At 35.1% G+C, this 144,179-nt stretch overlaps 11 protein-coding genes across 12 annotated transcripts; 3 read left to right on the top strand and 8 right to left on the bottom strand.

The window, feature by feature from the left end:
• Positions 1-27,445: 27,445 nt before the first annotated feature.
• Positions 27,446-28,513, bottom strand: LOC141684918 (uncharacterized). The gene has a single exon (XM_074490054.1). It carries the CDS (start codon positions 28,511-28,513, stop codon positions 27,446-27,448), a length of 1,068 nt encoding a protein of 355 aa, XP_074346155.1.
• Positions 28,514-31,983: 3,470 nt separating this feature from the next.
• LOC141686983 (protein DJ-1 homolog C) lies at positions 31,984-36,439 on the bottom strand. The gene is made up of 8 exons (XM_074492103.1): positions 36,211-36,439; positions 35,447-35,647; positions 35,212-35,361; positions 34,946-35,125; positions 34,235-34,312; positions 33,346-33,546; positions 32,780-32,917; positions 31,984-32,690 (listed from the first exon to the last, which is right to left on the bottom strand). Exons 1-8 carry the CDS (start codon positions 36,364-36,366, stop codon positions 32,478-32,480), a joined length of 1,317 nt encoding a protein of 438 aa, XP_074348204.1. The 5' UTR covers positions 36,367-36,439; the 3' UTR covers positions 31,984-32,477.
• A 4,957-nt stretch (positions 36,440-41,396) lies between these two features.
• On the top strand, positions 41,397-43,840 carry LOC141686828 (thioredoxin M3, chloroplastic-like). The gene is made up of 2 exons (XM_074491909.1): positions 41,397-41,784; positions 43,297-43,840. The coding sequence occupies exons 1-2, from the start codon at positions 41,568-41,570 to the stop codon at positions 43,614-43,616; spliced, it is 537 nt and encodes a 178-aa protein (XP_074348010.1). The 5' UTR covers positions 41,397-41,567; the 3' UTR covers positions 43,617-43,840.
• A 265-nt stretch (positions 43,841-44,105) lies between these two features.
• Positions 44,106-50,313, bottom strand: LOC141686627 (putative receptor-like protein kinase At1g49730). Of its 2 annotated transcripts, XM_074491662.1 has the most exons (9): positions 49,997-50,312; positions 47,971-48,522; positions 46,556-46,840; positions 46,172-46,430; positions 46,033-46,085; positions 45,784-45,848; positions 45,579-45,668; positions 45,101-45,185; positions 44,106-45,013 (listed from the first exon to the last, which is right to left on the bottom strand). In XM_074491662.1, the coding sequence occupies exons 1-9, from the start codon at positions 50,085-50,087 to the stop codon at positions 44,490-44,492; spliced, it is 2,004 nt and encodes a 667-aa protein (XP_074347763.1). In that variant the 5' UTR covers positions 50,088-50,312; the 3' UTR covers positions 44,106-44,489. The 2 variants fall into 2 exon arrangements, with proteins under 2 accessions (XP_074347763.1, XP_074347764.1); XM_074491663.1 differs by lacking the exon at positions 46,556-46,840 and having other exon boundaries at positions 49,997-50,313.
• A 9,438-nt stretch (positions 50,314-59,751) lies between these two features.
• Positions 59,752-60,105, bottom strand: LOC141684917 (uncharacterized). The gene has a single exon (XM_074490053.1). The coding sequence runs from the start codon at positions 60,103-60,105 to the stop codon at positions 59,752-59,754; it is 354 nt and encodes a 117-aa protein (XP_074346154.1).
• Positions 60,106-64,184: 4,079 nt separating this feature from the next.
• LOC141684916 (uncharacterized) lies at positions 64,185-64,882 on the bottom strand. Its single transcript, XM_074490052.1, has 2 exons — positions 64,622-64,882; positions 64,185-64,550 (listed from the first exon to the last, which is right to left on the bottom strand). Exons 1-2 carry the CDS (start codon positions 64,880-64,882, stop codon positions 64,185-64,187), a joined length of 627 nt encoding a protein of 208 aa, XP_074346153.1.
• A 7,440-nt stretch (positions 64,883-72,322) lies between these two features.
• On the top strand, positions 72,323-77,038 carry LOC141682887 (PI-PLC X domain-containing protein At5g67130). Its single transcript, XM_074487574.1, has 8 exons — positions 72,323-72,503; positions 72,593-72,715; positions 73,298-73,435; positions 74,946-75,044; positions 75,639-75,942; positions 76,045-76,268; positions 76,365-76,451; positions 76,613-77,038. The coding sequence occupies exons 1-8, from the start codon at positions 72,438-72,440 to the stop codon at positions 76,763-76,765; spliced, it is 1,194 nt and encodes a 397-aa protein (XP_074343675.1). The 5' UTR covers positions 72,323-72,437; the 3' UTR covers positions 76,766-77,038.
• A 911-nt stretch (positions 77,039-77,949) lies between these two features.
• LOC141684915 (uncharacterized) lies at positions 77,950-78,705 on the bottom strand. Its single transcript, XM_074490051.1, has one exon. It carries the CDS (start codon positions 78,703-78,705, stop codon positions 77,950-77,952), a length of 756 nt encoding a protein of 251 aa, XP_074346152.1.
• Positions 78,706-78,980: 275 nt separating this feature from the next.
• Positions 78,981-79,898, bottom strand: LOC141684914 (uncharacterized). The gene has a single exon (XM_074490050.1). It carries the CDS (start codon positions 79,896-79,898, stop codon positions 78,981-78,983), a length of 918 nt encoding a protein of 305 aa, XP_074346151.1.
• Positions 79,899-119,661: 39,763 nt separating this feature from the next.
• LOC141684913 (uncharacterized) lies at positions 119,662-133,280 on the bottom strand. Its single transcript, XM_074490049.1, has 5 exons — positions 133,142-133,280; positions 132,959-133,025; positions 132,803-132,872; positions 119,925-120,076; positions 119,662-119,824 (listed from the first exon to the last, which is right to left on the bottom strand). Exons 1-5 carry the CDS (start codon positions 133,278-133,280, stop codon positions 119,662-119,664), a joined length of 591 nt encoding a protein of 196 aa, XP_074346150.1.
• Positions 133,281-136,765: 3,485 nt separating this feature from the next.
• On the top strand, positions 136,766-138,464 carry LOC141684195 (U-box domain-containing protein 26). Its single transcript, XM_074489039.1, has one exon. It carries the CDS (start codon positions 136,991-136,993, stop codon positions 138,242-138,244), a length of 1,254 nt encoding a protein of 417 aa, XP_074345140.1. The 5' UTR covers positions 136,766-136,990; the 3' UTR covers positions 138,245-138,464.
• The last annotated feature ends 5,715 nt before the right edge of the window (positions 138,465-144,179 follow it).

Below are 144,179 nucleotides of genomic sequence, written 5' to 3'. Positions count from 1 at the left end.
TTGAAAATCCATCGCATTCTGGTACCTCGTGGACTTCCTTCTTCCCTTCTTTTTCTCAACATCTTTGTCATGGATCATGTTTGAAAAGTTAATACCCGTCGGCCAACACGAATCTCCTTTGCTCGGAATGAGTTTGAAAACACCATTCTAAACCATCGATACATTCTCTAATCTATAGATTTCATCAACCAACAGTTCATGGATCAACTTCAAATGCGCGCAACGGGCATTCACATGAGAACAAGGAGTAAGATAAGTTTGCCATTTCCCACAAGAACACAAATACTCGTGAATCCTAACGGTAAGCCTATTACCTCCCTTTTGGTCAACTTTCCTAGTGACTACTTCAAACAACAAAGAATTTTGATCATATACTTTAACACTATGACCCCTAGCACGCACAATTGTCCGACTCAACATCTTGCTTGCATGATTAGTAAACACTTGACCTTTAATAACTCGGCTGTAATTTTCAACCGTCTTTCATCGAAATACTCAATCATCTTCAAAAATAGTGCTCTAACTAAGGAACTAATCGGGAGCTTTCTAGCTTCAAGGACCGCGTTGTTCCAAATTTCCGCATGGTTGGTGGTCATCATGGCAAAACATTTCCTTCCATCATGTGCTACAAACCATTTACGAAAGGTTTATCCTCAAACCATTCCACCGTCATAGGGTCCTCAATCAAAAATTGTTCCCATATGAAATTAAACTTCTTCTCTTGAACTTGAGAAGCCAACTCAACTAACCTATTTTTCAATCCCTTTCTTCTATGTGCACTAGCAAAATTTGTAGCCAAGTGTTTAATGCAAAATCTATGATGGTCAAGGGGCTCGCACCATCCTGTCTGTTGCATAGCTTCCATAAAAATCCCAGCATGTCTATCAGAGATAACACAAATCCCATGTCTCCTACATGCCACAAATCTCCTCAATTTATCCATAAACCATCCCCAACTAGACACGTTCTCGGTTTCGACAATAGCAAATATCAATGGAAGAATATGAATGAAGCCATCCACTACCACATCACTCAATAGTACACCGGGACATGGACCATAAATGTGAGTCCCATCTTTATGTATAACATAAATACAATGCTTAAATCTATTAATGCATGGTTTGAAAGCCTAGAATAGTCTCTTGAATGTCACTTCTTGTTCCAAATATAGACACAAAATACTAATTAACTACAAAACATTATAAAAATATTAATAAGCATTTAAACATGTATACGATACTAGAGTAGAATATATAGGATCGTGTACACAAAAATATATAAAAATCCAACATCATTGAAATAATTATAAATTGAAAAATTTTATATGAAGTTTTACAAATTAAATTTATTTTTTGTGAGATGCATGAGAGACATTATTATCAGTTTGTACATAAAAAAATATTAAAAAAGAAATATACTTAAAATATGAAGAGAAAAGCTTACGTGTGTAGGAATGTATCATGTCTATGCATGTGCTTCTGCCTCTGCCTCGTAAACATGCAATACCTGTTAAATTTAATAAACACACATGAAACGGTAAAAATGAACAGTATGACATAAAACATCAAATCATTGTAGAAACTCTGAAAAACTAATTTACATGAATGAAACATAATAAATGAAACACAATGGGGATCTCAAGTCACTCAATGCATGAATGATCTTCGAGATCATATTGCTTTGAATTTGTGAAAATATTCTTAATAATTTTATAATTCTCTATTGATTGTATTTTGTAATAAAAATTATTAATGACATAAACATTTTTTTCTATTATTATTATAAAAGATATCTTGCTAAACTAAATTTATAATAAAATTATACAAATAAAAAGTTAAAATAGAAAATTATCATCATCCATATAATTTAGAAAAAAAATTAACAAACACCATCATTCGTTCAGATTTTCTTATTACCTCTTCGTCCAGATCATCCAGAAATTTTTATCGTTCAGAAAATGTATTTAGATTTAACAAATGACGATAATAATTAGAGAAATAGTGTTACCAGAAAAATTAAAATTTTTTATTTCTATAAAAGTAATGAATAAACATGATTCATAACTCAGTAGTTCTGATCAAATATTATATCTCTTCCCCTCCTGTATCAAAAAATCAAAATATACAAGTTTGTCTAGTATGAACTCTATATAAAGAGTATTATGATTGAATAAAATAATAAGCTTCCAACAAATATTACATCTCTCTCCGTCGTGTATCAAAAAAAATATTACATCTCTCTCCCTCGTGTATAAAAAAATTCAACAGTTTTAGCACAAATAACGCATGTATCAACTTTTACGGTAACATGTGCCTTTGGGATTGCATGGCAAGGCAAAAGCGATTTTATGACAGGATACTCATGATGGTGATATAAATAAAGTGGAGTAACATTTTGGTTTCGCATGGATCCACCAATATATTCAAATTATGTTGGAAATGTGATTACATTTCGCAAGATATTCTAATAACCTACATGTAGGTGACGAAGGATTTATAAAGGCAGTTGAAGAAATGAAAAAGGTTTTTCTTGAACAGATTAATTATAAAGGAGTGTTGGAAGTGCTTTTTGATCGTATTGAAGCTTTGAACATTAAAGGGCAGAGATTGTTTCCAGATTCTGAATCCCCGAAATTCGACCATTACATTACAGATTTTGGGTGGAGAAAGCCTAAAAAGTATGAACTTCTTCCAGGTGAATTTGCGCTCAACGGATTAGGAATTCGAAGGAAAATTTTAAAATAAGAATATGCTTACTAAAAGATGAGATGGGTGCTTTTACTACTCTCATTATCCAAGGATTGATCAACTAAAGCACAATTGTTAAATAAATCTTTACCACTTTATGTTATTAACTACAAACATCTATAACCAAATATAGAGTGCAACCAAATATATAGTGCAGGAACCAATAAGAAGATAATATATTCAAAGTTTAAACATGAGCAATATATCAACTAAGAAAAGTGCATAAGTCAATTGACAAAAGTTCAAACAAGCTTAAGATAATATGATAATACATGATCATAAAGCAACATCATTCTTCCATGAAGAATCGGTAGAAATCATCCATATCAAATGTCTCTGAATTCTCAGGATGATCAACGAGGATGTAACTTGGGTTATGTAATAACCTAAGTTCCACCCTTTCTCCATCTCTATCCATTTTGTGTTCCACTTTGATCTTCTTCTAAAATAATTTTTCAGCTTCTTGAGAAAAAATGGCAAGATATGTGGCTTTTGAAGGTGACCGGTAGCAGATGAGTTTTCTAACACCATCTTATAGTTGTCAACTAACTGAGGGATTAGAGGCAGATATTTGGAGGCTAAATATCTCGCTAAGGGGAAAAAGTTATTCATAAAAATCTGACCCTCATATATATTGTGCCTCTTTCAATCATGAATTAAGGTGTCCCTTTTTGGAGTAGATTCCCTCATTTGTCTCCAAAATTCACCTTTACTCTCGAACAATTCCTTATTACAGAGTCTTTCCAACTCCTTAAATAATGGGCTGGCACATCCATGTTCATGTTTTTCAGGTTAATCACTCCCCCCCCCCACTTTATTGTAAGGCCAGAGGCTATGTGTACTAGATTCTTCTTTTGGTGAATGGATTGTGAGAATTAAATCATAACCAACATGTAGGTTATGAGTGAAAGGAGAGTCTGTTAAATATAAGAAAAAAATCACAAAAAAATAAATTAGTTGCTGTGACAATTTAAAAATAATAGAAATCTTTTTTAACAGTTAATATTAATTTATTATGAATGCTTACCATGTCCACCTGTAACGGAAGGCAGAGTAGAATAGGATCATGTACAAAAAAAATCCATTATCATTAAAATAATTATAAATTGAAGAAGTTTATATGAAGTTTTACAAATTAAATATATTTTTGGGAGATGCATGAGAGACATAATTATCAGTTTGTACATAAAAAAAGAAAATTAAAAAAGAAATATATTTATAATATGAAGAGAAAAGCTTACGTGTGGAGAGATGTGTAATGCATATGCCTCTGCCTCCTAAACATGCAACACCTATTAAATTTAACAAACACCCATACACCCATGCAACAGTAAATGAACACTATGACACAACATCAGATCATTGTAGAAAATATGAAAAACTAATTTACATATTTATTGCAAAACATACCAGAACTCATAGCCCCTTTACCAGCACTTAGTGCCTTTTTACCGGCATTTAGAATGTTTTTCACTAGGGACGTTGAGCCGGAGGAAGCATTGGAAATGAGTACACGTTGGGAAACTATAAAATTAAAATTCAATAAATTATCACATATCGATTAATCTTTTATATCATATGAAATGACATCTTAACACTGCTGATAACATTCACACATCTAAGTTATTATACAGTAATTATATTTCATATCATTTATATGAAAAAATTAATAAAATACCAGTCGAATAAATTAAATTTTATGTTAAAGATATTTAATCAAAGTAATATATCATTGAAGAATAAAATACTTTTTACCTATTGATTTTCTTTTTTGTTATGATGAAAAAATATTCACTTTTAAATTACCAATTTTTAAAATATATCACCTTTCACTCTATATATTCAATTAGGTATATTTTACTTCTTATTTTAACCCAATAAGAAAAGTCTAAGTATAGCTAAAGGCTAATCAAACGACACAATTATGGTTTTTTTTTAATTATTTTGACCGAATATAGAAATTTTTTTTGAGATCTGTTTTATTTACATTTAAAGATTCTTTTTACTCATATTTAGACGTTTTAAGCTAGGAAGCATGGGTGCGGGTGCGAGTACGGAAATTCACGGTACGGGGATATGGAAATTTGGCAAATTTAAAAATATAGGGATTCGGGTGCGGGAATTAGGCAAATATTAAATATTAAATATTAAAATATATTTTAATAAGAACGGTCAAAAAGACAACAACTTTAAATTGTATAGTACGAAAATTAATAACATGTAATTACCCCATCGATCAGCAAGAAGAAAGATAGGCAAACTTCCAGGCTTAGATTTGAAAGAAGCATCATGATCATCAAAGGTCTTACAAGCTTTTTGATTGGATTTAGGATAAATAACAACACCAACAAGTATCCCGCCATATCGAGGAATACCAAAATTACCAATTGCACATTCATATGTGTCTTTCAACTTACCTAGTGAAGTCACTTTTAAGCTATTCTTCTTCACCACAAATCTACCCATACAACACTCTAACCGCATCATCATATTTACTACTAGTAAAAATCCTAACCTTTTCATCATCTTGCCCGATAGATTATATAAAAACAAGATCACAAGTGATTACGAGGAACCCAGATCAAGAATCTTGATTACTTGAAGCCCACTCACTCGGATCATAAAAAGATCAATTTTTTATAGTTATTGGAACTAGTAAAGAAGAAGTAGAAGAAGATGGACACAAATAGGTGAGGAGTCTTTGAGGTGAAAAATAAAAACATAAACACATTTGCATCTTTCAATCTCATTACTTAATATTTAGGAAAGTACTTAATATTCAAAGAAAGTCAACAAAAAAAATTACGGTCTCTGCCCTTCCCGCACCCTCAACGAATCGAGTCAGTAACTTGAGAATCAGGCAAAATATATAAAAGTGCACCTTGTGAATGCATACAGAACAATATCGTTAACAAGATTCTGTGAACAACACCCTAGTTCATAAACTTCACGAATTCATTTCAATTTTCATGGAGGTATGAAATACATTAGACATAATCATATACATCTCCCTGACTTAAAAATTGAAAGAGTATATCTAGCACCTTCATAAAATCCAAACATATCAATAAACTTGAGCCTATAATAAGAATATAAATTTAAAATATACAAAGTTTTACCTTTAAGTAAATCAAGATGGTTTTTAAGTCACAAAATTGTTAAAAGCACCAAATATATATGATCAATACCACTTAAGATCAGTCTATTATCAATCTTACAATAAACTCAAAATATGTTGTGACTACAAACTTTAACACGTCTACGGTCCAATATTCTATATTACAAGTGGATATAACTTCTTATAAATGATTATACATGCAAGTATGTTTGTCATTTACGAGTGTACCTATATTTAATTTATCCCTAACACTGTAACCATCGAGAATGAAGTCTAACAACATGTATGACTTCTGAAAACGGATTCTCAGTACCACAGATAAGTCAGATTTTAGTAGCACCAAAACTTTCATGTGAAATTAGCTAATACTTTCAAAGAGATTTTACAAAATTTGTTTGTTCTATACCTACTCCAATGAAACTACCACTTTTTTCATCTTTCTTGTTTCTTGAAAGCGTGACAAGGCTACTAACCTCACAATGTGGCATTTCAACATATTTGTTGGGGGCAGTTAATAGCAAGAGAAATTTCTCAATCATTAACTACATTAGAGCCTGGATAGTTCTATAGAACAAGTCACAAGATATTGGATCAACCTCTAGTTGGATGGTGCTTTCAGTTAGTAAAACACAAGTAGCTACTAAAATGACCAATACAGTATTATAAAAGTTATTTTTGTGGTGCTTAAATAGTACAAGAACTAAACTAATTTTTGCATAATCACTCCAACACTAGCTTTATAGCCCAAGTATAATAGTTTAAAGAGAAATGTTTTTTGGTACACCACCATGTTCAATACAGTTGTTGCATGCTAATATACTTATTAAATAGAACTCCTCTCTTGTATGCATATGTTAGTTTATTGTTGTGGCATAAATATCATAATGCATAAGCAACAATTATAGTAGAATATGGTGTTTTCACAAGATGGAACAACCGCGGTTTAGTACAAACTAATCACGGTAGGCTACCTTATTCTCAACTCACCTATATTTAAAATATTTGTTCCAACTACTAAATCCCGTAAACTTGAGTTTTTACATAAAATGATTACAAGGGATAGAGGAAAATGTAATAACCTGAACGGACAAAAGAATCACGATGATGAGGAGCAAGTCTGCGGGCACGATGACGAATTCCGCACCAGATTGATTTTCCCACATGAATTCCCTTTGAAAACTTCATATTTTTTACGGTGGGCTGTGTAAACCTTCAATAAAATAGCAAGTAAGAGGGAGATCAAATTTTGTAAAAAGAAAGGTAAAGAGATGCATAAGAGTAGAGACATCTACCCCTGATAAACTTTTATAACACTAACCAACAGTTTGCCTGCTATGAGACATTCAGAACTCTAGATTAACAATTGTTGGGAACTAGCAAAAATTATCAATGTCTGATGTAACATCATTTACTTTGACAATATTCCCTCAAAGACTCACTACAATTCAGCTTTTTAACATTACATTCAGGCCACCTTTTTATTTATGCCAGGAAGAGAGAGAGAGGGAGGGGGGGGGGTAAAAGTAAAGATGCAGATGGGTAAAACGGTTAAAAACTAAGAGTATCTGTTCCTGGGGCGCTGTATGTATGTACGTAAATGAAGGAAATCAATTATGTGTCTGAATATTTACATATTCTAATAGTAAAAGAACATAAACAAGGACAGAAAAGCATAAACCCAAAGGTGATAAATACACGTATTCATAAATGCATGCCTATATTATCAATGCATGTATATATTATCAATGCATGTCAATTTGAATAATTTAAATTATTCTAACTATTAGTAGTTGACCAGTATATGGGCGAGCTGGGGTGGGTCAAAACCTCAAAATAATTATAATTTAATTTAATCAATTTTTTATTTTGTACAAGTCTTAATTTAATTTTTCTTTTTTCAAGTTATTTCGAATAGTTTAATATTTTAATTGTTTCGGGAGGAAGAAGAAAAAATAATTATATTAACACACTTGAAAATGATAATATGTAGAACATAATTCATGACAAGTTAATTAAATATATAAAACTTGAACGACTTAGAAATTAAGTTGTATGAACACAGGAGCCCTAACCCTAACTATTAAAAATCAAGTTGAGAGAGAGAGGGTCATGCATGCATGTCTTGGAAAGAGGTAATAAAATATTAGGTATTTGATTTGGATTTTTCTCAAATTATTTTTCATTGTTATCCAGGTTTTGTTTTGTTTGTACACAATATTCTTTCTATTTCCATATCAACAACAACCCTTCTGCAATGCTACTTCAATGAGGCAGAAAGGAGTTCTAGAATTCTACTATTTTACAATTTTCTTTACAAATTAAATACATAGATGGAGCTTTGAGTTCTATCAACACTTTTATGCTTATATTCACCAACAAACCACAAATTTTCTTCAAGCATCAGGTGGAGTCATAGAAAATATTCAGCTCACCTGTTGATTTTAACTCCTCCGCCTAAGTCGTTGAATAAAAGGCTCCCATGTATATTTATTTAACAAAAATATGAAATTATTTATTTATTGAGATTATTTATTTGACAAAATTGTTTGTCGTATTAGAAAACTATCGACTAGTGGGGTGATGCATTTCACTTATTTGGCTTTTTCTTCCTTCAAAAGTGTAGTTGGAAGTGAAGTATTTGGTTCAGTCACATTTTGACTCCATCAAAAATATTGTCTGAGTGAGGTAATAAAGTTTCAACATGCACTAATAAGAGTGAATTCTCATTACTTAGATTAGTTTCTATTATATTATAAAGTATGATACCTGAAGCATAGAAGATTTATAGTTCTATCATAAGAAAATTCATAATACTTGCTAATTTGTTATAGCGAGTATATGCACAAGCGTTTCTTGTGTTATAGCGAGTAATTCTCATATTTGGTTATATTAAATTGACATTTTTCGATCAAATTTAGTCATTTTTTCTGATTACTGGGTAGATATACTACTTGTTACCATTGTCTAAGATTTTGTATGGTGCTTGTTGATGAATATGCCACGGGGAAGTAAAAGATTATGCCTGAGAAGAACCCTGACAGGACCTCGGTGAAATTGATGATCATGCAGATTGCATGGAGTAATACTACTAGAGTAGATCACCAATCAATCAATGTGATGACCGATGAGTCAATCGAGTACTAGTTGAGTAGTTGATATAATGTGTGTTAGGTATGAAATACAACACAAAGGGAAACACAAAGAAAATGAATGAGTTTTATTGGTGTTTAATTAACTGTGAAAGTGTTTGGTTATTTGGAACAAAACAAATGTATGAACATGTAGTGATAAAATACTTAAATGTAAACACACAAGTAGATTATCAAAAACTCACTTGATTTGTATTAAATTGAATTTGTTTTACTACAAATATGTGTCCTTAAAGATAAGAACTCAGTTACAATTTTTGAGAGAAAATTCAAAATATTTCCTAGATCTGTTTGTTACTTCTAAACAAATTTAGCACTCGTAACATGCTTTATTGATCAACATGTACGGGTTTACAAAACTTGCACTAAAATGGATTAACACAGTTTCTAAAGCTATTTTATATATTTCCATTTTCAGTGTTAGCAGATCTGTGCAGAATCTAGTAGGTCTGTGACCCTCCTTTGTCCAGTGATCTTGGCCCTTGATCTTGTATTCTTCAAGCTGCATTTGTAGTCTTTCCAATTCAGCGATAGATTTGTTTGTTGACTGATAATCTTGAATCTTCAATTTATCTGCATTCTGAATTATGAAGTCGTTTATCGAGATCTCCTTTGTTCTGTAGAGATGTCACATATCGATAAGTAAAATGACTTAGCGATATCTTGAGTTCTCTACATGTGTTAATGACTTTTCGAGGTCTTCAAGTCTCTACAAATAGAATGACTTGTCGATATTTCCAATTCTCTACATAAACTTTTGACTCGTCGATATCTCCAGTTCTCTTCATGAAAATTTGACTTATCGATATCTCTAGATCTCTACATGAAAAATTGACTTGTCGATATCTCCAATTCTCTACATGAACTTTTTGACTTGTCGATATCCCAGTTCTCCACATGCAGATTGACTTGTCGATATCTCTTGGACCTTCTCTACAAGTCATTTTAGACTTCTCAACATACTTCTATATATTTAATCCAAACAGCTACACTTCTTTTTAAGACATGATCAGGATTTGATCTTCTTCCATAGTTTATTCCTTAACTTGATGGTTGTTCATAAAAAAATCCTCTAGTATAATCTAATTAACATTTTTACAGACTCAAGAAATACACAGAATACATAATTAAATTATCATACAACTTATTCTTAGGGTTGTCAACATGACTTAGTCTTGTTATGTACAGGCATGTCTTGCACAACAATCTCCCCCAATGTGTGAGAAGATTACTTGTCACAAATTCATACTCGATAACAAGACTAACCCCAAGCTAAAATTAAATAAAATGAGACTGCCAAATTTACAAAGATAACTTTTATACATTCATGCAGTTATATTCAGAATTGAATTATATGACTATCTGAACTTCTCATAGCCTGGTTGTTCTCTAATTAGATCTTTGAGTCTGACTAGGACCTCAAGTTCTTCAATGATTAATGTTCCTCTTAGAGCTTATACCCGCTTGAGCTATTCAATGAAGGAGTAACTGTCAAGATAATTGATGATGTACCTTGATAACCTGTGAGTCTTTAATGATGACCATGTTGATATAGGTCATACATGTAGCGTTATTTTAATCATTGACGACTTTTATTCGTAAATGATTTCAACCTTTCTCCATATACTAATTCAATAATATTGTTAATTTATTTTTCAAAAATATTTTTATAAATTCGGCTCAATTGTCATAACTATTTGTTTAAATTTTTAAATTCTTTTAGAATTTTATAAAGTAATTATGACATTTGTCGTGATTAATATGATTATATTTATATATATATATATATATATTATATAATGGATCCAATCAAATAATATAATTTAGTGTATTTATATATATATCAATTAATTTAAATTAAAAATACGTTATTAGTAATAAATTGGAATAAAGTATATCTATTGAACTATTGTATATAGTCCATAGTAAATGTATAATACTTCATTTCAATTTGAATAACCTTGCTTCATATTGTGTGCATTTAACAAAATATTACATATATGTTAATTAAAAAAATATTATATAAAAATATGATACAAAATAGCAAATGTAAAATTAAAATATGATTATAAATTATTAGTAAGTTTCAATAATTAAAATACCAAATATTTATTCGTTTAAAGATATACAAGCATACCTAACATGTGTATGATTAACAAACACATAATAGCAAATGTAAAAAAAAATATGATTATAAGTTATTAGTAAGTCTCAATAATTAAAATACCAAATATTAATTCGTTTAAAGATACATAAGCATACCTAACATGTGTATGATTAACAGAAACATATAATTTAAGTAGCACAATGGTTAGAGCTCTTGCAAAGCAATTGTAAGACCTAGGTTCGATTCCTGAGAAAATATTTTTCCCAATAAATAACACATATAATGGTAAAATAGTCAGTTCAATGAGAATAAAAAATCTCATGAATTTTGTCATCATGTTCTCCTATTATATATAGAAGAGATAAGTATGGATAAGTAAACGAGTTTAGACGAACACTTTATATGCGGCTCGAACTCATCTCGTTTAGCTCAGAATCGATTTGAATTCGGTAACTCGACTCGGTTCGAATAAAGTTTTTATATATTATAAATAAGAAATTATTATTAATTCTTATATATTTTAATTAGTACATTTTTTCTTCATTAATTAATAAATTAAATTATTTTAGAAAATTTATTTATATTTCTAAATTAATTTTTGTAAAGGAAAAAATCTAACACTGTTATCACGATTTATTCACTCCGATTCTAAAAATTTTAAAATGCACAATTAAATAACTCGTAATTTACAAAAAAAACAAATTTAAGTAATACATCCAATGATAATAAAATTTTGACTTAGATAATTTAGAAATAATGTACGATTTCTGAAATTAAGAATCTCAAAATTTTACAATAAAATTGGATATGTTTTTAAAACCTGACTTGAAAAATTAAATAATATAGATATAAAAAACAAGTATATGGTATATCATTATAAAATAAAGGGATTTTTTTAAAAATACCCAAGATCAATAACATTTTTACAAAAATACTATCATTTTAAAAATAAATTGTAAAAAACTTTTAATTTGCAAAAATACTATTTTTTTTTTGCAAAAATACGATTTTCTGCAATTTGATTCAACTAGATGATTTGAATCAACTATATGCAATCTTCGACGAATTCGACAAATTTCTGCAAACTTATGCAAGCTCAAATACAACCAAAAAAACTTGATTCAACTAGTTGTATGCCGGCTTGATTTTGGTTGATTCCGTATTTTTGCAAAAAAATTAGAAGATAGTAAAATCGAAAAAAAAAACTTAGAAAACTAAGTATTTTTTTTTAATTTCTCTAAAATAAATGTTAGTATTTGATATCGGTGTAACTTATAAATCTATACTTTATACTTTAAAGTTGGTCGGGTAAAATTTTTTATGTGAAATACTAGTGGACAACGACTTTGCTCGAACTCGAGTTCGACTCAGCTCCATTATTTGTGAGCAAACTCGTGTTCGATTTGGTTGTTTAAGAACACGGGTTGTTTAAACCGATCAATCCGATCCAAACCCGATCTTTTTTCAGCTTTGGTTGACCATTCTGGAGCTTAGACCTGTTTATTCAAGTGAATTCTCATTACTTAGATTAAGCATTCACTAAAAGGAATTCATAACAATTGAGTATTATCTGAAATTTCTTGCTTCGTCCAAAAGGAAGTTTCACTTACACCAACACACTTTGCAACATTCCTTTAGAAGCAACAACACTCGAGAGTCCTGAACAAAAGCCTCAATCTACGGAATAACATGTTGATTTTGTTACAGGAGTCCCAAACAGAAGCCTTGATCCCCTGTTCCATTACAGAACGGATAACCAATTGATCTGATAGAGCTCCAAATATGCACCACTAGGAAGCATGAGTGCGGATGCGTGTGCGGGGGTGCGTGGTACGGGATACGGAAATTCTGCAAATCTAAAAATATGGGGATTCGGGTGCGGGGGATTCGCCAAACATTAATACATTAAAAATATATATTTTATATATATTTTTCAAGAGTTTCAGTCAAATTAAACTAAATAATGAACTACATAAGTTCATTATGAGTACATTATCATTAAATATATATATTATTATTACTTGATATTTCAACTGATGTATTTTAGCATAGTTAATTGATTAAATGTTCAAGTATTTGTTTTATCTTTTGTCACTCATGGATGAGAGAAGAATCCCCGTGCACCCAAGAATTCGGTGCGCAGTGCGGCAAGTGAGTGAAGAATCCCTGCTTTCTGGTGCACCTGTATTACATTCCCACCAGTAGCACCTTCCCATGATATGCTATCTCTGATAACTCCTGGTGGTGGGGCTGCTCCTTCGACGCCGTGCCTGGATCCTTCACCGCTGTGGAGGTGTAGATGTCGTGGGGCTCCTACAAAAAACACTGGAAGGGGGATTTGGGTCCCGTGATGCCTCCGGTGTGGAGTAAGAACTCGCTTTTGGGGAAGATGAAGATAGATAGGAATGCAAGGTGGCTATGTGTGTATCTGAGTGTGAGAGAGTGATTAACCCCAAAACCTTACCTTCTTGGGCTATTTATAGCCCAAGGATAGGTTTTGGGGTTGGTACCTTTGAATCGTAGTCGTTGGTCCTCGGAGCGGAGGACACCTGGATGGGGTAGATGCTTTACACGTGCCAGGATGGGAGTGGTTGAGGAATGTTCTAAGGATCTCCTGGCACGTGCCCTGTTTGTGCTCATGATTGATAAATGACAGTTGTCCCTATCATGCGTTTCGGCATGTACCTCACGTGCTGGGACCTCCCAAGGTTAGGCTTGCGGGACTAGGCCGGTCAGGACTAGTAGTCTGCGGGACTGGATTGAGTTAGTAGTCCGGGCCTGGTCCTTCTAGGAGTTACATGTACTATCATGTGCTACCCACTTCCTTATGTAGATTTTCTGGATTGGGGAGTAAGGTTGATTTTGTTTGTGGGAATTTGAGCTCTGCTTGCCCCCTGTTCGGATTGTATTGAGTTCAGCCAATCAGGATTGAGGTTAGATGTCTTTAGAAGAATTTGAGCTCTGTTTTCCCCCCAGTCCGGATTGTGTCGAGTTCAGCCAATCAGGACTAAGGTTAGATGTCTTGAGAGGAATTTGAGCTTTTCTTGCCCCCAGTCCGGATTGTGTTGGGTTCATCCAATCAGGACTAAGGTTTGATGTCTTGAGAAGAATTTGAGCTCCGCTTGCCCCCCAGTCCGGATTAGGGCTGAGCAAAACCGAACCGAAACCGAAAAACCGAACCGAACCGTGCTAATTCGGTTCGGTTCGGTCCTAAATTTTTCGATCTATTCGGTTCGGACCGAATAGACCGAATTAAAATTCGGTTCGATTCGGTTCTTTTCACAAATATTTCGGTCCGGACCGAATAGACCGAATAGACCAAATCATAAATACTATAATTTTGTATTATATATATTTTACATATATCTTAAAAATTATAATCAAAATTTTTAATTTGTAATTATATTTATGGAGTATTAGAACTCTACATATCACATTACTTTAATTATATTTTAAAATTTATAATTTGTGATTTAATTTATAATGCAATTTTATTTTTGAAAAAAAATTCGGTATATTCGGTCCAAAACCGGACCGAACCGAATTATTTCGGTTCGGTTCGGTCCGGTCCATAATATAACTTCGGTCCGGTTCGGTCCAAGAAAAAATGACTATTCGATTTTTCGGTCTATTCGGTTCGGTCCGGTTTTGGACCGCACCGACCGAATGCTCAGCCCTAGTCCGGATTGTGTTGAGTTCAGCCAATCAGGACTAAGGTTTGATGTCTTGAGAGGAATTTGAGCTTTTTTTGCCCCCCAGTCCGGATTGTGTTGAGTTCAGCCAATCAGGACTAAGGTTTTATGTCTTGAGTAGAATTTGAGCTTTGTTTGGCCCCCAGTCCGGATTGTATTGAGTTCAGCCAATTAGGACTAAGGTTTGATGCCTTTAGAAGAATTTAAGCTCTGATTGCCCCCAGTCCGATTTGTGTTGAGTTCGGCCAATCAGGACTCAGGTTAGATGTCTTGAGAGGAATTTGAGGTTTTATTGCCCCCCAATCCGGATTGTGTTGAGTTCAGTCAATCAGGACCAAGGTTTGATGTCTTGAGAAGAATTTGAGCTCTACTTGCCCCCCATTCCGGATTGTGTTGAGTTCAGCCAATTAGGACTAAGGTTTGATGTCTTGAGAGGAATTTGAGCTTTTCTTGTCCCCCAGTCCGGATTGTGTTGAGTTCAGCCAATCAGGACTAAGGTTTGATGTTTTTAGAAAAAATTGAGCTCTGTTTACCCCCAGTCCGGATTGTGGTGAGTTCAGCCAATCCGGACTGGAAGGTGAAACGGTTTTGGGGGTTTTCCTCTCAATAATTCGAATTTTGACAGCTGTTATGTGTGGAAAGACGTGCCGTAATAAATAGTTATAATTATTATTGTGTCTATATGTATCACTGTTTGTATATATCTGGGTGATGAGCGGTTGGGATTTGGCCACGTGGCATGGCCATTCAGTTTTCACCACGCCTATAAAAGGCGCCCCTTCCTCCTCTTTTCTTTTTTACGCTTCATCTATTTATGTTCTCGTTTTTTCTCTTCTTCCTTGCTGCTCTTGCCGTTTGTCACAGGAGATCTCGAAAGTTTTGTGTTCGTTGCTCGGTCGTCCTTAACCGCTCCGTAATATCTGTTCTTGTAAGTTTTGTATTTCCTTCTTGTGTTTTTGTTCACATTTTTTCTTCAATCAATTATACCATGATTCGTTTCTGTTTTGGTTGTTTGATTGTGTGCATTGTGTTTATGTTTTTTGTTTTTTCAGTTGAGGTTGTGTGTATGTATATATGTGTATGTTGTTTTTTGGTTATAATTTGGTGTTTAATTTTGGCTGACGGTGTTTCTGGAATTAGGGTTTTTTAGGTAGGTCCGGACCTGGATGCCGAGTCCAGACTTGTAGCTTTGTGTTAGGTTTTCTGTTGTTATTGGCTGTTTGTAATTTGAGTCCGGACTAAGCTTTTGGTGTTTTTAGGGTTATAGTGTCTGTGTAGTCCAGAATTGTTGTTTGCGGTTTTTAGGTTTTGGCTGTATTTTGTATCTCGATGTCTGGGTCTCCGGACTGGGTGCTCATAACTTTTAATAAAATTGAAGATAGGATAGTCCGGACCATTGTAGGATGCAAGATAAATAAACTATAGGGATTTAGACTAACCGCTGTCATTTGTTATAGGTATATGGTCTGGACTAAAGCTCGTGCTAAGGTATATAGGTATATATCTCCTGCTATCCGTGACCGTCAGATTCAGATTCTTCTACTGATTCTGAGCGCATTGAAATAGGGAAGAAGGCATCCACTTCGGATGCCAACACAATTATAAAGCTGGCGATAGGAAAAATTTCTACTAGGAAAGTGTCATGCACTCCGGAGGGTTTGTGGGTTGATGTGCCGAACTACTTCATCACCAAGAGTGAGGAGATAGAGAATAGCTGGTACTATAGGAGTATCAGGTCCGGATACGTTAGGCAGCCAAACGCTGGTTTGGGGCCTTATGATGAAGCTGAATTTGATTAGAGGTTTGATGGTAGCATCGTCGCTAAGGAGTCGTGCGAGTTCAAAGAGGAGTATGCCGCCTTGGACCACGCAGCCCAAGATCCCTCAATCCGGGCTGCCTTCCAGTTGGATCCCCGGATTGAGTGGAGGTGGCCTGAGCCTGGAGAGAGGATTTACCATAGACCGACGGATGGGTTTGTTCCGGTATGGCTGGAGCAGCTACGGTTCGGGTGGAATCCACACTGGCACCTTTTCTTGAAGCACTTGTGCAAGTATGAGTAGCAGCTCTCTCCGATACAGATAACTCCTAACGGGATAAAGTGGATGAGCTGGTTCATTGCCTGCTGCAATCAATTTAAGGTTCAGCCTACATTTAGGTTGTGGCACCACATCTTTAGTTAGTTAAGTCTGGTCAAATGTCGTTGTATGAGCTGCGATTCCGGGTTGCGGAGTGCGGTTACGGCTCTTCTTACAGACCTGTTATTCAGCAATCTTCACTGAAGCACTGGAACGGGGAATTGATTATGCTGAGGGGTCTAGACTTGCAGTAACTCCCTCATATTGCTGCTAATGGAGTCCATACTAGATTTCCTCGGGTTGTTCTTCAGGGAGATGTTATCCGGCTACTTTTTTCATTTTGTGAGTGTCTGGGTATCCAGCTAACCCGGGATACCTTTATGATGCATAACACTATGCATAGGCTAGGATGTAAGTGTTTTCTCTTTGGTCTGGATTGTGTATCTCTATCTGTTACTATTACTTAGTGTTTTCTTTTTGTAAAGTACTTGTGCTAACTTGCTCTTTGTTTTGTTTGTTGACAGGTTTACCTCACTTCAATCTGGATATGTCTTCCTCATCCTATAGTGACGCTTTGAAAGGTTTGGGTACTGCCTTCAAGCTGTAGAAGAAGGCATCTGTTGTTGGGTCCGGATCCAATCCACCCCTGGAAGAAGGCTCACAGAGTAATATTGTATCGAGGCCGAAGTCTGGTGAGCGTGAAAGGGTTCCGGAGAAGGAGGATGAAGTTGAAGTTGGTGATGAGTTTGAAAATTTGGAGGAAATTGATCCGTTGGGAGAGGTTCCCGAAATGAATGTTGTCCGGAGGAGGAAGAGGCTCTGAAGCGTTGGGACTAAGCCTCCCCGGGTGGAGAAGACTCATGTTGTTTGTGGAGCTGAGTCCGGGAAGGATAAGGGGAAAGGTGTGGAGGAAGGACGTCCGGAGAAGAGCAGTCCAGGGCTTGACGAGCGGGTTGCGCGTTTTATGGCCAGAATTCCATCTCAGGAGGAGTGGAAGAATATGAATGACTCCGGCTTCGATGCCACCATGAAAGAGTGTGCTCGTCTCTGGGGCCAGGTATATAACGTTTCTGTGCTTGTTCTGTTTCTTCTATTTTGCCTTAGAAAATTTTCTGAGATTTACAGTTTTCTCTTTGTAGCTTGGTGGTTGTATAGCTGGAGCTGCTGCTATGTCTGATAACGATTTGAAGCATGCCGGGAGATGATTGCTGACAAGAATTTAGAACTTGCGGAGCTGAAGGATCAGAATTCCGTTAAGGATACTTTTTTGTCCGGGCTGAACAAACATCTTAGTGATGTGACAGTCTGGGCTGAGAATGCTGAGAAAGAGGTTGCTGATCTGAAGTCTGAATTAGCTGATCTCCGGAGACAGATATCTGCTGTGAGGCCGGAGTCTGAGGTTATTGAGGAGTTCAAGAAATCCGCCGAGTACGACCAGCCCCTTGCCAATGCCGGTGCTCTGGAGATTGCTCGTTGTTGGATGGTTGTGGAGCGTCACATCAAGACGAATCCAGAAGCTGACTGGGAGAGCTTTGTCCAGGAGTTTATCATGGCTAAGCAGGATATTGAATCCGGTCTTGGGGAACCGGAGCCCTATGATGGCCCTTGCCAAAGTTTCCTCCCTCCGACTGCCCCAGATGCCTAGATTTGAATTTGTGTTCTGAACTTGCTCCTTTTTTAGACTGATATTTGATTTGTAATTGTAATACTTTATTTAGCTCCGGGCTCGTTTGCGCCGGTTAACTTTGGTGTATTTGCTTTTGTTTGCTGTTATTTTTGCTTTGATATTCTGTGTTTGCCCTAGAAATTTTTTCTAAGTTAATGTGTTTGCGTTTAGTCCTATACCATAATTGGTTCGGACTAGTGGATGTTGTTTTACTTAGAAAATTAATTCTAAGTTGATATGTTTGCTCTAGTCGGGACCCATTGTTTGTCCGGACTAGTGGGCATTGTTTTACTTAGAAAATTAATTCTAAGTAAATATGTTTGCTCTAGTCTGGACCCATTGTTTATCCGGACTAGTGGATGTTGGTTTACTTAGAAAATTAATTCTAAGTAAATATGTTTGCTTTAGTCTGGACCTATTATTTGTCCGGACTAGTGGATGTTGTTTTACTTCTAAAATTAATTCCAAGTTAATGTATTTGCTCTAGTCTGGACCCATTGTTTGTCCCGACTAGTGGATGTTGTTTTACTTAGAAAATTGATTCTAAGTAAATATGTTTGCTCTAGTCGGGACCCATTGTTTTTCCGGACTAGTGGATGTTGTTTTACTTAGAAAATTAATCTTAAGTAAATATATTTGCTCTAGTTTGGACCCATTATTTGTCCGGACTAGTGGATGTTGTTTTACTTAGAAAATTAATTTCAAGTTAATATGTTTGCTCTAGTCTGGGCCCATTGTTTGTCCGGACTAGTGGATGTTGTTTTACTTAGAAAATTAATTCTAAGTAAATATGTTTGCTCTAGTCGGGACCCATCGTTTTTCCGGACTAGTGGATGTTGTTTTACTTAGAAAATTGATTCTAAGTAAATATGTTTGCTCTAGTCTGGACCCATTGTGTAACACCCCCAAATCCGGGGTCGGGGATCCGGGTTGTCACGAGTTCCATTTCCCTTAATAACACCCAATCTTAATAATTAATCAACTACTTTGTACTGTGACCCCACAATAAACACACACACCACAAATTATAGTCTCAGAGATGATCATCCAAAAATAATCACAAGTCGTTTTATTCCACAATTACATGCCAATACACCTTAAACAGGTTTCCGAATAAATTTACATTTCTTTGCCATTATTACAACTCATAATATACATAAGTCTGGTACATCATTAGTTGAAAACTTAGCCTATTGGTAATTTCTACCTCAGCTACAGCGGCCTCAACACTTTCAGAAAGCTGCGGAATGTTTCCTATCCGCTTGCGAATTGGGAGCTTGGTCCTGTTCATCTTATCAATCTGATATTGTGTGATGAAAGAAGAAAGCAAGGGTGAGCAGCAAGCCCACCAAAATAATATGTATAATGATTAACAATATATGAGCCTTCTCATAGTACTCATGAAAGTCTTGGTCAAAAAAAATGAACCAAGTTGATATCTTAATGCGATGAAGTCGCAAAATATTCAGTATATATATATACATATATACTTTTCAAAATATTGGAAGTCCTCTTCCATGCATAATACACACAGAGTTCCAGTGTATAACTGTATAAAAATACCGTTGCCAGGTGATCTCATATATCTAACCTTGTCTCAACATTTTTCTGAAAATCTTTGTCATGCATAAGATAATCATTTACTAGATATAAGTTTAAAAGATGAAGTTACAAGATACTCCATTATACTTATATCTTTTCCAAATACTACTTGAACTACCACCGTTCAAGTTATAATTAGTTCAAAAGTTCATCACATAGATGAGACTACAAGATAATACTTGAATAGATTCAACCTTTAAAATATCATCAAAATAAAATGAAGTTATGAGATACTTCATTTGATGCAAACATCATTTTGAAAACTTGACCCTGCCAACACTCAACAATCGCCCAACCGTAGCCTTTCTATCGAAGTGCTCTGGGTAGTATTGCAGAAATATCCAATTGGATGATGAACTCATTACGGGAGTTTGCCGCGCCAGGAAGACCACTTATGATGATCAGTCGTAGTAGTGCAACCCCACCATTTTCTACATATAGAGGAGAACCTGTCGGATTTACTTGTCAACCGAACACTGAACTCCTAAGGAATGGACCGCCTTAGCGGAACTTCCAGGCCATTTGGGCCAATATAATAAGGCTGGGCCGGTGCTACTCGACCACTTACGCCACTCCTAGTTTAGATGAAATCCATGACTCTGAAACGTAAAGCTCGTCCCCACTTTCCCCAAGTAGAAACTTGTTGATACGGCTCCACCAAGAAGTCGTATCTAGTTGGAAAGGAAAACTCACCGATATTTCCCAGGCGATGCCTGTTAATGGATTAACTTGTTCCAAGAATTTTACTTCCCGAGTATTGGGTAAGTAATCAAAAACTCTTTTATCAAGACCGCAACCTTGTTGCGAATATAAAACACACCACAGAGCCGGATCCCTCAGGTTTTGAGCGAGTATTTAAATCCCCTTTTTAAAAGGAAGATCTTAAATATAAAAATGAGTTTTGGGATCCGCTCTAACTTTTGAAAATCATTTTAAAGAATTGAAAACACTTTAAAGAGTGTTTGGAATGATGCTGATTTAATGAAGTAAATCAGTCTCAAAATAAAAGAAATATCTGAATATTATTATTTAAATAATATTCCCATAAAGAATACTTGAGGTAGAAGTTGGAAAACTTACTTGAAATGAATAGTAAATAATCAAAGATATACTTATACAAAAGTAATATCTTTATTTGAATATCAAAAGTAAGTTTGATTATCGAACATTATTCTTTAATAAAGTAAAGAATATTAATAAATAATAAGCGGAGTCATAATACCTCGAATGAATATTATAAATAATATTCATTAAATAAAATAAAGGAGTCATACATCCTCAAATGAATATCCAAGTAATATTCAATAAATAATATAAAGGAGTCATAAGTCCTCGAATGAATATTCAAGATAATATTCATTAATAAAATAAAGTTATCGAATAAACCTTATTCGATTAATAGTTTTGAAAACTATAACCATATATATATAAATATATATATATATAAAATCTACTCGGGATCCTCGACTCCCGGTTTTAGAAAATATTTTCACCTTTGGGTCCCTATACTAAGGGTATATGCAAATTACCGCTATTCTCTAGCATAGGTATTATCAACTGAACCAACAGATATATATGGCAAGAATACAAAACAGGCATGCATATGCACCATATCACATGCTACAATATATCGCAAGAATTTGCTAATATAACCATCATGCATCTATTACAAGATAATGCATATACAAGTGTATACATCACAACAACAGTATAACGGGTAGAAAACTTGCCTGAGCGACTGGGGGTTACGAATGGCTCGAGACGAGTCTGGTAACCTATAAACAACAAGTAAGTTGGAATTAAACCAAAGTCACTTGTAAATCTATACATTAACCAACTTAGACTCTAACGCTCGTTTTGCGCTTACTGATTCTCTTAAGTCACTCGAGTACCCTCGGCTCCACCATTTTTAATAATTTAACCATTACGAGTTTTAAGGCGATTCCTTCGCGGGTGTCTTACCAACTGCCTATTACACCTTACATAAATGTTTCATACTTCAAATAGTCATTTAAGGTCTTTAACCTATGTTTCAAAGTAAGGCGAGGGGTAAGGGTTCGTTCGCGAAATGTCGTTACTTAAAACGGCCGTTTCTCCTAAACCGTTCATCGGAATCAAACGAACCACATATCAAAACGAAGCTTGTAACATGAACTATCTAAAAATGGCAATGGTCAAAACCTAGCAGTGAGTTCAAGGGTTCTGATGTTAAGAACAAAACAGTCTACGGTAAATCGGGCATTACGACGGCTATGTTTACGCGATTTCCCAAATTTAAACCATTCCAAAACAACCACCAACCAATCCCAATTCACAACCCAATCAAAACTCCATCCATCCTACATCATAACAGCCCCAAAAACTCCATATTAACAGTTTATACTTATTCCCCACATGAACTAAAAGCTTTACTTAGGTTCCTTAACTAATTATCAAGATTTACAACCCCAAAAATACCACAAAACCAACTAATCTCTACAAACTCAACCAAACTTTAAACAATCAAGCATCATGCTTCACATATACTATATCAATCATATTCATTCCTAATTATTCAAAGCTAAAGCTAGGGTTTGGAGTTTATACCTTCCTTGGAGAGTGGAGAATCAAGAGAATGGCTTGGAATCACCCTTACAGTCCTTATCCAAGCTTAAACTAAACAAAACTTCAAGAACAAAATTTTTAGTTCTTGAAAAACACTATTCACCATCTTCTTCCATGATTTTTAGGAAGAGATTGTGGATGAATTAGAAGCTCAAACTTATAGGATAGCTATAACTAATCATAAGGGACCTTGGATAATTACCTTGTGATTTAACAATGGTTGGATCTTGATTTTGAATTTTTCTTTCTTGCTTTTTCCTTGAAAGCCGAGAGCAAGATGAAGAAATGAAACATCTTTGTGTTTTGTGAGTTGTTTGCTTGGTTACTAGCTTTTGACTTTGGTAAATTACCTTTTTAACCATGAAATTTGTGTGGTTATTAATCAACCACACCTCCTTCCCTTATGTCATGCTTAGGTCATCCTGTGATGTCATCCTTCCCTTTTTGTCCTCTTCCCATTGGTTGGATGACATCATCCCCTCTAATCTCTTTGATTAACTTCCTAATTGTTTGCCTAATGACCGCTGATCTGTTATACGGTTCGCTTAACTTTCGTTTTCGTTTATCGTTTGAGGGATCATACCCGGGATCTTATTACTTAGGTTCCCTTAACCTTTCTCAATATATTATATTCCTTTTATGATCCTCTCTTATAATCCTTTAATTTAAATCTTTCTTATCTTGTTACCTTATACTCAATTCTTTTCGTATCTAGTGGATTTCCGGGAAAAATCAAAGTGTTCGGAATTGGATTCTGACGATCTTTACATACACTTATATACCATATAGAGTACTAATAAAATCTCAGAATATCCATACCAGAACCCCTACGTAGTGTGGCATGAAAAGTTTTCTCATTCAGCATAATCTGCAAAATCACTATTCATAAGGGTTTCAAAAAAAATTCCAAAAATTGGGGTTATTACACATTGTTTGTCAGGACTAGTGGATTATATTTTGGATAAATCTAAGAAAATGTAATATAGAGAAATTCTTTTCATTAATCTGAGACTTCATTCATACAAGATATAAACTGGTTGTTTACCATATAGGCTACAAGATTTTGGTTGCTTTGTTTGCTTCTTTCTATTGGTAGAATTTCTTAGTCTGAGTCCATGCCAGGTATTGGGGACTTCTGAGCCATCCATGTTCATTCGTTTGTAGGTTCCTGGCCTCAGGACTTCTTTGACCTTATATGGTCCTTCCCATTTGGGCATTAGATTTCCAATGTTTTTAGGATCTGATGCTTCTGTGTCTCGAAGAACCAAGTCACCGACTTGGAAGTTTTTGACTCTGGACTTCTTACTGAAATGTTCTTTTGTCTTCTCCTTATATCTCTCCATCTTTGCTATAGCTTGGTCCCAGACCTCATCAATTAGCTCTATGTTTGTTCTGAGTCCTTCCTCGTTAGCTTCTTCATCGAAGTTTATTTCTCTGTGAGAAGGAGATCCCACCTCAATAGGTAGCATTGCTTTTGTGTCATAAGCTAGTTTAAATGGAGTCTCTCTGGTGCTTGTCCTGGGGCTTGTCCTGTAGGACCATAACATACTTGGCAGTTCTTCTGGCCATTTACTTTTGCTTTCTTTAAGCCTCTTCTCGATACCTCGGAGCAGGATTCTGTTGGTAACTTCCACTTGCCCATCTCCTTGGGTATATGCTACTGATGACTTTTTGTGTTTGATCCCGCGCTCCTGGAGGTAGGACTCGAATTTTGATCCGATGAACTGTGGCCCATTATCTGATACTAGGGCTCTTGAAATCCCGAACCTCATCAAAATATTGTCCATGAACTTTATGCAGTCCTGCTGGTTTATGGTCCTCATTTCCTTTGCTTCAACCCATTTGGTCATGTAATCAATTGAAACTAACAAGTACCTGAGATCTCCTTTGGCTTGGGGAAAGGGTCCCATGATGTCAATACCCCGGACATCAAAGGGTATTGGAGATAGGACTAAGGAAAGTAGGACTGGACTGATCCGGGACACATTATTGAAGAGTTGGCATTCCTTACATTTTTTCACAAACTTTAATGCATCCTGGTGAATAGTTGGCCAATAGTAGCCTTACCTTCTGATCTTATTTTTTTTTGCGGACATGTGATCTCTGCATATCCCTTCATGGACTTTCATTAAACAGTACTTAGCTTCTTCTGGGCCGATACATTTTTGAATAGGAGAGGAAAAGGTCTTGCGATAAAGTTATCCTTCTTCAAGGAAAAACTTGGTTGCTTTGGCTTTCAGTCTTTGTGCCTTGCTTTTGTCTTCTGGGAGCTCTCATTTATCTAATTAATTATTGAAGGGAGTCATCCAGTTTTGGTTGCTCTCTATCTCCAAGATTTCTTCAGATTCGATGGAGGGTTTTTGGAGTTCTTCAAAGTAGACTGAGTAGTCCAGATCTGATGAGTTCCGAACTAACTTGGATAGAATATCTGCTTCCTCATTTTCTTCTCGACATATCTGCAGGACTTGATACTTCAGGATTGAATCTAGGTAGCTTTGAATCAGTGCTTGATATTTTGCCAGAATAGGGTCATTTGCTATGTATTCTTCGTTTGTTTGCTTGACCACTATCTGAGAGTCGCTATAGATTTTCAAGTCCTGGACCTTTAGAGTCCTGGAGAGCTTTAGTCCTGCAATCAATGCTTCATACTCTGCCTGGTTGTTTGTTGTCGGGAAGCCGAAGGATATAGTTGTATGTATTATGAATCCCTCAGGACTTGTTGGGATGAGTCCGACTCCCGACCTTTCGCTCATTGAAGAACCGTCTACTTTCAAGGTCCAGCCTCCTGGGTTCGCCGCTTGATCTGTCTTCGGATCTATGTTCATTAGTTCTGGTTCTTCTTCCGGGAAGTTGCATTCGATTATGAAATCAGCAAGTGCTTGAGCTTTAATGGCAGTCCTGGGGATGAAGCTTAAATTGAACTGGCTTAACTCCACAGCCCAATTGACTAGCCTTCCCGAGACATATGGCTTGTGAATTATCTTCCTTAGAGGCTGATTTGTGACCACTCTGATTTCTCTTTCTTGGAAGTAGTGTCTCTGTTTTCTCAATGTCGTGACCAAGACGAAGGCAAATTTCTCTAAACTTGGGTACCTGGTCTCCGCATCCTTGAGTACTTGGCTTACATAGTAAACTAGTTGTTGTCTTCTATTCTCTTCCCGGATTAAGGCAGCTCCCACTGCTTGTGCTCCCGCTGATAAGTATAGGTAGAGAGGCTCTCCTGGTTGGGCCTTAGTTAGGACTGGTGGCTGGGAGAGGTAGGACTTGATCTCCTCAAATGCCTTCTGGCACTCCGGACTCCGATTTACCTCTCTCTTGTTTTTTGCTCCTTTGAGTAAATCAAAGAATGGTAAGCACCTCTCTACTAGCTTTGAAACAAATCTTCTAAGTGATGCTAGTGATCCTGCTAGCTTCTGCACATCTTTTTGGGTCCTGGGAGCCTTCATCTCTTGGATTGCTCTTATTTTCCCTGGGTTGGCTTCTATTCCCCGGTTGCTGATCATGAATCCCAAGAACTTGCATGCTCCTACTCCGAAGGTACATTTCTCCGGATTCAGTTTGAGTTCATGCTTCCTCAGGTTGTCAAAACATTCCTTTAGATCTTTTTGTGTCCTGGGATGGTTTTTGATTTAGCAATCATGTCATCGACGTAGGACTCCAAGTTTCTCCCAATCTGGTATTTTAATATCTGGTTCATGGCTCTTTGGTAAGTGGATCCTATGTTTGTCAGTCCAAATGACAACATTACATAAGCGTAGACTGCTCTGTGAGTTATGAATGTTATCTTGGGTATATCCTTCGGGTTCATCTTGATTTGGTTTTATCCGGAGAAGGCATCCATGAAGCTTAGAATGATGTGTCCGGAGGTGGCATCTATCAGCTGATCAATATTGGGAAGAGGGTATGGGTCCTTCGGGAATGCATCATTCAAATCAGTATAGTCCACACACATTCTCCATTTTCCGTTTGACTTCTTCACCATGACAATGTTTGCTAACCACTCCGGATACTTGATTTCCTTGATAATCCCTACTTTGAGCAACTTTTCTACTTCTTCATCTATTGCTTTTTGCCTCTTCGGGGCAAAGTTTCTTCTTTTTTGTTTGACCGGCTTTCTGTTTGGGTTGACGTCCAAATTGTGCATTGCTGTGGACTCGTGCAGTCCGGGCATGTCTCTTGGACTCCAGGAAAACGTATCTTTGTACTCCCAGAGCAAGGACACCAGTTCTTCTCTAAAGGACTCTTCTAGTCCTGACCCAACTTTCACCTTTCTGTTAGGACTGCTTTCATCAATCTGAACTTCCTCTCACCTTTCTGTTAGGACTGCTTTCATCAATCTGAACTTCCTCTATTTCGACTGCGGCCTCAATTTTTGCTTGGTCTTTTGTTGAGACCATTTGATGAACTCAGGCTTCGGAGTTCCTCTTCAAATAGGAGCTAACTTGTTCTGATCCTTTGTCTTTGGTTGCTTGCATGGTAGGACAGGCTTGGTCTAGGACCGGATTGGCCTTGTCGACCACCATGACTTGGTTGCTTATCAGTTCTTCCGAACTTAGCTTGGTTGCTTCTGGATCCGGACTTGATTCGATAAGTTGGACTTATTTTGTTATTTCTTCCATTGGACGGGGGTGGTGATTCTTGATGCTTTATTGTTTGCGAAGGACTGTGGCCTTCCTTTTGTTATCTTAGTGGGTTTCTTCCATGACGAACCCCTGGTTGTAGCATGTTTCAACGACTCCATAATCTCCTTTTATTTCTCCGACTCCAGTCGGTGTTGGGAACTTGATTTTGAGATGGGAGATTGAATTTATTACTTGCATCATAGTTAAAGCTGACCTGCCAATAATTTCGTTGTAGGATGAAGGAGTGTTGATGACATAGAACTTGATGACATGAGTTACTTGGTTAAGAGCAGTTCCAAAAATGACAGGTATGTATAAGGTCCCTTGGATCGGAACTAGATTATGTCCGAACCCATAGAGTGGGTCCTCTCGGCAATCATTTGAGAGAATGCTCCTTAACTGCATTCGATCCACTGTATGCTTAAAGAGAATATTTACCGAGAAGCCGTTGTCTATCAACATTCTTCTTACTTCATTATCAAAGATGTCCAAGGTGACAACTAAAGCTGCAGTATGGCGGGGGTTGACTCCTTTATAGTCCTTATTGCTGAAGGATATCACCATATCTGGGAGTGATTGGATCAAGAGTACTTCTTTGCCAAAGTCCGGGCTTCGTGGTGGGGAGTAGGAACCTCCTAGGACCACATTAACTATATTCTTTCCTCTTTTCTTCCCCTCTCCTCTGTTGTTGTTGTCCCGAACCAAGTACTTGTTCAGGTTTCCTTTCTTTACTTGGTTCTCGATGAAGTACTTGAGTGATAAGCAGTTCTCAGTCTTGTGGCCATGTGTCTCATGATAATCGCACTGCCTATTGTCAGGTCTGCTCTCTGGAGGAGTTTGCATTGGTTTCGGAGGATAATAAAACGGTTTGTCTTTTATCTTCTTCAAGATTTCTTCCCAGGACATGTTGAAAGGAGTCTGATCTGGCTCCTGCTTTGGCTCCCAGTACTGTTTTGTGGGTCCTGGGTCGCTCTTGGACTCTGGCTTAGGACCGAGCCTCTGGAAAATTGGAGTAGCTTGTCTTTCTTGGTTCTGCTGGCTTTGCTTGAATTTCTTGTCTTGATGGTAACCCCCTTTCGGTCGGTCATCAGAATTCTTACTCCTAGATCCCCCATTCTGGGTCATCCTCATAGCTTTGAGTACATCAGTTTCCTTTATGAATCTGGAAGCCAAGGAGTAGGCCGCCACCAAACTTTGTGGATCGTTGTTGATCAGTTCTACTATGTATCTTTCATTGTGTTCTGGATCTAAGTTCCTCCTGAAGATGCTCAGAGCCTCGTGCTCGTCCAAGTTTGAGATCTTATTGATTGCTTCCTAGAAACGCCTCATATAGGCTGAGAGAGACTCGTTGTCATGTTGTCTGATGGTTTCTACGTGACAAATATGCATTTCGTGTGTCTTGTTTGCTCGGAACCTCCTAAGAAAAGCTGCGCGAAACTCCATCCAACTATGGATGCTTCGGGAGGGGATCTTGCTGATCCATCTTTGGGCCCCTCCCTTAAGAGTTGATGCGAAGAACCTAGATTTTGTCAAGTCATTGTAGTAGTATATTTGCGCGATCTGCTTAAAGTAATTCGGGTGCTCTTTTGGGTCTCCCAGACCATCAAAAGAATCGAAATTGTAGTGCTTTAGGTCCCGCTGCCGGGGAATAGCCTCCAATGAGTGGCTGAAAGGAGTTAAAGTTTTCCCAATTTCCATTCCCGAGTCTCTGTCCATTTTCCTTTGTAATTCATAGATCATATCCTTTAGATCTTTCTGCTTCTCCGCATCTTCGTCATCAGAAATGAGCTCCGGAGTAAGATCCCTCCAGGTCCTCTTAGTCCTGGACTTGGTCAGTAGTTTCTCCTCTTCTAACTGCATCCTTCTTTTGATCTTTAGTTCGAGCTTTGCTTCTTCTTCTTTTATTATTTGCTCTCGCATCTCTTCTAGCCTTTTTTGCTTGGTCGTTTCTGTTTCTTTCTTATTGCCCGTTTTTTTTTTGTTCTTCTTCCCCTTAGCTCCAATTCGGTCAAAGACAGATCTCTTAGATTGAGGGGAGTCCCCGGACTCCTCCGGTTCTTCCTCAAGTTCGGCTTCTTCCTGGATCTGGGCTTGCTCCTGCCTGTAGAGCCGGATTGCTTCTGTCAGCTCATCACTTGTGAGGTTGGCCATATGCTCCTCAGCCACCGGGACATTAGTGTACTTGTATTGGTTCAGCTCAATATGATTCATGGCATCCCGGGTGTTGACAACCCTCTCCATAACTGGAGTGTGTTGCAATGGTTGCTCCTGGAATGTTTCTTGGTTGGCTCCCGGGTCATGAGCCTGGGAGTGGTCCGGCTCCTGGACATGAGTACTAGCAGAGGGTCTCCCAGAAGTATGCTTTCCTACTCTTGCCATTGTCTCAAAAATACCAACAACAACTAGCAAAAATTTCCAACTAAAAATATTGATCTAAAATTGTTTTTTGAAGATTGCAAAAACTATCCAGAACAATAACAAACAGCTTTCTGGGACTAGCTCAAGCAATCTTCTGGGACTGGTTAACAATATGGTAGAACGAGTGCAGCTGGGTTCTAGGACACAAAGGCAATATGCAAACTAAAGCAAACTCGGGGTTCTAAAACAATAGAAACAAGCGATGGCACACACAAGCGTGGCGTAAATCAACGAAATGGGGCTCACACAAACGTGGCCTAAAACAACGAGCACACACAAACGTGGCTTAAATAAACAACATTCATATTTATGAGAGAGTTTGGTTGCTTGGGTTCTTACAAGCTAAAGAAATGGACTCTTTCAAGAGCTTGCTGATGAAGGTGAATCCAGGGGCACCGAGACCCAAGGATGGAGACTCCTCCTTCTAGCGCCAAATGATAACTCCTGGTGGCGGGGCTGCTCCTTCGATGCCGTGCCTGGATCCTTCGCCGCTGTGGAGGTGTTGCTGTCGTGGGGCTCCTACAAAACAACATCGGAAGGGGGGTTTGGGTCCCGCGGCGCCTCAGGTGTGAGAGTAAGAACTCGTTTTTGGGGAAGATGAAGATAGATAGGAACGCAAGGTGGATGTGTGTGTATGAGTGTGAGAGAGTGATTAACCCCAAAATCTTACCTTCTTGGGCTATTTATAGCCAAGGATAGGGTTTTGGAGTTGGTACCTTTGAATCGTAGTCGTTGGTCCTAGGAGCGGAGGACACCTGGATGGGGTAGATGCTTTACACGTGCCAGGATGGGAGTGGTTGAGAAATGTTCTAAGCATCTCCTGGCACGTGTCTCGTTTGTGCTCATGATTGATAAATGACAGTTGTCCCTATCATGCGTTTCGACATGTGCCTCATGTGCTGGGACCTCCCAAGGTTAGGCTTGCGGGACTAGACCAGTCAGGATTAGTAGTGTGCGGGACTGGATTGAGTTAATAGTTCTGGTCTGGTCCTTCTAGGAGCTACATGTACTATCAATCTTCAGCCTTCCCAGATTGTGCAAAATAACAAATTGTTATTCTTGGTGCTAAATATAAAATTAAGTATAGACGTTAGTCGTTCTTTCCTTTTTTAATGGTCAAATTTGGGGAAAAAATTGTACTCAAATAGTTGTGTCATTTCCTATTTCAATGTACTTTTTACCAAATATTTCCATATCTACCCCTCTATTCATATTTTCAATGTTTGACTTTATAACTAATACACATACATCTATCTAAACATTTATTACAACAATTAGGGGTATACATGTAAGCAAACTACATTTTTTTTAATATATGTGTTTCGTGCAAATGTGACAAATTAATAATAATAAATTTAATTGTGTGCTTTAAGATTATGTATAACTACTAATATAGCTTTATTTAAATATATTTGATACTGTTTTGTATCTACCATTGAATCATGAGTTCTATTTTATCATTAAAAATTATTTTTGTAATTTCAAATTATAGCAATACTTATATTTATTTTAACATAATTATTGGACTTGATATAACTATAAGGCATTTTCTATAATATATTATTTTTACGATTTTATCTATAGTGTGCCTATAAACACATAATTAGCACAAGTTTTACTATAATTTTGCCTTGTTTTAATTAGAAAGTCTTGTATTCTTCTGCATTTAATATCTCCACATAAAACCTGAGTAGGCTCATGCATCTAATAAACATCTAGCAGATTTGTATTATATCAGATTTCAGGAATAGAATATTTCATAGATAATATTGCAACCAACCATTTATCTTTACGGAGTACATAGGACTGTAGGAGTAGTAACACATTTCGCAATCCAGTCAATAGATCTCACAGGAAGAACCCCATATTGGAGAGAGTGCTGAGTAGCCAGAAAAATTTCTGGTGAGAAAAAAACTAAAAACACCATTACGAACATCACAACCAATAATTTTCCCAGTAGCGAGAAAAATTTCTGGTGAGAATTCATCAGGACCAGGACTACATGATTTAAGCCATTTTCTTCGTAATATTAAGAATTTCCAGTGCAGATATTGGCCTGGCTAATTCAGAAGCCTGTGCATCCGATAAAGTTGGCAGAACTTGATTATCCGGAAGAGCACTAACATGACTGGATTATCCGGGATATGATCTGAGAGGACACGTGGCAAGAAATTCACATACAATAGAGAGAATGAGGACAACCAAGTATTATCAACAAGTACTCTATCAAGTTTTCTATGAATTGGGTTATCGAACTAACTGTTTCATCTGGTTAAACATTGACCAAAGTAAGGAAGGTCACAGAGGTGATTAATATTTAAGCAATGTACAAACTCAGTAATACCAATGTTACAAGAAGACCTGGCAATGCGTTTGCTAATCTGTGTAATCTGAGAGTATGTTTTGGTCTCCTTGTGCACAGGACTAACCATCTCCAGTGATCGTAGTCCACAACTCCTTATATGATTCTGGTTTTTTGATTTACCGTTCGGCACAAAAGGGTCAAGGTCTTTAGGCAAGTTAAGGACTTTGCTCCATAACGTGGGCCAAGTGAAACCTTGAACTCGATACAGACACGGCTCAGATTTTCCATAATCTTTTCCATGCAATATAACTTAATGCTGTACACCAATCATTTCAGGAGGTTCCAGTGAACTTATACTGCATGCTAAACCCTTTATCTCTTAGGATATTCAAATACAAGGCCTTCAGCTACACTCCTAGCCCTTTCATGTCCGAAAAGCTTACCCACTATAGCTAAAGCAAAATCTATTGCAGTTGCAAGTCCATTGCTAGTGATCAATTTACCATCAATAATTACCTCGGAAGCATCTATTTCCTTCTCATTAAGGTCGCTTACAAGAGAACGGTGGGCGGTCGCTCTTTTATCCTGTTTCCACAAGGGTGCATAAATTTCTATAACTCTGTCTTTTGCAATTAAGGAGTATAACTTATTTAAACTGACCCTTTGTATATTACCTTGAGTAGTCCTTGTCCGTGCAAAATTTCTGTTGATGAGCACATTGCTCCGTATATTCTTCCAGATGACTCTTGTTCTTTAAGCAACTTCTTCAGCAACTTAGATTTTTGTAGCCGCTCAGCCCCAGCAACACCTCCCTGAGGATTGAGGACTTGTTAAACTTCTAAGATCACAGGGTAGTACCATAGGAGTCAAGTTTCTCAAATTTAAACTCTTAAATAATTGTTTCCAAAAAATAAGTCAAATGCTGAAGTGTCAAACATAAGAGCAAAGATTAAAGTAAGATATAAACACAGGAGTTGCTGCATCAATTCACGCAAGAAGACATGATGAGCGAACCATGACAAAGGTATAAGAGGCAAAAATGTAGAATAAAGTGATATACGATGCAATATTCTCAGAATAGTCGGTAAAACAATAACTAACAAGAGTAGCTGTTGCTGCAACTTCTAAACTGGAACTGATGTCATGGGCTTTCCATTTATTATTAAAAAAACCTGTGAAGGAGTGAAGACAGCAGAGTGTCTGATAATAATATGATTTACAGAAAATTAAATTGTCTCACCGGTAAGATAATCAAGTCATATATAGACTCAGCGGCATCTTTAATCAACTCGTCTGCAACAATCTTTGTGCCTCTAGATGCCAATATTTTTTTTGACCTTCCAACTGAAGCGATAACAACATCCACATTTGCACGCCTTAGAATATCTACAATTGTAACCAATTCGATCTCTTGCGTACCATTGGCAACCGGAATGAGAACCTGTACAATTAGAGCAGAACTTTTCATTTTTACTCGATTTAGACCGATGTGCGAGGCTACGAGCAATAAACAATAAATCTGCTAGTGCAAGATAGTAGAAGCTCCCAGATATATTGTATGAGAAGGATTATTTTAAAATTGACTGTAAGAAAGTGAAATTATAATTTCTTGCCTTCCCAGGTCTCTCCGGTCAACTTTTATTTTAAATATTCTTCTACTGAATATTTTCAAATAGGTAGAAATGGAATGGAGGAAGAAAGGTTCTTCAAAACCAAAGTGAGCATTAGGGTCAAAACTTTCAGATATAATTAATGAAATATACAAGAATCACTGCTTACTGAAGTTTCAGTAAAATTTAGTACATAATTTATAACAGCTAAGCAATGATAAATTTCATCCTTAGAATATGAGAATAAAGGGAGCCTAGCTATGGTCTATGGAGCGTACATATTTAATTCTGGTGACGACGAAAAAGAAGCAAAGTTTTCATAATGACTCAAATTCGTAAAATTGAAAACTAAATTGCAAGGACATAATATAAAATTGAAAACTAAATTGAAAGGACATAATATCAAGTGAAAGGTGCAAACAGAAAAAGCAAACTCAATTGTAAAAGTGGACTAAGATCTACAAAAGAACATTGTTTATATAATATTGTAAACATAAGACAAAATGACGAACAACTTACACGAGGAATATGATCAAGAGACCAGCTGACGTCATTAAATTCTTGTTTTCTTGAACTTTTATCAGCAGTCTTCATCAACTATATTATATATTTATTGAGCAAAAAAAATCAACTGTCAGCTCAAAGCATTTATGAGAAAGGGAGAATTCTAGTGAGTGGAATGAAACAATTTGTTTATGTTGAACGAATGATAATATTTGATATACGCGCCTGAATGAGTTATAAAACTAAGGCATAAAGAAATTTGGCTTAATCCCGTTGTAGATTATAAAAGTATAGGGAAAAATTACTGTATATTAACCTCATTTACAAGAGTCTAAATAGTGGCACAACATATTGACATTGCCAAATGAACTTCATTAAGAACTAGTAAAGATATTTGAGCCTCTCTAGTCGGTACACATGAGAAAAGACCGACTTCATATTTTCATTAGAGAGGCTGTTGCATACTAAATGCACCATGATTTGTGTTGCTTCACATGCAAACCAAATCTATGAAATGACCACGTATGTTGTAACAGAACATCGAGAAACATAAATTGCTTAATTTCTCAGTAGAATGAAACTTGAGATAATTTTCAGCATGACATGACCCTTTAACTAGCAACCAAGTTCTGCACGACTCTGCGTTCATACTTAAAAATCTGATTCGATAAACAAATAGTCAAATACACAGATCAAATGAAATAATATTGATACATAAATTCTTACCAACAACTCTCCAATATCCTTAGCAACAGACTCGCCAAACAATTGGTCAACCAATGCAATAGAAAACTCAAACGAAGTGCCAGGACCGCGGCTGGTAGTCAACTCTTTAGATATATGAATATTTGTCTTAACAGTCCAGAAAGTCGGAAGCTTGTCCATAAATGCAGGGTGACAAGTTGACTTGCAATAAGAACTACATTCCGATCAGCATAAATAACCTAAAAACTGTGGATTTTTGAATAAAAGGTTCCAACTATTAAACATACATGTTTCCTTCGGAGAAGTCCCCACGGCAACAGCGTGACTGCTGGAGCAGCGCAAATTGCCCCATATAACCTTTTCTCCTCAGCTTGTTTGCTTGTAATTTCCTGTAGAATCTTACAGTCTCTCAGACGTGCAGAGCCAGGCATTCCTCCCTTAAAAAGTGCACACAACATCAGTAATAACAATAGGTATAATTTCCATCATATATACAAATCAACATTAACAATGACTACTAACAGGCAATGCAACAAGGTCAAAAATTTGATCTGCACATGTTGAAATAGATGTATCAGCAACAATTCTAGTGCCCCCGGAAGCTTCAATCTCCAGCTCCTTCTCAACCGATGCCACAGTCACCTCTGCACCAGCTCGACGCATAACATCAACCAGTATAACAGCTTCCATTTCCTCTGTCCCAAATCCAATTGGAACAAGAACCTAAATATAGAAACACAAAAAAATACCTAATTAATCCCTCCAAGTTTCTTCCTCGTCAAAACTATCTTTCCACTACCAAGTTATGAAATCTGAAAAAATTGCAAAGTACACACACACAAAAATGGAACTGGAACTTTAAATTTGAGATATTGGCTTTACACAAACAATAAAAAAAGATTACATTTTTACAACTATCAAGTACAAGTTCTTGAAACTCGAAAAAATCGCACAAGTACAGATACATAAAAATGGAGCTGGGACTTCAAAATTGAGACATTGACTTTACATAAACAATAAAAAAAAATTAATTTTTACAACTTTTAACAAGTTCTTGAAACCCAAAATACCACAAAGTGTGTATACATAATGACAATGGCCTAAACCTGCAAAAATGAGAAATTGGGCTAGCAGTAACAATCAAAAAAGATGAAACCTTAATAAATTTTAAGTACAGATACCAATTGGGCTAGCAGAAACAATCAAAAAGATTACATTTTTATAAATTTCAAGTACAAATACCAACTGGGCTATGAATAAAATTAAAAAAAGATGGTAAAAAGGACCTTTTTGGATGGGATTGAAGTTGTAGCAGCAGCAGTTGAATTGGTTATGAGGGTTTTAGTGGAAGTGGAGAGTCTTGAAATGGGGGTTTTGTGAAGTGGAGCAGAGGGGAAGACCACAAATAAAGATGGTGCATAATTTGCTGTTGATATAGCCATTTTGATGGAGAGACTGAGAAGAAAGTGAGGTTTATCTAACTGTAACTTTAATCTATTTTCATGTTGAGTTGTGCAGGAGTAAAATGAACTGTACTAGGTTGGGTTTAGGATGTGACAACTTTTCCTAATGATTGTCGGCTAAATCTTAAAATAAGTAAATTATAATTAAATTGTACATTAAGTAGATGAATATTTATAATTTATATGAATATTTTAATTATAAGTTAGATTTTTTTACTTAAATAAACTAAAATAAATAATTTCAAATATAATTATCTTAATTCGTGAATTTTAAATTATATTAACATTTTAAAACATATTGTTAAAAACTAAATGTAATAAAAAAATAAAAAATCAAAATAATTTGAGAAAAAATACGTCATGACTAACATTTAACTTATTAGCTTATAAGTTATAAATTCGACTTATAAATTGGGTCGACAAACAATGTCCAATAAATTATTACGGACTTATAAATCATAAGCTCACTTTTAAGCCTGTGCCAAACAGGCCCTATGGCCTCGTTGTTGATTCAATGGCCAGGATTTTCCGCGCATAAAATCCGCGAAAAACATTTTTTTTCACCTTCCGCGCATAATAAACGTGGAACGGGTAATAATAAAAATACCTTTAAAAAGCTTCTGCGGTTATTTTACGCAAAAGGTCTGGAGATTGAATTAAACCCGAAAGTGAATCTGTTTTGCAGTTTAATTGTAAACATTTAAACTCAAGATCGATTCTGGCAATTTCTCTGCAATTTCTCTGCGAATTATGGCGATTTTTTCATCGATTACAATCTTCCTTCTTTTTCTATCAACAATTTCTGCAAAAGGTTATATTCTTCACTCTGTTTCTATCATCAATCGAGTTTCTAGGGTTAGGGTTTCGTTTTCAACCCGTTTTGGTTGAATTGAATTGGCTTATGATTTCGTTTGATGACTGCAATCTTCTCTGTTCATGTGCTTTGTATTAAACTGATTTTGCATATCTTTTATCCGAAATTGAATATGGTTGAATTTGATTGATTTTGCGTAAGTTTTGATAGAAATTGAATATTATTTTGATTTGTGTATGAGCTGATTATGCTCGAATTTGTGTACAGATTATGTTCGATTTTGTGTGATTTTGCGTATGTTCGATTTTAGTATTGGTAATCTTGTTTAAGTCATTAGTTGTTATGTTTGTTTGATTTTGCGTATGTTCGAACCCGTTTTGTAGTTTAACTGTAAATAATCAAACTCAAGATCGATTATGGCGATTTCTCTGCGATTTATGGAGATTTTTTATCGATTGCAATCTTTCTTCTTTTTCTATCAGCAATTTCTGCAAAAGGTTATATTCTTCATTATGTTTCTATCATCAATCGGGTTTCTAGGGTTAGGGTTTCGTCTCAACACGATTTGGTTGAATCGAATTGGCCTATGGTTTCGTTTGATGATTGCAATCTTCTCCGTTCATGTGCTTTGTACTGAACTGATTTTGCATATGTTTTATCCGAAATTGAATATGGTTGAATATGATTGATTTTGCGTAAGTTTTGATAGAAATTGAATATTATTTCGATTTGTGTATGAACTGATTATGCTCGAATTTGTATACGGATTATGTTAGATTTTGTGTGATTTTGCGTATGTTCGATTTTATTATTGGTAAACTTGTTTAAGTCATTAGTTGTTATGTTTGTTTGATCTTATATGTGTTTATACACGTTGATTCAATTATTCATAATTTCATTGTATGTACATTTGTTTGATCTTATATGCGTTTATACACGTTGAACCACTTTGTTAATAATTGTTCTCATGTTTATTGTTTCAGGATGGATAACATATTGCTGGGTCCAGATAGTCATACCGTTATATTTGATAACGAGTATCATGTGAGTTCGGATGTTTGGGTTATTGTGAGAACAGGAACATGCGTAGTTGGGTTTTTTCTATGCTTAGAAGGACTTATTGCATACCACTGGTTTTGATGTGTTTGCAAATCCGGGTGTGGTGTTGCAGAATGTTGCGAGGCTTATCCTCACTATTATTAGTTTAAAGCCTATTAATCTTCTTCCCTGTTTAATTATCCACTAACGCCTTCCACTGCTTCAAAATATTAAAGGTTTCACATTTATGCATTATGATTAACATCCAAGTCATTCTTAAGAAATCATCAATTATTGACACAAAATATATGTGACCCCTTAAAGAGTCCACCCGGGAAGGACCCTAACAATCAGAATGTATGTGATCAAGCGTTCCTTTGGTTCTATGTGTTATTTTAGGAAACTTGTTGCGATTTAGCTTTCCAAAAACATAATATTCACAAAACTCAAGACTTGTGACCTTATGACCACAAAGAAGATCATCTTTTGACATAATTTACATCCCTCTTTCACTCATGTGACTGAGCCTCATGTGCCACAACCTAATGTACATTTGACATTATTATGGTGCATCTGATACATCTATTCTTTCTGGTACATCTGATATTATTATGGTGCATCTGATACATCTATTTTTTCAATCTCAGAAGACGCAACAGCAACATAACTTGTTAACGTAGAACCTTGAAGAAGATGCAAGGTACCATGTTTAACACCTTTCAAAATTACATCAGAACCATTGCAGACATGTAGAACTCCACGTTTACCTTTAAAACTGAAACTCTTGTTGTCTAATATACACAGAGATATCAGATTCTTCGTCAGCAGCAAGACATGCCTAACAACATTCAATGTGCAGAAATTACCATCACGTGTCTAAAGTTTAACCGAGCTTATTTCAACCGGCTCATAAATAAAACTATTAGCCATATAAATTTTTCCACTGTCTACTTACTCGTAGGTTGTGAAGCACTCCCTGCGCGGACATATATGGTAAGAAACTCAATTATAAAAAATCCACATGTCAGAGTGATGCGTGTGATTAACAACAATTAGAGCAATATCTTTTTCAGAATTATCACCAGGTACAACATCAATACCTGTAGTAGTATCCGTCAATTTATCTTGTTGCTTCTTTTTCTTAGGACAGTCAGATTTTCAGTGCCCCTTTTCTTTACAGTAATTGCGGACATCATTAGATTTGAAACCCTTAAGAGTTGGTTTCTTGGATATTTTTTTTCCTAAATTTCCATGTCTTGTACTCCTGGTGGCTACCAACCCAATTGCCTGATTATCTGCGTCTGTACCAGCCGTCTTATGGCGCAACTCTCTAGAATGAAGAGAAGATCTAACCTCCTCTAAAGAAATAGTATCTTTACCAATAATAAACGATTGCACAAAATTCTTATACGATGATAATAAACAAACCGATCTAAGTGATCTCGAAGAGACATACCTTACTGCATTCGCAGACTAAACAGACGTTGCTTCAGAAGCAACTTATTTGTTATAGACTTTGTCATGTAGAGGCTTTCAAGCTTCAATCATAAACTAGACGCGGTATCCTCCTCCGCCATTTCAGTAATAATATCATCTGTAATGCACAACCAGAATTGTTGAGTGTGCCTTTTGTTCGAGACTATCTATCTCAGCGCTTCCAGAAGTAGCCGATTTCGTGTCAACGGCGCCCAGAACCCTTGTTGCTTTAACAAGGCACGCATCTTGATTTGCCATAGAGTGAAACTATTTCTCCCAGTAAATTTATCGACTTTCACGTTAATACCACCAGATATCTTTCTCCCCGAACCGAAATTCAAACCCTATAATTACAACCAGGCTCTGATACCACTTTATTTTAACGGAAGCCAGAAAGATTACAATAAATGTAAAGAAAGAATACAAATAGACAGAAAAAAAAAGTTTTATTTATCTCGAGGATACAGATTACAATATACGTTTAGGTTATGCCCAGATTACAACATATGTTTAGAGTATGCCGATACAGATTTCAGATCTTTTGTTTAGTTTATGCCCTAAAGATTTTATATAGTACTCTCTAGGCGGTTACAGAAAAGTCCAGAATAAACAGGTCCAAAATAGATAACCCTCTAAAAACAAATTTAATGCATATTCTAACAATAATTAATTACAATGACATGTTATGCAAAATAACAAATTGTTATCCTTGGTGCTAAATATATAATTAAGTATGGATGTTAGTCCTTTGTTCCCTTTTTAATTGTCTGAAAAAAAATTGTACTTAAATAGTTGTCTCATTTCCTATTTCAATGTAATTTTTACCAAATATTTCCATATCTACCCCCTCTATTCATATTTCCGATGTTTGACCTTATAACTGATACACATAATCGATCTCAACAGTTATTACAATAATTAAGGGTACACATGTAAGCAAGTTACATACTATTTTTTTTCAATATGTATGTTTCGTGCAAATGTGACAACTAAAAAGGAACGAATAGAATATATAATTGCCACCTAATGTCAAAATACATTAATGAAGTAATAGTAACAAATTTAATTGTGTACTTTAAGATTATGTATATCTACTCATATAACTTTATTTAAATATATTTGGTATTATTTTGCATCTACCATTGAATCATGAGTTCTAATTTGTATTCAAAAATTAATTTTTTTTGTTTAAAATTATGGTAATACCTACATTTATTTTAACATCGTTATTGGAGTTGGTATAACTATATGGTCATTTATGTATTATATTATTTTTACGAATTTTCTATAATGTGCACATGGGCATATAATAAGCACATTTTTTTATAATTTTGATTAGTTTTCTTTTCTTAATAGTGGTGGGCCCCTATATTCGGAACAACTATACTCCAAATTTTTAAATTTTAGTGCATGTAGTAAGAAGGCAACCGCTTATTTTTTTACGGTTTTTTTGTTCTGTGCCCACGAACACAAAATAAGCACCAATTTTTATAATTTTGACTTATTTTAATTAACTAATACTTCTTAATAATGGTGAACCCTTGTCTCCACAATAACTACGTCAACAAACCTATAAGTTTTAGCGTCTAGCAGGTATCCGGTAACCCGTAAACAAATCCATTTTTATAAATCAAAAGAGAAAGGAAGAGAGCTACATGAGATCTTATCCAGTTGGATCCAAACTAAACATCGCCAGGTGTAAACAAAACGTGCTCGTTTATATCCCAATCCCATCCCCCTCAGATCCACCTAACCAATCAACATCACCTTCCTCCACATTTCTTCCTCCTCTTTTAATTCTCTCTCAAACTCTCTCTCTCTTACATTCCTCATTTTCTTCACCCTTACAAAAATGTTTTCTTCTACTACTTCATCATCTTGTACATTTCTTCATTATAACTCATCTTTTTCTAAACTAAATCTCCCTTCTATACAACACCAACCCTTTTCTTGTATGCTTAGTCACAATAGCTCAGCAAGTGGGCTTGTTAACTCGCGGCCCAATACACCCTTTTGGGCTTCTTCTGCGCCTTCTCGTTTTCAGCTCTTCGCTGTTCGTGGCCCAAAAGGTCTGTGTTTCTTTATTTTTATTTATGATGATTATTATGTGAATGGATTTTGTTTTTGTTGTTTTTTGATTTGTGAATATTATTATTTTTGGATCTCATTGTATATTTATTAATGTATGTAGCGTAGATATCATATGGATAACTTGTTTAACTAAGGCCCTGTTTGATAAAAGCAATGATGAAAGCACTTCGAATTCACTAATATAAGTCCCGATTAGCTCATCTAGTTTATCTCACGAGTAATGCTAGGTAACCCAAAACTTGTATCACGAGTAATGCTAGGTAATCCAAAACTTGTATCAAAATAGTTATGAAATGACGTGACAGCACAAACGTTCAAGTTTAATTCGTGGGCCTATATGAATACACGCGGGTCCCATATTATTATTAGGAGGAAAGTTAATATTTATAAAGTATTTGGGAAAAATATTTGTAATAATATTTGGGGCCTTTAGCATTTTTCTTATTTTATAAATTGAAGAATGTGTGTATTTTTCGATTTATCAGCTACTTAATAGTTTATCTAGTCAAACTATTAATCAAAAATGGCAAAAGGTAAGTACTTATGAATTAATGACATTTTAAGTAAGCAAGACATTTCGTATTGCTTTTGGTCTATGTACTTCAATTTTATTAATGTTTTGTGCTTCCGGTGTTACAAGAGTCTGTTGAATTGATAAGTATGGTTGATTTTCTATATTTTCAAACATTTTTACTGCCATACCTTTTGTTTTTTGTTGCTTGAACAATCGAGAAAGGGTGGTGGTTCTGAGTTCTGACCATTGGCTTTAGAATGTCACTAGCATCGTAATCGATCCATGTGTTTTAACTTGCAAGGAAGAAAGTAGTAATGCAAGGGGTTTTTATTACTTAAAACGATATTAACTAATAATTAAGACGATATGTTTAGGCCAAAGAAATACACAAGGAAAGAGAATTAGTGCAAAAAAGGCAACAGGGAAACGTAGCACACATAAGACGACACTATAGTCCTCGCAAAAGTTGTGATAAAAGCTTCTCTCAAACCAGTTAGTCTGGAAATCAAATAGGATGTTTGATTGTTAGTAGTCTCTAGTATCTGGCTGAAATAGGGCTAATATCATATGTCAAAGGTTTATAAACCTTAATACTAGACTACCTGAACTCTTAGTTTTGTTGCTCGAAGCTCTCACGATAGACGTACAACTTAATTCTCTTACTATCCAATAAAAGAGTGACTCATCCAGAGGCTCACCACTGTCCAGAGCAGTAAAGGACAATAATGAAGTTGCTCATTTTGAGTATGTAAAAGCTAAATGCCTGCCTTTAACCCAGTATCGAGCTTATTATGTGATTATGAATTGAAATGATCTCAAGGTTAAAGTTGAAAACAGTTTTATTGCAGACTGTAATCTCCTGGCTGGATCTCAGTCACCCTCATCCTAATTCGCCTTGTTAATTTGGCATGTTTACTAGCACATAGAAGCATGCCTTCTCTTACAGCTGCATCACATTTGTGATTTGTTTTTGCAGCAACAGTGGTTACCGGGAAGTCATGGGAGAAATCAGTTCTAAATAGTGAGGTACCCGTACTCGTGGAATTCTACGCTAGTTGGTGCGGTCCGTGCACAATGGTTCATCGGGTGATTGATGAGATTGCAACAGAGTATGCTGGAAGAATTGATTGCTTTGTACTCCACGCAGACAATGAGCTGCAAATCGCTAACGAGTATGATATCAAGGCTGTGCCGGTGGTCATGCTTTTCAAAAATGGAGAGAAATGCGAAACTGTGGTAGGTACCATGCCAAAGGAATTTTATGTAGATGCTATAGAGAGAGTTTTGTTGTCTTAGTCTGAAACCAGAGAACTGTTAAACAACTCTTTGGTACATACCATCAGAATAGTATTCCACAGCCTTTCTAATTTTCAAATCTCTCAAGTTTCACTTCTTTTGTTTGCTTCTTTGATATACTCATGCTCATGTACAAAACTGAAACCACTGCTTAATTAAGTTCAATACAAATTTTGAACTGATGGTATATTTAATTGAAGTTGAGCTGTATTAATTTCACATTATATGCATAGTTAATTATATTTTCGTATGATGATCATATGTTTGTTGTTATAAATTGATGGATTGAAAATTAAAATTTTCTTTAAATAAAAGACGTTCAACTCAATTAGCAAGGGCTTATTTCTTCCTATTTAAGGATCTGGGTTCGACTCTCTTACAAATTACTAATATATTTCTTTTATATACGATACCACAAATTTACAAGGGATTAGTTGGCAAATATTGTTGAGACCTATAACAAAACCAGCACAAAATGAAATCTCACCATAAAAGCAAAATACAATGCTGTATTGTATTACTATTTATATAACCACAAGATTTCACCAAAATTTCCCCTACCATTTGTTCTGATGTACAAAACAATCATAAAGAAGGGTTGCAGTTCACATTTGATAATGACTAAAAAAATATCTTCACCTATTCTTCTTACTTTCGCTATATGAAAAGGCCGGGAAACTGCTTAAAACTCTTTGCAAATACCGGATCATATTGTTCAGTATTAATCATTCCGTAATCAAAAATCCGAGCCAAATGTGCTCTATAGTTTATGCACACCTGCATACTTGCACGCCAATGCATTCCAGCCAAAGGTTAGTCAATGTACTAACATGGACTTTGCTGTATTAACTCATCACACGTGAGTAGTCTATCTTAAATGGAAGGTATATTGGAGGGAGATTGTGGCGAGCCAGTTTCAAGAAGAAAGCTTCTACTACAGTAAGACCTAGATGTACTTGATGAAGAAGCGAGACACCTTCCGTCCCAGCTTTGTAATTTACCTTTACTTGTACTCCCCCTTCCTCTGGTTCCGTCATAATCTTCTTCTTCCACGGCTTCGACAAAGTCACTATGCATTGGGTCAGAGCAGTCATACAAAAGCCTCAAAACCTGCTTTATAGAAGGTCTAGCCCGACCTTCTGACTGAGTACACCATCTCACAATTGAAACAATCGTCTGAAGCTGTTCCACATCAAATGAATCCCCAATATTGGGATCAACAAGCTCGTGTATCGTCGAATCTGATGCCATAAATGCTTGAGACCACTCTACCAAGTTCCTGTCATCCTGGATTGCTCGTCTTGAAGTCAGTAGTTCTAACAGTACAACTCCATAACTATAAACGTCACTTTTCTCAGTAAGCTCTTGAGAGAAAACATACTCCGGATCCATATAACCTGAAATTTATGACGCATAAACATATACATATACATATAACAAGTGCACTCTCATGAATAAGATGCAGATATTTGATATTTTCTAACCCGGAGTTCCCCTTATATCTGTGTTTACTGGTTCAAAAAAAACTGAACCATCTTTTGAAGCATGTGCAAGGCCAAAATCTGCAAGCTGAAGCAAAATTTGGGATTAGTCTAGAATTTTACCAAGCAAATTGCTTGAATTTGCATCTTATATTGAAATTTATAAATCAAAACTAATTATGTACAAAAACTAGAGCAATAATTGTTCTAATTCATTTTTTCTTTATATAATCAAGTGTCTTCAATTACAAAATACAACCAGCTATATACTGAAGAGTAAAGATATAATTTAGCATTTGAGCGTCCACCAAGCCATTAACAGTACTTTATTTCCTTTCAGAATGTAAAAAATTGGAGAAAATTTCATGGCGCAGAATCAGAAGCACATATACATTTTATTGTTCTGCAGTACGTTTGCTACAAATACCACAACGGTTGTGTCCACCACACAAAAGAATCCACATTATATACAACAACTTACCTTTGCGACAAAGTTCTCATCTAGTAAGATATTGCTGGACTTAATGTCTCTATGGCACAGAGGAGGATTACAATAGAAGTGTAGATATTCCTGCACACATGATGTCAATATCATTGAACACAAATTGACCAAAAATTATCTAATATTTTCTCAGAATTTGAAACCGAACCAAACATTTCTAAATAAAGGTATCATAGAAATTTACCAAAGCATTTGCCACATCTATTGCAATTTTAATTCTATTCCGCCAACTTAGTGTTCTACCTGGAGCTGCAGAAAACCAAATGGCACATACACAAGACATCAGTGTAAGTTAATTCACATTTCAGATCAGTTAGCTAAAGAGACTCAAGTAGCTGCAATTTATAGTTTTTAATATAAAATTCCATGTAATTGTAAGAGGACAGGTAGATGGTGAGTGGGAAAAGGCAGATGAGCAAATAAAGTGGCATACTGTGTAAATGATCCTTTAAGCTTCCGTTTGCCATATACTCATACATGAGAAATCTGCCATCACACAAGTAAAGCTTTGTTTTAATTTGCAGCTTGTCAGTCAGCAAAGAGAATCGCACATATCTACCTGCTTAACTAACCTCTCATGTCTTTCGATACAAAAGCCTCTTAAAGCAACCAGGTGACGGTGATGAAGTCTAGCAAGAAGCTCTATTTCTTTGCAAAAGTCATCTTCTGCTTGTTCTGAAACTTTATCCATTCGCTTCACTGCTGCCACTAAACCGTCACTGAACTGCGCCTTATACACAGTGCCAAATCCTCCTTGTCCAATGACGAAGCTAAAATTGTTTGTTGCCTTCTTAGTCTCTTTATAACTGAATTTTTTAAACATAGATGGGCCTGCATGCAACAATATAACAAATATAAAGAAGAGCAAAGACAAAAATAGAAAGCAAAGCATGCCACTTCGACATTCCAATTACTAGACGAAAGGGCTCTCTGATCTTAACTTAAACAGGCCATACCATCTTGATATTTTCTTGTAGGCTGAGGGAAGGTTCTTGAGTCTTTATCAGTAATATCAGTATCCTCAAGCTCTCGACTTTTCCTACGAATGAGAAAAATTAAGACAACTAACATCGTAGCAGCTACTACAGTAACTGCTATGCCCAAAGCAGGAACTAGTGAGAGATGGTTATGATGTTGGTTTCCTTTGAAGGGCGCAGTCAGGGAGAGTTGCCCAGGGCTAGAAGCAACCGGTGGACTTGGAGATGCCTTGGGTGAAAGTGTAGATGGTGAAGGTTCTGAAACTACAGATAGGACACAATAATGTAGGAAGAAGTTAGGAAAGATACACAACATAATAAACATGATGTATTATGTAGTAACATGGCAGTGCCAGTGTGTCATCTAATACAATGACAGATTAAAAGTTCAGTACCTAGAGGATATATTAAAAAACAATTTCGATAAGCCAGGAGAAAATTCTAAAACCCTGAATGACTAGTCTGACATCCAGAATTTAAGATAAAGAGGTTGAAAGCATAATGAGCTCTCTTGACCTCGTTAATCTATTGGGGAAAAGGTTTAGATAGTAAATGTATGTGACACTTTTTTAATCCTACTGTCATCGTCTCATCACCCGAATTCCGCTGGCCATCCAAACATATGTACCCAAAAGCAATTCCCAACCCCCCGGGAAAAAAAAGGAAATATGATGCTGCAGTGGGGAACTATTTAGTCTTTTGAATTTTGATGATAAAACCGAAGGCTTAGTAACGACAAGTCTTAACAATTTTGAAGATTAGTAAGAAGTATGTATGTAATTATAACATATACCCAATAATTTTCAATCTATTTGTGCTTTCATGCTGATGCATAAGGGCGTGGTTTTTTTCCTGCTTCACGGGAAAACAATCAGACAAATTTTTCAAGTCAATTACTCTACAGTAAATTAATGTTTGTGAACATTCATCAGTTTTTTGGTCATTCACAGTTGAAGGTAAAAACAAGAGTTTTAAAATTCCTTCCAATTTAGCCTATAAGTTTGATTGATTGATACTGATAAGTGTCGAAGTTTGATAACAATCGAAAGAACTTATCCTTCCCAGCTATTATTTGTACTAATGAATCAAAACTGCTCAATATAATGATGTTGGCCTCTGAACAAACTGAATGAAATCAGATCCCCGGAAGTAGTCCATGAATAAAAGAACAAAGATAGATTGAAGTGCACAAGGTCCTGGCATTAGGCATTTTACCTTGTCTAAAACAGCAGCTACAGCATTAATTTTGCAATATAACAAGCTAAATATAACTGGCTATACGAGAAAGGAAATTTAATGGCAAATTGGAAAATAATATCTAGCAACAGCAATCCATTTAATTTATGCTCATTTCAAATACATAAGACACCATTAAATTGCAAACCTATCGGTACCTGGAGCAGTAACAAGCGCTTGGACTCCAAAGAAACAGCCCGCAATATCGACAGCAGAAGTGTTATCAACTCCACTCGCAAGAGTAACAAAAGTTGCATCTCTGCAAGTACTTAATGTCAAGTTATTTGCAGCTCCCACTAGATTGCGTACATAGCCAACACCGGCATTCAAACATTTTCTGCAATCAGGTTTCTCAGTTAATGGCAGTTTGCAATTTTTAGTAACATCGGTGAATCTTGGGGATTGTAACATCTGTGTGACTGTTGTTCGACCCTGACACTCATAATTTACAGGAATTTTTGTCCCGAAGCCACAAAAGGCTGTTGCATTCCTTGTTACTCCATACAGTTCTAACGTTTGTGAAATAGTATGAAGACAAATTTCCGATAAATCCGGTGCAACACCTAAGTTGCTTGTTAAATTTGCATATCGGGCAATCGATATAGCAATCAACGCATTGATGTAGCGACAGCACTTTCCTCTATCTTCACGCTGAGAACACATGGTTGCAGTGACACTAAAGTTTGATCCAGTCAGATCTAAAGGACATTCTGCAAAAGACGATGAATCCAAATAGAGCCATCAGGCTTTGTACTAATTACTGATCATCAGTATAATGAATATTGCTAGCAAGAACTAAGTAGTACTCATCAGTTTGTAGTGCACATATATCAACACAATATGATGCAATACAGAGTGAATATCTGATAGAGTGAGAAAGAAATGGAAAGGTCTCTTAACAATAAAAGATTGGCGTCTGTGTCTGTTTTGTTTACTTCCAAAATAAATATATAAAAATTGCCATACTAGATGCCAATATCATGTAGAGTAGACATGAGTAGCTGCCGAAGTATAGCATACACATGTATCAAAAACTATTAGAAAACAGATTCAGGTACTGCAGACTGCAGATATATCAAATATGGTCTCATAATGTGACATATCATAGCTCCCGCAAAAAGAACTTCTAATGACAGCCACCTCCTACTCTAAATTGTAATCCATCTCAAAAACCTTATTCAATAAGATAAAGTTTTCAGAAGTGATTCAAATCTTTTTAGTAATTATAATGGTGACAGCCTAGCTAAAAAACAAAAGCACATCAACATCAAACGGATCTCAGCACAAACACACCCAATTTTACTTAATTTTGGATGCAGCTTTCCTTGTTAGGAGTAACTGACCAAAATTATGTGTCCTAATTATCAATTTTACTACACTAAAATCCATAATACAAGAATACAGCCCCTCGAGTTAAAGAAACAAACAAAGTTCTTCCAAACAATTTTACCTACCATCGTTTCCATTATGTTGAGATTATGACTTGGAAAAACGATCAATCTATACTCTGCTTTCTGCTATACATTCAGTCATACTCACATTCCTCGAGTAAAATTTATATCTAAGCATGACTAGCAAATGCTTAATAATAGAATAACATATGCAAATATACTAACCCTAAATTGACACATCTTCTTCTCTCCGAGTATCCACCCCCCTCCCCCTCTCCTTTTCCGCGAAAAAAAAACTAACGAAATAAATGCTAAAACTAATACGTCACATACAGCTGCACAAGTTGATCCATGACTTATAAACTACAAATAGCCCCACTATTATTTATTTGTTATGCTACATATCAATAATGCATTTGATACTTTGGTCATGGTAGGAGTCTAGGAGAGGAGCCTTTCTGGTTGCGACTAGGCTATTAACGAATCCTCGAAAACAACTTTTTAACTACACACAACCTTAGTTCACAAATAGCTACACCCACCACAATCCTAATTTTCAAGTCATTTAACCTAAGAATTCACAAAATGGCAATACAAAAATAACCCACTACAATTAAAAAAACAGGTAATTATCTACATACAAACACATTTATTAATTATAAACTAAATACAAGACTATAAAAAAGCTTAGATCAAGAAAATGGGGTTGATATATGAGAGAGACTAAATCTGAAAGAACCCAGATAGGAAATAATTAGAAAAAAAAAACTGGGAAAGAAAGAGAGGGGTGTACCGGTAGCTGCCATTGAAGGAGAGAAGTACATTACAAGAAAGAAGAGTAAGGCCGTGAAGAGCAGTGATGTCATTGTGTGTTTTGTAGCCATAGCCTAAGACCAGCTGGAAATATTGAGAGAGAGAATATGTGAGGGAGGGAGGCGGGGGAGAGAGAGAGAGAGAGAGAGAGGAGGGAGAGAATGTGCGAGCGAGAGAGAGAGAGAGAGAGAGAGAGAGAGATGTGTAGTGTCTACTAGGTAAAGGGAAGGAAGGGGTTGTAAGGAGGAAAGGGAGTAGAGTAATGGGTCTGGCAAGTGTGTGTGCTATTTACTGCACTCCTTTGACTCTTTCGGGACTGTGACGCCTACTCTATTTATTTCATTTTTCTGCGCTATTTTTTTTGCTGAAGGATAAATTTAGCCTATTTTTACATAAAATTGACAAAAATAACCAATTTCTAAAAAGTTGGTCAACTTTGGCCGATAGGATACCCAACTGTCAGTGGAGTATCCACTTTATATAAGATACCCAATTGGCAGTGGAGTATCCCATATATGAAATACTCAACTACCAGTGTAGTATCTTATACAAATTGAGATACCCAACTGACAGTGGAGTATTCAATCGGCCAAAATTGACCACTTTTTTCAGAATGACCATTTTTGTTAAATTTTTTCAAAAATAGGCTATTTTTGTCATTTTTTTCTATTTACTTCTACTTCCTTCCGGGGCTGTAAAATTATCCGGTATAATCGGACAGCCCGTGCTCAGGTATCGTATTGTTTTACTTTTAGTATATTTAGATTTGGGTTCCTGAATTATATTATTGGGATACAAACTGATCTCGGATATTTGACAACCGGATCAAATCAAATATGAGTCGGTATCGTATTTTTATTTTCTAACTGGGTAATTTATAATCCACCGAATACGAGTCAAATATGATTCACTAATAATAAGTATCATTTTTATGTCGACTATTAAGATGATTATTGGTATAAAATTAATATAATACTATAATAATAATAACCATAAAAGTCTACTTTATAGGAAATTAAAACGTATATAAGATATACAAAATATAAAATGATTATTTACTTACAAAGATAAAAGGTCGAAACTATATTCTAAATATGGGGTCGAATCGAATATGAGGTATGGATAATATTTGGATAATCCGGTAGATCATTTTATGAAAAATAATATGAGACCTAATCTGAGCGGACATATGAGTGTTCAAATTCGGGAACATATTTTATCCGAGTTTGATTTTCCCGCCTAATTTAAATCGTTTATAAAATATATATAAGATATGTATCATATTTTTGAGTTAGATATAAGTCGATATACCGGATAGTCCCGATCAATTTAAAGCCCTGCTTCCTTTCCATTGTCCACTTCATTTCGATTAGGAAACCAATTTATTTATACTGTTAAATGAAAATACCTAAACTAGTTACTTTTTTATGAACATATATTATAATCCAAAAAAAAAAATAACAGAAAAAAACGTAAACTAACTCATTAATTCCGATTTAATTAATTTTTAACTCTATTAATGTTTGAGTTAAATTTTATTTAGTTGGATTGGTTAGAATTTAAGAAATCATTATATCTTCGTATAATAATATTACGGTAAAAAAAGTAGACTAGATGAAACTATAACATCTATTATATTTACTGAGAGTACATTTGATAAAGTACCAACCCGAATGTTGTCAATTATATAGTTATAGTAAATTTTTATGTCAACTTGATAAAATAGAAGTTTGCTTATATGAAGTTGCATTTAGATGCAACCTTGAAACGGGAACTTACGTCTATTATACAAAATTTTAAATCAAAGCATATGGGACAGACTGGCAAATCTTATAAACCAGCTTACTGACTTATAAGTCCGCAACAATTTATTAACGAGTGTTTATCGGCCCAACTTATAAGATCATAAGTTAAATGTTAGTAATGACGTAGTTTTTCTCAACTTATTTTTATTTTTTTGTTTTTTTATCAATTTTAGTTTTAAAATATTTTTTTTTAAATGTTAATCTAACTTGAAATATAAGAATTAAGATAATTATATTTATTTATTTTTATTTTAATTCATTTAAATAAAAACAATTCTGACTTATAAATTAAATATTCAAACATTTATATAACTTATAAACATTTATCAACTTATCACTTATCATTCACTTATTTAATTTAAATTATAAATTACTTATTTTAAAATTTCTCAAACGGGCACAATTTATTACAAGGGACCTTAGCGCAATGCTGCAATCCATTTAGTTTGATTTTAATAATTTTTAATCTGAACTTGTTATTCCATGTTTTAAACCCTTCATTATCATCAATATTTTAAATATTTTCTTATCCTGATTTAATTGAAATTTTTTATTTTTGATAATAATTTTTAAGAAATTATAATATCCATCTTTCTAAAGTTTTTTATTAACAACAAATTTTCGATTGACGCATTACTTATCATGATAATAGAACGGGGACGGGTTAAAAATCTTGAGTTAAATTTTATATCATCTCTGTTCTCATGATATAATATATCATGAACACAAAATATCTCGAATTCGACGGTATGCTATTTTTTTTTTATCATAGCTAACCCGCAGCCTGCAAACCACGTGAACCAAGTTAAACCGCATTTAAGCAACATGCTCTGACTCAGGATCTGAGACATAATCATAAATTCTCCTCTCATTCAAACATGTGACCAAGAGGATAGTTTTACTCTTTTTAACCAGCTGAGCCAGTCTTGCGGGCGACACTATGCTATTTCAATGTTCATAATATATATTATAAACACATACGAATTATGATTACAAAATAAACACACGTTACCATGTAAAAATAGGCAACAGATTTTAAAATCCAAGAGCATTTCCAAAAACTTCTACCTCACTCTTTATAAATTATTAATTTTTAGTGATTTAATATGTACCTATCTCCAACAATGTTCTTTAAATTAACGCCTTAATCTATATTTTATTATTAAAAATATTTTGAATTCACAAATGAACAAAAATAAATGGTGAGGGAAAAATAGTGGGGTTAAGAATACATAATATAATAGTAATAGTTAAGAGTGTAATTATGTTCTTAAAGTTGAGGATAGAGAATATACTCGTAGTGATATAAATAGCAACTAAGAGCAAGTACAATAATATTTTAGTTAAAACCTTAAATATTATATAAAATATTATGTCCTAGTAACTTAGTACATTTTATCTTACTTCAACTCTAACAATGTGCCTTATTCTCATTATATATTTAATATTTTATTATTAAAAGTTTACTTTCATCGTTAAAGTGCAATATATAGTAGAGAGAGAAAGAGAGAGTGTATAATAATATATTATAAAATATAAAATAGGGCAATGGGAGAGGTGACTTAAAAATAAAGTTTAAAGATGTTGTCCTAATAATATAAGGCATCACTGGGACATTATTGGATCAAATTTGTTTGTTATATACCTTAAATTTTAATTTAGGATACCAAGGCTTCTCTTAGACTTGCTTTAAAAGTTTCTTGAAGCAACAATTTTATTCTCACTTCTCAAATTTTTAGATAAGAGTTAGAATAAAGAGTTTATTTCCGAGTATCTGAAATTCTGAATGGAAAAATAAAACGGAGAACCGAGAGGAAAGTGAAAGCGGGGTCCACAAGATGCTTAAGGAAGGAAGTGGAAGTGATAAAGAGAAAGATAAATGACTGTGATTTATACTCACCCTCTGTAACATTAACTTTATGTATTAAATTATTATTTTTGATAATTTATATATTAAATTATTATTACCTACGTCTTTTTCATTTTTTACATATATTTTTAACTGTTCAACACGTTTTTTAAGGTGTATATAAAATATAATTTCATATTTTTTTTTAAATATTAATTAAAAATTTAACAATGAATTTTGATTCATAAAATTATACTAAATAAGAGTATTAAAATAGATAACGAACCATCCCCGAAAGATGAAATACTGTAATATGTTCTACAATATTTGGAATTGGCACGGGTCCAAAACCATAGCTAGGTGACAGATGCATGTGACCACGGGTGTCTTGGAACTTTAGAAATTTCTCACATGCTTCCAATATTTATCTTATTTATTTATTGGTCTTTAACCTGATTATCCCGTCTAAATTAAATCTAAACGTGCAACTGAAATAAAAATCGCGATCTTGAGATAGGAAACCCTTCAATTTCCAGCTTTAACTCGCCGAGCATTTTAGAGCGTTTTTATTCGTGTAATTACTCTGCGTTGACGAAGAAATCTGTTAACAACAAAAATTGAGGTTTCTTGCCGGAATTAAGATCTATGACGGTGGTTCTTTGCCGGAAAATCAAGCGGTGTGTGGTAGTTGTTTTAGGCTGAGATTGATCAGAGTAAGTGGTGACTGTCTTATCAGCTCTCAACTTCTTACCCTCTCAATGTGCCTACGTACCCTTTATATAGGGATCAAACCTGACGTAGTTCTTGTGAAACAAGAAATCTAATGGCTTAGACTTCTTATTCCTAGGCCCGGTAGAAACCCATCCAAATTCTGTCTTCTACTAGCTTTAGGATTGTCCAACAATGAGGCCCAACCGCAAAAGCCCAAGGCTCGTCCGTAATCGCAGGACTTCACGGATAGTGCATCTCCCTGCGCAAGGATAACACCCCGCTACAGTTATCTCCCTTGATTTACGGACGCAGGTATAGCCACGGTTCACCCCAAGTGCCGGACGCATCCCTGTCCCCCGAATGAGGATAACCCACCAGATAACAGGACAGGTGATCCCAAGCTCTTGGGTGCAAAGTGCAGGATAACTCCAAAGTTCTCCAACGAGGACACCCGTTGAATACAAGAACAGAGTTCCCAAAGCACACACCAATGTTAACCCCACATCCTCAACGAGGACACCCGTTGAATACACGAGGAGGACTTCAATTATCAGGCATACCACTGGAGGCCTTCAAGCTTTTCACGGACATCCCCCTCCTTGACCGTCTCAAGGAGGGAATTCTTCAAAGAGTACTTGCAACAAATACGTTAGTAAAAATAACCTCCACTGCTTATCTCCATGCAAGCTTTGTCCTAAAATCACCATTGAGAGTATATTGACCAAACACAAGACGCGTCCTAAGACCTTGGGCGCGTCCTCACCTTTATGAAGTCGGTATCATTTCCTCAACAATTGTTTCTTACAGCATGCCACAGCGACAAGACGCGTCCAAATAGGAACAGGCGCGTCCTCCAGCTTCTATTGCCAAAAGACCACATTCGCCAAGTACTTCCTCCATTGTTGACGCGTCCACAACGCTTGGACGCGTTCTTCCCTAATCATGCACTCCCAAGCTTCTCTATTATCAGACCATAAAATATCACCTCAAATGTAGGCGCGTCCTTTGTGCCTGGACGCGTCCTCACCTTCTACAATGCAATACTGATTTTGACTGTACTTAATCCGCATTTGACCCGAGTCAATCCAATGCCAAATTTTGGGTACAACAACTATCCCCCAAAATCCATTTGCAGTTGAAAACAAAATTGGAATTTTTATCCTTAAATTCAAGCAACGAAATTTGGCTCACAAACACAGGACGCGTCAATTACGGAGGACGCGTCTTGCCTTCACTTTATACTCGTGGCATACAGCTGTCCTCCACGTCAGCTATCCCTCTTCTATAAATACCCTAAAAGGGAACTCCCATCGACAGTTTACCCTTTTCTCTCTCAGAAAACCACCATCGTCGCCGCCTCTAAACTTCAAGTTCAAAACTCCGACGATTCAGCCGGCCATTTCTCGATTTCTTTAGCTCAATCCAACCCTCAATTTACGAGGTACGTAAATCATCTTTTATTTCTTTATTTGGTCGAGTAATCCAACCGCAATAAGCGAAAAACTGTTCGCATGCTTCGTTTCTACTTTGACTGTTCTTCATTCCTTTTTGTATATATATGTGTATGTATATGTAAAAACATCATATTTAACTCCTTTGATTCTCTAATTACATGTTTATAGGTTTTTAGAGAATCTCCCCCAAATTGCTTATAACCGATTAGAATTCCCACATATTCTACTAGTTTAGGACGCGTCATCCTCAAAGGGCGCGTCTCGTTTAAGACATGTATTTAAGTTGTTTTAACTAAAGGTCATATAGAGGCAGTGCCTTACTAGGATGCGTCATCGTAGTACGTCTCCTACGATAGATTCTTAGGACGCGTCCTCGTATGTTTCCAGTATATTCCCTTTGTTATCTTCTATTCTTCTTTTTTTTTTATGTGGACGCGTCCTCAAGTTTTTCTTCCTTCTTTTGCAGCTGGAGGGCGCGTCTTCTTCGTTACCTTTCCATCCATTCAAAGTTCTCAACAAACGCCTTGGGATCTACTCCCCACACTTGATCTCTTTCAAACCCGATTTCCCTGAATTTTACGGGACAAGTTCCTTCCTTAAAGCAGAAAGACGCGTCTTCGAATCTCTCAAATCAAAGACTTCTATAATGTCTGATTCCAGTTCCGATTCTATGGATCACGTCCCTATAAACTCTAGAATGAAAAAGAAAGGATTCAAACGAAAAAGAACTCTAATTCTCAATGCTAGGGCTGCTATCGAAGATTGGACGGATGATGAAATTGTAGCCACAACCAGCCAACAGCCCTTACGCATGATTGTTTCAGACGAGGACGCGTCAGCTTCTCAGGAGGCGTCCCCTCTTAGCGTAACTGAATTCGAAAAGAGGGTTCCTGACCCTGAGGTATATCTTGTATCCCCTCAGAAATCTGATCCACCCCTAGAATATTGGGAACCCTCAGATGTTGAAGTGGATTGTAATTGGGCAAAGCTTGGTGCTCTAACAGAACCAGAGAAAAATGCCCGAAGGAAAAAAAAACAAGCTAGCTTGTGTAGCCCTTGACTCTACTGCAACTGACTTGGAGATCCAGTGGCACATGAAATATTACGACATGGAGTGCATCTGGGCGTGCCCTCTTCGTACAATGAGGCCACACATTTTCAACATTGGGAACCAAAGGATCCCCAGAATGGTGCTCACACCAAAATTGATCTCTCTAGGCGTGGGCGCGCCCTTACGCCCGTTCATCAAGAAGATCCCGAGATGGTACGATGTAGCCCCTGTGCAACTATCCCCTAACTCTTACAAACTAGCTTGGGCTTTGTATATGATGTATCACAATCTTGGTCTGGGCGCGCCCTCTATGAAAGAATTCAGCTTCTTCTACAGTATCAGGAAATCCATCCCAGGCTACCATTTCCTTGTAGTCAACAAGTGGCTGAATAATAAAGGTTTCAACGAAAGGAAAATCAGCCACGAACAAGACTGAAAAGAGCCTTTCTTCTACATCTTTGATGTAAAGCGAGCCCGTGTCCTTTTTAATCTTGAGCCCGGTAAGTTTCACTCTTTGGACGCATCATGTAGTTATGACGCGTCCTATTTCTTCTCCACATATCGTTGCATTACTTACTTTTCCTTTCTTTTCTTCTAGACAAAAGAACCCAAAAAGAACTTAAAGGGAAAAAGAAAAAGAGAGCGGAGAAAGTATTAAAATATGCTGAGGAGCATTTCAATCTCAAGGATATGATCACAGAAGACAACCTCAAACTAGTAGGCATATTGTCTGATTGGGTTGGTTCTATCTGCAAATTCCGCGAGTTTCACAATGGAAAACCTGTACTTACAGCCTCAGAAAAAGCCAGGGGTCTTAGTGCCGCAGAAGTGGTCGAGATTGGTCTCAGTAAGCAATTCGACTTAGAACAAGGTAAGTATATATGAGAAAGGACGCGTCATCCGTTTTGGACGCGTCCAAAGCTATATAATCAGCTTCTCATCTTAAAAGTACCAGCTCACCAAAATACGTAGGGCGCATCATATTTCTTTGACGCGTAATGCATATGTTTGTCTTTCCTTTTACACGCAAAACTTAATCTGATTTACAGGTGCTTCCTGCATACGTCTTTGTTTTGGGCGCGCCTGTGTTTCAGGGCGCATCTTCTGGTAATATTTGTGACTGACATCGTTAGCATGTCACTAATATTTTCCTCATAATCCACGTTATATTCAATATGTCCTTCATTTGGGTGCGTCATATGTTTAGGACGCGTCGTAGTCACATATATATATGCACTCCTCATGTTCTTTGCATATATTTTTCTTGCCATATCTTCATGTATTTACATGTTCTTTATATGCATTCTAATTGACATTTATGCATTAACAATCTTTAAATTATGTTCTCGGCACGTCCTACTATCAAGACGCGTCTACCTTATTCAACTAATATTTTTCCATGTTTATGTCACAGACATGGCATCTCTCCCAAAAGGTTTCGCTATTGGAGCTTCCAAAAAGTTAAGGGCAAAGAAGAAAGCTCCTGTAAAGTCCGACCCAAAGGTGAAAAATCCTACTCCTGCTGTGACTCCTCCACCTTCACCCAAGACCATGGCCACCACAGTGCCCGATATCCCTGTGAATGAGGACGCATCCTCAAAGCGTCAAAAGATTGTTCCTGATGACAAATCCTTCGTCCTCAGATATCTTGGCGCGTCCTCGGCCGGTGCTTTCACAGAAGATGAAGTAAGGGGCTGGACTTTCAGAACCGAGCAACAGACAGAGGAAGTTATGGTAAGGGCTGCAACTGAGCTTCACATGCATGCCAGACAAAACGCCAACATGGCTGCCGGACTCAGGGCGCGTCTTGCTGCCACTGACACTGCAAAGAGCCAAGCTGAAGACAAGATCAAATCCTTAAAGAAGTACATCAATTTGCTCGCCCAAGAAAAAGATGTCGAGATCAAGCACCTGCAGGAGGACATGACGCGTCTTGAGGGTGAGAAAGCGGGGTTGGAGGGAAATGTCACTTCTATGGAGAAGTCTGTGGAGGATGTAATCTCTCTGAATTCCACAGTGCAGCTAGAGCTTGACACTCTAAATGATGACAGACTGCATGGATGGAAGGAGGATAAAAAGCTAGTCTATCAGCATGGCTTCGCAGCTGGGTTCCAAGAGTGGTGTTCCGGGTTCATAGCAAATGACCCAGAATACACTTTCTCTAAGTTTGACGAAGACACCCAGAAATGGGTAAGTGATTTCAGAATCAGAGCTGCGGATTCTATTAAAACCAAGAGGGTTTTTCTAGTCTTGGAGGAAGGTGACGCGTCCCCAGCGCCTTCTCCACTTAACGTCCAGCCTCCTCATCCAGACAACCAAGATAAGCCTCAGGACGCGTCTCCTACCTGGGACTCATCCTATCTTGACGCGTCTACCCTTTATTTTATAGATATATATTTAGTCCATCAGAATGGACACGTCCTTAGTAAGGACGTGTCTATGTTTTGTCAAAATTAAAGAAACTTAAAACTGAAAGAACATCAACCAAGATAACTGGGGCGCGTCTTTGGAAATAGTATGCATCTTAGTTCCCTTTTTATTTGAGTTTTGTTATTCCTTTTGATAGCCAAGCAAATTAACAAGCAAATAAATTTTGGAAAATTTCAAAATTTTCATTAATAATGCGCTCTGGTGTAAAAAATGCACCAGTCCCACGGCTACTATGCTCTATGGGGAATTTATTCGAAAAAATGATCCTTCAACTATTTCTAAGGTAAGTAGTACATGCACTACCCCCCTAGGTTATGATGAATTTATTTAATTCTAGTCTATAATCTGGGCACAACCCTAACCATATAATAAAAGAGGTACGTAAGGGGCCAAAGTCACGCCTTACTGATAATACTTTCGGAGATGTTCTGCGTTCTACGCTCGCGGAACCAGCTTCCCTTCCATATCCTCAAGGTGATAAGTCCCTTTCCATAAAATTGCTTTTATCTTATATGGTCCTTCCCAATTAGCTCCAAACACTCCATGCTGGGGATTATTCGTGTTTGGCATCACCTTCCTGAGCACCAAATCCCCTACCTTTAGCAGCTGTCCCTTTACTTTCTTGTTATAATACCTTGCGGCACGTTGCTGATACGCCGCAAGCCTTAGTTGCGAATTCTCCCTTATTTCTTCCAAAAGATCCAAATGAAGCCTTTGATTAACCTCTGCATCCTCCTCCGTGTAACGATCTCTGCGAAGCAACCCCGAACCAACTTCCCCGGGGACCATAGCTTCATAGCCGTAAGTCAGTATAAACGGAGTTTCTCCCGTAGTAGATCGTGGAGTAGTGTTGTAGGACCACATCACTTTTGGGAGTTCTTCAGGCCAATTCCCTTTGCGCTCTTCCAGCTTGGCTTTGAGGGTATGCTTTATTATTTTATTCATAGCTTCTGTCTGCCCATTGCTTTGAGGATGATAGACGCTGCAAACTCCTTCTTAATTTTCAAATCCTCACATCGTTGTCGCAACTCCTTGCTGTCAAATTATTTTCCGTTGTCAAATACAAGCTTGTAAGGGATTCCAAACCTGCACACGATGGAGTTGAAAACAAAATCTCTGATTTTCTTTGCGGTGATAGTAGCCAATGGCATAGCCTCCGCCCACTTAGTAAAATAATTAACCGCGACTACTGCATACTTGACATCCCCTTTAGCCTTGGGGAGCTCGCCAATAAGATCTATCCCCCACATGGCAAATGGCCACGGGCTTACCATAGATGTCAAGAGCGTCGCTGACATAGATGAGTAGTTTATAAAGCGTTGGCAGCGATCGCATGCTCTGACGAAATTCACCGCATCTTCTTTCATCGTAGGCCAATAATATCCTTGGCGCAAAACTTTCATTGCTAACGAGTTATCCCCGTGTGATTACCACAAATTCCTTCATGCACCTCCCTTAAGATGTAATTTTCTTTTTCTTCATCAACACATCTGAGCAGCGGTTGATTAAAGCCTCTCTTATACAGAACTTCATCGTACACCACATACCTCGCATCCTGATAGCGGAGTCGACGGGCCTTGAACTTATCTTCGGGGAGTGTTCCCTTGTGAATATAGGCAAGAAGGGGCGTCATCCATGTTTCCTTGGGAGCCTCATCTACTTGCATCACCTCTATCTCTGGGATACTAGGAATTTCCTGAATCTCTAAAGGTATGGATCCCAATAACACAGCCTCTTGCTGCGACTCCATTTTCACTAAAGCATCCGAGTTGCTGTTCTTTTCCCGAGGTACACATTCCAACCTAACCTCTTTGAACTTTCCGATCAGGCGCTGCGTTCATCTCAAGTACAATTCCGTTCGCGGGCCTCGCGCTTGAAACCCCTCATTCACCTGATTCACCACCAGCTCCGAGTCACTCCTCGCAATTAGGTTTCGCACCCCCATTTCCAAAGCGATCTTCAAGCCATTAATCAATGCTTCATACACCGCGTCATTATTCGTTACATAAAATTCGAAGTGAATTGCACTCATCAGATGATGGCCTTTTGGAGACACGAGTACTATGCCTGCACCTGCTCCTCCATTGTTAACTTCCCCATGTACATGTAGGATCCACCAGGGATGTGGGAACTCTTCTAAAGATTCTTCATTACGAGGGGGTTGTAGCACTACCAAAGCCTTATCATCAACAACTGAATCAAATTCCAACAAAAAATCGGCTAAGGCTTGTCCTTTAAATGCTGTACGGGGCATGTATTCCAAGTCAAACTGTCCCAACTCTACGGCCCATTTCAACATCCTCCCCGATGATTCTGGCTTGTGAAGGACTTGCCGTAGCGCTGTGCGGACTTCAATTCTATGGGCCTGGAAGTACGGCCGTAACTTCCTTGACGCAAGGATCAAGGCATAAACCAGTTTTTCCATGCTTGTGTAGCGAGTCTCAGCGTCATGTAATCGCTTGCTCACATAATACACTGGTGACTGTTGCCCATTTTCCTCCCTTACCAGAACAGCGCTGATTGAATACTCCAACACTGCAAGGTACAGTATTAGAGATGCTCCATCTAACGGTTTTGACAATATGGGAGGGTTTCCCAGTTGTTCCTTGATCCTTCTAAAAGCCTCTTCACATTCTGACGTCCATGCAAAATCTTTCCCTGCCAACTTAATCGCCTTAAAGAATTCCTTGCATCTTTCGGACGATTTTGAAACAAATCGATTTAGCGCGGCGATCCTTCCCGTCAAGCTCTGCACCTGTTTCATATTGGTGGGTGATTTCATATCCAACAATGCCTTGATCTTTGCGGGGTTAGCTTCAATTTCCCTATGGTTGACAATGAATCCAAGAAACTTGCCCGACTCCACGCCGAACACGCACTTTTGTGGATTCAACTTCATGCGAAACCTCCTTAGAATGTTAAACATTTCCATCAAGTGCTCGATATGGTCATTCGCCTTCTTGGATTTTATAAACATATCATCCACATACACCTCCATGGTTCTCCCAATCTGGTTTTTGAACATCATATTCATCAACCGCTGATAGGTTGCGCCAGCGTTAATAAACCCAAACGGCATTCCTATATAGCGTTAATAAACCATACATGAGAATCTGATTGTAACCAGAGTATGCATCCATGAAACTTAACAAGGCATGTCTTGCCGTCGCGTCAACCAACTGATCAATTCGTGGGAGCGGGAAAGTATCCTTTGGACATGCTTTGTTGAGATCTGTGAAATCTATACACGTCCTCCACTTCCCGTTCGGCTTTTTTACGAGCACTGTATTTGCAAGCCATTCGGGGTAGTAAGATTCTTTGATCAACCCCACTTCCAACAGTCGGTCCACCTCTTATTTTAATGCTACCTCCCTTTCCCCGCTCACTGGGCGACGCTTTTGTCGTACGGTCGTGCAATTAGGGAAAATGTTTAACCGGTGACACATTATTCCGGGGTCGATTCCCACCATGTCCGAATGACTCCATGCGAAGACATCGAGATTTTTAATCAAAAAATGAGTAAGTCTTTCTCTCATTTCATCACTTAGCTGAGATCCCACTTTCAAAACCTTGCTCGGGTCACCCTTGTCGACCAGAACAGATATTGTATCTACGGCCGACCCCGTCTTCTCGGCGGGCATAGGTATCCTGGGATCCAGATCAAAATCAAGGTCACGGGGGTCCTCAACGCCCATTTTTACATCTGATGGCGCGTCCCCATGTGTGGGAGCATCTACCTCAGGACAAGGCAGGTTCTTGTGCAATGCAGATCCGGAGGGCGCGTCCTCATTTTGAGGAGCATCAACCTCAATTCCATTTTCACTCTCCAAGGGCGCGTCCTCTTTTTGAGGAGCATCCACCTTGAGGCTACTTTTGAGACTTTGTAAAATCTCACTTCTTTCTTCCAACTTTTCTCCGTTAACCTCCTTTTGCATGATCTCTCCTATATGGCCTACCACAACCTCTTCCATGCTACGGATCCTCGAAACATTCCCCAACAAAACAGGGATCTCGGAGGTATGGGTTCCTTCCTCCTCTGGGCCTTCCACAAAATAATGGCATGAATCTCTCCACTTGGTTTTGTATGAATGTCCTCTGCACCTTCAAATGGAAGACCGTTTCCCTCGTATCTTCTCCTGCGGAATTCCTTAACAGCCTTGTGATAACAGTCGCGTGACTCGTATTGTGACCCTCTCAGACTGCCTACTCAGTTAGGTGTTGGGAACTTTATCATCAAGTGATGTATCGAGGTTATCACCCTGAACGCCCGTAACCAAGGTCTGCCCACAGCACGTTGTGCGCAGAGTCTTAATCCAGCACTTTGAAATCTATCATTTGAGTGACAGAAAGAGCTCCTTCCCCAAGTGTGACGGGAAGCCTAACCGAACCCATAACTCTCACCGCTTCTCCAGTAAAGCCATAGACGTGTGCATCTTCAAAATACATGTCGCTATCCGGAAAACCCAATTTTTTGTACGTGCTGTAATACAGGGTATTCGCAGAGCTCCCGTTGTCCAAGAAGACCTGATGCACGTTCATTGCCCCGATAAGCATAGTTATTACCAGTGTATCGTTATGGGGATGATGTACCCATCTTGACTCTCTCTCCCTGAACGTAATATCAACTGATTCCCCTTTGAATATTTTTGAAGGTCTATCTTCCAAACTATAAATGTTGGTGAGTGGCGGGTGTCGTGCTTCTCTTGCATTTCTTTCCAACGCCCGATTACTATCACCGACGAAGGGGTGTCCTCCAAAAATTGCCCTGATACTACCAGCTCTTTGGAACTTAACCCCCGCTGTCTTTTCAGCATCCTCTTCCCGCATGGGCTGCCTTTCATCTTTCCCCTTGTCATCATTCCCCAGAGTCATTTCACCTTGTCAATCCATTCTCCCAGGTATCCCGCCTTGATCAATTCTTCAATTTCATCTTTCAGGTGACGACACTCATGGGTGTCATGACCGGTAGACTCATGGTAATCACAATACTTCTTCTTATCTCTACTCTGCCATGAAGTCAGACGATCTGGTTTCTTGAAGATTCCTCTATCCTTATTCACCTCGAAGATATGATCAATGGACGCTGTCAGTGGAGTGTAGTTTCTTACTCTCCTTTCATAGTTCGATGGCGGACTCCATTCTCTCCGCGTGTTCACGGTGTTCACCCTATTAGGGCTTCTGGCATTCCACCGATAATCCGGGCTCACGGATCTATCCCTTCTCTTTGCTCGCCCCTTGGAATTGTGGGTGTTATAATTCTTTTTTTTTCTGCGAGCGACTGCTCAATCGCTTTGAATGATTCTGCCTGCGCAAGCACATCAACTAACGACACAGGGTCCTTCCCTTGCAAGTGCTTCCAAAAATCTGTTCCCACACGCAGACCAGCTATAAGAAGTATTTTCAGTGTTTGATCAGTTGCGCCCCTCACCAAAGTAGACTCTGCATTGAACCTTTTAAAGTATGAGGTCAAGTTTTCCCCCTCCTTCTGTTTCACATTGGCCGGCGTGGTAACTGGCGGTGTATACTTCACCGCAGCTTGAAATTGAGTTAGAAACAAGGTTTTCATCTATTCCCAAGATGTGATCACCCCTGGACCAAGTTTCTGAAACCATTGCTGAGCGCCCTCTCTAAAAGTGACCGCCAGGAGACGGCATCGAGCCAAGTCAGGTACTTGATATACATCCATCTCAATGTTAAAACGCCCCAGAAACTCCACAGGGTCAGAGTTCCCATGAAAACGCAAGTCATTGGTTGTGTTCCTGTATCCTGCCGGCAATTGCGCCTCTCTCACAACAACAGGAAAAAGGGAAGGAGCTTGCGCAGTCGCCGTTACTCTTCCTCCTTCAAGATGGTTGAGCAACCTCTTAAGATCGTTCAAATTAAACGCCCCTACTCCAGGAATGGTTTGAACATTAGGTTGTTGGGGTTGCTCCGCGATTTGTTGTTGTTCCCCTTGATTACCCCCGGGTGTAGCAGTGGATCTTGCCGCCCCTCGCCCTGAGGCTGCTGCTGTGGTATGTCACCATCTTGATTTTGAACATTATCCCGCATGCGAGGTTCCCCATGGTCGCGTCGCGGTACTTCCTCATTAAATAGCAACCTTTCTTGAATTCGCACGCTGTCTCAGTCATGAGGACGCGTCCTGGAACCATTGCACGTAGCATTGTGGGAAGCTACAGGAACAACAATAGGAGCTTCTTCAGTGGAGAGCGCGCCATCTCTCCTACCATGGTAGGGTGCCCTTCCATATTGGTATCCCATCCTTCCTCGCCCATTCCTTTGATAGCCTCGGTAATAATTCTCGAACCTTCCTCGCGGAGGGGCACGCTCGTGCTCGCGGTGCCGCACCCTATCATCCCTTTGGTATGTAGAGGGCAAACACGTTGTGTCACGGGGTCTCGCTTCTCCAGCGTTTCCTTCCTTTTGCCATTCTACCAACAACATTCTCAAATCGTCATCCTCCAACCTTATGCCAAACCTTTTTTTTAAGGTTGAAAAATCTCTTCCTTCCCCATCTTGATTCTGAGTATTTTTCGCCCGACGACGCTCGTCCATCGTACGCCCAGACCTATGGGGGTGTGGCACGACCTGATTGATAAGACGAGGCCTTTCTCTACCGTCTGTGTCCTCATCTACAAGCTCCAAAATAGGTTCTACATCATCAGAATATTCCAAGCGTCGCGGAGTGATTCGCAGGTTTTCCCCGCTGGCCTGAGCATCTCCTTCGACTACGGGTGTCTTCCCCACGGCGTGGCCGCGACGGGGAAAATGAAGACCCCTATTTGTCCTGCGACGCTCCACCGTATTCAACCTTGAATGAGAACTGTTAAGAGTATCCCCCATGCGGTACAACTGCTCTAAGATATCAGCGTTGCTGATGAGAACTGGAGGTGTTCCTCCTACATCTAGAGCTCTCGGGGGATCTGCCATGTTTTTGGGCACGTAGGGTTCATGTCGAGTGTAGCCTCCCCCACCTTCTCCTTAAGATCTGCTATCACTTCCATCATAAGAACTTTCATCAAGATTGTAAGATATCTTTTCCTCCCAAGATTACGATCTTAATCAGGAGCCCCTCCTTCTAGCGCCAATTTGTTGACGGAGGAATCTGGTAACAATAAAGATTGAGGTTTCTCGCCGGAATTAAGATCTATGACGGTGGTTCTTCGCCGGAAAAACAAGCGGTGTGTGGTGGTTTGTGGTTGTTTTAGGCTGAGATTGATCAGAGTAAGTGGTGACTCTCTTATCAGCTCTCAACTTCTTACCCTCTCATTGTGTCTACGTACCCTTTATATAGGGATCAAGCCTGACGTAGTTCTTGTGGAACAAGAAATCTAATGGGCTTAGACTTCTTATTCCTAGGCCCGGTAGAAGCCCATCCAAATTCCGTCTTCAGCTAGCTTTAGGAATGTCCAACTATGAGGCCCAACCGCGAAGGCCCAAGACTCGTCCGTAATCGCAGGACTTCACGGATAGTGCATCTCCCTGCGCAAGGATAACACTTCGCTACAACTATCTCCTTTGATTTACTGACGTAGGTATAACCACGGTTCACCCCAAGTGTCGGACGCATCCCCGTCCCCCGAATGAGGATAACCCACCAGATAACATGACAGGTGATCCCAAGCACTTGGGTGCAAAGTGCAGGATGACTCCAAAGTTCTCCAACGAGGACACCCGTTGAATACAAGAACAGAGTTCCCAAAGCACACACCAATGTTAACCCCGCATCCCCAACGAGGACACCCGTTGAATACATGAGGAGGCCTTCAATCATCAGGCATACCCCTGGAGGTCTTCAAGCTTTTCACGGACATCCCCCTCCTTGACCGTCTCGAGGAGGAAATTCTTCAAAGAGTACCTGCAATAAATACGTTAGTAAAAATAACCTCCACTGCTTATCTCCATGCAAGCTTTGTCCTAAAGTCACCATTGAGAGTATATTGACCAAACACAAGACGCGTCCTAAGACCTTGGGCGCGTCCTCACCTTTATGAAGTCGGTATCATTTCCTCAACAACTGTTTCTTACAGCATGCCACAACGACAAGACGCGTCCAAATAGGAACAGGCGCGTCCTCCAGCTTTTATTGCCAAAAGACCACATTCGCCAAGTACTTCCTCCATTGTTGATGCGTCCACAACGCTTGGACGCGTTCTTCCCTAATCATACACTCCCAAGCTTCTCTATTATCAGACCATAAAACATTACCTCAAATGTAGGCGCGTCCTTTGTGTCTGGACGCGTCCTCACCTTCTACAATGCAATACCTATTTTGACTGTACTTAATCCGTATTTGACTCGAGTCAATTAAATGCCAAATTTTGGGTACAACACAGAGAATCGATCATATTTATAATTAGAAAATAAAATTAAAAATATTGAAATTCATGAAAATTAATATCTATAACATGCTATGGGCACGTATTAGAAAACCGAATATTAAAACATCGTGAATGTGTACGATGATATATTAAACTATGTGTTTCAAGTCACATGATTTACTATGAATGTGTAGCCCGAGTAAGATGCACCTGAAATAGAAATAAACAAGTCGAGTTGTTTGTTGTTTTGTTCTTGTTTGATTGTTTCATGATTGTTCCTTTCTCGTCACCTAACAGATAGATCAGGCCCAGTCATAAATTTGTACCCAGCAAATAGTTGTTGTTAGGTGGGCCTTTGCAACTGAAATGGTTATACTCCTGGCCCATTACTGTGACCTCAACTCTGTTGAGAGTATTAATTTTCACATGCAATTTAATTAGGTGATCAGATGTTAGGGGCTTGAGGATGAGGCCTCTTGATATCAGCTGTTGACTGCAACATATTGGGTCATTTGGATAAGCATAGATGAAATTAATTTTGAAGTTTTAGACTTCGATTTTTACTTGTTCCGAAATTTATGTAAAAAATTAATATAAGTAATTGTAAGGGGAGAACTTAGCAATAGTATCGTAACCTGCAAGAGGTATCAAGCCTATTAAATCTCGATAAATGAATATTTTTGGTATCAAAATATTTTATTTATTAATTTAGATTATTTATAGTATATTGTCTCTATTATGTTGAGACTGCAAAAAAAAAATTATTTGACAAGATTATTCGTTTATCGAATATTCATTTATCGAGATTTTACTATATACAAAAATCAACCCCGATTTTTTTATGAAAATGATGTAAATAATATATGGAGATTTTAATTTATAAATACATATGTATGTACACGAGTTCATATTATTATCAGGATAGTTGGTAATTATTTATATCACACATTAAACTTGAACGTCCTATATATTTAGGTTTAGAAAGGAAAATATCACAAATAATTTATTTTTATGAACGAATATCATGTGTTATTCCGCAACAAAGGAAGCCCCAAGCCGAAGAAGAGCTAGCCCATCAATGACATAAAAATAGTAAAAAGAATTTTATGAGAATAATTTCATCTTTAATACTTTTTCAGCTCCGAAAATAAAATATTTACTTTGAAAGTAACATTTCCCAATTTTTTTAGTTAATGCATATCGTATCAAATATAGTGTGTCAAACTGAATTCTTAAACTTTTCTATACTAATGGTAGTTATGTTATCATTTGAAATTTTAAATATGATCAAATAGCAATTTTATATAATTAACACAATTTGGTTTTAGATTTAAATTAAAATCCAAAATATTCAAATTTTGTTACAATGAGAAGTAAAAAAAGAGTCATTTTAAATTAATTATCTAAAATAAATACATGTTTGGCATAGAAATATGCTAAATTACCCAAATTCAATACCAAAATATTTTTCAAATGTCACGTGTCATTTTCTAATTGGTTATTCTAAAATATATGAAATCTCATATATTCATATTAAAATAGTCCATACTATCACGTCATCTATGTCATATTATTTAATATAATCAGGACCTCTAGATTTTTTTTATGTCAATTTTTTGCCTAATTTTCGTTTAATTCGACCAATTCTCAAAAGAGACATCATCTTATTATGACCCTTCGACTATAATCCGTTAAAACAATATCTCACGATCTCACCGTTGTGATAATTATCTTTGTATTTATCTAAAATCAGAAATCAAATATGATAAATCAATAAAATACCGGACTCAACTAGTTAAGCTATCTCGTGGATATAAATACATGTTTCTATACGAAACATAAATTTAGTTATGGAACAAGAGTCTTGATCTGTCTCGCACGCTTACGTAGAGATTTACAACTGGATCAACATCTACATTTCATTTCAGAGTAAGGTGTGTTTGGTATTCCTGTTGCAGACAGCAACAACAGTTTTTCGCTGAAAAGCAGTTAAAAAACTGTTTGGTAAAATTTAAAAGCTGCTATTCTGAAAAGTGCTTTTGGTTTAAAAGCTGCTATTAGAGAAAACAAGTCCCCCCATGCTTTTAAAAAAAGCTGATTTTCAGCTGTTGCGGGAAGCAGATGCTGATTTAACCATCAAACCTTACCAAAAACATCATTATATTTAATTTTTTGCATCAAAACATATACGAATCAAAAAAATTAACAAACAGTTATCTGATTTTTACAACAGCACTTTTTCCAGCAGCACTTTTTCTAACAGTACAGGAATTTTTAACAGCAATCCCAAACAGAGCCTAAGTATTAGGTTCCCCAAAAATTTTACCAAATAATTTGACTAACACATGACTTATTTTAATTTGTGGGCACATATTAATACACACGGGTCCCATTTTATTATTAGTAAGATTATCAACAATTCATGTGACAAATCAGATTTGGGAAAATTTTTGACATAAAAATTTGAGATCTCTAACATTTTATTCCTTTCATTTCATGCGTAATAAGAAGAAACGCTCTTCATAATGTCCAATTTTCCAACCTTAAAAAACATCTTTAGCGGACATTCTCATTAAAATAGGTATAGTTTTGCACCTAATTATGTAGAATCAACTATTTATTTTTAAAACACTTTCTGCTTTTGCAACAGAAAGCCGCCACATTATAAAATTACAAGCAGTTCTTCTGTATATTTATTCCTAACAAACTTTTGGAATGGACAGACAAAAGTGATTTTATATCTGCTACGTTTGACGAACATTTTTGACGGTGTCTTATTTTGACGTGAGAAAATTAGAGCTGCCTTTAGTTTTTACGGGACAACTTGCCCGTAGCTTGACTATTTTCGGAGAGGGCTAGCACAAACGCATCATCTCAAAAATTCGTGCATTCACGTGTAGATGAACTTAGATTTTTAAGTGTCAAGTACTTAAAATCCCGATATCAGTCATTGGGGAAAAAAAAAGAAAAATCCCGATATCAATCGGATGAGTTACCCGGTTCCAATCAGATAAGCGTGAGTTTTTTGGAGTTTTTAATTTCAATTTTCTGAGTTCTTATTAAAATAAAAGAATTAAATAATCCTAACGAAAAAAGATTAAATAATAATATTAATTGACGGTCCCGGTCCCTGTCAGGAACCATTTAAATAACACATTATTCCAAGGACATCAGATCTATATTTCAACGACTCGGATTAAAGAATTTTTTTTACGTTCTGCTATAAATATCCATGAAAATGACTTTTTTTTCCCGCTATAAATATCCGCGGAAAGAAAAAAGTCTTTTTTCGGATATTTATAACGGAAGGTAATTTTTTTTTTTAATCTAGGTTCTTAAAATATAATCTAAAAGTTATGGGATAGTGTGTTTGTTAAGGTATAAGGTCTGTTGAACACACGATTGTAAGAGATTAAAATTCTTAATTGATAAAATAAATTTTTGTAGCCCATCATTCATAAAAATTATGATATGATTTTTGTATAGAATGTCTATGTCAAAAAAAGTTTTAGGATCCAGGGTTCATAATATTTGCTGTCAAAGCAATGGTTGTTGGAGTTCACTTGGGGAGAAAACAAAACAGAGGTGATCATTCCTTGCAAGCATTATTTGTGGAATAAATGCTTCCAAGCATATACTTGCTTTTACTTTATGTTCATCACAGACCTAAACGTTTAACATGGGTTTGGTCTTCTTGCTGTATCATTTTAAACTAAAAGTTGTCTGGAATAGTTAGGAGGCGCATTGGGTCACTTTCGTTTTCGTGATCGGACAGTGTTATTCCGGCCCCCGATCCCTAAATCCTAATTTATTTCTCGAATCCGTTCTAATATTAATTAACGTGGATAATGATTTCTCGTGTGGTACTTATATTATGTTCATGCATTTTTTATATTCCACCAAATGTTAACATTTGAGTGGGGCATGCATATTATGAAAGTTAAAAATAAAATAAAATAAAAAGTTGATAAGTAGACTTACTGAAATTAATGAAAAATAAGATATAATAAAGTGTTTGACAGTTTGTTGGGAATTGGGATGAATGCAATAATAATTTATATTTTATTATTTTAAAATACAATTAACCTTTTTTAAAGTAATAGGCTCCCGGAAAAATATATATTATTTTAGTATATTTATTATTTTATCGAGTGTAAAATACAATGTATCCATATAGTAGGACCGTAAAAAAGTTATAATTTTACAAAATTATTATCTTAGAGCATCCCCAATTTTGTTGGTTATAGTGGTTGGTTAAAATGACATAAAATAATGATTATGTAAAATTTCTCAAACCTGTTAGCTGATTTACTTCGGTGGAGTTGGCTATAATGATTGACTATATTTTAAAAATAATATATTTTTATCATTTTAAGTTATTACAAATAATTTGCATAATTTTGATAAGGTAAGTAGATTATGTGTAGTTTAACTACGAATGAGTATATGTTCAATAAATATAATCAATATAGCAAGATTGACTAAATTTTTAGCTAATAAGAATGCGCCATTGGAGTGAATTAATTTTTATACAATATCCATAATAGTTATTTATGATATTTTTACTTATTCTTGACTAAGATTTTTTTATATACTCTTATCGATTATTATTTAATCGAGTTTCAAACGGTAAATGGGTCCGGTTACTCAACTAATTAATCGCTTAAGTTATTATCATACTTATCATCCCTCCATAACACACAACAAAACAGCCAAGCAATCTATACACACACAACACCATGTACGTACCAACTCCGTACACTTAAATTCCACCATCTCTCTCCGATCAAATCACCACCGATGAAGCTCTTCATCCTCCTCTCTCTCCTCACAATCTCGCTCATCTCTCACATTTCCGCCGTCAAGGTACGTCATATTTTCATAATTTACGTCATAATTTCAGCCTCAACACTCTAAATTTTCACTTATTTCGATAATATTTACGTTTGTTACAGCAAGGAAACACGTGTTTAGTCGATAGTAACTGTGATGTTGGCTTGCATTGCGAAACATGTCTCGCTAATTCTAATTTTAGAGCGCGGTGTACTCGTATTCGTCCTCTTATTCCTACTGTTCAGGTATTTATTTATCCGTCTTGTTTTACTTTTTACGACTTTTTTAGTTTTTACGTGGCGTTCGTTTAAATACAAACTAATTTAGCGTTCTCGAGTTTGAGTTTTTGAATTTTACTTTACGGATAGTCCTGTTTAAGATATTTACGAGATTATTATGTGTTTGTTGAAATTCAAACTAATTTAGCGTTCTGGAGTTCGAGTTTTGTTTGAACTACACGGATTGTACTTGTTTACGTGATTTTTTATGATATTTTCGTGTGTTTGTTTGAATACAAACTAATTTAGAGTTAATTTGACCTATTTGTAGATTATATGTGGTAATTAGTTGCTTTTAAGATGTTTTTACGTGTTTGTTTAAATTGGAACTAGTTTAGCTCGCAAGATGAAAACAGGCGAGTTCTACTACGGTGATGATGATTTTAAGTAGTCTTAGTGATTTGTACTTGTTTGACCGGTGATTTTGTAGTTGTGTGACGATTATTTTGGAGTAGGTTTGTGATTTGATGATCGGTGATTTAGCTAATTTTAGAGTTTGTAGTAGATTTTGTTTGTGTTTGAGTTGAAAAATGAAATGAACATTTTCAGGTGCTAGGATTGCCGTTTAATCGCTACTCGTGGCTAACAACGCACAATTCGTTTGCTAGATTAGGTGCTAAATCAGCTACTGGTTCTACACTCGTGACTCTGGAGAATCAGCAGGATAGCGTTGCTAGTCAACTCAAAGTATGTACTCTGTCCCCTGTTGTGGATGATTTGTTTTGAGTTCTGCAGTGTGTTTTTCTCGTCGTTTTTCTTTAATTTAAGCAACAAATGGTGCTCTTTTTTGTTTCCGGTGGTGCTATTACTTTCAGTTAAATGAAGCAGTGGATCAGTCCTGTCTTGCAAGTGTTGGCAAAAGTATTGCATGCCATGAGTACTACTAGGATATAAGTAAAATAGTTGTTAGATGGTAGTATAAGATTAGTTTATTTGCAGCAGGCTGTTTTGCCACTGACTTTAGGTTTTATTAGTATTAGTACCATCATCATGTACCAACTACATAGTGTTTTAGATTTTTAATTGGCAACTTGAATAGAAAATGACCATCTGAGAATAATTACCCATCATTAGTGCTACAGGGAGATTAATCACGTGTTATAGTTCTGCATTTGGTAAAAGAGAAGTGCATGCTTGATTAAATTGGTAAGCAATTAGTAGTTGCCACGCTGTTTTTGGTTGATTAACTAATTAGGTGGAAAGATTTCATAATGCGCTACGTAAAGAAATGTATATCACCCCGTAAGAGCCCATGTAAATGTTTTAAGACTCGAATTAACCTTTACTAGCTGGAGTGATTCGGTGGTTGGATGCTTCAAGATTCATTTTACCAAATATATCTTGAAGTCAAGAATGGTTACAGAATGTTATGCCTGTAAAAATACCCCTGTTGCATCAACAATGGATTCAGGCTAGTATTTCTGTGCCCTTCATTAAATAGAACATCTCGCAAATGGTAGAAACTACTTAAATTAAAATAGATTTCCTGTTTTCAGATTTTACTTTTAGATTTGTTATATTGGAAACCCTGTTTTTTTTTCATTTTAAACATGAAGAGAAATTGAGCATAGTTTCAATAAGAAGAAAATTGCACTACTTTATCATTTTGCTTTAGTGTATGATGAACTGATCAAGTTGAATTCCCTGCCTTATTCGTGTTTTTTAATCAGCCAGGTAGAAAATAAATTGATAAACAAAATAAAAGTTGGCCCAGATTTTCATACAAAAATCTTGGACTAACTACATAACACCAGTCATTGTGCTTTTTCCCAAGCCTTTTAAGTTGCTAAATGTCTATCAGGCCTGAGATGATAAACTGTGACCACATGAAAGTGGCCAACTGCTAAATTGGCTATCAGCACCCTATTAACGTCTGCTTCCCTGGATACTTTGGTGGATAATTACTACGCTCACACATTTTGAGATTCTAGGACTTTGGTTTTTTTTTTGTTGCTAAATTGGACTTTGGTATTTTACTAGCACATTGCTTAAATATAAGATGTCATGAATGAATTTCCCAAGCTATATCCTTTGTTCTATTTGAATTCTCATTTGTTTGTATTTGAAACTGATCTAATTCACAGGAATAGAATAAGATCCCTGTGTATTTGATTTGGCTTTCTTAAAATTTTCATCTCAGTTATTAAATTAGATGTGAAATATTAATGGGTAAATCCTAGATATTGCCATCTTGCAGAATGGTGTTCGGGGATTGATGCTTGATCTGTATGACTTTCAAGACGATGTCTGGTTATGCCACTCCTTTGGTGGAAAATGCTACAACTACACTGCTTTTGTAAGTACTTTTATGTCCAGGTTGTTTCCTAATGAACAATTGTTTGAATGTTTTTGGTTTTGTATTGAGTTCTTTTTTGTGGTATTTGAAGGGGGATAATGGTCGGGTTCTTGTTATAGTCACCTTTATTAATGACCTTGTAGTTGCTCTATATTGGCCTATTATAACCTTTTCATGTTTTTTCTTCTATGAAATAGATTATTGTGTGTGGTTCACTAGGTTAATTTCTAGGTGGCACATACAGAGGTTAAATTTACCCCATCCTCATTTATATCTTTTTAAAAAATATTGGAATATAGTTACATGAGGATTAGAACAAAGGTAAGGCGCCACTCACTTTTGAGATTAAACATCCTGATTGTTGGGGGAAAGCAGTGTTGCTAAATCTCATTGGTTCTCTTAGGTGATTAGTTCTGCATTCCTCTGTCCTTATTGAATGTAGGAGCTGCTAGTGTCAGCTTTGGCATTGTTCTCTTTCTCTTGTTGCTTTATATTCCAATAATTATGAATTTGTACAGAGTAGAAGTTCATAGTTTTATCAGTTGTTGACTTATTGTATCATATAGCTAACTCTTAGATATACTTATTCACTAGGTACCTGCAGTCAATGTTCTTAAAGAGGTTCAAGCATTTTTGGTAGCAGACACTTCTGCGATCATCACTCTTATTATTGAAGATTATGTTACATCTCCAAATGGGCTAAACAAGGTATTTGATGCTGCTGGCTTAAGGCCGTTCTGGTTCCCAGTATCACGGATGCCAAAAAATGGTGAAGATTGGCCCATTATAGATGATATGATCAAGCAAAATCAGCGTTTAGTAGTTTTCACTTCAAAGTCCAGGAAGGAAGCAGCTGAAGGAATTGCATATGAATGGAGATACTTGGTAGAAAATCAATGTGAGTTTGATGACCATCATTTCCTTTCTCATTTAGTAATGTCTTAAAAGGAAACATTACTTCCAAAGAACCTCAGGCAGTGTAATAGGTTCTGATCTGCAGATGGTAATGGCGGTATGAAGGGTGGTCAGTGTCCGAATCGTGCAGAATCTCTTCCCATGAACACAACAACAAGGTCACTGGTCTTGATGAACTACTTCCCAGACGGGCCAATTCTAGCACAAGCTTGCAAGGATAACTCTGACCCTCTCATTAAAATGTTGGATACTTGTCACGTAGTAGCTGGTAATCGATGGCCTAACTTCATAGCTGTTGATTTTTACAAGGTAAGTTCTCCTGAAAAATCTGTAACATGTATTGCTGCGGACTAGGGAACAACATATCCCTTTAGTATTGAAAAAAAACGTTGTTGATAATTGCAGAGGAGTGATGGTGGAGGAGCCCCTGCTGCTGTAGATCGGGCAAATGGAGAGCTTATCTGTGGATGCCAATCTATTTCATATTGCAAGGTTTGCAACATTGCAGGATTTTTAACCAAAGTCTTTTCAGTTCAAAGATGTAGCAAATCTGTGGTTTAAAATTTCTAAATAAAAATATAACTGCGAAGGACTGCAAAACTAGTGCAAATATTATGATAAAATATTTAGTATCTCAAGACTGTCATGTGCAGGCAAATGCAACTTTCGGAGATTGTAGTCATGTACCTGCGCCCCCAACTTCAACGTCTACAGATACTTCTGGTTCTGCTACTGTGGAATTCAGACCATTTAAACTGCTATGCCTATTTGGGGCACTTGTCTTTGCCAGTAAGTTGACTTCATGAGTAGGGATCTCAATATCTTCAGTAATATTCAATTCCGCCATTAGGAACTTAGAGAAAACGACACGTGCAGATTGATAGTTATTGTTGTATCACCACGCGATATGTAAAAACACAGTTCTTGATATGACTTGTCATTTAGCTTTTGAGACTTTGTTAATAGCAGGCACAGATGGATGTTAGTATTACAACTGTTGAGTGTTGTGCATGTTGTAAAACTTGTAATTAGTTGTTTTCTGTGAAGTAAATGATACTCGGCTCGTGTAGTTTTCTGTATCAACATCAACCAATCAACAATGTAAATCTGGGGCAGCCAAGAACATTATATGAAGATGCACTCAACCTAACAGTTCAATCTTATTATCTGCCAAGAATTGTAACCGACGAGTGATGAAAACTGGAGCACAAAGGAACCACTGTTGGTGTCACCGCGATTAATCGCTAGCTAAACTCTTCGAATATTAGACAGATTTAGCTTAATCCACTCAATTTTAAGCAGTTGCCTTACATAATCTTATCCACTTCATGCACCATTTGTTCTATTTCTTAACAGCATAAAAGGTCAAAAATATTCACCCATGTAGAAACTTAAACTGCAAATTTAGTCTCTATCCTCTGTCTTGACATAAAAATTAAGCACCTGAGTACATTTTACACCAAATTATCAATAACCCTTTTCAAAATCCCATCTGAGTGCTCTGAGCATACCCAAGTCCAGGTTCTCCTTCTGTAAATCCTGCGACAATAAAGACTGAACTAAACAATGCGGCATAGTCCAGTCATTCAAGCTATGCATAACAGGAGGACAAGATGAAAACAATGCGGCATAGTCCAGTCATTTTGTTAAATCTTTATGATCAGTCACAAGGACAAAATTTTGATCATAGCTTATTCCATTTTTTGAGGAAAGAGTATTCCCACACCAATGTACTGTTAATCCCATGAAAATAAACTAAGAAATGATTGAAATTTAGTCCTTGTAATAAACAAACATACGAACGTAAATATAGCATAGGATTAGAAAAAAATTGTTAAACAGTTCATTTCCAAGCAGCAGTTAGTATAAACAGATACAACCTTCACAGTTTTTGTTAGAAATACTAAAATGCTATCCAGGGAAAGACATATTAGAGCTTCTATTTCAATCATCTAAACGAAACATATAACTTTAGTTGGTTATCTTTCTGCTAATCTTCTGCATTATCCTTCGCACCTCCATACAAAGTTGTCACTTCCGGAAAATCTACACAGAATTCATCCATAAACCTTTTTCTAAAGTTCACCTCACTTGTTCCTATGAACGAACTCAAGGTCAAGTTCTTCTTCAGCACACCCTTTGAGAACAAAAACTTAACCACCAAACACCGGGGCATAGTCCAGTTTTCCAAGCTATGCATAAAAACAAGGGGACGGTATGAAATTTGTGATATACTCCATCCCATTTTGTTAACCAAAAAGTTCATTACCCGCTCTATCTTCTCCTCTGAGGTTATCAAGATAAAGGGGTGTTTCCTAACAGCCGAAAGAATTTCTTCGTCTGACCAACCCCACTTCTTAAACAATTCCCACTTCTGCTTCCGAGTTGATTTGCTTTGCGCATAAAACAGGTGGATTGCATCATAAAAAGTTTTCTTTTCAGGAACCAACCCAAGTTCCTTAATTTCTTCAATAATCGCTTTAAATTTCTCTGTTGGTTGTATCAGAATTCCAGTTTGGTCCCTTAACATCACCAAAATTCTACATTCAGGCACCCCGAGATTCAACAGCAAATTGACATTAGGTATTAAAGTCTTACTTAGATCATTCCTAAACAACCTTAAATTCCTCTTAACCGCGACAATCACACTCACATTATCTTTGAGAACACTTTTCAAGAGCTCACAAGATGGTATAATGCGATTTTTTAAACTGAGTTGAAAAATACCTAGATCAGCCTCGAGCATTTGACAAAGGTCATTGGATGTAAACCCCTTTGTAAATAGTCCAACTTACATTTGACTTCACGCAAATTTAAAGACAATTGATGGGTACTTGCTGAACAATTTCGAAAGCTGGTTATCAGTGAATCCATAGTTCTCGAAAAGGCCCTTAATAGAAACGAGTTTAGAACTAACAATTTTTTCAGACAAATTAAGCACTTGAGGAAATTCCACACAAAATCTATCCACATACCGTTTTCTAAATTTACCCCCTGGCAGTTTTATGAACGAACTCAAGATCAAGTTCTTTTCAGTACACCCTTTGACAATAAAAACTTAACAACCAAACACCGGGGCTGAGTCCACTTTTCCAAGCTATGCATAAGAGCATGAGGACAAGATGACACCTGTGATGCATTCCATCCCATTTTGTTAACCAAAAAATCCATGACCCGCTGTATCTTCTCCTCGGAAGTCACCATAATATTAGGATGCTTCTTAAATGCCAAAACAATTTCATCATCTGACCAGCCCCAAATCGTATACACATCCCACTTTCGCTCTCGAGTCTCTTTGCTTAACTGACTCCACACGTTGATTGCACGTGCAAAGTGACTCTTCCCCGGATCAAACCCCATTCCCCTAATTTCTTCGACAATAAATTTAAACTTATTGACGCCATTTAGTAAACACCTCGGGTGGTTCAATAGCGTTGCCAAAATCCTAGAATTAGGTACCCCATAATGTCGCAACAATTCGATATTAGGCACTACTGTGTTTCTCAAATCGTGTTTTATCACCCTGGGGTGCTTCTTAACTAAAACAATCACACTCTTATGATCTTTAACTAAACCCTTCAAAATCTCGCAAGAGGGTATAATAGATTTTTCTAAACCGCGTCTAATTAGATGTCCATCATTTACGAGTAATTGAGTAAGGTCATCAAATGTAAAGCCATACGAATGTAAAAATTCTAATTTAGCTTTGGCCTTATCAACATTCAAAGATAACATAAATGGGTACTTGTTGAACAATTTCGACACTTGGGTATCAGTGAATCCATAATTCTCGAAAAGGGCCTTAATACAAGTGAGTCTAGAACTAACATTCTCAGACAAAAATCTTTGTGTTGAGTTCAAGTAACACAAATGGGTTGATTTTAAACATGCAATAGAAGTAGCATTGTTATTATTGAACCCATATTTCAGTTTGTACATAAATGTAAACATATTCAAGTGATTATAAAGACAAGGGGTGTCTTAGAATGACAGAAACTACTAACCCTTTGTGATTCGTTTGTGTAGAGGCAAGGCTTTGCAGTCTGCTTAGGTTGTGATGACTGTAATTTTGTGAGTGGTAACTGGTAAAAAAAGGATAGTTGAAAAAGGAAGCGGAGATTTGGGCCTCCGATAAATATTTGGGCCTCCAATGGTCAAGAGGTCTGTCTTCATCATTCGATCCTCGTTCACCCCAAGAATTTACAAGAACAGATACTCGTTTGTAAGACTATAAGTCATATTTGTTTAAAAAATGACATCCTAGAGATCAGTAACTTTGTAATTTTGAGCCCTAGTCCGATTCGATTAATGAGGTGAAAAATGATTTTGTAAAGAATTGGTTAAAATTCGGCGGTGAAATTAAACTCGATTTTGACTTTCTCAAATTTTAATGTTTTGTTTAAAAATTGCCCTGAAAATTATCAAATGTGAAATTATATGTCTCGGCTTTAGTATTGGCCATTATTAGAAACTAGGGATTTTTACCCACGCTATGTGTGCTAAATAAATTTTTATTTTTTATAATATATTAAATAATATAAAGAGAAATATTTACGTAACTTTTCAGTTGAACACTAACACAATATTACTCTTTTAACGATTTTTTTACGCGAATATACTTTTTCATATATGTTGGAAAGATATATTTGAGACACTAAGACAACATAATGAATGTAAATTTATGTATATATGTTTTTTACTCAATGTAAACATATTGATAAAATATAACAAAAAATATATTTATATACGAAAAAGTTCAAATTGATACATTCAAGACTCACCACTTACAAATACCTCTATGCTAAATAAATTGTACATATATGCAATGCACTCTTCAGATTAGAAAGCACAGATATAACAGAATCATACTCAATCATTACCGGACCCAAATAGTCCTCTGGCTCGCAAAATTTATGTCAAGGCATATTAAGTCAGTTGAAACATACCGCTTCCAGGAGTTTCCTTCAAAGCAGACCAGGAGTTTCCATCAAAGCACACGAAGATAACTTCTTATTTCCTGCTTCTGCTTCAGATAATTGTATAATGTGCTCAAACTGTGTTTTCATGTTAAAAATTTCTTTCTCGATGCCAAGATCAATGGCATCAGGCAGCAAGTCGACAATGTCTTCCAAGTCATCTTCATCATATATAAAAAAATCATCGTCCACATGTTGCTGGCTGAGCCAGTAGTTATAGAACCATGTCGAGGTTTTCATCAATTGCCACCATTCTGGTGAGAAGTCCTCCACTTGACGAAGAGCAGCTGAAAAAAGAGTGGGCCATTTGGATTCAAGGCAGACTTTTCTTTAGAGATTCATTCCATTCTTACCTTTCGAAAATTGAAACAAAAAAACACAATGCAGAGTAGTAACTTACGACTTTCAATTTTTCATTGAGAATGGGGTTGACAGAACCATCTGAATCAGTAGGCCGAGTAGAAGTAAGATTGTTCTGAACAACTATTTTTCTATATTTTCAAGCAGTGCAAAATCAATATTAGCCTCTAAAATCTTGTGTCTTACCTTATAAGCTTTCATGCTATATAATTTATTTTGCACGGATTGGATAGTTTTATATAACTTTGCAATTTGTGAATTAGTTAAAAAAATTGAATGAAGCCATACAAATGATTAACTTATATGTTTAAAAACTAAAGGAAAATTAGTCAAAAAATTAGAAAAAATACTATAATCGATAGGTTATCAAATTGTAGCATGACTTAAGAAAACATAACAAAGTAAAGGGAGACAATGGATATACAAAAGTCTCTGCTTACATACATTGAACAAAAATTTATGCAGTTTATTCTATCTACAAATATGTTTTACTTACATTGAACAATAATTTATGCAGTTTATTCTATCTAAAAATATGGTTTCCTTACATGATCTACATATATCACATTCACATAAATTGAAAGATTTTTATACTTGCACAACCTGACCATCGTTTGCTGGTTCGGGATCATTAATTTTAAAGTCTTGAAATCTTGCTTGCTCTGGCCCAATACCAAAATCCATGTTTAGGAAATTTTGTATATCTGCAACAGGCCTATCAAATGTTCGAAGGTTATGTGAATCCTGTCTGTTAAGTGTTACCAAACGACCTGCAACTGCATTCCTATGAGGGTGAACCAAATTAAGTTCATAACGGATATTCTTATCATTAAGCCTTGAAAGAATAAGTCTAAAAGTCTGTCTAGTATGTGGTGTAATTCCTTCTTCTTTGTAATATTTGCATTCGCGATATGCTTGTATATTGCCGGTTTCAGTGATAATTCGTTCGTAAGAATCCCGGAATGCACGACGCATGCCTAATAGAATAGCCCATAATGCATTATTCAAATTTGCAAGGCCTGGAATTGTGCCATAAGTCAGTCTGAGAAGATGACCTCCTCGGTCTCTTACAACAATACCAATACCGTTTCTATTATCGCCTTCAGGAATATTCTGAATAAACTCACTATGCACATTGATCTTCACCCAACCATCAGGAGGAAATTGCCATACACGCTCAACATGTTCCATTCTCCTTAAATGTATAACACAACAATTAACTGTTTATGAGTATAACTTGATTATATGAGATATTATAAAATGATTCATGCTAATATATAAAGAAAAGAATTCAAGAGATGTGTCTGCTCCAAATAGTTATATGAGTTTTAAATAAAGAAAAAAATAAATAGAAGAGTTGAGGAGATGAGTCTATTCCAAATAGTTGTGGAATTTTACTATTGGAACATTTTAGACTGTAATATTATTAAAAAATGTGTCCAAAAGAGAATTAATATGTGAAAAAAATTATATAAATAATTTTTAATTTTTCGCACATGATTTAAGCAATCGATACGTATAGTATTACATTAGACACGCAGTTTTAAAATGTATGGTTCATAGGCTATATTATCGAAGATAAATTATATATTACAGAAGATTATATTATGTAAAATTAAACTATATATGATGAAAACTAAGGTAATATTTAAATACATATACAACTATATTGAAACTTTTATATTAGAAGTTTAATAAAATAATATCAATTATTATTAATAATAATAGTTTATGAATTAGTTGTCTTGATTAGAACTGTTATAATATCTATTATAATAGTTTATGAATTAGTTATTGTGATTTAATTTCTTTATTAGAAATTAAATAAGTTTGTTTAGTACCAATTTATTAATTATTTTAGAACAAACTTCATTTATCCAAATTTCAAACCGGAAATGGTATATGTGCTTGGAAATTGTGATCACAATATATGTAAATTAATACAACTATATATAAATCTCAAAGTAATGAATTCCACCCAAATAATGGTAAACTTTAAATCAAAATTAAAATATAATTGATTTATGCCTCATAGTTCAGATCTGGCATTTTAAAATTATGAAACATATTACACCCACCCTCTGGTGCTGTTAGATTAGCCAGTGCACTAACAGTTTCAGTTGTAACCACGTCTTGCACTCCTAAGGACCTTTCTTATCAACAACCTACTGCTTCAATTTTTTAATTTAGGCAAGTTCATTAAAAGTAGTTAGTAAACCTCTTCACGAGTCAAACGCATTCACCTGCAAGACACCAAGTTTTAGATAAATGGAAAATAAACAAACAGGCAAGCAACTGGCAAAATTTATTGAAAAAAATTACAACAAAATAAAACTCTTAAATTCGGATCATCCGACCATGTGTTGTACAGAGTGTATAACTTAGTTCTAAGTTCATGAAAAATAAATACACATATGCATTTTTTTCACCTTTTACAACCTAAGTTATGTGAGCTTCTTAAGTGAAAGCACCTTCTTAAATGAGTTTTCAGGATCACCTATATCAAGCACCTTCTTAAGTGAGCTTTCGGGATCACCTATATCAAGCATTATCGTAGATCGTGTTCGTGGAGGCATAACCTATGTGTTGTTGGAGTAGCTAGTGCACCAGCAGTTTCAGTTGTAATCATACCTAATCTTGCAGTCCATACGAACCTGCCTCAATAGCACCCTGCTTCAAATTTTTAGTTTAATACAGTTCATCAAAGCAGTTAGTTAGCCTTCTTCCTAGTAAAAAAATTCACCAGAAAGATATAAGGTTTTAGATGCATGACAAACAAACATGTAAGAAACATAAAGAATTTAAGTTCAAAAACTTACAACCAAATGAAGCTCTAAAATCGGATTATCTGAACATGCCATTGGATAGAGTGTATAACATAATTCTAAGTTTATGAGAGATATATACACATCTGCATTTCTCTTCTCCTTTTACAACATAACTTAAGGTTTGGATCTAATACAACCATTATGTCAAATTTAACTAATATAAAGGATATCAAAATGTTAGGAATATGTGTATTAGTTTGATGATAAGTTAAACAAAACACTTAAGTAGACATCTAGTGTTTGTAGCCTCAACGGATAAGACCATCTTGGCTATCCGTTGAAGGAGTAGCTTTACTTAGCAATAAGTTTAGTATTGTAGCACATTTCATTCTCTGGATTCAAGTTGTAATTCTTAGATGTTGTAGGAAATTATCAGTCATGTTGACTACTAGTGGATATGCAAATAGGAGGGCTAATTGTAAATATTTCATGCCTTGTAATTTTGTATAAGTGAAGAAGTATCAACGGATATTGAAGACCTTCAACGCATAAGAAACAAAGCTTCAACGGATGTCTCTAATGCTTCAACGGATAATATCCATCAACGGATAAGTGCTTCAACGGATAAAGACTTCAACTGATAATGCATCAACGGATAAAGCTTCAACGGATAAAGCCTCAACGGATAAGGCATCAACGGATGAAAGCTTCAACGGATGTTTAGTTCATTAACAGTTGATAGTGACAATTCACAAGCTGATAGAGGCACATGGGTTGACAGAGACAAACTGGAATGTGGAAGCCTCTAGGAGGAATCAAGAAAATGCAGCATTTCCATTCTGATGCAAACAAGGAAGTATTCAAAGATTCACAGATTATCCTAGATTGCATTGGATAGAGAAATGAAGAAGAAATATGTGAAGAATCTTTTTAATTGTATTTTACAATTGTGTCTTCACTTGTAAACTTGGTGATATATAAACCAAGTAGTAGCTAGTAATTAGATATGAATTTTCCTGAGCTGTTTAGAAATATCCAGAGAGAAAATCATCTAGTTTGTACTAGGAAGCAGCTGTGATTTAATTCTTTGAATCACAGATTTTCTGAAATAACACATCTCTGGTGGAACAACAAATCCACCAGAAAAGTTTTTAAGTTCTTTGTGTTCTTTACATTTGTGTTTGAATATATATCTGTCTGTATTAGCTTCAAGCAATTCACACACTTGTCTAAGAAACACTTAGCCTTAGAAACTGTTCAAAACTTGAAAAAGTTTTGAGATTTACATTCAACCCCCCTTCTATAAATCTCATTGTTAGTCCACTGGGAATAACAATTGGTATTAGAGCAAGCTCTTAACATACAAAGAGTTTAAAGATCTATTCTGCTAACATCATGAGTAAGAAGGATATTGGTGTAAAGATTCCAATCCTGGAAAGAGATAACTATCATCACTGGAAGGTGAAAATACATTTACATCTTCTCTCTCAAGATGAAAGCTACATCAACTGCATTGAAAATGGTCCTCACATCCCATACAAGGTGGCCACAACTGCTACTGCAACAATTGCTGTTGGACAGTCTATTCCCAAGCCAAAGGCAGAATGGACTGTTAAAGATATTGAAGAGGTCCACAAGGACAAGAAAGCCATGAACATTCTATTTAATGACCTGGATCAAGATATGTTTGACAATGTCATCAACAACCAAACTGCTAAGGAAATTTGGGATACTGTGCAGCTTATCTGTGAAGGCACTGAGCACGTTAGAGAAAACAAAATGCAGCTTCTCATTAAACAGTATGAATATTTTCACTTTGAAGAAGGAGAATCATTGAATGATACCTTCAACAGATTTCAGAAACTGTTGAATGGATTGAAGCTGTATGGGAGAGTGTACCAAGTCAAGGACTCCAATTTAAAATTTCTAAGGTCTCTACCAAAGGAATGGAAGCCTATGACTGTTTCTCTAAGAAATTCTCATGATTATAAGGACTTCACACTTGAAAGATTATATGGAATTTTGAAGACTTATGAACTTGAGATGGAGCAAGATGAGCTGTTGGAAAAGGGAAAGAGAAAAGGAGGATCAGTTGCACTTGTAGCTGACAGTGAGAAGGTTGAAGCTAGGAATGAAGAAAAGACAATGCCAAGTCTCAAAATTGGCACAAGCAAATCAGAATCAAGCAAGGGTAAAGAGCAAGTAGCTGAGGATGAAGACAATTCCAGTCAGGATGACTCTGATGATATTGATGAACATCTGGCTTTTCTGTCCAGGAGGTTTGCAAAGATGAAGTTCAGGAAAAATACAAAATTCACTAAGCCAAACAAAAACATGGTGGACAAATCCAAGTTCAAATGTTATAACTGTGGCATGAGTGGACACTTTGCAAGTGAGTGTAGGAAGCCAACCTCTGACAAAAAGAAATTTGAGCAAGTTGATTACAAAAAGAAGTATTTTGATTTGCTCAAACAAAAGGAAAGAGCTTTTCTCACTCAAGATGATTGGGCAGCAGATGGGGTCAATGAAGATGATGATGTGGAATATGTCAACCTAGCCCTGATGGCTAATTCTGATGAAAATGAAACTAGTTCATCAAGCAACCAGGTAATTACTACTGATCTCTCTCAGCTTTCTAAACATGAATGCAATGAAGCCATAAATGATATGTCCAATGAATTATATCATTTGCGTGTTTCCCTTAAATCACTAGCTAAAGAAAATACTAGGATCAAAGAGAATAATGTGTTTTTAAGTGATAGGAATGCTGTGTTAGAGAATCAGGTAATTGAGCTTGAAAAGATTAAACTTAAATGCTTGACTGTTGAGAGTGAACTAGAAGAAGCTGTTAAGAAAGTAGAAATTCTTTCTAAACAGTTAGAAAGTGAGCAAGAGGTAATCAAGGCTTGGAAAACATCTAGGGATGTTAGTGTTCAAATTGCCAAGGTTCAGGGAATTGAATCATTCTGTGAGGATGCCTGGAAGAAAAACAAAAAGGAGTTAAAATTAATTGATGGATTGTCAACGGATGATGAAAGTTATCCGTTGAAGGAAGAAAATGAGCATCAGTTGAAGGCTCATCAATTAAAACAGGCAAGTATTAAAAATAAAAACCTTAATAAGAAGAATGATTCTACTCTCAAGAACTTTGTCAAAGAAGGAGCTAGCACATCCAAAGATGCCAGTAAGGTGAATATAGGACACATGACTTTGGATCAGTTGAAAAATAGGCTTAAGTTGGTTGAGGATAAGAAGGAAATTAAAAGAAAATCTAAAAGAAATGGGAAGGTAGGGATTAATAAACATAACAATTACACACCTGATAGGTATGCTCCTAGAAAAAGCTGTGTGCATTGTAAAAGTGTTAATCACTTATCTGATAATTGCAAATCTGTTAAAAATGCTCCCATGCCTTCAAATCCCTCCATGCCTAACATGTCTATGTCACCTCTACATGCCATGCCTGTTATGTCTCATCAGAATCCCCATGCACATTTTACAAACATGCCATATATTAATAATCCTTATTTTACTGCATTTAGTATGCCTCAAATGTCATACAATATGCCTATGTGGAATAACATATTTGCACAATCTATGCCTTATCAAATTCAATCAAATGTGCTAAATGATTCTGTGACTAACCCTACACTTCAACCAACCACATCTGAGATCAAGGTAGACCCAAAGTTACCTAAGTCAAAAGATGCAGGAGGAATGAAGTCTAGGAAAAAGACTAACAAGGCTGGACCCAAGGAAACTTGGGTACCAAAATCAACTTGATTGATTTTGTTGTGTGCAGGGAAAAAGAAGGAATCTATGGTACTTGGACAATGGCTGTTCAAGACACATGACAGGAGATTTCACCCTGCTCACAGAGTTTAAGGAGAGAGCTGGCCCTAGCATAACCTTTGGAGATGACAGCAAATGATTCACTATGGGATATGGATTGATTTCAAAAGCAAATGTCATCATTGATGAAGTTGCATTGGTTGATGGTCTCAAACACAACTTATTGAGCATCAGTCAACTATGTGACAGAGGGAATACTGTTTCCTTCAATTCTGAAGCCTGTATTGTCACAAGTAAGAAGGACAATAAAGTGGTTCTAACTGGAGTTAGAAAAGGAAATGTGTACCTAGGTGACTTCAACTCTACAGATGCAGAATCCATTACTTGTCTTTTCAGTGAAGCAAGTGCAGTTAAAAGTTGGCTATGGCACAAGAAGCTGTCCCATTTGAATTTCAAGACAATGAATGATCTAGTCAAAAAGGACTTAGCTAGAGGAATGCCTCTAGTGAAATTCACAAGGGATGGACTGTGTGATGCTTGTCAGAAAGGAAAGCAAAAGAAAGTATCATTCAGTAAGAAGCTTGAATCTGCAATTGATGAACCATTACAACTGCTACACATGGATCTTTTTGGACCAGTCAATGTATTGTCAATTTCAAGGAAAAGATATTGCCTAGTGATTGTTGATGATTTCTCTAAGTTTTCATGGGTCTATTTTCTTGTATCAAAGGATGAAGCTAGTGAAATCATTATCAATCATATCAAGCAAGTCAACAATCATCCTGATTTCAAAGTAAGGAATATTAGGAGTGACAGTGGAACTGAGTTCAAGAATTTAACCATGAAGTTGTTCTATGAACAAAATGGGATCATGCATGAGTTCTCAGCTCCAAGGACCCCACAACAAAATGGTGTGGTGGAAAGGAAAAATAGATCACTAATTGAGGCTGCAAGGACAATGCTTGAAGAGTCAAAACTCCCAACTTACTTTTGGGCTGAGGCTGTTAACTGTGCCTGTTACACTCATAATATTTCTCTAATCAATCAAGCAAAAGGCATGACTCCCTATCAATTATTCAAGAGAAGAAAACCAACTTTAAACTTTCTGCATGTCTTTGGTTGTAAATGTTACATCTTAAGGAATCAATCTGATCACAAAGGGAAGTTTGATGCAAAGGCTGATGAAGGAATATTTGTTGGTTATTCTGCTGGAAAATCTTATAGGGTCTACAATCTAAGAACCAACATTGTCATGGAATCTGTGCATGTTGTGTTTGATGATAAAAAGATTGATGGACTAACAGATGAGGGACATCATGAAGGACTCAAATTTGACAACATTGAGATATATTGTGATGATAGTGAAGATGAGAATGATGAAGAAGGCATCTCAAGAAGAATTCAGAATCTGCCTTTGGATAATGCACATAATGCTGCATCCGTTGAAAGTCATAATTCAGCTTCCGTTGAAAGAAGCAATGCAGCATCCGTTGAAAGACAAAGTGCATCATCCGTTGAAGTTCATAATAAAGCATCCGTTGATCACAGTCTGTCAACGGATAATCAATTCACTTCATCAGTTGATAGAGCTCCCAATTCCTTTCAAAGGATCAGCAACTCAGGAGGAGTTTCAACCAATCAACATTCTATCTCACATCATGACAATACTGAGGCAACCTCATCTAGAGCTAATCTACCACCTCAAAGGAAATGGACCAAGAATCACCCTTTTGAACTGATCATTGGTGATGCTACATCTAAAGTGCAAACTAGAAGGGCTACTCAAGATGAATGTCTGTATAGTAGCTTTCTATCACAGGAGGAACCTAAGAGAGTGGAAGAAGCTCTATTGGATCCAGATTGGATTTTAGCAATGCAAGAGGAGCTAAACCAATTTGAAAGGAACAAAGTATGGAAGTTGGTACCCAAACCAAAGAACAAGAGTTCTATTGACACAAAATGGGTATTCAGAAACAAGATGGATGAAAATGGCATTGTCATGAGGAATAAAGCCAGATTGGTTGCTAAAGGCTATTCTCAACAAGAAGGAATAGATTTTGATGAAACATTTGCTCCAGTTGCCAGACTTGAGGCCATCAGAATCTTTCTAGCCTATGCAGCTCATGCCAATTTCAAAGTCTATCAAATGGATGTCAAGATTGCATTTCTAAATGGGGAATTGGAGGAAGAAGTTTATGTAAGCCAACCTCCAGGATTTGAAGATCTAAACTTTCCAGACTATGTGTATTATCTGTTGAAAGCACTCTATGGACTAAAGCAAACACCTAGAGCCTGGTATGAGACTTTGTCAAAATTCCTTCTAGATAATCACTTCACAAGAGGTACTGTTGACAAAACTCTTTTCTTTAGAAATGTTAATGGCTCTAAAATATTTGTTCAGATTTATGTAGATGATATTATATTTGGATCTACAGATGATAAGCTTTGTAAAAAGTTTGCTAAGTTAATGCAAAGTAAATATGAAATGAGCATGATGGGAGAGCTAACTTATTTTCTTGGTTTACAAGTTAAACAAGTTAGTGATGGAATTTTCATTAGTCAAATTAAATATATTTATGATCTTTTAAAGAAGTTTGACTTAATGGATTGTTCATCTGCAGAAACTCCCATGGCCACTGCCACCAAGCTTGAATTAAACAAGGCTGAAAAGTCTGTGGATATTTCAAGTTATAGAGGCATGGTTGACTCACTTTTATATTTAACTGCTAGTAGACCTGATATAATGTTTTCTACATATCTCTATGCTAGATTTCAAGCTGACCCTAAAGAATCTCACTTAGTGGCTATTAAAAGAATCTTCAGATATCTCAAAGGGACACCAAATCTAGGAATTTGGTACCCTAGAGAGTCTGGTTTTGATCTAATTGGCTACTCAGATGCAGATTATGCAGGCTGTAAAATAGACAGGAAAAACACAACTGGCACCTGTCAATTTCTAGGGAACAAGCTTGTGTCATGGTTCAGCAAGAAGCAAAATTCTGTTTCTACATCAACAGCTGAAGCTGAGTACATTATTGCTGGTAGTTGCTGTGTACAGATACTATGGATGAAGAATCAACTATTTGACTATGGTTTGACTGTTGACAAAATTCCAATATTCTGTGACAACACAAGTGCCATTGCCATTACTGAAAATCCAGTGCAGCATTTAAGAACCAAGCACATTGACATCAAGTACCACTTCATTAGGGAACATGTGATGAAAGGTACAGTGGAACTTCATTTTGTTCCAAGTGAAAAGCAGATTGCAGACATATTTACCAAGCCACTTGATGAATCAACATTCACAAGATTAGTAAGTGAGCTAGGTATGCTTAATTATTCATAAATTTATGCCCTTTATATAATCTGCTTTGAAGCCTGAAATGAATTTGCTGCAAGAACAAAGTTGGCTTTTAGTAAAACTTATCCTATCAACGGATATTCCCTATCCGTTGAAAGCCAAAATTGTTCTATCAACGGATGTTCATTATCCGTTGAAAGACAAATACATTTCTAGTAATTTTATCCCTCAACGGATAAAATAGTGTTGATCATCAACGGATAACTATTTACCTTATCCGTTGAAGTGTCACATCAGTTACTTTCAGTAAGTCACAGCCGTTGATTTCTTTACTTAACCGTTGATACAGATATACATTGTTGTATATATTTGTTTTAAAGGCAGTTTAGAATTTCTACAGTTTTATTTATTCTTGAACGACTGTAATTTACTTAAAAGTATCATTTTATTTACGTTTTAATTCAAGAAAGTATAAAAGCCCATTGAACTCTTATTTTCACTTTACGCTTTCTTGCAATTTTCATTCTCCTTCTCTCCCAAAATTCTCAAGTTTTTCTCTGCAACCTCTACTCCCAACAATGGCACCAGTAGTCAAAATTATGTCTCAAACATGATTTGTTTATGAAAAGAATAATTTCGTAGCCTTGGTTGAAAAGAATGAAGCCCATTCTGATTATCACAAGATGATGGACTTCATCAAAAACTGCAAACTGAGCTATGCAATGCTGGAAGCCCCAACCATCTACTGTGAGGTGATTGAGGAGATTTGGACAACTGCAGAGTTCAACTCCACAGATATGACTATTGCCTTCTCTCTCAAAGGTAAGGATTATTGCATTAACTGTGATGATATACAGTCTTGCTTTAAGTTGCCTGAGAATAATGTCATGACACCACACACTGATAAAGATGTATCTGCTAAGTTAGATTCCATAGGCTATGCTTTTGATTCTGCTAGTTTAGGTAGCATTAGAAGGAAAGGCCTTAGGAAAGAATGGAGTTTTCTTGGAGATGCCTTTATTAAGGTTTTCTCTGGGAAGATTAGCAATTTTGATGCCATAACTTCATCTCTTGTTAATATGCTTTATATGCTAGTTTCTGATAGGTACTTTAATTTTAGCAACTGTGTCATGCTAGAATTAGGTTCTAGATTAGGTAACAAAGCTAATAGACCACATAACATCTACTATGCTAGATTTTTTATGTTATTGGCTAACCATGTTGCTGAAGGATTGGTTATATCAAATGAGAATAATAAACTCAAATGCTGGGCATAAGAGAAAAGGGTCCTTGCAGACCTTTTGAGAATGAACCTCAACAGCCAGGTGCCATTGGTATATTTGCCAATCATGAATGCACCACAGGTAAGTGAGGTAAACTCTTCTATAACTCCTACTATTTCCAACCCTATTGTTTCTTTGCCTTCTAGTGTGGCCATGGAATCCGTGTCTTTGTCCAAACAGGTTCCTACCAAAGCCACCAAAACTAAAGTTTCAAAACTCAAGTCAAAGAAAACTACCTCTGTTGTTTCTCAAAAGACAACATTTGTAACAACTACCATAAACCCTGAAGGGAGTGAACAGGGTGTGAGTGGTGAGGGGAGGGGTGAACATCAAGAAACCCCCCAGGATAAGGTGGGAGAGGTGAGTGGTACCCAAGCCAGCCAAGCCACAGTCTCTCAAAAGACTGTGGTGGTTCAAAAGGAGTCTAACACATCCCTAGTTGCATCCTCCCAAAAGGATGTAACTATTGAAAATAGTCCCCAACCAGGGACACAGAACAAAAGAGGGAGGGACATTGAAGCCACACATTCACCAATTAAAGCCTTTTCAAGGAAGAAGAAGGCCAAGACCCTAGTTTCCACACAAGGGGCACACACAACACATATACATCCACCTGTATCTGTGCCTTCACAAATTCAGCTTGATGTGATTCCAACAAATGTGGAGTCACAGCCCCATTCTCTCATAATAGAAACACACCAATCATCAAACTCTCCATCACCCTCTCTGGATGTGGATATGATATTCACATCAATTCCTGATTCTCCCTCATTAAAACTCAGGGAGGAGCCCCACTCAAAACCTGATGATCATCATCTTTTAGATGATTTGTTGGATCATCAGCCAATTCTTTCAAATGCAGTTGAAGAATCCGTGTCACCTCACTTAAAATCAATTCACACAGATTCAACAATTATGTCACTTTCTATATCTACATCTTTTCCTTCTTCAACGGATATCTCTCATCCGTTGACAAGTGGTTGTTCTTCAACGGATAAGCTTAACAACAGTTATCCGTTGATACCATCAGTTTCCACTTCAACGGATACTCCCTATCCGTTGATGGTCTCTACACACATAACAGAAACAATTCCAACTGTAGAGGACATGGTTACTGTGCAATCACTTTTAGGTTTGAGGGAAGGGAGTGATCTTTTGAGTGAGAGGCTGGGTTGCTCCCAGGCAAAAGGAGAGGTTGAGAGTCACCATATGCATGCTATTTCTTCCAGCATGGCAGAAGTGAGTGAGAGGAGTACCACCTTAGAAGGTGAGGGTGAGGGTGTGAGGGTGTGTGTGAGCCAGGAGGAGTCCCTGATGCAAGAACATAGAGAAAATGAGAGAAAGGCAGGTACAAAAGCTATAAGGGTGGATCCAGCCATTGCTAGTGAGTCAATGAAAGTGGATGATGCAGAAAAGGAAAGACAATTTCAGCAACATTACAAAGCTGTAATTGATAACATTTTCTTGGATGCTGACACTTTTACTCATCCTGTTTCAGCCTATCAATTATTGGCTGCTCAGGGCAATGTGGAGGCAGAACAGACTTTAAACATTGTATACACTTCAGAATCTCTTCTCAGAGATAAAGCTGCTGTTAACAGGCTGCCTTCTCAAGGTGGTGAGCCATCTGAAGAATTTAGAGTAAATTATAATGATGATGACTCTGATTCTTTGGATGAGAGCATGAACTTAGGGGGAATAGCAGACCCAAGTTCTGTTCCAGATCTTCCTGAATGGGCATGGGCAAAAGCATCAACACCAGGAGAGTTTGGTGTCACTTTGGTCAGATAAGTCATGACAATTCAGAAGGCCCTTCAGGAGACTACATGTAATAACCCCAATTTTTGGAAATTTTTGAAACCCTTATGAATAGTGATTTTGCAGATTATGCTGAATGAAAAAACTTTTCATGCCACACTATGTAGGGGTTCTGTTATTGATCTTCTGGGATATTATTAGTACTCTATGTGGTATATAAGTGTATGTAAAGATCGTCAGAATCCAATTTCCGAACACTTTGATTTTTCCCGGAAATCCACTAGATACAGAAAGAATTAAGTATAAGGTAACAGGATAAAAAGGATTTAAATTAAAGGATTATAAGAGAGGATCATAAAAGGATTATAATGTATTGAGAAAGGTTAAGGAAACCCAAGTAATAAGATCCCGGGTATGATCCCTCAAACGATAAATGAAAATGAAAGTTAAGCGAACCGTATAACAGATCAGCGGTCATTAGGCAAATAATTAGGAAGTTAATCAAAGAGATTAGAGGGGATGATGTCATCCAACCAATGAGAAAAGGACAAAGAGGGGAGGATGACATCACATGATGACATAAGCATGACATAGGGAGGAAGGAGATGTGGTTGGTTTATAACCACACAAAGTCAAGGTTAGAAAGGTAATTACCCAAAAACAAATCAAAAACAACCAACCAAAGAATCAAATCAAAGCAAAAACACAAAAATCTCTCTTTCTCCAAGCTTGCTCTCGGCTTTTCTTCTTTTTCAAAGAAGAAATTTCCAAAAAATCAAGTTCCAAGCATTGTTAAATCACAAGGTAATTATCTAAGGTTCCTTGTACATAGATATGGATATGCTATAAGTTTAAGCTCCTAATTCCTTCACAATCTCTTCCAATAAATCAAGGAAGAAGATGGTGAATAGTAACCTTCAAGAAATAACTTTAGTTTTCTTGAATTTTTATGAAAGATTAAGGTTATACAAGCAAGGATCAAGGTTCTTTAGGCATTCAAAGCTCTTGTGTTGTGTTAAGAAGCTTCAAGGAAGGTATAATCTCTTAACCAGGCTTTGTTATTGAATGTTAAGAGCATAATATGAATATTCTAGTTCATGAGAGGCTTGATGGTTGTGTATGTAGTGTTTAGTTGGATTTGGGATGTTTTTGGAGTTGTAAATCTTGGTTGTTGATTAATGAACTTAAGTGTAGTTTAAATTCATGATAAAGAATAGTATAAATTGTTAATGTTGAGTTGTTGGGGCTGTTATGATAAAGTATGGATGGAGTTTTGATTGGGTTGTGATTGTGGGTTGATTGTGAGATGATTTGGAGTGGTTTAAAATTGGGTAATCGCGTAAACATAGCCGTCGTAATGCCCGATTTACCGTAGACTGTTTTTGTTCTTAACATCAGAACCCTTGAACTCACTGTTAGGTTTTTACCATTGCCATTTTTAGATAGTTAGTGTTACGATCTTCGTTTTGATATGTGGTTCGTTTGATTCCGATGAACGGTTTAGGAGAAACGGCCGTTTTAAGTAACGACGTTTCGCGAACGAACCCTTACCCCTCGCCTTACTTTGAAACATAGGTTAAAGACCTTAAAGGACTAATTGAAGTATGAAACATTTATGTAAGGTGTAATAGGCAGTTGGTAAGACACTCGCGAAGGAATCGCCTTAAAACTTGTAATGGTTAAATTATTAAAAATGGTGGAGCCGAGGGTACTCGAGTGACTTAAGAGAATCAGTAAGCGCAAAACGAGCGTTAGAGTCTGAGTTGGTTAGAGTATAGATTTACAAGTGACTTTGGTTTAATTCCAACTTACTTGTTGCTTATAGGTTACCAGACTCGTCCCGAGCCATTCGTAACCCCCAGTCGCTCAGGCAAGTTTTCTACCCGTTATACTGTTGTTGTGATGTATATGTGTATATGCATGATCTTGCGATAAATGCATATTTGTTATTAGCAAATTCTTGCGATATATTGTAGCATGTGATATGGTATATATGCATGCCTGTTTCATATTCTTGGATTATATATCTGTTGGTTAAAATGCTTACAGTTGCATAATACCTATGCTAGAGATAAGCGGTATTGAGTTTACCCTTAGTATAGGGGATCAAAAGGTGAACATATTTCTAAACCGAGAGTCGATGTTCCCGAGTATAATATATATATATATATTTATATATATATGGTTATAGTTTTCAAAACTATTAATCGAATAAGGTTTATTCGATAACTTTAACTTTATTTTATTATTGAATATTATTTCAAATATTCATCCGAGGACTTATGACTCCTTTATTTTATTATTGAATATTATTTCAAATATTCATCCGAGGACTTATGACTCCTTTATTTTATTATTGAATATTATTTCAAATATTCATTCGAGGGCTTATGACTCAGTTATATTATTAATGATTATTAATTGAATATTCATTTGAGGATGTATGACTCCGTTTTTTTATTTAATGAATATTATTTATAATATTCATTCGAGGTATTATGACTCCGCTTGTTATTTAATAATATTCTTTATTTTATTAAAGAATATTGTTTCGATAATCAAACTTATTTTCGATTATTCAAATAAAGATAGTACTTTCGTATAAGTATATCTTTGGTTATTTAATACTCATTTCAAGTATAAGTCTTACAACTTCTACTTCAATTATTTGTATAAAGATTATTCTTTATGGGAATATTATTTAAATAATAATATTCAGACATTTTCTAAATATATTGGGACTGATTTACTTCATTAAATCAGCATTACTCCAAACACTCTTTAAAGTATTTTCGAGTCTTCAAAATGATTTTTAAAAGTTAGAGCGGATCCCAAAACTCATTTTTATATTTAAGATCTTCCTTTTAAAAAGGGGATTTAAATACTCGCTCAAAACCTGAGGGATCCGGCTCTATGGTGTATTTTATATTCGCAACAAAGTTGCAGTTTTGGTAAATGAATTGATTACTTACCCAACGTTCGGGAAGTAAGTCCATCTATCGAGTCGTCATAAACAACATGGGCTCAGTGGGCGTCCATGATAGTGTAAGTGGCTCAGTGGGAGTCCATCAAATGCATAAGTGGCTGAGTGGCAGTCCAGCATAAGGTCCTATTGCGACCAGGGTGATGACCAGTGGGGAATTCGTCCATCTACTAGTAGAAAAGGTTACTTATTGGTATCTTTGCCTGATCAGCAAGATATCAGGTTTATGCCAAAATTCTTTCCTTTCCAAATTTATTGGATATTGCAATTCTGTTCATACTTTACATGACAGAGGTTTTCAGGAAACGTATGTATATATATAGGTGTATATATATATATCGGGACTTAATGAAGTATATCATAACTTCATTTCCTTCAAAATATTTCAAAGATTGAATCTATTCAAGTCTTATCTTGTAGTCTCATCAGTGTGATGAACTTTTGAAACTAATTATAACTTGAACGGTGGTAGTTCAAGTAGTATTTGGAAAAGATATAAGTATATTGGAGTATCTTGTAACTTCATATTTTAAACTTATATCTAGTAAATGATTATCTTATGCATGACAAAGATTTTCAGAAAAATATTGAGACAAGGTTAGATATATGAGATCACCTTGCAACGATATTTTTATACAGTTATACACTGGAACTCTGTGTGTATTATGCATGGAAGAGGACTTCCCATATTTTGAAAAGTATATATGTATATATATACTGAATATTTTGCGACTTCATCGCATTAAGATATCAACTTGGTTCATTTCTTTTGACCAAGACTTTCATGAGTACTATGAGAAGGCTCATATATTGTTAATCATTATACATATTATTTTGGTGGGCTTGCTGCTCACCCTTGCTTCTTCTTTCATCACACAACATCAGATAGATAAGATGAACAGGACCAAGCTCCCAATTCGCAAGCGGATAGGAAACGTTCCGCAGCTTTCTGGAAGCGTTGAGGCCGCTGTAGCTGAGGTAGAAATTACCAATAGGCTAAGTTTTCAACTAATAATGTACCAGACTTATGTATATTATGAATTGTAATAATGGCAAAGAAATGTAAATTTATTCAGAAACCTGTTTAAGGTGCATTGGCATATAATTGTGGAATAAAACGACTTGTGATTATTTTTGGATATTCATCTCTGAGGCTATAACTTGTGGTGTGTGTGTTTAATGGTGGGGTCACAGTACAGAGTAGTTGATTATTTATTAAGATTGGGTGTTATTAAGAGAAATGGAACTCGTGACAACCCGGATCCCCGACCCCGGATTTGGGGGTGTTATAGAAGTGGTATCAGAGCTAAGCGTTATAAACCTCAGAGATGATGTGACGTTAAGATAATAAGTTCACTAAGATAATAAGAACTCTTGCCAAGTTCATAGTCGGACTACCTAACGTAGTACTGACAGTTAAAACCCTTATGGGAATCCCTATAAATATCGTGATAGTAGCGTAGTTCGTTATCGTATATGGTCGCGGGACTCCGAACCTTGAGGTTGAGAAGTGACAGCGCGATGATGTTTTATTACTAATTGGAGATCGGATTGTGGATCCGATAGAGCGTCCTAACGCAGGACCGGATGATGTTCATATTGAGGATGTAACGGTTGAGGATGTTATCCTAGAAGGGATTGTGGCTGAGGAGGATCCCGTGAAGGATCCTGACAAGAATGAATAAAGGACCACTGAGGAATTGATGACCATGGTTAGGGCAACTCCCAGAGGTAGGATTGGCCGGTCACTACCAAAGGTTCGTTCAAGTTTGTAAATATAGTAGCCCCTTTAACGCGACTTACTCGTAAGACTGAGAAGTTCGAATGGACAGAGAAATGCGAGAACAACTTTTAAGAACCGAAGCAAAGGTGGGTGACGTTCCCAATGTTGGCGTTACCGGATGGAAAATGAGATTTTGTGAAGTGTAGTGACGCTTCGCATAAGGAATTAGGGTGCTTCTCATACAGCACAGCAAGGTAATCGCGTACGCGTCAAGACAATTAAGGGAATATAAAAATTCGATATCACCACCCATGAGCTTGGGCTCGTGGCAATAGTTTTGCCCTAAAGATTAGAGGCACTACTTGTACGGAGAGAAATGCAAGATTTACACAAACCATAGGAGCTCTAGTACATTTTCACGCAGAAAGAGCTCAACATGCGCCAAATGAGGTGGTTAGAGCTAATCAAGAATTATGATTGGGAAATTCTTTATCATTCAGGGAAAGCCAATGTGGTGGCTGATGCCCTTAGTAAAAAGGAGAGACTCAAGATAATAATGTCTTTGGGAGAGTTTATAAGAGATTTTGAGAAAATGGAAATAGAAGTGAAGGTAACCGGAGCCGGTACCGAAAAACTGTTTGAGATTGCAATACAGACCAAATTTTTGGAAAAGAACATATTGTGCCAGAAAAAGTGATGAATGAAGGTAGAGAGCCAACAATTAGATAAAAGATTAATATCGAGAAAAATGATAAGTGAATAATGAGGTATTCCTACAGAATTTGAGTTCCAAATGTTCAAGAGCTTAAAGATGAGATCTTAGATGAAAGCTAGTTTGAGGAATAAGATTTAGAGCAAACCCTGAACGTGATAGTCAGGGAGGTCGCCATCAAGATCGAAAGAACCCATAACATAATATAGTGGAAAACAAGGTTTTTAATGTATAAGATAACCCCGATTATGGGAGAAGGTTGAAACATTTCATACTAAGGAAACAGAAAGTCGAGTAAGGAAAGGAGACCCGAGACGGTACTCCTATACGGTAATTTATGGACCTGTCTAGACAGAACTTAGACTATTATCCCCAACCACCACCTTGAGGAAACAATGCAGTAGGAAATTCTTTCAGGACCTTTAAAATCGCTAAGCTCTCAGTGTTCCAAGGAACAAGTTGACCCAGTTGAGGCCAGAGCCTGGCTAAAGGAAATATAGGAATCATTTGAGATTCTAAATGATTGACGAATCACAAAAGACGGTTTTTGTCACTTACCCCCCTAAGAGAGAGGCCACCCGCTGGTGAAAGGCCAAGGAAGGCACGAAGCAAGAGATTATAATAAACTGATTTAAAAATTTCTAATTCATACTGTCAAAACTCATACTATCCCTATTAAGGGTGAAATGCCAATCTTTATGCATTCCCCTAGGATTCATTTTAAGTTACCGATGTTCTATCCTTAATTCCACCTTTAAAAAGGTACATGCATCCTTTCATGGATAAATCAAGTCATATATCCCGTCATTCTGGATTCGCGTCCTCAGAACGAATCTTGACAACTTTTACAACTTAGATTTAGAATTCATCATACTCATCCGCTTTTGTTCTAGCTCCAAAGCTTTTACACTATCTCCATAACCTTGGGAGTACTTTCCTGAAAACAATTGACTGAACTTAAATCAGTTTATTATAATCTCTTGCTTCGTGCCTTCCTTGGCCTTTCACCAGCGGGTGGCCTCTCTCTTAGGGGGGTAAGTTGTCAAGATTCGTTCTGAGGACGCGAATCCAGAATGACGGGATATATGACTTGATTTATCCATGAAAGGATGCATGTACCTTTTTAAAGGTGGAATTAAGGATAGAACATCGGTAACTTAAAATGAATCCTAGGGGAATGCATAAAGATTGGCATTTCACCCTTAATAGGGATAGTATGAGTTTTGACAGTATGAATTGGAAAGGATTAAGGTAATAACAACCTTTAAGGATCAGTGGAGAAATTTTTAGAAGTATATAGACAATGGTTCTAGTATTAGTAAATGGTATTTTGATATGCCCTGTATCTAGGGAATACAGGAGGAACGATTCAAGGATAACCTTAGAGGTTTTACAAGGAGAAAGGTAAAATTCAAAATTGTCAAGAATAGAAATGTTGATAAAGGAAATATGACGTAATTATATTGATGCCAAGTGAGGCACGTGTTAAACCACGAGAAGGTATGGATCGAACCAGTAATGGTCGAAATTGTTCAGGGTCATTAGGACTTAAGATAAAAGATGTTCTAATTATGATTGAGAGTCAGTCATGACAGTGATTAACCTCTAAAGACTGAGGCAACAACTTATGGAAAAATGGTAATTTTTTTTTTACTCATCAGATTTTAAGGAAAACATCTTCACATAAGCTGTGATTGAAATAAGGTAGAAAATTTATTTGGAGGTGGTTAAAATGACATTGACTGTAAGGAAATTTTACTATCAGGAAAGGCCAAAGAGGTGGTCGACACTTTAAAGGTAAGAGGATAATTATAGGCGCCTGTGCCAAAGGAATACAGTGATGATGGTTAAAGCTATGAAGGTTGTATTAGGGTTTGGAAGATTGACATTCCTTCTGATGACTGTGCAATACCCAACCGTAATAGTAGTTGGTAAAGGTTTAATTCGTGTAATCGCCATGAGCGGGCTATCTATCTCAGAAGATACTATCTTGAGATAAGCCAGGACCATGTTTCAAAAAAGGACTAGGCGAACCCTTGAGTTAAGTCTTCTATTTAAGGCATACGAGTAAGAATGATATTAACCTGCTATCGTTGCTTTGATTGAAACTCTTCTGCAATTTTATCTGCTTCATGTCATGTATGTATGTCAGGATCAGGAGTGTTCTTCATGAATCATGAATGGTGATTATGTTACCTCCTTAGAAGAATTTTATACGACATATATGGACTCCGTATGGTTAGATATTAATATTTCATGGAAAGTGAATGATGACAGTAGGTCAGTGGTGGACCATAGTAAGGCAACAATGATTCTGTGAGTAATGAGCTGATTACAACCATGAGAGTTGTATTGGAATGGATGTTGAGATTAAGTACCGCTAATCGGGCCGTGGTAGTGTATAAGTTATCATTGATAGACTAATTAAGTAGAGTATCTACCTATTTAATATTTATTCCTTCCTATCAATAGAGAGTCGTATTACTATACGAGGATGGTTGCGATGCAAGCATAGAATTCTAGTAACGATGATGTCTAGAATGAGATCCCAGCTTCGATTTTCAATATCGAAGGAGTTTCAAAGGTGATTGTGTATAAGCTCGAGGAAGAGCCTGGGTCCATAGAATGATGGACGGAATAGCAAAAATATTTAGGCATGTGAAATACGATGCTATAATACTTGATGTTGATATAAATAGATATATGTTTTGTTCTCTTATGACAAACCTCTATAGTTCAGAGGTAGGTTCCAAGCCAGATATTTTGTGGTAGTATATTTTTTTTTATATTTATAATTCTCTTTAATTTGTTCTTTTCTCTTCTTTTCATTTCATATAAACTGAGAAGAACAACCCTTCCAGAAGGGGAGGTATTGCCGAATGACTATCTATCTGTGTGATAGAAGCCGAGTAGGATACCAGCTATTATTTAATTGCTTGTCAAGTACTAAAGGCTGGCCACCTTCTGTACTAACTATGCAATGTAACACGTGTTCATGATCATAGTGATCTCTCAATGAATTCTTTTACTTCTATATGATGGATCAAGCTTTCGAAGATGGAAGCAGCTAAAGGAAGTAGTATCAGTACGGTAGTATTCCGATTCTAACGCGTTCGTGATACTAAGGTTGACATGGTTATTAAAAGGTTATAGAACGCTAACGAGCAAAAGTATAACCAATATAATATTAGGAACGGAAGGTAGTAGCGACTACGAACTGGAAAAGAATGGGTATTGAGAAGCAAAAGCTATAATGCTAGAAGCTATGATGAGAGTCGGTGCAATAGACTTGAAAGAATTTAGAATGATCACTTAACGCGGATTAAGTTATCTCACGATAATCGATCGTATGTCAATATCGAGGTATCGCCTTATGAGATCCTTGAGGGAAGACAATGTCGATCTCCCTTATGTTAGGATGAAGTTGTAGAGCGCAAGATGCTCGAACCCGCAGTAGTCCAAAGGAACAGGGATATAATAGATCTAATCAGAGGACGGCTGGTAGTAATCCAAGATGGACATAAGAGGTATGCTGATTTGACTCAAAAGGACAAAGAGTATGAAATAGGGGACCTAGTGTTGTTATAGGTATTCCCTTGGAAAGGATTGATGAGGTTTTGAAAGAAAGGAAAGTAAGTCCACGAATTGTTGGACCCTTGAATATATTAAGACGTATTGGGAAGTTAGCATATGAGCTATCCCTACCCCCAAACATGTAGCAAGTGCAGGACGTGTTCCACGTATCAATGTTAAGAAAGTGTAATTCGGATGCCAGATAAATAGGGGCATATGAGCGCATAGACATGCAACCCGACGTAACCTATATGGAGCAACCAGGAAGGGTTATAGAGTGAAAAGGAACAAGTGCTTAGGAGAAGGGTTATCAAACTATTCAGAGTTTGATGGAAGAACCACAATGTGGGAAAATTTACTCGAGAGTTAGAAAGTGCAATGCTAAGAGAGTATCCCTATTCATTTTCTATCTGATTCCGGGGCGGAATCCTTTTAAGGAGGGGAGACTGTAATAACCCCAATTTTTAGAAATTTTTGAAACCCTTATGAATAGTGATTTTGCAGATTATGCTGAATGAGAAAACTTTTCATGCCATACTATGTAGGGGTTCTGTTATTGATCTTCTGGGATATTATTAGTACTCTATGTGGTATATAAGTGTATGTAAAGATCGTCAGAATCCAATTTCCGAACACTTTGATTTTTCCCGGAAATCCACTAGATACAGAAAGAATTAAGTATAAGGTAACAGGATAAAAAGGATTTAAATTAAAGGATTATAAGAGAGGATCATAAAAGGATTATAATGTATTGAGAAAGGTTAAGGAAACCCAAGTAATAAGATCCCGGGTATGATCACTCAAACGATAAACGAAAACGAAAGTTAAGCGAACCGTATAACAGATCAGCGATCATTAGGCAAACAATTAGGAAGTTAATCAAAGAGATTAGAGGGGATGATATCATCCAACCAATGAGAAAAGGACAAAGAGGGGAGGATGACATCACATGATGATATAAGCATGACATAGGGAGGAAGGATATGTGGTTGGTTTATAACCACACAAAGTCAAGGTTAGAAAGGTAATTACCCAAAAACAAATCAAAAACAACCAACCAAAGAATCAAATCAAAGCAAAAACACAAAAATCTCTCTTTCTCCAAGCTTGCTCTCGGCTTTTCTTCTTTTTCAAAGAAGAAATTTCCAAAAAATCAAGTTCCAAGCATTGTTAAATCACAAGGTAATTATCTAAGGTTCCTTGTACATAGATATGGATATGCTATAAGTTTAAGCTCCTAATTCCTTCACAATCTCTTCCAATAAATCAAGGAAGAAGATGGTGAATAGTAACCTTCAAGAAATAACTTTAGTTTTCTTGAATTTTTATGAAAGATTAAGGTTATACAAGCAAGGATCAAGGTTCTTTAGGCATTCAAAGCTCTTGTGTTGTGTTAAGAAGCTTCAAGGAAGGTATAATCTCTTAACCAGGCTTTGTTATTGAATGTTAAGAGCATAATATGAATATTCTAGTTCATGAGAGGCTTGATGGTTGTGTATGTAGTGTTTAGTTGGATTTGGGATGTTTTTGGAGTTGTAAATCTTGGTTGTTGATTAATGAACTTAAGTGTAGTTTAAATTCATGATAAAGAATAGTATAAATTGTTAATGTTGAGTTGTTGAGGCTGTTATGATAAAGTATGGATGGAGTTTTGATTGGGTTGTGATTGTGGGTTGATTGTGAGATGATTTGGAGTGGTTTAAAATTGGGTAATCGCGTAAACATAGCCGTCGTAATGCCCGATTTACCATAGACTGTTTTTGTTCTTAACATCAGAACCCTTGAACTCACTGTTAGGTTTTTACCATGGCCATTTTTAGATAGTTAATGTTACGATCTTCGTTTTGATATGTGGTTCGTTTGATTCCGATGAACGGTTTAGGAGAAACGGCCGTTTTAAGTAACGACGTTTTGCGAACGAACCCTTACCCCTCGCCTTACTTTGAAACATAGGTTAAAAGACCTTAAAGGACTAATTGAAGTATGAAACATTTATGTAAGGTGTAATAGGCAGTTGGTAAGACACTCGCGAAGGAATCGCCTTAAAACTCGTAATGGTTAAATTATTAAAAATGGTGGAGCCGAGGGTACTCGAGTGACTTAAGAGAATCAGTAAGCGCAAAATGAGCGTTAGAGTCTGAGTTGGTTAGAGTATAGATTTACAAGTGACTTTGGTTTAATTCCAACTTACTTGTTGCTTATAGGTTACCAGACTCGTCCCGAGCCATTCGTAACCCCCAGTCGCTCAGGCAAGTTTTCTACCCGTTATACTGTTGTTGTGATGTATATATGTATATGCATGATCTTGCGATAAATGCATATTTGTTATTAGCAAATTCTTGCGATATATTGTAGCATGTGATATGGTATATATGCATGCCTGTTTCATATTCTTGGATTATATATCTGTTGGTTAAAATGCTTACAGTTGCATAATACCTATGCTAGAGATAAGCGGTATTGAGTTTACCCTTAGTATAGGGAATCAAAAGGTGAACATATTTCTAAACCGGGAGTCGATGTTCCCGAGTATAATATATATATATATTTTTATATATATATGGTTATAGTTTTCAAAACTATTAATCGAATAAGGTTTATTCGATAACTTTAACTTTATTTTATTATTGAATATTATTTCAAATATTCATCCGAGGACTTATGACTCCTTTATTTTATTATTGAATATTATTTCAAATATTCATCCGAGGACTTATAACTCCTTTATTTTATTATTGAATATTATTTCAAATATTCATCCGAGGACTTATGACTCCTTTATTTTATTATTGAATATTATTTCGAATATTCGTTCGAGGGCTTATGACTCAGTTATATTATTAATGATTATTAATTGAATATTCATTTGAGGATGTATGACTCCGTTTTTTTATTTAATGAATATTATTTATAATATTCATTCGAGGTATTATGACTCCGCTTGTTATTTAATAATATTCTTTATTTTATTAAAGAATAATGTTTCGATAATCAAACTTATTTTCGATTATTCAAATAAAGATAGTACTTTCGTATAAGTATATCTTTGGTTATTTAATACTCATTTCAAGTATAAGTCTTACAACTTCTACTTCAATTATTTGTATAAAGATTATTCTTTATGGGAATATTATTTAAATAATAATATTCAGACATTTTCTAAATATATTGGGACTGATTTACTTCATTAAATCAGCATTACTCCAAACACTCTTTAAAGTATTTTCGAGTCTTCAAAATGATTTTTAAAAGTTAGAGCGGATCCCAAAACTCATTTTTATATTTAAGATCTTCCTTCTAAAAAGGGGATTTAAATACTCGCTCAAAACCTGAGGGATCCGGCTCTATGGTGTATTTTATATTCGCAACAAAGTTGCAGTTTTGGTAAATGAATTGATTACTTACCCAACGTTCGGGAAGTAAGTCCATCTATCGAGTCGGCATAAGCAACATGGGCTCAGTGGGCGTCCATGATAGTGTAAGTGGCTCAGTGGGAGTCCATCAAATGCATAAGTGGCTGAATGGCAGTCCAACATAAGGTCATATTGCGACCAGGGTGATGACCAGTGGGGAATTCGTCCATCTACTAGTAGAAAAGGTTACTTATTGGTATCTTTGCCTGATCAGCAAGATATCAGGTTTATGCCAAAATTCTTTCCTTTCCAAATTTATTGGATATTGCAATTCTGTTCATACTTTACATGACAGAGGTTTTCAGGAAACGTATGTATATATAGGTGTATATATATATCGGGACTTAATGAAGTATATCATAACTTCATTTCCTTCAAAATATTTCAAAGATTGAATCTATTCAAGTCTTATCTTGTAGTCTCATCAGTGTGATGAACTTTTGAAACTAATTATAACTTGAACGGTGGTAGTTCAAGTAGTATTTGGAAAAGATATAAGTATATTGGAGTATCTTGTAACTTCATATTTTAAACTTATATCTAGTAAATGATTATCTTATGCATGACAAAGATTTTCAGAAAAACATTGAGACAAGGTTAGATATATGAGATCACCTTGCAACGATATTTTTATACAGTTATACACTGGAACTCTGTGTGTATTATGCATGGAAGAGGACTTCCCATATTTTGAAAAGTATATATGTATATATATACTGAATATTTTGCGACTTCATCGCATTAAGATATCAACTTGGTTCATTTCTTTTGACCAAGACTTTCATGAGTACTATGAGAAGGCTCATATATTGTTAATCATTATACATATTATTTTGGTGGGCTTGCTGCTCACCCTTGCTTCTTCTTTCATCACACAACATCAGATAGATAAGATGAACATGACCAAGCTCCCAATTCGCAAGCGGATAGGAAACGTTCCGCAGCTTTCTGGAAGCGTTGAGGCCGCTGTAGCTGAGGTAGAAATTACCAATAGGCTAAGTTTTCAACTAATAATGTACCAGACTTATGTATATTATGAATTGTAATAATGGCAAAGAAATGTAAATTTATTCAAAAACCTGTTTAAGGTGCATTGGCATATAATTGTGGAATAAAATGACTTGTGATTATTTTTGGATATTCATCTCTGAGGCTATAACTTGTGGTGTGTGTGTTTAATGGTGGGGTCACAGTACAGAGTAGTTGATTATTTATTAAGATTGGGTGTTATTAAGGGAAATGGAACTCGTGACAACCCGGATCCCCGACTCCGGATTTGGGGGTGTTACACTACAGATGCTGGTACCAAGGCAATACTTCAAGCTCATCTGGAATCTCTGCATCTCTTGCAGTTGCAACATTTCAAACAGAATCTAAGTGTGGATGAGCTCAAACAGGACATTTCTGATCTGAAATCCTACAATGCTGAGAAATTGGATTCAGTCATACCTTATGGTACTATGCAAGATTTGTTGGGGAGACTGAGGAAAGAATCTGATGCTGACAAGAGGATGGCCAGATTGGAAACCAGAGTTCAGATCATTGAAGACTCTATGGTCACTATTCTTCAGAATCAACAAACTCAAACAAATCTACTCATGCAGCTGGCAAAAGCACAAGGCTTGACCCCTACCCTTGATGATAACAAAAAGGGGGAGAATAAAGGGGAAGGGGAAGGAGAGCCATCAACAATAGTTCAAATTTCTCAAGTGCTAGTTCCTGCCATCACCACTTCTCCAATTGTTCAAATCAAAGGAAAGCTTGATGGAATTGATCTAATCCAGATAGCAGCAGCTGAATTGCAAGTCAAAAAGCAAAGGAAGAAGATTGATGAAAAGATGCAACAAATTTTTGGTTCTACAACTCCTTAATCACAATCTGTGAAGCATAGCACAAAAGTGGAATCAATTATTATGGAGCTCAAGCCAGTAGGGAGGAATAAGGTTGGAGAGATTACTTCCAAGGATCTGAAACCTATGGTTCTCAAGCCCAACAACAGATCCATTAAGGACTCTACAAAGAATCCTCTGAAAGAAGTGGATTTTCCTCTTCCAAAGGCTGATGAGGACAAGCTTTTAGGTAGAAGTATCACAAAGCTCAAAGAGACCATGGATGTGGCTGTAAGGAGGAACATGGCTATTATCTTCAGAGAGGGAAAGAGCATATGTGTGATGCAAGGACATCCCAAATTCTCAATAGCCAAGAGGAAAGAAACCAGAAGGTTGAAGGAAGAAGCCAAACAGCTAAAGGCTGACAAAAGAGCACAAGCAAAGCTTGAAAAACAGCTAAAGTCAAGTCAGGCTGAAGAACAGAAAGAAATTGAAGACAAAAGTGAAGATGAAGCTATGGGGGACATGGTTGATACTGATATGGAAGAGAGAAGTAAGGAAAGAGAAGAATGGCAGAAAGGGAACAGAAAGAAGGCCAATGCAAAGAGAAAGATGGTAGATAAGACTGAAGAAACCCAATCAAAATCCAAACCATTGCCCTCTATTCCTGAACCCATTGTGCCTGACCCCTTCATGAACATTCATGGTGAAACAATCATTCCCAAGGAGGAACCAATTGATTGGGACACCATCAAATTGCCCACCTTCCTAACCTCTTCTCCACCATCAAAGAAGCAGAAAAGAAGAATCAAATCAACACCCTCTAAAGCCTCAATCAAATTCACACAGAAGCCTAAGCCTAAGCCTCAAGCCTCTAAGGATGATTATGTTCACATCTGTGACATAAAAGAATTTTCAGACATTGAACTCTATCTGGATGAGCTGGAGGAAGTAAGGGGAATAGCTGCCTACAGACAGCTACCAGAAAGACTAGTGTTCAAATACAAATGAGATGGGGAAAAAACTTGGCCTCTTTACAGAATTCTGAATGAAGGCTACTCTACCTTGATTAGAGTCTACTCAGCCATACAAAGGGATTCTGGCTTTACCAGGACTGCCAAGACTGAGATTCTCAACAAGATTGCCAACATAAGGAAAACTTGGAGGGAGCCCAATGCTTTGCCTAGAACATTACTTATTCAAGAAAGAGGAATTACAGTTCACAAATCACCTCATTGGTTGATGGAGTTCAGAGACAACAAAGGAGTCAGAAGATTTTTCAGAATTGAAGATCAGCTCAAGATTTCCAGTAATGAAACTCTCAAGGATACGCAATCTAAGTTGGACATCAATGAAGAAGATGAAGCTGAATTCTACAGACAACTTTAACTTCAAATAGAGGAGAATGACAGGAGGCTAGGAAAGAAAACAAGGAATCAAAGGAAAAGAAACTAATCTGCTCAGGCTAAAGGAGCACCCTTGGAAACAATGCAATTCTTCAATTCCATCTCAGCATACACATTTTTGCAGCACTTTTAAATTTCTGCTTTATTACAGTTTATATATTTGTCAAGTGTTTTGTTATCATCAAGCTAAACCCAAATTTATGCCTACAGTTCTAGTAGACATAAATAGGGAGGGATTTTTAGGAATATATGTATTAGTTTGATGATAAGTTAAACAAAATACTTAAGTAGAAATCTAGTGTTTGTAGACTCAACGGATAAGACCATCTTGGCTATCCGTTGAAGGAGTAGCTTTACTTAGCAATAAGTTTAGTATTGTAGCACATTTCATTCTCTGGATTCAAGTTGTAATTCTTAGATGTTGTAGGAAATTATCAGTCATGTTGACTACTAGTGGATATGCAAATAGGAGGGCTAATTGTAAATATTTCATGCCTTGTAATTTTATATTAGTGAAGAAGTATCAACGGATATTGAAGACCTTCAACGGATAAGAAACAAAGCTTCAACGGATGTCTCTAATGCTTCAACGGATAATATCCATCAACGGATAAGTGCTTCAACGGATAAAGACTTCAACTGATAATGCATCAACGGATAAAGCTTCAATGGATAAAGCCTCAACGGATAAGGCATCAACGGATGAAAACTTCAACGGATGCTTAGTTCATTAGCAGTTGATAGTGACAATTCACAAGCTGACAGAGGCACATGGGTTGACAGAGACAAACTGGAATGTGGAAGCCTCTAGGAGGAATCAAGAAAATGCAGCATTTCCATTCTGATGCAAACAAGGAAGTATTCAAAGATTCACAGATTATCCTAGATTGCATTGGATAGAAAAATGAAGAAGAAACATGTGAAGAATCTTTTTAATTGTATTTTACAGTTTTGTCTTCACTTGTAAACTTGGTGATATATAAACCAAGTAGTAGCTAGTAATTAGATATGAATTTTCCTGAGCTGTTTAGAAATATCCAGAGAGAAAATCATCTAGTTTGTACTAGGAAGCAGCTGTGATTTAATTCTTTGAATCACAGATTTTCTAAAATAACACATCTCTGGTGGAACAACAAATCCACCAGAAAAGTTTTTAAGTTCTTTGTGTTCTTTACATTTGTGTTTGAATATATATTTGTCTGTATTAGCTTCAAGCAATTTACACACTTGTCTCAAAAACACTTAGCCTTAGAAACTGCTCAAAACTTGAAAAAGTTTTGAGATTTACATTCAACCCCCCTTCTGTAAATCTCATTGTTAGTCCACTGGGAATAACACAAAATGATGTCAGCGAGCATTGCACATTATACTTGATCAACAGTCACATATATTAGTTATAAAAATTGTCCTGTGGAATAATGTGTGTAACACAGTAAGAGTCGAAACAATAGTAATGGTGAATCACAACTTGCATTTGAGGCTGATGCAAGTAATATAATTTAAAAAATGTAAAAATTGATAGCATTGTCACACATTGACACATTTGTGAAAGATGTATTAACTTTAAACTTCAACTATAAGCTAAGAATGCACAACGTAAACGCCAAGAATCTTGTAATCAAAATAAGGTTATTGAAACATGTCATATAGATTGATAGATATAAATTCGAGATACATAAGTTCAATTGAATATAACATTAATCCATTGCGTAAATTTAATAATTCATAGCATAAAGTAAAATCTTGAAAAACATCAGTTGAAGAGTGCATTTGTGACATTTTGAGTTCCAAAGATGCGCCATCTTCAAACCCTCTGGACATAATTCACCTTCTTCCTGATAGTTTCCTTGAACTGCTCTAGTGCAAAGTGAATTCCACAAGTCTTCCTCAAGCGGAGGTCCATCTAGCAGGTTTAATGGTTTATTACTCCATGCATATGGACAGATTTTGTTTGCTGGTAGCAGGAGATCATTTCCAGCAATATTACCGTGCATGTCTGAGAGCAGAGTAATAATCTCTTTCACCCTTCCTCTCATATCAGTATTGGTGACTATCATATACATTTCAGTAGCGGTACTATCTAATTCAGCTGGTTTATATAATATCTTAAAGAAAATGTAAGCAAATCTGGATGAGAAATATGTAGAAGATAGATTTAATAAAATCTCAAGATGCATTTGAACATTATGCCTCTGCAACAGTCTGAGAGATGAGTTAAAAAAGATTGCCTGATGAACATTGTGTCTAACACAATAAGAAACGAAGCCATAGAACCAGTCACGTATAACTTCCATTTGATGCTGATGAAAGTCATATAGCTTATCCCAGTCAAGAGCTTCAAGGACATACTTGATATGTTTCTTTGGTTGTTTACGCTCCCATACTAACAAAAACTTCATAAACAAACTGAAGCTTTCGGTCTGGAAAATAAGGTGAGAAAAAACAAGAGTGATCAACTTTATCGAAACAGTGAAAATAGTTTGATCAACCATTTGAGAAAGCTTTGGTGAAAGATGTAGTTAACTTGTTACTTTTGAGATTTAAAGAAAAGGAATGCGTAAAGACTTAATGGACACTTATGCTGTGCAGTTATTTTGGACAAACGGTTTTGAACGTTTCATCTTCCTTCCGTGTGTAATATAATTTTTTTGTTCGGAGGAAAAAACTATAAACATATTAATTTGTATGTACTTATTACCAAAATCATATTTTACTTATAAAAGATCATGTAAATCATATAAGAAAATAAACTAAAGATAATCATATAAGAAAATAAACCAAAGATAAAAGAAAGTAATTATATAAAAAAGTCATGAATGATGGATATATATATATATATATTTTTTAATCAATTTAAATAGTATATTGTTAAATATGTTATTAATTTATAACTTATGTATTAGAATTATTAGTCGCCCTTTCTATTTTCATAAATCCACATTTCCGTCATTCTAAGCATATTTTTTGATATTAAAAGTAAAATTCCTTATTATTTAGAGAAATACATTTATCAAGTTGTATTAAGCGCGGTAAATTACTAATAAATTATTTTCACTAACAGATTAATGTAAATAGTCTAATACATATTTGTTCAAAAACTTACATATCCCCATAATATTAATATTAATCAATATTTTCCTAACAAAAGAGAAATAATACAAAACTAATTCTTGGTGTCATTATTTTTCTATTTTCAGATTTTAATTTGACTAAACTAAACTTATACTAAACTAAACTAAAATTATACTAAATATAATTAAATCTGAACTGAGATCAACTTCAAATAATTATAACAGCTCAACAACCAACTTAAGCAAGCAACAACACCAGCCTTCATTTTTCACATGTCACTGTTTTTTTCAATATCTTCATTCATACATATACATTCATGCTCCCCATTTGCATCCCAATGCCATGTGAATCCTCTGCATTTTCTAGAATATTAAGCTGAGCAACATCGTGATCCTCATCATGATCTACCATGCTCAGCTCGCAACTCATCGCAGATAATCTAGGAATGTTGCAGTTTATCATGACAGTAGCAATATTTAGGAAAAGCAGTACTCCCTACAGCTATTTCTGATACTGTATTAGAAGAGTCATTATAGGTTGTAGAGCCTTCATTACATCCATACTGATTTTTTATTATATCTGCAGTATTAGACTGATAACCATTGACAAAAAGTGTTAGAACCAAGACGTTACTGATTGTCTTTGTACTTCCCTAAGTACCGGAAAAACTATTATCTTTTAATTTTATTGATTTTTTTTAGATTCCGTTTATGTTTGAAATTCAAAATAGATATTATATTTTATCGTCAAATCTTGATATTTAATTTTGAATTTTTTCTTCTCACATTTTACCCAATTTAAAGTCTCTAAACTCTTATGTCTTAATATTTTTCTTCTCACGTTTTCAGTAGGCAATGTTATTATATTTAGTGCGACAAAACTGGCTAATCGTCTTATTTAATTAATAATATTAAAATACATATGGTAAATACTATATACAATACAATTTTTTGCAATAATTTTTTTTTAAAATCAAAAGAAAACAAAATCATTCTTATATTGAAATATAATATATTTATGAAATTTACAGAAAAAGCTTTTTAAAAAATGAAAAAAGACAAAATATCAAAAGAAACAAAAAGCCCAAACAACATAAATAGCGTTGACTTTGAGATTTAAAAACCCAAAAAAGAACAAAATACATTTGTCTTAAAAAAAGCCCAGATAAAGCAAACTGCCGTGGCTTTGGGATTCTCAACTTCCATTAAGCAAAAAGGATAACTTCCTTTCACAAAGAAGGCGACAACATTCTCGGTTCAATCAACTTCGTTGTCTACAATGGAGGTATGAATCCGTTCTTGATTTTATAGTTTATATTGCTTACATACTGTATATATATATATATATATATATATATATATATATATATATATATATATATATATATATATGCAATGGAGCTATGAATCAGTGCTTGATTTATAGTTTATATTGCTTGATTGATAGAGTTTTATGTATATATATCTTAACTTAATCGATTAATATTTTATAGAATTTAAGAAATGGTTTGTTCCGATTCATTTTATTCTCAAGTTTTGTATCTTTTGCGTGTAGTGTTCTTGTGAAATTTCTGCTTTGTATCTCATGCATGTAGGTTTTAAGTAAATTTCGTGCTTTATATTGATTGGAATAAATTTCTTATGTAATTACAGATGAAAAAAAATCATATTATAGAGCGAAGATCGTAGGGGATTTAGATAAAAATTTAACCTTGAATCGATATACTGTCTTTATTTAGGTACATTAACATAATACTAACTGTACAGACAATGAAGAAAGTATATGTAGCTTTCTGGCAACAAATGTAGAAGTTTCTGATTTTGGGCAAATTGTAAGTGTAGATTTTACAGCGTTCATTTATATAGTTTTAATTTCTTTTTTATCTTTAAATGTATTTGATTTAATGAGTACTTGATCAGAGAGTGCCACAAGATTTTCAAAGTTTTTGTGGTAGAAGAATTCCAGATCGCTTGAAGATATATTGTAAAACACATAAATGGCGTGCTCGATATGATTCAGAAGTCGGTAAAATATGTGGTCTTGCTCACTTTATGGAGTATTATGGGATTAAGATATATAACTTTGTTCTATTTGATTATTATGGGGATGAGGTTTTTAATGTGAAGATATATAAGGAAACCGCGATTGAAATAAACTACCCGACCATACATCCAAATGAGTGGAAGATAAATAAACCTGAATGAATAGACGGAGAATTCATGGTCGTGTATGGAAACATTGAGTTTCAGAAATCTATTGCTCTGTTAGTTTATGATGCATTTCTGAACAAAAATGAATCTTACTTAATTTGCATAAATAGTACAGACTTGCAAGATGATGAGATTGATCTGGTAAGATTTATTTTTGATTTATTTTCATATCAGCTCAAATTCATACTTTAATATCAGTGGGCATATGGTGAATACTTAAACAATTATTTGTATATATGACAGACACTGAAGCCAGGAACATAAAATTTCTACAAAAACTTAAAACATGGGAACTCTGTCAGTCTGAGGTTTACTACTAAGGAATGAAAATGCGAGGTGGAGAGGGCTGGAGGCCATTGCAAATTTGGGAAAGGTTGGGCTGATTTTGTATCAGACACAGGACTTGGAATTGGTGATTCTATTGTCATGTATAGAATGTATAATGAACTATATAATGTGAACAGTGTAAATGTTTGCATTTATAAACATGAAGTTTATGATAAAGATCTCGATAGAGGTAATGTCATAATTTAACTAGTGTAATTTTTATATTTAAAATATTTATGAATTAAGGATATTGTACAATAGTGAAAACTTATAAATTCTTTTTTTGTGGGGCAAGAAATTTGTTGGCGGCAAAATCATTCTTGAAAATTGTGTCTAAAGATACTCTGGCATGTGGAGGATTTGTAAGTAGTTTTCTATGTGATATAGCTGAAGAGCATATATATATATGTTTGTGTGTTTGTTCGTGTTTGTGTTTTTATGTGTAATGCATAAGCAGAAAATTATTTATTATTTTTTCCAAGGTTGTACCAAGTTTGGTGCGGTACAAATACAGTCAAAAGCTCCCGATGATAGAGAAAATCCGGGCTGAAGGGCATGAATCTTTCATTTCATACAACTCGGCAAATGGATATTTTTACTGCCTTCGATATGTGCTAGTGATATTTCATTTGCGCGAAAGAGATACACTTTTATTTAATATGGATGATAGCAATATCATTTCAACTAGGATTTTTCAGGAAGATGGATTTGAGGTTGATTACTTAAAAAGGCGTATTAGAGGAAAAGAGATGATAACAGGAGATTGGTTTCTACAGGTTCATTTAGATTCTGATAAAGGTATGCTACTTATCAATGTGACAATATCTGATGAAGGTTAAAGTTATACTTATTGTACTGATGGTTCTATATTACAATTTTTTAGATATGGAGGTTGAACATGAATTTGTTGGTGGCCAAAGAGGAGAAAGTCTGTTAATGGAAGAAGACAATGGCATCGATCCATTGCAGGAATTTTGTAATACATTGCAAAAAAGAAAGGATGGAAATATTACAAAAATAAATCTGAAATTGAAGCAGAAAGAGAAGATGGTATGTAATCATATCATTTCACTTTTATAGAATAAAGTTAATTGTTTTTTTAAATATGTATATAATTATGTTATGTTCCTGTAATTATTAGGTGGATATTAATCTACCCACACTTCCAGACTTTATCGTCATTCTTAAATCCAATAACTATGCACAAAATGTAGTGGTACGTTTTTCATTTAATGTTGTACACATTTAACATCTTAATTTTGCCGCAATTTTTATTTTGCTACAAATATGGTTCACTAATTTGGTGTTTAAAATTTAATTAATTTAAACAGAAATTACCAGAGAAGTTGGCTACAACATTTGCAAGTGTGATACCGAAAAATGTTTGGTTTCGGTTCCCAAGCGGTCGTGAAATTCATGTCAAGTATTCGGAGGAGGACCGTAGTTTTGTTAACCTTACATGGTTTCTCAAAGAAGTTAGAAGGTATTCAGCTACAATTATGATGTTCACGCATGAGGGCCTTGGACAATTTATGGTCTGTGCACTAAATCCTGATGCAACTGAAGTGGATTATAATTCTGCAAAAGTCGTTTCCCGGTCGCATTTAACTTGTAGAGGTAACTGCACATATATACAAAGTTTTTACGTATTTATTTTAGGAGACATAATTTTAAATTCCATTCGTCATTATGACTGAACTTGGATACCGATAATTAATTTGTAGATACAATAAGTGGGATTGGTTGCAAATTCATGGTATTCAGTATTGGCGATGCAATAGACTCCGGAGTAATAGTAAGCTTTTAATTTAGCAATACTTATTTTTCCATCGTATGATCTGTATCTCTTTCTCTAGTAATAGTAATTTTTTAACTTATCGATACTTATGATGCTTGTGACAGGCCATACCAGAAAAATTTCACAACTCTTTTGGAAAGTTGATTCCTGCCAAAGTACAATTGATATTAAAGAATGGAAAGATATACAATTGTCAGTACTCTGAATCCACTGGGAAGATTTCTGATCTACTAGAGCTAGTAAATGACAAAATGTTCGAGAGGAAGGATTTTATGTTGCTTACCTACAGAGGATCTGGAAAGTTTGACACTGTCATTTAAGATAGTTCAAAAAATGAGAAAATTCTGGTTAACTGTTCATCAAGAAATAGTACTACTTTAAATACTACATACCATTTTATTTATCTGATGATTAGGATCCCAATTATTAGTCCGGTAATATCAAAAAATGATAGTAGTTAATGAAGTAATGCAGTCACACGCTAATAATGGAAAAGCCGGTGATGAAAATAATAATATTAATACATTTTCTTACATCTCTGTAGATATTAGTGAAGTGCTTCAAGGTGGAATTGAGAAAGTAGGAGAAATTGTTCATATGAATATTAAAGATGAGGTTGATCATGCTGCAAAAGTTCTTGAAGCAGGAATTCAACAAGGAGAAGAAAACTTGGATATGAATGTTGAAGGTGTAGCTGATGATATTGTAGAAGATAATATAAATGATCAGGGATATAATGAACTAATGGCAATGGAGTTCACCGCAACGATGACAACTTCAAATGTGAATAACACATGTCATGGAGCGGTATTGTAACATTACTCCTTCAATTTACCTAGACTAATTTCGCAAATACAATATAAATTTTACTCGTGTTGTGGCTAATTGATATAATTAAAACATATTTTTTTTAGTATATCCCAGCAGCTATACAGCCAGATGGTAGGACATGGATAAGTGGTGAAACTGTAACTCTGAGGATGGGCTTTTAACCTGGAATGTCAAGGTAGTATTTTCTATTGGATTACCTCGATTCTCTGCTGGATGGAACCAATTTGCGACGGATAATGAGCTAGAAATAGACAATAACTTGGTTTTTACTTTTCAGCAAAAAGACTTAATATTCGATATAGTTATCGAATAGTTTGTTTAATCTATACTAAATTTCATATTAGATCAATGTGATCAATATATTTCTGTCTGAAAGATGATGTATTAATATTATGAATTATATTGCTTGAAATTTCGTTTTCTATCTAAATGAAGATGGATATTGGATCTATTCTAATTTTAAAAAAATTCAATTTGTGATGATGTATTAATATTATGGATTAAATTGCTTGAACAATGGAAAAGCTCTATTATTGCAATGACATCATTCATAAGGTTGATTGAGGACTTAGAAATTATAAATTTGCAATCAATATTTTATATCTTAAGTTTAATAACTCGTACAATTTGTACAATTAAATAAAAGTAAAAACAGTAATCTAAGTACTGGATTACGTAGATAAGTATCTCAAGGAATCCTTAATAATAATATCAAGTATTAAAGGCAATTATTATAGGAAATCAGGAAACTGAAACAAAGTGGATAGTAGTGCGTACAACTTTGTCCAAAATTTTAAGTTCTTCTGCATGAATTACGGAAAAAACAATCAAATGTAGAAATATGACGATCACAAACTGATCATGGTCATTATTTAGATAGAAATTCAGAACTGCTCAATAAAAATCCAATCCAGCTTTCGCTCATAACATCAAGCAAAAGAATTCTGCTATAAACTGCTCTATTACTTCTCCTGCGAATTTTATGAAATTAAGAAAGCTTAGAATATGATCAAAACAACATATCACATACAAAAAATAACTTCAAATTAATATATTCATATCAACTCATATCAATTTGTAATTGTAACTTGTAATATCTGCACTGTAATGTTATGTATCATGCGCAAGTGATTCGATACAACATACCATTTTGATTTTTTTGGAAACTGATTTAATGGAGCCTAGAGTCTTTAAGTAACTTGATAGACCTACCGAATTCTGTTAAAAAATGAAGCATGAGATTACTTTCACCATGTACAGACTATAAATAATGATTAAACTTCGAGAAAAATCACCTCAGAAGAGGTCGACGCAGAACACATTGTCATCTGTCCTTGAGATGGTGCTGGAGTAAAATAAGATGTGTCATACGAATCAATGATCTCAAAAATCTTGCTCTTCAAGTTGACATTATCAACACTGATTTGAACATTGAAAATAAACTCTTTTCCAGTAATTTCTTTGATTTTGGCTGGATATCCGGTACTCTCATTTTTGAAAGATTAACAAATTTTAAAGGAAAATAGTTAGTAGTGTGATCAATATATATGATATTAAGTAATCTTTAAAGGCATAGTGAAATTATTAAATTAGTGTATATGGAGGTAAAGTATATTTCTCTACAGAAGTGGGATTGTCAAATATCATCTTCATTGCAGTCTGACCAACAATTTGTTTAACAGCACGATAATGAAGGACAAAATTAAAAGCCTCAGTTGAATCTCCAACAGGTACTACAACCTTGAATCTAGTAATTTTGAAAAAATTAATTAAAAAAGTGGATTAAATGAATGAGATGCACAAAACACAATTTAAGTTGTATCTCGAAATAGATATTTTACTTAAACCTCTTTTCTGTAACAGGAATTAGCTTAATTTCTTTTGGACATTTGAACATGTTTTTCACCTTCACAACCTCCTGTTGGCAAGTGCAACTTAAATACCACCAATTTTCATTCTCCTCTACAACAGTAATTTTAACAGCACAAAGGTAAGATTTCTGCAATAAAAAGAAAATAAATAAAATAGATAAGTCTGATGATATATACTTTTATATAAGATATTACCAAATCTGAAATGTGCCTAAAAGATAGAAATTATAAATTTAAGCTTATAAGCTGATAATTTTAGTAGAGACCTTAAGATCATCGACCTCAGTCTTTTCACAACATGCCCAAACTTGATTAAAATAATGGTCCACTTAACATAAAATGACTTATTATATGCATGATCTAAAATTACAGAGTTTAAAATAGTAAAAAACTTTGAATACAATCAGTTAAGTGGCTAAGGTAAGGGTTAACTCTTACTCCATTTCCTGAAAACAACAAAAGCATGGATAAATGACAAAAATTTCAAAAAATTATAAGCATAAAGACAGACCCGCGTTGACACCAGTTTAAGGTGCTTTTACAATTGTTGAATGACTCTGCAAAAATCATTCATTACTGGATATCCTTGCAAATTAAATATAAATAAATTAGTAACATTTGGATGACTATACAAATAAGAACAAACATGAGCAAGAAAAAATTAAAAATTAATTTATGTCTCTTTTGCTTTCTCACAATGTGGATTTTAGCGTGCTTGGAGATTCATTACAATAACTATAAAAATCTGAAAGAAGTGTGTCAAATTATACTTTGTCAAAATATAATTGCATCATTACAATAACTATAAAAATCGGTAAAAGTAGACAATGAACATTTGTGAAATTGCAACATTTTATTGGTACAAAATAGAAGAAAAAAAATATTTTTGAGACCAATACAAAGATATAGCCATTATATTCTTCTCGGATACACTACCATCTCGTATTCATGTTAAAAATTGAACTGAGCATTTCGTCATAAACTAAGATAATTCAGGAAAATATAAATCAAAGTCACTAATAAACACATTTTATAATTAAATTCATAAAACATATTGCACAAAAATATGTATCTACATTAAAACGCATACAAACACTCAAAACAAATACAAAGAGTTAAATCTTTCTAAGAATTTTAATCAAACAGTTGATCTACAAACCTTTTGTAAGATTAAAAGTGAGAATTTTTGTGATTGCTTTTTATCACGCATTCATCATCCTGTAAAACATAAAAATCAAAACATGATTTGATAAAAAAATGGGCACCGAAGTTAAATTAAAATATCAACAACTAAATAAACCTGAAATTGATTTTTGTGAATCGAGGTTTGACCTATAACCTGTAAAAAAGAATAAAATTGGACCACGTGTATATAGTGTAATCGATATTAGGTATATACTTGAATCAACTACACGATGCACAACTGTTGGTATTGAAATATGAATTATTAACCTGTTTTTATTTGTTGTGTTACATTAACAAATGAAACCCGACTAAAATTCGCATGTAACCTGTAAAAAAAAGAGAGATGAATGAGATTCTAAGATTTGAAAATTATGAGAAGAAAACTAATTGATTATACATGCGTTTGAATTTGTGTATATGTATATATCATTATGCTCTAATTCAACTGAATGCATAAATCAAACATGATATAAATTAGTGATAGTTTCTATAAATAAGTAATTTCAAATTCCAAATTCAAAAATATTACAAATAAAGGAGTATTGGTTAACAAATAATGAGTGATATGAGAAAATCATGGCAATATCTTAATTTAAATTTTAATTTCAAAAAATACCCTTAATTAGTAAACGGGTCAAAATGAAGTTAATTAGATAGTCCATGAATATAGCAAAATGTATAGGAATTGGGTCGTGGTTTTTTACCCTTGGGTAAATTAAGGAGTAGTCACTATCAGTAGGTATTATAGATTAATAATTAAAGCCAATTTTTAATTATTTGTCAAAAAATATCAAACAAATAGCGTGTATTTTAACTCCATGATTGAATTTGTGTTACTAGATTATCAGTATTATTATTTGCTAGTTTATAACTATACTAGCTTAAAATCCGTGTGATGCACCGATTATTTTTAATATTATATAATTTTAAAATTTAATTTGAAGCGAAAATTTTAAACTCTGAAATTTATTTATTAGAAATTTTTGATAATATAATTTGATAATTATTTTAAATATGCATGTGTATAATATAGTGAAATTTTAGTTTTTAAAAAATATCATTCATTCATTGATAGATTTAGTTTTGTTGAAATTCATAGGTGTGTTTACAAAAGATAATTATATTTTAATTAAAAGATAAATTTTAGCTCACATCATTAGTAAACGAATTATCTTTACTTTGGTATAGCAACCAAATCTAACTAATTACATTCAAATTTATTTTGGTTTAATTTGTTTAATCCCGCATCAATGATAAAAAGTTTACGTATCATAATAAAAAAATTATGTTAACTAGAATAAAAGTACATATTATTTTATTTTAGTTGATATAGTAATTTTTAATTTTAATTTTGATTTATCATGAATCAATTGTATAATTTTTTTAGCCCAGATGAATAACATTTATTGATTTATTTTAGTCCGACGCAATTATACTAATTAAGTAATCATCTCTATTTTCATTTTATTAAAATAATTTTAGATATTATACAAATTAAAAAACCCCATAATTACATAAACCCAAACATTGAAACACAAATCTGCAATCAAAATTTTAATATTTCAGCTATTAGGGTCGGATCCCAGTTATCCCTATATTATACCTAATAATAAATTAGGTAGACTTTAATTTTATTTTAACACGGATCAATAATATAAGAAATACCTTTAGTTTGAATTTAATTTTAATTTTGGCATAGATCAATAATATACATTATTATATTTTGGCCTTAACCCCGTTATATCAACCATCTAATTACATTTAGTTTATTTTTAATTTTATTTTATTCCGTTGATATTATATCGACCAACACATTATGTTATATCCTGATTTGATTAAATATTTTTTAGCTCAAACCGGTAGTATTTATTATATTGTTTTAGCCTGAGATAGCAAATCTTGATTTTAGTCTCAGACCCGTTATGTCAACCAAATCCAGCTAATTATAATTTTATTTTTTATTTAGTTTCATTTAGGCCGAAATGAATATTCTTATATTTTAAACCGAATTGATAATATGTATAATTTTATTTTAGTATGGTGACATTATATCTGCCAAACGAACTTACTTTCAATTTATTTTGTTTTAGCTCGTTTATTTTTTGTTTTTAACCTGATGACATTATATCGACCAAACGAATTTGCTTTCACATTTTTATCAGTCTTTGTTATTTTATTTTAATCCGAGGATGCAAATCCAACTAATTGTACGTAATTTATTTTTATTTTTTATTTAGTATTGGATCAATAGTATAATTTTATATAATATTATATATTATTTTTTTTAAATCAAAACCATTAGACATATTACAATTCTATTTGTATTTATATAATTATATTGTGAATAATAATTTATTTATAAGACTGTTTTATTTTAAATATTACTATAATTACAGTGATCAGAGCGACTATCAACCAAAATTTCATTATTTCGTATTTAATATGATAGTATGGATAGATATTATAAAATAAAAATTATATTACTAGTGAGTTTCTAGTTTTAATTTTATATTATTTGCTAGTATATAATTAAATGAATTTAATAGATGATAGAAAAATCATTATAAAAAAATCACAACAAATAAGATTGATAAAAAGTAATCAAAACACCATAACATAATGAACAACTGACTAAATAGTAAAATTATATGTCTCAATAGAAATATCTCAATAAAAAAAACCATAACATACTTGTGTTCCCATTGAAATACCCAAATTGGATCAAATAAATACAAAAAGATGTAATTTAATTGTCATTAGATCAAATAAATATAAAAAGTTAAACATTTAATTGAAAAGAAACTATACTAGCATTAAAATACAAAAATAAATACATACTACAAGAAAATATATAAAACATAAAGATATAATTTTGTATAAATAATAAAAAGTAAATACATGATAATAACCAGTACAATTAAATAATAAAAAATTTGTAAGTACCCGACAAAAACACAATTTTTAGATATTATTTTATTTTTAGATAGACAACCATAATCATAGTGGCGACAAATGTATTTAATATAGTGATGACCCAGAAATTCCACATAATTGTGTCAGTAAATAATTATGTACATGTAGCATTACTCTTGGTTTATATTAACGGGTTTTCTAATGTGCGTCCAAGTGCACACAATTAGCGCTAATTCTCATGAGTTTAGTGCATTTTGATTGGTACTCTAATCATAAATATTAATGGACTCTGCATTTACAACAACTCCACCAATAAAAATGCACCAAACTCATAAAATTTAGTACTTATTATATGCTATTGCGCACACATTAGAAAGAACCAAAGTAAATCCGAACTTCAATCACATGCATGGTGTTTGGGTGTTTGGATTAGTCATTAAATTGCATAGAATGGAAAATCGGGAACCAACCACATTTCTTGTCCATCCAAAACGCGATGCGAAAGTTGAAAGGTAGCCTACCCTAGCCCAATGACACCTCAACTACAAACATAGACACCGGGTTGTGAAATTTATAAAGCCCCAGGCGAAAAAAATTTAGTGCTTAACAATAAATCGAAAGAGGTGTAAAAAATGATATATGATTATGTCAGTCCTACTAAACGAAAAATATATCTTATTTTCTTGGTTATGATGTAGAATAAAAAATAAAAAATACGTGTCCCTAGAATTTTATTTGTGGCTATATTTATTAAAAAAAATTCCTTTATCTATATAAAAAAATGTGCCCCAAAAATTCATTTTTTTGATGCCCTTACAGCAACCCCAACCATGGTGTCACCTAATATACATATTAGGTAAAAATAATGTCACTTCAACCATAAGACCTGTTAACAATAAATATAGATATCATCTATGACATCTTCTATATTTGTTGATCCTGTAGTCATTAGCTAAAATATTCCACGTCAGCTTTGTGACATATTTAAACATATAACTATACATACATATTTATATTTATATTACATTTAATATATATGGATAAAAATTCTTATTTTATATTTAATATTTTTAGCTTATATAATATTAAGTATAAAAATATTATTTTCTTATTAACCAAATTTATTAATTATTTTGACACAATTGCATATTTATAAAAATAGTAATAAATCCAATATGATAAAATATAATAGAACTATACAGTTTATAATATATAATAGATTTTATTCATTATTATTTTTTCATATTTAAATGTGTTATATATTTTGAGTTTTAATATTTATTAAATTGCAATTATATTCAACATTTTTCATTTTATTTATATTTTATTTACACTTTTATTAGATTAAGTATTAAATAAATTTATTTTATCATTTAAAATATGTATTTGAGTATCTGAAAAATAGGTAAAAATAATATTTTTGAATATAGCTAACTATTATAGCTAATACCATTAAAGAACATGTGCTTGCAGTTCAACAAAATTATAGATAATGATAATTTGGCTAATCATTTTAGATAACATGGTTGGAGATGCTCTTAAAATAAGTTAGTATAAAGAGTTTCTCAGGGTAGGTCTTGCATATAAACCTGCTAAGATTTAGCTTAATGTAGACCAATAAGAGAGGCACTTGAGATTCTTAATCACTTGAATAGGAGGTTAATCATGTCAAAAACTAACATTATAATATCCAAAATCACACGGCTCAAGGCACTCTCATTTGTCCTAGACTATAAATCTAACCTCAGTTTAGTTCCTTGTTATCATATAAGCACGCCCTCCAATCTGGAAAAAATGGTTTCTTACTTCCACTTAAGTAATGCATTAACAAGATGTTAGCAACATGCTTTACACTTGTTTAAGATCGCCTAATGTAGTTAGCTAGGGAGTATATTGTAAGTACTTAGTAGCTACAACTAACAAACAAAAGAAATTCACAAGTGCTACACTTAACATTGACAGATCTAGCTAACTTCTTAAGTAATTACTGTATGATATGCTCTATAGATTCATAAAAAAGGCAATTTGATTATGGTAAAATTTGGACCTGTGGTGATGGATGACAATCACCTCCCGCAATGAAATAAAATGTTGTCGGAGGAACCACCTACCATTTTATTGCTGGAGCCGCAATGAAACATTGTTGAAAGTGGCATGGGACTAATTTCGTTTAAAATGATATATTATTCTATTAATATATTTGAATTCTGTGTATTATCATATTTGTCGAATTCACGCGTCCAAATCCTTGGATGTTAGACCCCATTCTTGGTGAGTACACTTGACAAGAAATATCAAACTGGTTGTAATTTGAGTTAATTAGGTAATGTATGAAGCATAATCATATAGCTAGAATGAAGCATGATCTAATTAGACCAACTTAAAGCCACTTTAGTTAGAAGCACTTGTTTAGTTGTTGCTTAGAAGGAAGGCTTGTAGTCTAATTATATGAATTTTAGCTGTCGCTTTTCCTGTTTATATCACAGATGTCTTAATTCATAACAAATTACATTTTTTTTGCTATGAAATTAGTACCCGACTCGGACTAGTTATGAAATGTATTTTCCTAAAATTTTCTCAGTAACGGAAAGGACGGTTGGAAATGATTTTTCAGAATTGACCGGTAAAGGAGGTAGGTTTGGAAAAAAAATCGTAATATAGTTAAACCTCGATAAAATTATAATTGATAGAGTAATAATTTCGTTAAAATTATATTTTTTCCGGTTCCACCATAATAGATACAGTGTATTTTTCTCTCCGATAAGTAATAAATTCGTTAAATTAATATTTTTTTTAATTCCGACCCTATTATTTTAAAGAGGTTTAACTGTATATCAAATGTAAGCAACAAACTTACAAGGGAAAAGTTACAAGTGAATGAATGATGAACAAAAAGACAAACAAACCTGCTAAGAATGTAAAGAATGAAGGAATCAGCATGCAAAACTTGATTGTTCAGAACTTTCTGGGGCACCCATTGAAAGAAAGAAAGGTTGAATGTATGATGAAAAGATGGGGAGAGTGGCCACCATAGAGTCCAAAAGCTGGCATTTCAAGTACACAGAGAGCATTCAACCTTAAGATTCAAGTGATGATATCTGTGGTTGAACCATCACTATTTTTGACTGCATCATTTACAGAAGACCATCACCATCCCCCTCCCAGGTCACCTAATTCGCTATCGAAACTCAGACATACGAGGGGTTAACCAAGACTGAAACCCGAGCAGATCTTAGAAAATCAATAATTTATCTTTCTTTAAAAGTTTTCGTCGGTCTTAAGTTAATCGTAATTTTTTTCTGAACTCCGAAAATTTTTGATTTTAAATTTGTTGGATCGGAATTATAATCCATTTTTTTTTATATTTTTCAAAATATCGCTTTAAAATTTTTATGTTTAAAAAGTTGGTAAGAATCGGGACTCATTCTGATCCTCCTAATTCCGCTCAGGCTACAAATATGGTCAAAAGATTTGACCAAGAAACAAAGAATGCTTGTACCAAAAATGGGCAAGGCCAAATTTCACATTTCTCAGCTTTTTGGGCATGCATGCTCAAGAGAGCAAGGTGTGAACAACAAACATTTGCGCTTTGTCAAAAGAAATTCAGTTAAATTTCTTTAAAGTAATAGGGTCGGGACAAAAAAAATATGATTTTAGCGAGTTTATTACTTACATATACATCTAATTTGAACGATATGATCATAAGTATTGTAGTTCAGCAGAAGATTTGAGTAATGATTCAGTCTAAATCTTCACTTTATCTTTCTCTTTATTTCTGTTTAAACTATAATTCCATTCCCCTTTTCCCGGTAATTAGGAGCTTCTTCCTCAAGTTAGTCATTTGCTTGGCCCATTACGTTACCCTTAGTTATTCAGCATGAAGAGTGAAGACTAATACAAAGAGCTATTCAGCTCTAAGACTATATGAGTTCTCTATTGCTGAAAGTACACTACTCTATGAATTAGTAGTCTTACGTTTCCATACAAATATGCTTCAGAGTAACCGTTTTGACATTCCGCATTACGGATAACAAGCAGATATTTGACAAATATATTAAATACGGTTTTCGGGACCATAACGAGATGCATGTCTTCATATAAATATGCTTTCGAGTGACTGTTCTGACATTATGTATTTACGAATGTTAAGTAGATAGTTGACGAATGCGTTAAATACGGCCATACATAATCTTACGTCTTTATAAAAATGTGCTTCACACTAACTGTTTTCGAACGTTACATTTTACGAATAACAAGCAGATATTTGACAAATGCGTTAAATACGACATTCGGGGCCACATAAATTTGAATCAAAGACATTAATATTTCCGAGTCTCTCGTGTCTCTTTCTTTGGCCTAGCCATAGTATGTAGCACAATGGTGGATGAGACCAATCTTTATCACTCAATATGAAGAAGATCCTTTCTAGCTAACTAGAAGTTATGGACCACATCAGATCCACTAATTCAAGAACACCCACGTGTCATGTAACCACACAAGCCACGTCCAAAGTTGGTCCAATTATTTCAATCAAATCAATCACAAGCCAACTAGTTCAGTTGGTTTACTAGTTAGCCCTCCTGTTTTACACCACACTCCAATGGTGCTGCTATTGGATTATACATGACAGGGAATAATTTTCCCAAAAGAATAGAAAAGTAAATTTAAAGGTATAGAACAAACTTCCCCTCTCCTCCAATCATCCATTGTGTATTAGAAATATGTGTAATACAATTGTTTTAATGTATAAAGCAAATCTAAATACAGCTTTATTATAGCTTTAAAACTTTAAAACATGGGTCAATTCTAGTAACAAGTTTGTTTCTTCGCATTTTAACTAATCGGTTCATCTAAAATTTTGAAATTTATTTTATACGAGTACCCAAGAGGATCTTATGTTATTTAACACTTTTTCTGAATTATTCGATTCGTTTCACATGGTTAAACCTAAAGACATGATTTTATGTAATTCACGTGAAATCGAACCTAGGAATTCTGAGTGTTAAGCTCCTAAAATACAATTGTTTTAAAGTTTAAAACAAATCTAAATACAACTTTATAGCTCTAAAACAAGGTCAATTCTAATAACAAATTTCTCCGAAATATGTTAAGTAACCTGTTTATCTAAAATTTTGAAGTTTGAGACAAAAATCTCAATATCATTCAACATTTCTTCTCAACCGTACGATTATTTTGCATGATTAAACAAAAAGACATGATTTTATGTTAATAACGTGAAATCGAATATGGGACCTTTGAATGATAAGCATAAGTACCTAAAGTCCCGAAATTAATTAGTTGAGCTCTTCGGGATGGGTAGAACCCCTAATTTTTAAATTTAAACAATTTGAAACTTTTTCAAATTCAAACTTTTTGACCTAATGCTATAAAATTAGAGATAACTAAAGGGGGTTTGGGAATATTTGAGTTGAAAAACAACATGGGTTTAAGCTTTACAAAAAGTAGGTTAATCAAATAAAAAGATGCTTATTCCGTGACATCAACCACATGTTGTTGGGTCATGGTGCCACAGCCGTAGAGATTTGGAAAAATTGCCCTAAAGTTAGGACATTCTAACTTTATTACAATTAAACTAATCCTAGTCTTGCAACTACTAGCTTTTAGGCAACTAAATATTATTATCTGCTTTGGAATTCGTATTTGTCACCGTTAATTAGTTTAATCTTTGTGCGCAAGACTTTAAGTAGAACAGAATCTAATCCTTTATTAACTTTATTACAATTTGCTTGCACTGCTAATCCATGTGGATAAGAATGCATGGTTCTTTCAGATGAATTTAAAATCTGCAGTGTGGATTACTATATTTCTCCAGCAGCTGTCTTGTTTCTCCTTTGGCAAGCAATTAAGGTACTAAATTAAAATTTAGGAGTATGATGTTTCTTAAGTTAAGTTATGGTTCGGTTAATCAAAAACCGAATAAAAATTAAACAAGAATTTCATTTCCGTTCAATTAACCAGGTTAAAACACATAATTCAAACGATCTTAAACATGTTATACACGGGGACGGACCCGACCCGAGTAGGCAAATCTAGGCTGAAACTCCGGCTAACTGAATTTTTTTTTAAGAAATTTTTTATAAAGGTACAATTTTTTGTTAAAAATTAGCAAAAATTTTACTTACTACACTTTAAAAATTAGTTGTAATTCATTTGAGCCGAAACTATTTTCAAATCAAAAGGGGTGTCGAGCGAGCACTGATTGAGTCACCGCACAAGATCACCAAATTCAAAATCGTTATACATATTTATAAATGATACTGTCGCAATAAAGTCTAGATGAATTCCCCTTGATGACAAACAAAAGTGAATTTTTGAATGAAGTATAATATATTTTTTGTTTTTTATTTATTTTTGATGATTCATTTAATTTGTCAGTATCTTTTCAAATTTATATTAAAATAAAAATTAATGACCCAATTTTAAAAATTCGTACATGACCACAATTATTTTGACCAGGCCCTGTTTATAGTCTCGGTTACGCTAGCCCTGTGTTGTGCATGCACAATTATATGTGGTAATAGTTTGAAACCCCACCTAGTAGAGGTAAAACACAAAGAAATAGTTGTAGACCAGTGATGCATACATGTGTTGGTTGAAAGTTAAAAGTAGCACCGGAACAAAACTGAAACAACTGAGCGTGTGACTGCAAATTCTGAGCATCTTCTCAGTCGGCAGTATCAATTCATGACCACATCACTACTAAATGCTTCAGTTGGACCTCCAAACATAATTTGTTTGTTTCTCAGTTCCATTTCGGAATAATAGCATGCACGCTAACATTGCTCTTATAGAAGAATGTATTCTTTTTCGAGATTATTTTTGAAATTTTAATGTGATATCATTTTGTAAATTTCACTTCCAATGTATAATCCATTAATTTACGAAATTGAATCGAATATATTAATATTTACATGATAGGATACTCTTAAATTATTCGAATTATTTTATATATACTATTGAGTACTGAATATTAGAAAGATGAGATCCGATTTGATATTAGTTCGATATATAAGAATGATTCAAAGTCGTGTTCATTTTCATTAAAAACGAATTACATTCATTATTAACGAGTGAAATAAGTTAAATCCGGGTATACTAACCCAAACTACTCAGGTTCATTTTCATCGATGGTACAATAAACTAAATACGTGTATATGAAATAAGCAGAAACCATCTGACACTTCTTATATTTCTTGGTGTAACGGTATCTAACTCGTTAGATTTAAATAATGTTAGTAATTCTTGTTATAACACTATCTCCCTCGTAATCTTTACTGAATGTCTAAGTATTTATCAAATAAGTACATGTCTGAGTGTGTTTAAAGAAAACAATTAAGAAATAAACAAGCCAAAATCTTGATAAAGATGATGTTAAACTACAAAAAGAATACATTGACACCCAAAATTACTCACTCCTTTGTCACAACCTGGGGTCAATCAATATTTGGTAAAAGCTAAGAGAGAACATCAAGAAAATAAAAAAAGGAAAAAAGAAAAGGGTTAAAGAGAACAAGCAAAGATTAGCTGGAGATCACGTGCATGGTGGAAACAAAGAGAGGGGGGGACTATAGAGGGGGCTGGCCAAGCTCAAAAATCTTGCCGGGTTGACCACAGACAACATTGAGTTATCTTTGTTGGCTTACATTTAGAATTTGTATTTTTGTAAATTTTAACATTTGTATTGTCCTTGCCCTGTCCCCACGCGTGCACCTCGCAGCTAAATGACACCTCCCCCTCCACCCTCACTGCCACTCATTCTAAGTTTGTACTACTAGACTAGATACTTCTTACCTCACTCATTTATCTGTGTGTTTGAATGTGTTCTTGGTCTATGGATTCATATTAAAACCCGGGTGATGTACAGCGTTAAGATACCCTCACGAACAGCTCGGTACGCTAACCAAGATCGTATATGAGCGGATATACTTGCTAGTGCTTTGTTGGTTCGATTCATAAAGAGAATTTAACTTTGAATGCGATTTTAGAAATTATACAATAAATAACCCAAATGTGATTATAACAAAAAATAAATATATTGCCACTCTAAATATCGATAAATGACTCAAATATGATTATAACAAAAAATACATTGTCATCCTAAATTTGGTCGGTCTGAATCTATTTAGTAACAGTGACAACCCGGATCAAATAAGTTTCGAATTCGAAATAAGCCGAAGCCTAGTAGCCTCACGGACAGTTCGATACGTTGACTAAGATCGTATATGAGCGGATATACTTGCTAGTGAGTTGTTGGTTCGATTCATGAACAAAGTTAACTTTGGATGAGATCCTAGAAATTAATCAATAAATGAGCCAAATGTGATTATAACAAAAGATAAATATATTGTCACTCTAAATATAGATAAATAACCCAAATATGATTATAACAAAAAATACATTGTTATTCTAAATTTGGTGAGAAACTATTTTCTTTGAAAATCCGGTCAACTCTCAGTTTTGAGTTCGAAATAAACCGAAGTCTACGCACACAACTTGGATAAACAACAAACCAACCACATGCAACAGATCATGAATTGTAATGAATTGTAACAGTAGTACTTTTCTTTATAAACATAACAGAAATCTCAAAAATTATCGATATGGGACTTGGGGTTACAGTAACATTGTCTAACCCAAATCATAGTTTTCGAGCGAGATTTTAAAATTAGATATTTAATAATTTCGCTTCTCTTACAAATGAGTATAACTCGAGGTTTTTTTGCTATCGAGCTTACTTTGTTAACTTGGTGCAAGTAGGGAAGAACCCAGTGACACCTAATTTTCATATCCTCCTGTTGTATAGGTCTACATGAGTAATATTATACAAAAGAAAAAACACAAAAAGATGCAGATAATAACACTCAGATTTCAGACCCTATCAAAAAAATAACCCTGACACAACAAAAAGGAGATGGTCTTTGGTGAAGGTAAACGAATAGTAGTAATTGGTATCGACATCTGTGTACAAGTACACACACTTTTGTGAAATGCAAATAACAATGCGGAAGAGGATAAGTAAAAGAAAACAAAGAGAGTGAAACACAAGCTGGACCCTGAAAGCTCATTGGTTTGACCTGTGACCAAATAGATGTACACACCGCCCAACCCCAGCCTTGTTTTGGGTTTTAAAGACAGCACATAACAGCACACCACCGCACCAATGACAACACGGTGAGTTTCTGCTCCCCCTCGGTCAAATTTCAAACGCTCCATTTTAGATGTTCAAACTCCTCGTTTCGTTCTGCTGCATTCGTTAGCCCCGAGATCGGGGACGGAATCAGGAATCAAATTACGGGTTCATTCCATATTATGTGTCATGTTTTGATTAGTAAATTATTAAATTACTCGAATATTGACCGCAAATTATACTTGGTATGTAATTAAATAAATATCAAAATTTATATTATTAGAAAATATATTTTATCCTCTTTAAAATGTAATTTTCAATTTATAAAAATAATACATAAATTTATCTTAATTATCGGTCAACATATGGTCAACTTGATTACTCCCTCTGTCCCAAAATAAGTGTCGCTTTGACTTTAACACGTTTTTTAAGGTACTAAAAAAAGATATTTGCATATATTTTTTTCAAAATTTTTTTTCCTGAATTAAAAGTTTACATTTATATTTTTATTTAGAAAAGAAAATTTATAAAAAAAATGTATACAAGTATCTTTTTTTAACACCTCAAAATACGTGTCAAAAGTCAAATCGACACTTATTTTGTGACAGAGGGAGTATATAATAGTCAAAAGAGGATACATAATAAGAGATGGAGGGAGTATTTATGAATATTTATATTTTTAAATTGTTGGGGACGCTTTTATATAATTTTAAAAAAAATGATGGCAAGATGTAAAATTTTATTTTAGAGGGTATACGCATACCACAATACCCCTAATTAGATCATATCCTGCCCCACAATCCCATTTTTTGAACTTTTGCGGTAAATTTCGTTTTACATCAACCACCGTTAGTCTATTACAATTGTCCCGAACATAAATTCATGCGCTTGTTGGGAGGAAGGAATCTCGAATGATACGTGTTCTCTCTAAAATAAAAAATATATAAGAATATATCCCCATTAATTGAAATATATACAATCTTGCTAAAATACACAATGCATCCGCGGAGATTAATCCCTGCATCAACCCCGATTACTCGTTTTTTTGGGTATGTTCAATACTTCGACATTTTAACAACAATAACACAGACCGGGACATTTTAACAACAATAAAACATGTAAATACTATGTAGTTGATAGCTTCAAACTTTATCAAACTAGGCAACTGGCAATATCCGCAAGTCTTTGTCTTACTCTTACAAAACTCCCTTACCAAACGGTATACATTCAATGCAGTGTGTGCAAGTGTTTACTGGTCTATATATGTTTCCTACAATAACAGAAACAAAAACAATCTAGCACCGCTAGTATTAGAGCATCTCTAACACGGGTTGTCAAGAAGATTGACAAGCTTATGTGTCATGACACCCTTAGTTGCCTATTTATTGGAGTTGAGAGGTTGCCAAAAGGTTGTCTACCAAAGTTGACAAAACTTGTCAACCCTTGCCAACTTCCTAAATTAGCAAAAAGTCATAAAAAACATTTAAAATTTATATTACTCAACCCATTTTTATATTGAACTAAATATAAATTTAATATAGAGGGACCACATGGGCAACCTTTAAAGTTGCTTAATTATTGGAGCAAAATTTTAATAAATGTTGTCAAGAGTGACATGGATGTGAGAGACAATTAAAAAATAATATATTTAATGATTTGTCATGATTTGGCAACTTTGTTAGCAACCTCTATTGGAGATGCCCTTAAAATTCAAATTTAAGGTCTATATACAGATAAATCAATAAAATAATAAATTCGTTAAAATAATATTTTTTTCCGGTCCAACATAATAGACACAATTTATATTTACTACTTATAAAGTAATAAACTCGTTAAAGTAATATTTTTCTTGGTCCCAACCATATTATTTTAAAGAGGTTTACCTGTTAATAATTCATGATAAATAATATTTTTATATAAATTTTTGACTGAAGTCAAATTCAATGGTTATAGCATACATTTCATCTTGATATCCAGAATTTCATTATATTACTAAAAAAATTAAATCATGATATTAATAATGTATACTCCTTCCGTTTCAATATAACTGTCCACTTTCAAAAAAATTATGCATATTAATAAATTCTAACATCGTTAAAAAAGTTATATTAGTTATCATATTTATTGCATTGACTATATTAACTACACCATTGTTTATGGTAGGGAGCTAACCTTGGAAATAGAAACCAGTGATACAATAATTGTGTGGCGTAAAATTTATATTGAAAATATAAACTAAATTTTATATCTTGAATAGTGACATTGAAAGTGTAAGTGGACAATTTTTTTGAAACAAATTTGTTCTTTAAAAGTGAACAGTTATCTTGAAACGGAGGGAGTATTTTTTTTACTACTCCCTCTGTTTTCTTTAATATGTTATTTGAGTTTTTTGTACACAATTCTAAATATTTTGACCGCATTGATAAAATAATAATTTTTAAATTTTTTTCCTAATTAAAATTTTAGTTATATAATTTTATTCACAAAAAATAAAAACTAAAAAATATTATTCTAACTATACGGTCAAAACACTTAGGAGTGTATGCAAAAAAATTAAACGTCTTATAATAAACAACAGATGGAGTAATTTATAACTCACCCGCACCCGACCTCCAGCCGGGGGCACAATAATTTTTTGACCTCACATTAAAAGCCTGTGCTCAACTCCAAGATGCCCATGTAAGAATACTCTACTTGCAGAATAGCTATACAGTATACTTGTTGTATAGCATTCCATCTTCAATGCCCCAAGCCCCCAGGTCCCAACTGTCCTTAAAGACCACGCTTAACACTGCCACTCCTGGCTGCCACCCGGGCACCAGCACACCATGCACAATCCTCCTTGATACTCCTCAAATTTTTTACGAATTGAGTTTCGATTATAAATTTAAAATTCGATCAGACTTGAATAGGAACTCAAATCAGATTTTTTAGTTAAGTTCAGTCCGGGACTAATACTTCCTCTGTCTTTGTTATTTCTTTACATTTTTCTTTTGGAATATCCCATTCATTTCTTTACATTTTAAAACTTACCAAAAATAGTCAATGATTCCTCCTATTTTCCCCACTTTTTCTCCTTTTTCACACTGTTTTTTTCCCACTATCTCTTTTTTATATATTAAAAATCAATGGATTACACCATTTCACCCACTTTTCTTTATCTTTTTCACTATTTTATACATATTTCTTAAACTCCGTGTCCAATCCTTTCGATAACAATTCAAAAGAATGGAGGGAGTAGTATTTAGATCGACTCCCCTCAATGACCTCCCCAAATGCTCCAATTATTTTAAAAATATATAATTTTCGATTCAAACGATTAATCCCAGAGTCTAGGCTGAAAGAGGGTAAAGAGCATATTTGCATGGGAGTGGGGCCCAAACCAGTCAAACGAGTCAGCACTCAACACTACAAAACGTTACGTTTGACCAACCCCTTGCCCAACCAACACCCCAACCTAACCATGGTTAAGTATAATCCAACACACAAACACACACGTGTGGACAAAAATAACTAAGTACTCGCATAGTCAGAAAAATATACACACACACTACTACAAACACTAATAATAATAAAAATCAAACTAAAAATTCCCTTCACAACTACAGCCACTCTGCTATTCTTGTCCTCCTGTCTTTCCCCCCATATAAAACACCCCAATCCCTCACATTTCCCTTACACAATTCCCCCTTAGCATTCTCTCAAATTTCATTCCATTCCCTCCCCACGTACACGAATATAATATCCGTAATCGTGTTGGTACGAGATATAAATCCGATAAAAAAAATCCGTAAAAATGCCCGGAAGTTTCGAATTGGAGCCCCTGGACGTGGGATTAATTCAGATCCCGTATTATTTCAGATGTCCTATATCTCTCGAGCTCATGCGTGACCCTGTCACCGTCTCAACCGGTCAAACCTACGATCGTACCAGCATCGAGTCGTGGATTGCAACCGGGAACACCACGTGTCCGGTCACCCGAGCTCCTTTAACTGATTTCACTTTCATTCCTAATCATACTCTTCGCCGTCTCATACAGGAGTGGTGCGTTGCTAATCGCGCTTATGGCGTTCAACGTATTCCTACTCCTAAGCAACCGGCTGATCCGGGCACTGTACGGACTTTGCTGAACCAGGCTGGCTCGCAATCGAGCTCGGTACATACTCGGCTCAACGCGCTGAGACGACTCAGAGGACTCGCCCGCGACTCGGAAAAGAATAAATCTGTTATTTCAACTAGTAAAGCGCGGGAGATTCTGTTATCAGTTGTGTTTGAGGATGTGCGAGGTGTTAACGAGTTGAGTCTCGAGTCACTCGCGATTGTTTCGATGTTTTCGCTAACAGAATCGGAGTGTTTGTTCGTATCTTCTGATATCGAAAAAGCTTCGTATCTTGTTTCTCTCTTGTTTCACAATTCGATCGATGTCCGAGTCAACTCAGCTGCGTTGATTGAGATTGTGATCTCCGGAACGAGATCGCCGGACATCCGATCGGAGATCGGAAAAATCGACGGAATTTTCTACGGTGTCATCGGAATCTTAAAATATCCGTTATCGTATCCTCGAGCATTAAAAATCGGAATCAAAACGCTATTCGCGCTATGCTTAGTGAAACAACACCGCCACAACGCCGTCGTCGCCGGCGGCGTGGAGGCGATAATCGACAGATTGCAGGACTTCGAGAAATGCGACGCCGAGCGAGCATTAGCAACGATCGAATTGCTCTGTAGAATTCAATCAGGCTGCGCGGCGTTTGCGGAACACGCGCTGACAGTGCCGCTGTTAGTTAAGATAATTTTGAAAATTTCCGATCGCGCGACGGAGTACGCCGCCGGAGCTTTGCTGTCGCTTTGTTCGGAATCGGAGCAGTGTCAGCGTGACGCGGTGGCGGCCGGCGTGTTGACTCAGTTGTTATTACTTGTACAGAGTGAGTGTACGGAACGAGCTAAGAGGAAAGCGCAAATGCTTTTGAAATTGCTTAGGGATTCGTGGCCTGATGAGTCTATTGGGAATTCTGATGATTTCGGGTGCAGCGACGTTGTTCCGTTCTGAAGGTGGACAATTATTTTGAAACGGAGGAAGTAATTAGGATTATTGGTTTTCTTGTTAATTTTATTTTTGTAATTTCAGGTTGAAAATGAGATTATAGAGGGATTAAAGTAATTGAAGAAAAGAAATTAGCGAGGGTATATAGAAAGTGCATTTGTGGAAATGTAAAAGCTCTTTTGATTTTGGAGATTCCTTATTGATAAAAGAAGTTTATTTTAGTGCATTTGTGTATGTTTTTTTTTAAAAAAAATTACGCTAAAATGAATAAGATGTAGTATATCATATTCAATTCACAGGCCTAAAATAAATTTCAAATTCGCACCTTGAAAAATCATATAAATCATGTATCGGCTTTATTAATTGTAATCTGATCTGAAATTCTGAATTATGTGTGATTTATCCGCTTAATCAATTTGCAGTATGAAACTTGTACTGGAAAAAAAATTGAATTCTATCCCATGGGAAATTTATAAATATTTTTTTTTGGAACAAATTTTCTAGAAATCACCAATTTAACCGATTAATTCTGATTAATCCTTTGCAAGATGACTTATCGATTCGATTTTCGAAATCCGATTAATCTTTATAAGCTTTTTTTTATTAAAATATATAAAATAGTTTATTAAATTTAAAATACTATATTGTTTTAACTATGAATAATTATGAAATTTAGGATATAATAAGTATATATTTGTTAATAAATAATTAATATAATCGTAATAATATATTAAATAATATTTTAATATTATAATACATCCGATTTTAACACTGATTAATCTTTCTCGTTAATCCCCGATTTTCCGATTAATCCTAACTCGATATCTTGACCGATCTCCTCCGATTATCGATTTCTATAACACTGAATGTTATTCTTAATACAAATTATTCAAAAAAACAAAAGTATGCTTTGAAAATATCATTAACAGTCCCATGCAATCTTTAATGGGCAAGCTAACTTTGAGTCACAAACCAGTCACTGACCTTTCTACAATGAACCAATAATCTCTTGCACTTAAAGATTTGAAAAGTGGTCAATGGTCAAATAAAATAAGTGTAATTGATAGTATAACTTATCTGCATGGGGGTCCTAAAGAACAGAATATGAGGCCACACTTCAAGTTGGATTACGGGATAGAGACTAGAGTTGGTCTTTCTGATTATATTAACATCAAGCTATGTCCTTTTGGCATTATATTGTGAAATTTGAGAATTTTAGTTGATATAACTAGAAAATTGAACACCTAATTTAGGATCATGGTTATATAAATTGAACGATTTTTTAAAAATTTCCGATATATTATAGATAGACCGTTTAAGAAAGTTTGACATATTTGATGATTTGCTGATAAATTATTTATTTTTTTCAAAAATATCGGTAAATTGTATAGTACTCATTGCGTCTAAATTTATTTGTCATGTTTGATTTTTTGCAGTCAAATTGATCAAAATTTGACTGAAAATTTCACAAAGCACATCATCAAAAATATTTATAAAAATTCTATCAGTAGAAATTATGTTTAATCTAATTTAATATGTATTTTTTAGTTTTTCAAAATAATGAAGGAATTCATTTTTATTTATAATCAAAGTTGACTTAATTTGATCATTAAAAATCAAACAAACTAGATAAATTCAAACGAAGGGAATAATATCTCAGTTAATAAATTCCGATTTCCAAAATTTGTAATCATCTTTTTTCGTTCATAATGGATGACAATGATATGAAAAAGGAGTGGACCAAGTTTTAAAATTTTGGGGGTATAAATAAAATGGATTAATAATAGAGAAATATGATGAAGATTGATAGATCAACAACCTTTGACTAAAGAGATGAGTAGATCAAAGAATGAGAGGAGGAGGGACATGCTTACGAAAAGGTGCATGGAGATAATTAAGGAAAGGTAACAGCATTTCGGGTCGGATTGTCCCGCATCTAACATGATAAAGTGGAAAGAAACGTGAAGAGAGTGTAATACAATTATTTTTACAAAATAATCTAAGCCTAAAATATGGACTGACCCTAAAATTTAAAGCTCAAAATTTGGCTCATAAAATATTTGATAATTTTGAGTTGAGTTTGAACGCTCGAATCATTTCACTAAATATTGACAAAACTTGATCGGTTCGGCTCAAATTCGATTCGATTTAACATATAAAATATATGTAAAATATTAAATATTTATAGAAAAATATATTATATTAAAAAAATTAAAAGTTCGATATGGCTCGCGAACCTTACGAGCCGAGTAATTTGAAGCTTGAGCTCGGTTCGGAAAAGATATTGAATAGCTCGAGCTCGAGCTTAGTTCAATTATTACAGAGTCGAATTCGAATATTTTATGAGCTGAGCTCAAGTAGCCCGAATAGCTCAGAAACAGTTTCACTCGTTTACAGCTCTAATCGAAATTATCACACAATTAATCAACCAATCAATCAATATAACATTTATATAAAGGAGAAGGCGAAGGTGTTTATATGACGCGCCTCATTATATTTTTGAGGTTGTAAGAGTTCTGAAAAAATGATTTATGAAACTTTTGGAAAAGAGTTGCATTTGAAGTTGTAAGGATTGCATATCGTATTTTTAAAAATGAAAGTTAAAAAATATAGTAGTTTTGTAATTTATTTTCAAATAAGTAGTATTTTTGAAATTATTTTTAGAAAACATTGTACTATTTTTTAAAAAACTCCTACATTTTTTGTTGCGGTGCTATGAATTATGAAATAAATGAGATGTTGGAGAAATATAAACTTACAAGTATTTTACATATGTATATGAATGGATGAAATATCCCTGTTAATGACTTTAGTGAAGATGTAAAATTCTTAAATCATAATAGAATTTTAGCTAACAATATATTTTGTTTCATATGTGAAATACAAAGCCAAAGCTAATATTAATTAAAATATATTTAAGATCCAAAACACTTGTATTCTATTTAAACTCTAAATGTGCTTGTGCTTTTATGTACCTTCTATTGTGAATGGCCCATATTTCATATATGGGTGATTGTACTAATTGGGTCATTTACGTTAACAATTAAGAAATAATATGACGTGCGTAACAATATAACGATATTCAACAAATCTCCGATTTTTGTTAAAAAAATTTAGATTAGTTTTTAAAAAATATTTGATCAATTCCATTTTTAAAATATGACTAATCTCTGTAATTTATTTTTCAAAGATTAATTTTATCATTATTAAATTTTATAAAATAAATCTGATTTTTGCTCAAATTAATAATTCTGATGTCGATTTACTGATTAATTTCTAATCAGTACTTAAATTAAATAGTTCCAATTTTTTATTTTTACAATGGAAAACACAGATGTTATGATATGTCAATATTTATCTGAGTTAAAAATTTGGAATAATACGTACACCATGGTTATAAAAATCGCCGATTACGGCGATTAATCATAATAAGGTTTTTATTCCCTAACAATACAAAAAGAATTACAGAAGGGGGGGTTGACTGAAATATTGACTCCCTTTTCAAATTTAAAAAATATTTTTAACTTGATAAATATAACAGTGTTTGATTAGCAATGATGCGGAATAAAAGTGTGATAGAAATCAAAACACTAAGTAATAAAAACACAAGTTTTTAAACTTTCTTGTGGATTTAAAAGTATCCACTAGATATATATATATATATATATATATATATATATATATATATATATATATATATCGATTGAGAACCCTGTGAAGTTTTGAATAGCTCACAAGTCACAGCTCTTTTACAAGTTTGAACAAACAAAACTACATATAAATGTTTACAGAATACAGCTTGATATTTTTCTCTGAAAAATGTATTTGCTTAGTTAATTGTTCTACTTGTTTCACTTGGTTTATATATCACCAAGTTTATATGACAATAAGACAAGATAATAAAACAAAACATATCTAGTTTAACTCCATGCTGCTTCACTACTCTATTCCAGCATCTTTGAATATCTTCACAACTGCATGAAAATGGTAATTCTTCTTTGTTCTCAAAATCCTGCTTAACAGGCTGCCACATTCCTTTTGCAAACACCCAATGCATGTGACTGTGTTGTCACAGTCAACAACTATTTGAATTTGATCATCCGTCGGGAAGTTTGTTGATCATCCGTCGGGAGTCTATCTGCCACTTGACTCTATTTCACTTATACAGAATTACAAGACATCTCATATTTACAATTAATCAACCTATTTTGCATATCAATCTAGTAGTCAACATGACTTAGAAAACCTTACGCAATCTACTTGACTAATATATGTTGTTTGTAGAAATGTGCTACATTACTTATTTGTTACATAAGCTACTCACTCGATGAATATCAATTTGTCATCCGTCGGGACTATAAAGTTCATCTGTCGGGACTATATTAAATCATCCGTCGAGTGCTACAAATTTTACTAATTTAAATCTACTAAGGTGTTTTATTTAACTTATCATCAATTTCACAATATATTCCTAACAATCTCACCCAATTTATGTCTACTGGAATTGTAGCCATAAATTAAGAGAAACTTGATGATAACAAAACACCCTAAAAATACAGATTAAAAAGTAGTAGATAAAACTGATAAGTGCTACAAAATTTATTGAAAATTGAACAAAGCAAAGTGTACAAAGAGTTCTCACAATCATTTTCAAGGTGCTCCTCTAACCTGAGCAGATGATTCTATTTCCTTGATTGTATGGATTTCTTCCCAAGCTTCCTATTATTTTCTTCTATTTGATTCTGGAGTTGTCTGAGGAATTCAAGTTCATAAGCTTCAGATAGATCCAGCATTTCTTGCATTTCCAATAGAGTCTCATTGCTAGATATACTCAATTGATCATCCAGTCTGAAGAATCTTCCTACTCCCTTATCATCCATGAATTTCATCAGCCAATAAGGCCTCAAATGCACTCTTTTTCCTGTGAAGGGGATTGTAAGAGTTCTTGGAAGTGCATTCTTGACTTTATTACTCCTCAATTTTTCTATTTTCTTTAGAACCAGTTTCCTTGCAGTTACATTGAACCCAAAGTTCTTCTTGAAGGATGATAAAACTTATATAAAAACAGATTGGCTTTCTTGAAGAATCCTGTGAAGTGGCCATGTGATTTCTCTCCCTCCCTTGTACTTGAACACCAACCTTTCAGAAAGATTTCTGTGAGCATCAATCCCTCTTACTTCTTCCAATTCATCCAAGTAGAGGTTTATTTCAGAGAACTCCTTGATGTCACAAATGTATAAAAGATCTCCCTTGTTGACTGTAGATTGAGATTTGGTTAGGGTCTTGGATCTAAGAGTCACAAGCTTCACTTTCTTGATTGCTCTAGTCTTTATTTTTTTTGGCTTGTTGAATATAGGTAAGTTGAGTTCAGGAATTGGCAAACTTTCCCAGTCTATTGGCTCATCCTTGGGAACTATGGGCTCACCATGAAAGTTCTTTGTAGGATCTACCTTGAATTCTTCCTGTACCACTGGTGGCTTGGATGATTGAGTTGTAGATGTAGACTGTTTGGGAATGTAGTCTTCCATTTCCTCATCACTAAAGTCCAATTTTCTCTTGATTCTTTGCTTGTACCTTGGTTTCTTTATCTGTTGGGGTGCATCTTGTACTTTATGATCTTTAGCTTCAGTAATCACAGATGGTTGTGCAGAAATCTCTGTTGTATTCTTCACAACTTGAAGTTTGGCCAAGATAGCAGCTTGCTCCTTCTTTTATTTGAGCTTCTTAGCATCTAAGGCAGTATGCTTCTTTTCTTGCCTGATTCTTTCCTTCTCTTCCTTCTTAGCTTCCACAAACAGAGGGTGTCCAGCCACTACACAAATTTCCTTACCATTTCTGTAGATTTTGGCAATTCTTCTTTTAAGTACTGAATCAGTTGGATCCTTAAAAAATGCAATTGACCTAGCCAACAGCTTCTGTTCATCTGGCTTAGGTGTCTCAA

The sequence above is a fragment of the Apium graveolens genome, chromosome 9, assembly GCF_009905375.1.
Source record: "Apium graveolens cultivar Ventura chromosome 9, ASM990537v1, whole genome shotgun sequence".
Classification (NCBI taxonomy): Eukaryota; Viridiplantae; Streptophyta; class Magnoliopsida; order Apiales; family Apiaceae; genus Apium; species Apium graveolens.
This window is presented reverse-complemented; position numbering and strand designations above follow the sequence as displayed.

What these genes read in the sequence shown, in the direction of transcription:
- LOC141684917 (XM_074490053.1), bottom strand. Translation starts at nt 60,105, where the DNA reads ATGGTCCCCGGGGAAGTTGGTTCGGGGTTGCTTCGCAGAGATCGTTAC.
- LOC141682887 (XM_074487574.1), top strand. Translation starts at nt 72,438, where the DNA reads ATGAAGCTCTTCATCCTCCTCTCTCTCCTCACAATCTCGCTCATCTCT. An exon ending in GCTACAACTACACTGCTTTT is followed by an intron (nt 75,045 to 75,638) that starts GTAAGTACTTTT and finishes CTTATTCACTAG; the next exon opens with GTACCTGCAGTCAATGTTCT. An exon ending in AATCTATTTCATATTGCAAG is followed by an intron (nt 76,452 to 76,612) that starts GTTTGCAACATT and finishes TGTCATGTGCAG; the next exon opens with GCAAATGCAACTTTCGGAGA.
- LOC141684914 (XM_074490050.1), bottom strand. Translation starts at nt 79,898, where the DNA reads ATGTACAAACTGAAATATGGGTTCAATAATAACAATGCTACTTCTATT.
- LOC141684916 (XM_074490052.1), bottom strand. Translation starts at nt 64,882, where the DNA reads ATGAAAACCTTGTTTCTAACTCAATTTCAAGCTGCGGTGAAGTATACA. An exon ending in TAGTTGATGTGCTTGCGCAG is followed by an intron (nt 64,551 to 64,621) that starts GCAGAATCATTC and finishes CACAATTCCAAG; the next exon opens with GGGCGAGCAAAGAGAAGGGA.
- LOC141684918 (XM_074490054.1), bottom strand. Translation starts at nt 28,513, where the DNA reads ATGAGGATGACCCAGAATGGGGGATCTAGGAGTAAGAATTCTGATGAC.
- LOC141686627 (XM_074491662.1), bottom strand. Translation starts at nt 50,087, where the DNA reads ATGGCTACAAAACACACAATGACATCACTGCTCTTCACGGCCTTACTC. An exon ending in TCCTTCAATGGCAGCTACCG is followed by an intron (nt 48,523 to 49,996) that starts GTACACCCCTCT and finishes CGTCTTTTGCAG; the next exon opens with AATGTCCTTTAGATCTGACT. An exon ending in TAGATGTGGCAAATGCTTTG is followed by an intron (nt 45,669 to 45,783) that starts GTAAATTTCTAT and finishes TCATGTGTGCAG; the next exon opens with GAATATCTACACTTCTATTG.
- LOC141684913 (XM_074490049.1), bottom strand. Translation starts at nt 133,280, where the DNA reads ATGGAGCGTTTGAAATTTGACCGAGGGGGAGCAGAAACTCACCGTGTT. An exon ending in ACTTGCACCAAGTTAACAAA is followed by an intron (nt 120,077 to 132,802) that starts GTAAGCTCGATA and finishes TTTTTATTGCAG; the next exon opens with AAATCTTACCTTTGTGCTGT. An exon ending in ATTCCTGTTACAGAAAAGAG is followed by an intron (nt 119,825 to 119,924) that starts GTTTAAGTAAAA and finishes CAAAATTACTAG; the next exon opens with ATTCAAGGTTGTAGTACCTG.
- LOC141686983 (XM_074492103.1), bottom strand. Translation starts at nt 36,366, where the DNA reads ATGGCTATATCAACAGCAAATTATGCACCATCTTTATTTGTGGTCTTC. An exon ending in TTGACCTTGTTGCATTGCCT is followed by an intron (nt 35,362 to 35,446) that starts GTTAGTAGTCAT and finishes GCACTTTTTAAG; the next exon opens with GGAGGAATGCCTGGCTCTGC. An exon ending in ATGACTTGATTATCTTACCG is followed by an intron (nt 32,918 to 33,345) that starts GTGAGACAATTT and finishes CTCAATCCTCAG; the next exon opens with GGAGGTGTTGCTGGGGCTGA.
- LOC141684195 (XM_074489039.1), top strand. Translation starts at nt 136,991, where the DNA reads ATGCCCGGAAGTTTCGAATTGGAGCCCCTGGACGTGGGATTAATTCAG.
- LOC141684915 (XM_074490051.1), bottom strand. Translation starts at nt 78,705, where the DNA reads ATGCTCGAGGCTGATCTAGGTATTTTTCAACTCAGTTTAAAAAATCGC.
- LOC141686828 (XM_074491909.1), top strand. Translation starts at nt 41,568, where the DNA reads ATGTTTTCTTCTACTACTTCATCATCTTGTACATTTCTTCATTATAAC. An exon ending in CGCTGTTCGTGGCCCAAAAG is followed by an intron (nt 41,785 to 43,296) that starts GTCTGTGTTTCT and finishes TTGTTTTTGCAG; the next exon opens with CAACAGTGGTTACCGGGAAG.